Consider the following 121720-nt stretch of genomic DNA (forward strand, 5'->3'; position numbering starts at 1 on the left):
ACCTTGCTGCATCACATCACTGGCCCCCTCAGCAGCATCTTAGCTGCTGTGTCGAACACTCACCCCTTGACTGATCCTTTTACTGTTGTTTGGTTTTTTTATTTTAGAAAATGTGCTTGCATTCTTTTTCTCTTTTTGAAAAAGCAGTTAAGTTGTTTTAAAACATATATTTTGGGTTTTAAGTAATATATTATACAAATAAAATATTATTTAATTTATTTGATTTATAAATTATTACACACCCCAAGCATAGAAATTGTACAATTTCATTTTACTGTACTGACAATAGAATTATCTGCCTTACAAAACAATATAAATCATTTCTCACTACCACCCTCCAAAAATAATTTGAGGTTTACAAAATCTAAACAGCATCTATAAGAACTGTCAATATTATCTTCCATTTTCAGGAACTATCCTCTCCCTCACTTCCTCCATATCTTTAGACAAATGGAACAGCTATTTCAGCAACACAGTTCCCACAATTTAAAAAAAAAAAAAAAAGAGGACAAAATAAAGGAAAGGAATAATTTACTAAATTTCTGTAGGGTGTGTGAGAGGACGGACACCAGCAGCCACTGTACGTGAGTCACAGGCAAAGCATACCTCAGAGACGGCAGAGTGCATGTGCCGGACTGAGTATGTGGGGGTGGTGTGTGTATCTGTGCCAAACTGCTCATTTTCTCACATAAGCACTGCAGTTTCACGACCTAGCAGTATCTGTATTAATGTATTATGTGAAGGAAAACAGTAAATCGCCTTCCTAGATATCACAATATTCCATAAATGTGCCTTTGCTTATAAATGTAAAAATAATGTGCTTGAGATGCTAATTCACTAGAACTGAGAGTACATACGTTGTGAAGAATAGGTAAGAAATGAGAACAATGAATGAGACTTCAGTTGGCCTGGGCCAGCTAGTGAAAGTCAGACTCTCGTTTCCTGTAAGCGGCCTCAGGTGATCTGTGAAAATGGTTTGCTAGTCACTTGGTCCAGAAAACCCCACAGCTTCATGCAAATCCAGAGGTCCAAATCTTTGTATTCACTTTAAGAGACCGCCCAAGCCATCAAGGGTGTATATATCTGAAAAGCCACCAAGGATCTGAAAGAGATCACATTAAAGAAGCAATGTGGGGGCCGGGAATGAACCAGCGGATAGAAGACCTCTCTCTCTGTGTCTCTACCTTTCGTAACTCTGTCTTTCAAATAAATAAAATAAATCTTTAAAAAAAAAAAAAAAGTGATGTGTGCCATCCTGTCGTTACAAAGGTGTGGCTGGTAAGTGTGCCTAGGCCAAATAGTGGAGCTGGACACAGGACCAGTGGCCCAGAAAGAGTGCTGCGTTTCTACCGCACGTGCTTAAAAATGCAGAGAATAACACTGAACTTCAGGGTTTGGATGTCGAGTCCCTGGTCATTGAACAGGTCCAAGTGTACAAAGCACCCAAGACATGCCGCCAGACCTGCCATGCTCATGGTGGATTACCCGGTACTGGAGCTCCCCCTGCCACATGGAGATGATCCTCATGGAAGAGGAACAAATGGTTCCTAAACCAGAAGAGGAGATGGCACAGAAGAAAAAGATATCCCAAGAGAAACTGAAGAAACAAAAACTTTTGGCTGGGGAATAAATTCAGCATAAAATAAATGCAAATTAAAAGAAAATTCAGACTTGGTGAAGCTCAACAAGGATCTAATCAGGCCTCTCATCCAAGTCTTACTCACGATCCCCTTTGTCACATCCCAGTGAAGTGCTCATTCTCTGCTTATTTTAAATACTTCTGGTGCAGAGATAGTCACTATTTACAAGCACAGCTGGCCTCAAGTTACTTTGGAGAAATACATTTGATGTGTAACTAACCATCCCTTTGGTGCTTACTCCTCTTACTGCCTCTTACTGCCCCTCCAGCTTACACAGATGAATCTAATCCCTCCTATGATGTGTCACATATTTGAGGGCAGTCATCTCATTGTACAAGCATCTTGTGTAACTGAGCTCTCATTTACAAGACTCGTCTCCTAGGCTTGTCAGAACCAGGATCTTTATCCGCGTCTTCAGCCACTGAAAGGTGCTCATCCTTGGACTGGATTGGTGGTGGTGCCTCTCAGATGACAGGCCTGGGATGTGTTTGTGCTGTGCTGATGGGCTACTATGGAAGATGCCAGACCCAGAGAGAAGAAATCCTAAGCTTAGAGCCCAGGAAAGAGCTTGAGTCTTAATTGGTGGCAGCAAAGGCAGCCACTATGATGTTTCACCTGTGTCCAATACCAAAAACTTAAAAGGTTTAAAAGGCAGAGTTACAGAGAGCGAGAGGAAGGGAAGAAGAGGGAAAGAGAGAGCTTCCATTCACTGGTTCACTCCCCAAATGGCCACAATGGTCAGGGCTGGGTAAGGCCAAATCCAGGAGCCTGGAACTCCATCTGGGGTCTCCCACCTGGGTGTCAGGGCCCCACGTACTTGGAGCATCACCCGCTGCTTTCCTAGGTGCATCAGTAGGGAGCTGGATTGGAAGCAGAGCAGCAAAGACTCAAATCAGCATTCTGATATGGGATGCTGGTGTTGCATGCAGCACCTTGAACCACTGCTCCACAATGCTGGCCCCTCAAAACCAAAAACTTAATTCAAGTCTTTGACATTCATTTGAGCCTGTGGCTTTGGATGCCTTCAAGCATCATTCTACTGCCATTTGCAAGCCCCTGGGCAATTCTCATTGTTCCAGATGCCCTTCTATAATATACACAGGTACCTGCAGTGTTCCTACCTAGAAAGGTGCACCCCACCTGGCTCCCCAGGTTCAGCTTAAATGTCATTTCTCCAGGAACTCTTTCCTGATTCCCAGCTCCCCCCACCCCAACCCCACACGCTGGCCTCTGTTGTCCACCACTCCCTGTGCTCCCCTCTATAGAAGCACTGTTTTCTTTGCATCTTAATCACCTGCTTGTCTTCTTTTTTTTTTTTTTTTTTGACAGGCAGAGTGGACAGAGAGAGAGACAGAGAGAAAGGTCTTCCTTTGCCGTTGGTTCACCCTCCAATGGCCGCCGCGGCCGGCGCGCTGCAGCCAGCGCGCTGCAGCCAGCGCACCGCACTGATCCAAGCCAGGAGCCAGGTGCTTATCCTGGTCTCCCATGGGTGCAGGGCCCAAGCACTTGGGCCATCCTCCACTGCACTCCCTGGCCACAGCAGAGAGCTGGCCTGGAAGAGGGGCAACAGGGACAGAATCCGGTGCCCCGACCAGGACTAGAACTCCGCAAGGAGGAGGATTAGCCTATTGAGCTGTGGCACCGGCTCTGCTTGTCTTCTTAAGGCTAAGGACTCAGTCTTTGTCTCAAGTACTCAATGCTTCATGTCTACCAGAACTCAGAAAATATTTGTTGAAAAAGGAATCAAGAAAAGAGAAGGGGAAAAAAAAAAGAAAAAGAAAAGAGAAGGAAAAGAAGGAAGAAGATAGAATGAGAAAATTTGACTAAGTTATCTAAATAGTCTCTTAGAGCTAAGACTATAATTGTTCTTTGTGTTCTCAGATTTTTAGATATTCAGATTTCTTTGGAAAAAGGATGGGTTTTGAGGGGTTACACTAAGGTCTTCAATAAGTTCATGGAAAATGGAGTGGGCATTATATAGGTTAAACTGCCACTTGGGATGGTCAGTTTGAGTCTCAGCTCCTCCACTTCCACCCAACCTTGTGCTAATGTACCTGGGAGGCAACAGATGATGGCCCAAGTACTTGGCCCTTGTCACCTAAGTGTGGGAACCTAGATGGAGTTCCTTGCTCCTGGCTTCAGCCCAGCCCAGTCCAGCCCTGTTTTTTGTTTTTTGTGGGTTTTTTTTTTTTTTTTGACAGGCAGAGTGGACAGTGAGAGAGAGAGAGACAGAAAGCTCTTCCTTTTTCCGTTGGTTCATCCCCAAATGGCCACTGCAGCTGGTGTGCTGTGGCCAGTGCACCGCGCTGATCCGAAGCCAGGAGCCAGATGCTTCTCCTGGTCTCCCATGTGGGTGCAGGGCCAAAGGACTTGGGCCATCCTCCACTGCACTCCTGGGCTACAGCAGAGAGCTGGACAGGAAGAGGAGCGACCGGGACAGAATCTGGCGCCCCAACCGGGACTAGAACCCGGTGTGCCGGCGCCACAGGTGGAGGATTAGCCTATTGAGCTGTGGCGCCGGCCATTTTGTTTGTTTTTTAAGATTTATTTATTTATTTATTTGAGAGGCAGAGTTACAGACTGAGAGAGGGAGAGAAAGAGAGAAGTCATCTGTCCGCTGGTTCACCCCCCAAATGGCTGCAATGGCCAGAGCTGAGCCAATCAGGAACCAGGAGCTTCTTCCGAGTCTCCCACGCCAGTGCAGGGACCCAAGCACTCTGACCATTTTCTGCTGCTTTCCCAGGCCATAGCAGAGAGCTAGATGGGAAGTGGAGCAGCCAGGACTCGAACAGGCGCCCATATGGGATGCCGGCACTTCAGGTGGCAGCTTTACCCACTACACCACAGCGCCGGCCCTTTATCTCTTTTTGAAAGACCTGTTACAAACTTCATCCATGGGAGGGACACACATTTCTCCTCTTAGGTGGTGTTATATTAATCTATAACTTTGTGGCTGTAACTCCACTCCTAGACAAACTAATGAAAACTGGTTCTACTTTTCTCCCAGAAATGTCAGAAGGTGCTGCAGTGCTGCAGGGGGCGACTCCACCCAGTCGTTTGCTGGAGTGTCATTCTTCTGAGTTGCTCTCTGCGAGGCTGAATACCCAGGCCCCAGGTGCTGGTGGTAAACCACAGCATTGTGCTGCTATGAGACCACGTTCTGGGCGTAGAGCCCCAAGGTGAGCTGTAAGATGACCCAGTACAGGCCTGAGGCCAGGGCCCAGTGCTCAGTGCCAGAAAACCAGAGCCAAACACTGGAACTAATTCCCAAGGCACTGAAATTGGTCTCAATTAAAATTTCAGATGAAAAAGTTTGTTTGCCTTGAAGAACCGCTTTAATTTAGAAGCTCGTAGGAAAAGTTGATATTTTGCCATTATTCTTGGAATACTCTTCAGAGGCCAAATCTTAAAAAAAGAAGACAACATCGGATAATTTAGGGAATCATGAAAGTATTTCTTTCTTTCTTTCTTTTTTTTTTTTTTTTTTTGACAGGCAGAGAGAGAGAGAGACAGAGAGAAAGGTCCTCCTTTTCCGTTGGTTCACCCCCCAATGGCTGCTGCGGCCGGTGCACCGCGCTGATCCAAGCCAGGAGCCAGGTGCTTCCTCCTGGTCTCCCATGCGGGTGCAGGGCCCAACCACTTGGGCCATCCTCCACTGCCTTCCCGGGCCACAGCAGAGAGCTAGACTGGAAGAGGAGCAACCAGGACAGAATCCGGCGCCCCAGCCAGGACTAGAACCCGGGATGCTGGTGCTGCAGGCGGAGGATTAGCCAAGTGAGCTGCGGCACCGGCCTAAAACTACTGCTTTGATACAAAGATATCCAAGGTGCCTAGGATATTGCCTGGCCATATTGAATGAATGAATGAAAGGTCATCCAACAAATATATGGGATTTGGGATTTGAACCCAGAGCTGTCTTCCCCACTACAGCATACTTGCTCTCCCTTCAGCTTTGACTTTGTCGTCCTCCTAAGTCATACTCCTTCCCCTACCAACCCCGCCATCCATTGTGAGTTCCATCAAATCCTTTATCATAACGCTGTGTACCTCTCCCCACGTCTGCTACCACCAACCTCATTAAAGTGATTGTGACTTATTTCCTTGAATTCCTCACTATTCTCCCTTCCCCACCTGGAGTCCTCCCCAGCCCCTGGGTTGCCTCCACAACTTTTCCTGGGTATCTTTTTTTCTTAAAGCACATTCGGTACACACATCTCTACTCAGACTCAGGAAGGTAGTGCAGAGTAGTGAAGAACTAAGGAACCAAGAAAATCAGGGTCCCGGTCCCCATTCTGTAACTGTGGCCAAGCCTCAGTCTCCCCCTAAGGAGGTTGGACTGGGTGATTTCTTTCCACCCTCACGTTGCCTGGAGTTTCGACACGGGGGCCTCTGCGCCCTATCAGCGGACTCAGGTACGAGAGGAGTTGCACTTCAGAGGGGCTTAGGGTAAGATGCATATATGCATTTTTTTGTCACACAAGGCAGAGCCATGTACATGCCGTCCAAGAAGTCAAAGAGCTAAGGTCACAGGGGAGGGAGAGACCACATCTGGGGCGAGACACAGATACCTGTGCCTCTGCTGTTGGCCCGCCTCCGGTGTGCCAGTCCAAACCGCACGGGGCAGAGGAGACGCTGCTGGGATCCCAGGAGCTTTAAGGCGGGTTGGCTGTTACAGAAATCCATCACGAACTCTAGCTCTCTGAGTCACAAGTTGTTTGCTCAAGACACACAGATTGGTCTTGAATGCGTGTGAAACTGCTTACAGGGGCAAAGAGACAGGAGAGAAGATGAGAGTGGGTTTCGCGTCCTTGACAAATGCTCTTTGTCTCGCTCGGCGGTTCCTTAGTCAAGTGGCCGTGGCAGGAAACTGATCCTCTCAGAGTCTTGTTTTCACCCCAGTTCCTCATCTCCAGGTTGGGGATAACACCCACCCCAAAGGATCATTATGAAGAAAAAAGTAGATACAGTGCATGAGGCCCCTAGTTTTAAAATGCCTGGGACACAGGACATTCAGGGAATTTTATCTTTGGCTAATGTCCTGCCCCTGTGAACATGTCCAAGCTTAGAAATACCCTTGAAACTCAACAGATCGATAGCCGGCTGATTTTCAGTTTGATACTTTTGTATGGCCCACAGTGATGTCATAAATAGCCAAATGGCTCTTGGCAGAAGAAAGTTTTCCTACCCCTGCTAGGAGAACTAATGAAGGCTTAGAAGAAGCAGCTACCGTATGGCCAGGGTGGCCTACCAATGCCCTTTCACCTTGAGTATATAATGATCAAACCTCCAAGGGAGGATTGTTGCTAATGCTGTGCTTGACAACCATCATGGCTACCAAGATTTTTTATTTATTTATTTCTTTATCTGAAGGCAAAGACAGTCAGAGACAGACAAGCAGACAGACAGGTGGAGAGAGAGCTCCCATTCACTGGTTTACTCTCCAAATGCCTGCATGTGTCTGCGGCCGGGTAAGACTGAAGCCAGAAGATGGGAACCCAAACCACGTCTCCCACTTGGGAGGCAGGGAGCCAACCACTTGAGCCATCTATCACCTGCTGCCTTCCCAGGGTATGCGTTAGCAGGGAGCTGGTATCAAAAGTGGACATGGAACTTGAACTCTGGCACTTTGATATGAGATGTTGGCATCCCTATCAGCAGCTTATCGCCAGGCCAAATGCCTGCCCCAAGAAACAAATTACATTTCATTAAGCTTTGGAGTGAGGAAATACTTGTATACATATAGGTTAGAATTGTTATCTTTTGGAAATTAAGGAAAATGCATCCCTTCATTCAGCCATTCAATTTTTATTGGCAGAAGCTATTGTGACAACAGAGTTGGAGGCACTAAGCATACAACAGTGACTAGAACAAAAATCCTGTGTTGGAGTTTTTTTTGTTTGTTTGTTTTTTTGACAGGCAGAGTGGACAGTGAGAGAGAGAGACAGAGAGAAAGGTCTTCCTTTGCCGTTGGTTCACCCTCCAATGGCCGCCGCGGCCGGCGCGCTGCGGCCAGCGCACCGCGCTGATCCGATGGCAGGAGCCAGGTGCTTATCCTGGTCTCCCATGGGGTGCAGGGCCCAAGGACTTGGGCCATCCTCCACTGCACTCCCTGGCCACAGCAGAGAGCTGGCCTGGAAGAGGGGCAACCGGGACAGGATTGGTGCCCCGACCGGGACTAGAACCCGGTGTGCCGGCGCCGCAAGGCGGAGGATTAGCCTATTGAGCTGCAGCGCCGGCTCTGTGTTGGAGTTTACACTCTACTGGGAGGTAGAGAAAATCATCAGGTAAGTTGGTAAATACGTGGTATGTAAGGAAGTAGTTCCTACTAAAGCAAAAAAAATTAGGCGGGAACGGGCGCTAATAAAGTGCATGTGGGTTTGAGAGATTGGAACTTTACACGGGCTGTGCAGGGAAACGCTCGTGAGGAGGCGCTTTGAAGTAAGACCTGAAGGCTCTGAGCGTGAGTGAGGGGAGAACTTCCAAGACAGGTGCGAGAGTGACCACAGAGGTCCCGGGGCGGGCATCCAAGGAGCGTCCAAGGGAAGGAGGCTGTGCGCCAGAGCCAGGGGAAGGAGGGACGTGGTCACACAGGGAGGACAGACAGAGGCCAGCTACATGGGGCCCTGCGCGTGGTAAGGACCTAGGTTTTACCCAGAGAGTTTTGGGCACAGCAAAAAGAAAATGCTTTCTAACCCAGTTTCATCAAGTGCTTCCTCTCTTGGACTCTGTTTTAAGTACTTTACCTGTACCTCTTACAAAGTGGGGATCGCACAAGTACCCATTTTACAGCTGAGGAAGCCAAAGCTCAGAAAGGTTAAGTGATTTGCCTGAGGCCGCACAGCCAGGGAGGCCTGGGCCAGAAGTCAGACCCAGGAAGACTCTCAATCACTCCATTGTCCTGACTCCTCAAATGCTTAACAGAGTAAGCCTGAATTTTTTTGGTTTTTGGTTTTTTTTTCCCTTCTTGATGTCTGTATTTTTAGAAAATGCTTAAAATAAAGTTACTCATTCTCATTCATAAATCCAGAACTTTTTCACTTAACCTGATAAAAATTGCCAGTATTCTGCTTCGTGATTTCAAGTTTTTTTTTTTTAAAAAAGAACCTCAGCATATTAACAAGCATGTTGACACGTCTCTCTTTAATTATGCAGATGGCTGTTCCTTGTTTGATCCTAATGTGAAGGCTGATTGGGAAAATTTTTATTGTATTGCTTACAACGTTATGCTGCACTATCTAAATCACCACTATATGCTCTGGCATCTATAATTTATCATTTTCCTCTGCTATTAGATGAAATGCCCTTTAAAGCCCTCCACAGCAAGGTGAGCACAAGTCAAGCTTGCAAAGTTTTAGAAAAAAAATAATAATTGCAAAGAATCATTAAAGAATAATGAAAGCTGATTCAGATAGCACACAATATCAGGGCTGCCCAGTTTAACAAATATAATTATCCCGAGTCATTTTCAGAGGACATCTACATTTCAGCACCTAATTTCCATCATCTTTAAAGGAATACCAGCAACAATACCTCATTTGTGTAAAGGCTGTTAAAGCAAGATGGCTAATGCATTTCTTTGGATTTCTCTGATGCTGGGGCTGCAACGAGACACTGTGAAATGCAGGAAGCCAAGATTCCTTGTGTACTATCTACGACTTTAATGCTCTCCTGCTGTTGGCTTCTAGAAGCGGCCAGCGACTTTTGCATGTTGATTTTTCAGAGAGAATCCCGTGATTCAATTCCTGCAGGAAGTGAGGCTAGCAGAGTTGGGTACAAAAATATTGAGGGGAAAAAAATTTTTTTTTTCCTAGGAGAATCATCAACTCCATCTAATTTCAGGTTTCAGGCAGACCGCTGAGTAGTGTGCCTCTCAGGTACTCACCATTAAAAGAATACAACCAGGACTTAATAAATGGTAAAGTTTTCCCTTTCGTAAGATTTTCAGCAAAATAGGTGAGGGGTGAGAATGTGTGTGTGTGCACACGTGCATCCCATGTGTGTGTGCACCCACAGTCAAGTATTCACGGCTTTCAGAATCAGGAAGATGGGCCAAAGGGTTTCCATTTTTCATAAACTCTGTGACAGAGTTTCAGCTCCTCTCAGCCAAAGGAGGAACTGCCCCAGGCGCAAGGCCTTGCAAACCTGTGATTGAGAGATGTGAAATAGACATGCGGGATATTTTTGGAAATAAGTTTCAGGTGGTAGCTATTTCGGTGCTGAAACAGCTAGCTCAAATCTTAACAAAGGTCTTTTGAGAAGTAAAGGTTAAAAGGGGCATGCCTTGTGACCAGGGAAACCACAGCCAAGCAACCTAATTAGGAATCAATTAGAGAGTGCTGTAATTTTCCTGGAAGGATCAGGAAGGCAAACACCGGGACTCCAGCTGCCTCTCGACTCCACCCCTGCTGACCCCAAGATCCTCTGCAGAGAAAAGCCAGGAAGTTTTTCCCCCAGAGGCTGCTGGCCAGCCTCTGAGTCTGAAGAGGGGAGCTGAGGTGCCAGGGGGCTTTTCTCTAAGTGTCCCAGGGCCAACTTTCTGCCTATAAAAGAAAATGCAGTAAACTCAAGCCAGATCTGACGTCTTTTAAACTTCCCAAAAGAGGTTTTGTAATTTCTCGCATCCCATTTTCTGTTTCGTTTCAATTCACCAGCACTTAATCCGTGCCACTTCTCGGTGTACAAGATAAATCATTCTGCCGTCTTCGTAATCAATTTAAAGCTTACAGCTGTGGTGTCCTGGTACTTTAAGTTGTGATTAATTGCTCTACACGAACATCTTCGGAATACTTTGAAAAATGTTCCTTCCACGACCTGAGCGGCTGACATATGTGGTTAGTTGCGAAACTGAGTCTGCGAAGTCAGCAGCCCCCAGCTGAATCTGATTAAGAGGCGATGCACTCTTGACCCCTTTAGTGGAATACTTTGCTGTTTTGAAAGCATCTACAACCTACCTGTCTCCCAAGGTCCAGCTCAGTGCGTTGCCTTTCCTGACAATTTAAGGTGACCATGAGAATCTCCCTCTGGGACCACCCGAAGTCCTACTGCCTGTGCAGCTGTTGTCACCTTTGGGTACGCCATCACTTATTCACTGCCTTGTCCTGTCTGGGCCGTGTGCTCTGTCTCTTCAGCTCCCAGCACGGAGCACACATGGGAACTCCACTGGAGAATCCACTAATTAGACTCACAGCCTTCGCATCATGGGCCCAAGGACCATATCATAGCCTCATATCAGAAGGCTTGCGTGATTTCTTTTTATTCACTGTCTGTTCCTTGGCGTCTCAGAAGCATCCAGAGTGAGCTGCAGGAATGGGTTTCCCAGTGTAGGTTTTTTTTTTTATATTGGACATCACTATTCTTGTCCCCCATGGAAAATGAGAGACACCTTATAGCCCTTGTGGTTGCAATCATTAGGGAATTAGCAATGCGTATGTAAGATAAATGCATTACTGCAACTGAGAAAGAAAATACATACAGGAAGGAGAGGAAAAGAGATGAGAAAGAGGCAAAAAGAAGAACAAAAACAAAAAACCAGCGGTCCTGTTCTCTGATATAATGTGTTTCTCTTTCTTTTTTATCATGACAAAACTTAAGACTCCTTGCAAGTGCATTGAATAGATGATTACTCGTGCATCTTAATAATGTTTGCTCTTAGGGAATTGTGTGGAGAGATGACTGCCTTTCCCGCTTGAATTAGGAGCAAACTGGGAAGGCAGTTCCTTTGGGAGGGAGGAGACCATTCGTAAGCCTGGTAACACAGGCGCATTGTGCGCGGCCGTAAGAAACGACAACTCACAACGAGGCCAGCTTCTCTCTTCTGTGATGGCGCCCTCAATGGTGCCATGAGATTCCGCATTTTATAGGCTGTGCTTCCCACTGGCAGCCACTGAAGCAGTTCATTATGCGCCTCTGTCACGTGACCCACTTCATCAACCAAATGGAACTGGGAGAATAAGTCACCCTAACAAGATCCTTCAGTACCCTCTTAAAAACTACTTACAGATGTACTCTTCCTCTGTAGGGACACAATGAGTTTCCTTGTACTGTGCCACATGATACAGGAAATGCATTATCCCCATCCAAATTCAGGCATACCAGGAGGAAGCACGTGAAAAGAAAGCAGCTCACAAAAGCGCACACAGCTTTTGCAAAAGTCCTTAGAGGGGCTTACACACCAATTTATGATAACGGCGGACCAACTCCCAGGCCTCTGGAGCTCAGTGCATTTCAAATGCTAATATCCGCACGGGGAAAGGAAGCCGCATCAGCATTCAGCATCCACGCCGTGGCTGCGCGCACGTGTTATTTATGATTGTCACCGAGCCCCTCAGCAGTAGGCCAGGTCTCCATTTGTGTGGGGACTTCAGTGACTTGCCATGCTTTCTTGACTAGCTGTGTTATGTACCCACAGGCGACCGGTGCTTTCAGACCGTGTTGGGTAAGATAAACGGCCACGCTTCGGATCCCTCGGATCAGGAACCATTTTGTTCGCATTCACATCAGGTAGAATGACAGTTTCTGTAGATGAGTTCAGAATTGGAATCACCTGCCAGTGCTCAGCCTTCCTATTTCAGCGCAAGGTGTTTTTTTTTGTTTGTTTTTGGTTTTGTTTTTTTTTTTTTTTTTTTTTTATCATGCATTCAGCTGACCAACAGATGTTGAATGCCTACCATATGTCAGGCCCTGAAACCCTAGCAGTGAGCATTGAGTCCTGCCATTCTAGAGGATTGTAATCTAGTGCTGGGGAGGGGGAGACAGACAAGAATCAATGTGTAAATATGCCAGATAATCTGTCAGTCAGATTAGGCTAGGTTATTTTGCAGCAAAAACAATCCAGTATATCAGTGACCTCAAACAGTAAAGTTATGGCGCAGTGGGCTAAGCTAATGCTTGGGACTCATACATCCCATTCAGGAGTGCCTGGGATTGAGTCCCATCTCAGCTTTCTGCTAACACACATCCTGGGAGACAATAAAAGATGACTCAAGTACTTCGATCCCTACCATCCACATGGATACAGGGGCCCAAGCACTTGGGCCATCCTCTGCTGCCTTCCCAAGCGCACTAGCAGGGAGCTGGATCAGAAGTGGAACAGCCAGGACTTGAACCGCACCTATATGGGATACTGGCACTGCAGACAGTGGCTTTATGCGCTATGCCACAGTGCTGGTTCCGGTAGTCAGATTCTGAATATACTATTGTTTGAAGGTTGAGCAATAGAATTTGCCAATGAATTGGAGAATAGAGTATAAGAGGAAGAAAGGATGAATTCAAAAGTTTGTTTTATCTAGTCATTCTAGAATATACTTTAGGACTACCAGTTGCAGTCTTTGAGAATCTTCAAAGTTGGCATTTAGCCTCACCCATAAGTGAGTAGAGTTGCACAGCCATGTGGAGGTATGGATCTGATTCACGCTGCAGCTAAGGGTCTTCCACCTCAGCACTGACTTCATATCTGGCTTTTCTTACGGTTTAAGATCCAAGTCAATTTGTAAAGCTGGAGAAATGAGTTTCATAATTACAAGCAAATAGAAGTTTAGGACTTGGTCTACCACATGTAACCCACGTTTCCATTCCTCTGTGAATTTCAGATGTCACTACCAAGAGACTCAGCTCCGACGGCGTGCAGTCTCCACGCAATGGATGTGTGTGGTAGAATGATGTATCACCTCCCGTTCTCCTGGGAATAGGTCACACAGAAATCATAGTGAATACAATAAAACAATAAAGCGATGTTCCATGCTCTGCTTACCCTGTCTCCCCATAACATGGCTCTCATCATTACCACCAGGCAAATGTCAACTGGAACCCAGACCACAACTGGATTTTCTCTTTAAAAAAAAAAAAAGGGTGTGTGTGTGTGTGGGCACAGTGCTGTGGCGTAATAGGTTAAGCCTCTGCCTGCAGTGTGGGCATCCCATATGGGTGCCATTTTGTGCCCCGGCTGCTCCTATTCCAATCTAGCTCCCTGCTAATGGCCTGGGAAATCAGTGAAATATGGCCCAAGTACCTGGGCCCCTGTACCCATGTGGAAGACTCTGAAGAAGCTCCTGGATCCTGGTTTTGGATTGGCCCAGCTCCAGCCTTTACAGCCATTTGAGGAGAGAACCAGAGGATGGAAGACCTCTGTCTGTCTCTCCCTCTCTCTGTCTGTAACTCTGCCTCTCAAATAAATAAATGAATCTTTAAAAAAATTTTTTTTGTTTATTTGAAAGGCAGAGCTACAGAGAAAGAGGGAGAGATACAGTCCATCAGCTAGTTCACTCCCCAGATGGCTGTTAACAGTCAGGGCTGGGCCAGGCCATAGCCAGGAGCTTCTTCCAGGTCTCCCATGGGAGTGATGGGGCCCGAGTACTTGGGCCATCTTCCACTGCTTTTCCCAGGCCAGCAGCAGGGAGCTGGATGGAAAACAAGCAGCTAGGACACAAACTGGTGCTCATATGGGATGCCGATGCTTAGTCACTGCAGCATAATGCCAGCCCCTGGGCCTTCTGTTATATCTTTGCACAGCAAAGCACACATTGAATGTAAAATCTGCACAGTACCATAGAAGAGTGAAAAAATAAAGGCCAACACTGTTGTTGGTTTTTTAAGATTAACTCATTTATTTGAAAGGTAGAGTTACAGAGCAAAAGAGAGAGAAGACAGAGAGAGAATGAGAATTTTCCATCTGCTGGTTCATTCCCCAGAGAGCCATGACAGCCAGGAGCTTCTTCTGGGTCTGTGGGTGGCAGGGTCAAGCACTTGGGTCATCTTCCACTGCTTTCCCAGGCACATTAGCAGGGAGTTGGATTGGAAGTGGAGCAGCTGGGACTCAAATCAGAGCTTAGATGGGATGCCGGCATCGCAACACCAGCCTGATTAGTACTGTTTTTAAAAACAGTATTTTGGGAATATTTGCACTGAGAAGCACTCATTCATTCTGCAAATATTCTTGAGTCCCTACAGTGTGTCAGGTGCTAGAAACAGTGTCGTGAACATGATATGTAAGTAAAACAATTGCTAAAAATTGGGAGAGCATGGAAAAGAAAAAAAGATAAAACATCTACTAACTCACCACTGACATGTAACTGTTTAAGTGCCCAGTCTTTCTCTAAGCATATACAAGAGTACTTGAAAAGATGGAATTAAAATTGCATTTTCTATGGACTTTGAAGATCACTAGTAGATCCTTCTTCATGGATTTTTTTGAATAAAATTTACAACTTGGTACTTACACTGTATCTTTTTCTTCTAAATTTTTTCTTGTAAAAAGAAATCATAGCAGACGCCCACTAAATATTTCTTGAATGAACTAATTAATTTAGATATTTAATAAAGTACAAAGAAACAAATTTAAATTAAATCACACACACACAAAAAGAAACCCCCAATAGTATCACAACTAAGATTATCACTAATAGTAGGGTGGTTTGTTGAATATGATTTAAAATGATCAGCATATTTTTACAGCATTTTTCCACAATAAATTTTAAAATGGCAACCTCCTCTTTTTTCCAATTACAAAAGCAACATGCCATTTTGGAAATTACTGAAAACAACAAAAGGAGAATCTAAAAGGCTCGCTGCCCAGTGACAACTGTTATTGCCATTCTGAGCAAGTTACAGTAGGTTCGCTAAGAACCTGGGTAATCAGCCTCTTGGAGCCCCAGCTAGCTCATCTGTGAAGTTTAAATGAGAAAAAGTTTACAAATTGGATTATTTCTATATCTGATACATAATAAATGTTCAATATAGGAACTCTTACTGTTTTTAAAGGTTCATTTATTTGAAAGGCAGAGAGACAGAGAAAGAGATCTTCCATTCACTGGCTCGCTCCCTAAATGTCCTCAAAAGCTCGAACTGGGCTATTTTGAAGCCAAGAGCCAGAAATCCATCCTGGTTTCCCATGTAGGAGGCAGAAACCTGGTATTTGGGTTTTTATCTGTTGCCTTCCCAGGCGCGTTCTCTGGAAGCTGGATCAGAAACGGAGAAGACAGGACTCAAACCTGTACTTGTTTTTTAAAGATTTATTTTATTTATTTGAAAGAGTTATAGAGAGAGGTAGGACCAGAGAAAGAGAGAGGTCTTCCATTTGCTGGTTTACTCCCCAAATAACCATAACAGACAGAGCTGAGCTTATCTGAAGCCAGGAGCCAGGAGCCTCCTCTGAGTCTCCCACACGGGTGCAGGGGCCCAAGGACTTGGGCCATCTTCCACTGTTTTCCCAGGCCACAGCAGAGAGCTGGATTGGAAGTGAAGCAGCTGGGCCTCAAACCGGTGCCCATACAGGATGAGGGCGCTGCAGGCTGGAGCTTTAACCTGATGAGCCACAGCACCAACCCCTCAAACCTGCACTTTGACATGGAATGCAAGCATCACAAGCGCTGGCTTTAACGCGCTGTGCTACAATGCCCAACCCAGCTGTAACTGTTTTGCAAGATACTTCTACATAGTTGGTCATGATTTATACATGAATTTTTGTCCTCTGTTTTAAAAGCTTAATGCTGTTTCATTTTCCCCAAAACATTTCTGATGGCTACATATTTTTTATGTGACTGTTCCATAAATTTTTAAATTATATCCCCCTTCTTCTTATAATTTCTTTTTTAGAATTTGTAACTTTTGAGACAATCTCAAATTTTCAGAAAACTTGCAGTAACAGACTTTTTCCCCTGAGCCATTTGAAAGGCAGTAGCTGCTATGATTTCCCTCCTACCCCCACATATCCTGGTGCCCATTTGTTTAACAGACATTCCCTGACATGTCGCTCATACAAACATCGAAATTGGGAAAGTAACACTGATACACTGGGGTTGAATCCTCACACCCCAGTCAAGTTTCTCCAATTCCCAGTAACCTGTGATCAATTCCAGCAGGGTTCCAGCACAGACCACATGTTCCATGATTTGTCCCGGTTTCTTTGTCTTCTCCTGTCTTTCCTTGATTTGTACATCCTGAGCACTTTGAAGATCAGGGCCCAGCCATTCTGTAGAATGTCCTTAGCTTTGTTGTTTGTCTGACTGATTCATGAATAAGAGACCCGTCTTTGTCAGGAATATCACAGAAGTGGTGCCATGTACTTTAAAAAAAAAAAAAAAGATTTTATTTATTTATTTGAAACGTAATTTCAGAGAGGAGAGAGAGAGAGAGGGAGAGAGGGAGAATCCTCCATCCCCTGGCTCATTCCTCAAATAGCTGCAATGGTGAGAGCTGTCTTGATGTGAAGCCAGGAGGTAGGAGTTTTCTCTGGGTCTCCCAACCAAGCACTTGGGCCATCTTCTGCTGCTTTGCCAGGTGCATTAGCAGGGAGCTGGATTGGAAGTGGAACAGCCAGGCCTTGAACCAGTGTCCATATGGGATGCTGACGCTGCAGGTGGCAGCTTAACCTGCTACACCACCATGCCAGCCCTGCCATGTACTTCTCATTGTGTCCTATCGAATGGCACATCTGCTTTGGCTATTACAGCACATGCTGGGCCATTTTCCTACATAGACATTCCTGTCACCCCACCTAGGGCCTGACATCCCACATCCCCTGTTCAACCTGGCTGGACTCTAACACCCACACTAAGCTACCCTTTTCAAGAACACTCCCCATCACTGCACGTGGGCTCTGAAACACCATGCCAGGCCACGCCTCCACCCTCAAACCATTAGTGCTCCACTACCCTGAGCCAACTCAGCCATCCTCCAAGTCTTTAGCTCTGCCACTCTGAGCTACGCCAAACCTCTGCATGGGCAGCTCCTTATCCCATTTGAGCCCAACTCCTTGCACCAGGCCTCCCTCCTTTGTGGATACTCTCGCACCCCCACTTCCCTGATATTCTAATTCTGTAAAGATTTGTCCTATGTATTATCACTTTTCTCTCAAACTAGAAGAATCTGTGGATGTGTTAGTAATAGTCTCTCAGTAATGTATCGTGTTTTTTTTTTTTTTCAGCAGATCTAAAATACTTACAAAATAAATATAAGCTTATTGGTTCACCTGAGATGTTCATTTTATAAACACATCATGATCCCTGATGAGGCGATTCCAAACATTTAATGCATTAGTAGTCACTGTGTTTGCATGGCCTTCCATCAAAATCATGAAACCCATTTTGCTTTCTGTTTGATAAGAATCACAGTGAATTATCTCACCAGTTTTTCCAAGTTATAACTGCTCTTTTTCAGTGGTAAAATGCTGAGTGCATTCTCTTAATTTACTTAAGTTTATTTTGATTTTCCATCATAAAAATAATCATGCTACTTTGATTGTCATAGACTAATGAGGAAAGAACAGGGCCAGCTAAATTCGCAGATGATGCACGTGAAGGCCGCATGAATCACGGTGCCCAGCATAAATGAGGCTTTACAGGAGTTCAAACAGAGAGACAGGACCGTAACACTGAGTCGCTGCAGGACGCGTGCTAGCATGGGCTGAGCTCACAGAAGCCAGGCAAAGCAGGTCATAAGCACACGTATTCATTTGATTCTGTATTTATGTAACTTACCAACTTGTCAAAATTCTCCCTGAAGAATTTTTGTTAAAAGCTTTTTTTTTTTCCTTAAAAAATATTTTATCAACATCATATCTGGAGGAGCACCATTTTTTAAATCAGTTGGACCAATTAAAATAATGAGCTGATGGTTTTAATGAATAACGTGATGGGAAGAAAAATGGTGACGACGACGATGATGATGATTTTGAGTCAGGTGACTGTCCTTCATGTTTAAAGTCAAATATGTCGGCCACTGACTGAGACATAAAATTCATAAAAATGTCACACAGTGCTTTTATAAGTGCATATGTAAATTATCACAAAACCCAACATTGTACTGTCATCTTCCCAATGAATTAATGCTTTTTATTTGAATGTATCCAGTAATTTTATTTTTACTTGATCTGTAAATTCACTTTTTTTCCCTGTTGTTTTAAAAAGTTGTGATAAAAACACATAAAGTGAAATTTAGCATTTTAACTTTTTTTTTTCTTAAAGATTTACTTATTTATTTTGGAAGAGTTACAGAGGGAGAAGGAGAGACAGAGAGAGAAAGAGCTGCAACTACCAGGGCTGGGCCAGGCTGAAGCTTGGAGCTTCCTCCGGATCTTCCACGTGGGTGTCAGGGCCCAAACACTTGAGGCATCTTCTGCTGCTTTCCCCAGGCCTTTTGCAGGGAGCTGGATCAGATGTGGAGCAACCAGGACTCAAACTGGCATATGGGATGCCGGCATCATAGGTGGTGGCTTTATCCACCACGCCATAGCACAGGCCCACAACCATTTTTAAAGTATACAGTTCAGTAATGTTCTGTGTATTCACATAGTTGTGCAATAAAGTGCCAGAACTTTCCCCCTTTGTATCGGTATAGTTTTTAATGAGCTACATGTTTTTTAAAAATTATTTATTTGAGAAGCAGAGTGACGGGGAAAGACCGAGATACGTAGAGAAGGAAAGCTCCAATCCACTAGTTCACCCCCAAGATGACCTCAGTGGCTGGGGCTAATCCAAGCTGAAGCAGAGAGGCAGGAATTCCAGGTCTCCCATTTGTGTGGCAGGAACCCAATTATTGGAGCTGTCACCACAACCTCCAAGGTCCACATTAGCAGGAAGCTGGAGTCAGGCACCAGAGCTGGGAATCAAACTCAGGCTTTCCAATGTGGGATGTGGGTGGTTTAATGGCTAGGCTAGATGCCTGTCGCTGTACAACTTTAAGGAAAAGCAAAGTGAAAATTATTTAAGTCAACCAGCAGAGCTTTTGAAAGAAATTTTTCTTTGAAAGAAAGAAAAAAGAAAGAAACTTAAGATACTCTGGGGGCCAGCGCTGTGGCACGGCGGGTAAAGCTGCCACCTGCAGTGCCGGCATCCCATATGGGCACCAGTTCGGTCTGGTTGCTCCTCGCCTGATCCAGCTGTCTGCTATGGCCTTGGGGAGCAGTAAAGGATGGCCCAACTCTTTGGGCCTCTCCACCCACGTAGGAGACCCAGAAGAAGCTCTTGCCTCCTGGCTTTGGATCAGTGCAGCTCTGGCCATTGCAGCCATCTGGGGAGTGAACCAGCAGATGGAAGACCTCTCTCTCTGCCTCTGCCTCTCTATAATTCTGCCTTTCAAATAAATCAGTACATATTAAAAAAAATATATACTCTGACCTGTGTAATAACAATTTCCCTTTAAAAGTGTGTTCAACCAACCCTCCTGGCTTCTGGAATGGACTGTGTTGGAAATGACAGTGAGATCTCATTCCTTGCAAAAGCAGAACCAGAGGAGTGCATAGCAGTGTTTCCAATCTAAATTCAAATTTCCTTTTTAATAATAGGGATAATGTTAATACAATACTGCCTTTCAAATTGCTTTTCAAAATACTTTCAAATCCATTATCCTATTTTTGAGGCCCCATTGTGAATCTCTAAAGTAAGTCTTCTTTAAAGTCAAACATCATTGCCAAGTTTTGATATGCTATACCTTTAATCATTCTAGCCAGTGCTGCCAGGGGCCTCGCTCCCCAGCAAGAGGTTAGCAGAGAGAAGGCTGCCTCCAGATGCTGTGATTGTTCTGTAGGGCTGCTAGAGAATCTCCCAAGTCTTATTAAGAAAACAAACTATGCTGAATAGCTCCTCTGAAAACTAGATCAGGTTTTAAGCTCTGATCTCATTTTGTTGACCTCCCCTAAGGCTTCATATTTTAAAAACAGATTTATTTTATTTATTTGAATTACAGAGAGAGAGGCAAAAGAAGAATGGGCGGCGGGGGTGGGGGTGGGGAGGATGGAGAACCATTCAACAGCCAGTGCTGGGCCAGGCTGAAGTCAGGAGCCAGAACTCCATCCAGGTCTCCCACACTGGTGGCAGGGGCCGAGCACTTAGCCTATCTTCCATATCCTTCCTGGATGCATTAGCAGGGAGCTGGATCAGAAGCGGAGCAGCTGGGACTGCAACTGGCACTCTGATATGGATGTCAGTTACAAACAGTGGTTTAACCCACTGCACCATAACACAGCTTAATTTTTAAACAGAAAGCTTTTATGTTATTGTTATTAGGATTTGCTATTTGACTTCTTGGAAATAAAGTAATATTCAAGGTCTCCATAAATAATCATGGTATGAAGAGAACAAGAATGGAAGGAATATTGATTATTTACTGCATACCAGGTACTATTCTAGAAACTTTCTACAGTTCACCTTACCTAATTCTGACAACCTCCCTGGGAGTCAGTTCTGTTGCCCATTTTATTGGCTGAGACTCCGAGAGGTCACACATCTTGTCAGTGAGTGAACTGAGGTTCAAATCTGGGTTTCTCTACACCATGCGAGCGAGAAATGGGAAAATACATCACAGTGTCAGCTTGGTCAGTGTTTCCTGCCAGTTTTTGTCTGGGGAACTTGGACAGTGCCAGTTCTCATTCTTGGAGAGAGTGTCTTTGCCCATTCCAGCAGCTTATCGTTTTCTGCCTTCTTGCTCTGTTATGTGAACATTTAGTGGGCAGGCTCAACTTCAAACCTTTCCCTTAGCCAGGTGCGGAAATCGCTTTGCTCCTCCCATCTGATCCCAGCACCTGCCGGGTTTCTGCCTTCCCAGAAGCAAAGGTTGCATTGCAAAAAGCGCGTCCTCACGCCCCGCAACCCCAACTTGCTGTAATGCTGTGCGGCCCTTTTTGAGATAAGGCTCCACGCTGCTCTTTAAAAAAAAAAAAAAAAGAATTATTTATTTATTTGAAAGAGTTGCAGAGAGAGAGAGAGAGAGAGAGGTCTTCCATCCGCTGGTTCACTCCCCAGTTGGCTGCAAGGGCCGGCGCGTCCACATTGCTCTTTAGAGAGGTGCGACAGATGCCTCGTGGCTGCATTGTCATTTATTAACTTCATATGCTCGGGCCGTGGTGCTTTTACATACGTTCTCCACTTCTTACATTCTGTCTCTTCATCTCGGACCTCATTTACGTGGTGATTTATAGAGACCTTGAATATTATCATCTACAAGGTGTGCGTGGGAAGGAGGAGTGAGCAGATCTGTGTTATCAGGAAACACCTTCTTCTTTGAAGATCTGAGCTGGAAACTGAAAGTGTGAACTCAATCCTGGGGCTTCCTGAGGATCCGCTGTCCCACCGCGGTAGCACTGCCTGCCTGCCGCCTTAGGTGGTGTGTGAGCTCTTCCCGTGTTGCTGTCCTATCTCTCTGCTAGATTTTACGTAACTGGGAGGCAACAGCACGTGCTGGGCAGAGGGCCTCGCGCATTGTACGCATCTCGTGGCAGGTCCAAGGCTGTTTGCTGCTCTGTTGGTTGCCTTGGGTACTGCTGAGTGCACACCCTGTGACCTCTCTGTGGTTAGCTTTTAGGGGGCAGTTGCACTGGAAACAGTGGCATGATGGAACCAGACACCACCCCCACTCCCACCCCCGCCCTGATCACACTGGAGACTTCTGCTTCATGTGTCTTCCCAAAGAATGTCCCGGACACGCTGGTACCCAAAGACCCAGTTTAAGACCCTGAAGCTCACCTTGTGTTGCTTCCCGAGATACTGGGATGCCGGCTTAGTGAGAAGTGGACTCATGGCTGCTTTTTAGACACTGCATGAAATGACCTGAATACTCCCCTCACTGAATCTACCTGCCTTGTGCCTTCTCGTTGAGCTTCTCCTTTGTGACACCTGCACAGAGCAGGCTGAGCAGCCCCTTGGACTGGGGGAGAGGGGGCCAAATGGGAATGGAATGAGTGACTGGCTTCACCTTAGGGAAACCTTGCAAATGAGCTGTGCAAATACCTGCCTAAACACAATCCGATGTGCTGAAGCTTTTCCAAAGGACTAAGGACATTATTTTTAAACTCAACTGTTCGCTGGGTGAACTGTGGTGTTACTGTGGATGTCTTTTACAATTGTTTTTAGTTGTATTTATTTGAGAAGCAGAGAGACAAACAGAAAGCTCTCCTCTGCTGGTTCACTCAGCAAATTCACTGCCTTCAACGAAGTTGAGAGCTAGGAACTCAATCTCCAGGGTGCACATTAGCAGGACACTGGAATCAGGAGCAGAGCTGGGGCTCAAACCCAGGCACTACAATATGGAATACAGACATCCAAACCAGATCTTAACTACTATGCCAAGTACCTCCCCTGCACTATTATCAGAGACTGTTTTTAAAAAAGATTTATTTTATTTGAAAGTCAGAGTTACAGAGAGGCAGAGGCAGAGAGAGAAAGAGGTCTTCCATCTGCTGGTTCACTCCCCAGGTGGCTGCAACAGCCGGATCTGCGCCGATCCGAAGCCAGGAGCCAGGAGCTTCCTCCGGGTCTCCCACACAGGTGCAGGGGCCCAAGGACTTGAGCCATCTTCTACTGCTTTCCCAGGCTGTAACAGAGAGCTGGATCAGAAGTGGAGCAGCCAGGACTTGAACCAGTGCCCATATGGGATGCTGGCACTGCAGGTGGCAGCTTTACCCACTATGCCACAGCACTGGCCCCTATCAGACTTTTCAGAGGTATTTCTTACTATAGGACAAGAATATGAACTATTAGAAATGGTGGAAATTTTGATATGGCTGTTTTTGATTTGACCTGGGTGAAAATTAGATACAAGGTTGCCTTTACAAATATTACTTTTAAAAGAAGGTTTTTTTTTTTTTATTTGAAAGGCAGAGTAATGGAGGGAGGGGGGAGAAGAAGAGTTATGTTACATCCATTGGTTCATTCCCTGACTGCCTGCAGCAGCCAAGGCTGGGCAGACTGAAGCCAGGAACCAAGGATTCCATCCAGGTCTCCCACATGGGTGACAGGGAGCCATCATCCACTGCCTTCCAGGCTCGTTAGCAGGAAACTGGATCAAAAGTGAAGTAGCCGGGACTCAAACCAGACTCTCTGATACGTGATGCTGGCATCGCAAGTGGCAGTTTAACTCACTGCACCACAATGCCAGTCCCGTCACTATTTTTTTTTTGTTTTTTTTTGACAGGCAGAGTGGACAGTGAGAGAGAGAGAGACAGAGAGAAAGGTCTTCCTTTGCCGTTGGTTCACCCTCCAATGGCTACTGCGGATGGCGCGCTGTGGCCGGTGCACCGCGCTGATCCGATGGCAGGAGCCAGGTGCTTCTCCTGGTCTCCCATGGGGTGCAGGGCCCAAGCACTTGGGCCATCCTCCACTGCACTCCCGGGCCATAGCAGAGAGCTGGCCTGGAAGAGGAGCAACCGGGACAGAATCCGGTGCCCCGACTGGGACTAGAACCCGGTATGCCGGCGCTGCAAGGTGGAGGATTAGCCTATTGAGCCGCGGCGCCGGCTCTGTCACTAATTTTTAAAAACAAAAAAAATTGACTATTTAGTGAATCATTTCACAGGCGGCTTCAAAATATTTTCATGACAAAACCACCTTGTCAAAACGTCAGCTGTCATCACCGTCAGGATGCATTCTGGAACCCTTTCTCCCTGCAGTCCTCCTAAATTGGCAACTTCTCACCTATCGAGGGTTGGGAAAGCAAACGCCGGCCCTTGGTAGAAGCGTGTGTACAGTAAGAGTCTGCAAGATCTGAGTGCAGGCCTGATGGCCGTCTTGGGAGTAAGGGCAGGACAGGTGCAGCGCCCACACGTCCTGCATACTGTTTAGCCTGGGAGCATTAGTGAATGAGACCCTTCCCACCATGGACACCAGGACTTAGGGACACCAGGACTTGTGTGAAGCAGTCGCCAGGGCACCACCTGGCAGAATAGGCCTCTGAGAGAGGTCAAGGGTGATGGCGCCGCGCTTCTGTTTGGTGGGGCGAGGAGCACGGGCAGAGGCAAGGACAGGCTCTAGCACACTGAGCGTGAAGTACAGCTTGACAGTGATGCATGGAGCTGGCCGGCCCCGGCTGCACCAGCTCTCTTCAGGTCAGTTGTTCTGCCACAACCTTGTTTACAAACTGTCCATGTTCCAGGAGCCCACTGAGAATGGGCATCTTGTTGTGAAAGTCAGTGTGAGAGGCCAGCACTGTGGCATAGTGGGTAAAGCTGCTGCCTGCAGTGCCGGCTTCCCACGTGGGCGCCAGTTTGAGTCCCGGCTGCTCCACTTTCCGATCCAGCTCTCTGCTATGGCCTGGGAAAGCAGTAAAAGATGGCCCAAGTCCTTGGGCCCCTGCACTCACGTGGGAGACCCAGAAGAAGCTCCTGGCTCCTGGCTTCAGATCAGTGCAGCTTTGGCTGTTGTGGCCATCTGGAGAGTGAACCAGCGGATGGAAGACCTCTCTCTCTTTCTCTCTCTCTCTCTCTCTGGCTGCTTTTCTCTCTGTGTCAGTGTGAGGCTAGAGTAGCAAAAGTTTCCCTCTGAGAAAACAGTAGGAACAACGAAAACTCGGGGCCGGTGGGGGGGGGGAGGGCATTCAGAAGTTGACAGAAACTGTATACGACGAAGAAACTCCACATGGACGACAGTCGCTCCTTCCTGCAGTGACGTAAACTTCTCTCTGCATCCCGTTTCCACGATTTTTTGAAGCCCCCTCCTATGACTCTCCTCCCTTGTCTTTTTATCTTGGCCATGTAAAAATGAAAACTTCCATAGCTTGGAGCTGTTTGTAGGGTCTGCACGTTGTGGGTAGGTCCCAGACCCGGGAATTGACCCGCCCCCAGCTCTCTTCAAGTTCCCGAGTCACTGAACTTCACAGACAACCATCCATAGACCGGATGATAGAATCAGTGAATCCCTGAACTCAAGTTACCCTTGGCCCATATCCCGAATCCCACGGGTCCCAGCCTCACCTCCACACTGTTCTCTCACAGCGCCAGTGTGAGAGCAGGGCCTCGCCAGCACGCCTGGATGAGCACACGAACAAGCAGCTCTCTGCGGAGGGCCCCGCCAGGAAGGTTGCAAAGGCCGGGCAGTACCTGCGGCCCAGCTGCCGCTCTGTGGTGGGGCTGGCAGCCAAGCCGAGTGCCAGGCTTTTCAGAAACGGCCCTTTTGATAACACTGATTACATTTCCCCCGCTAGAGCCCCGGGGCTCATTGAGCAACAGCCAGCTTCTCTGGGTAACAAAGAGGAGGGGAAAGGAATCCAAACACAGGTTTTATTGTAAAAACCAGGGAGTGAGAAAAGGATGTTTATTCTGTAAGATAACACACCTGCTTGGTGCCCGGGAGGCTCATTTGCATCAGTTGCCATGGCAAACTCGTTATACTTCAAGGCCATGTGGCTTTGTTTCCTTTTGAGAGCTAGTCCTCCTCCTACCTTTGCCGAGGACTCCAACACAATGACACGGAGGCCTGCGCCAGCATAATTGATTTCTCCTTCCCGCTCCAGACAGTTCCCATTCGTTGGGCACAGGCCCGAGTGTGCCTTCTCCTTTGAACCCCTGGCTAGCCGTGAAGGCACGCTCCAGAGAGCCATCCTCATTAACATTCCAGGTCCCTCTTCCCAGTCAGCGATAAACAAGCCCCACAGCAATGGCCTCCTTCCTTCCAGTTTCACAAATGAATGGCTCAGTGCCATGTTTTGCTGCCGATCCAGGTGCCCAGGCGTGCATGGCGGGGCTAAGAAGCACGCCGGGATAGACTAAAAATAGAACAGCAGTTTTGGACGCATACCAGAGCAGCTACTTCATCTCAACTTGCTTTGCTCACTGAGCCTAATGGGATCCATCAGGCAGTTCTCCCGCGCGCCCTCTCTCTCCTTCTTCCCCCCTCTCCCCAGCTGCCAGCCACCATCAGCGCCTTCCCGGTGAATGGGAGCAAAGGGAGGTCAGACAAGGGACGAGGAATGTGCGCCCTCCTGGTTTTAGTTTACAAGCCCCGAGGGATCCGGGGTTGCAATCACTCCTGCCACAAGAGCATTTCTGGAAAAGAGCGGGCGGGCCCAGGACACCGTCACCTTTGCCCAGGTACCGTCACCTTTGCCCAGGTACGCTGTGGTGCAAGACTGTCACTGTTTAGCAAAGACTCAATTATCACTTCCTGACCACTCAACTACTTGTGACCTACACCCACACTCACAGGCTCCTTGAGAAGTTAACTTGAAAATGAAACCACACCAAGTGTTCCTCCTGCCGCTCCCACCACCGGACGTGAGGCTAAGAATGCGGGCACAAGCGCTCGACCACAGATGGGGGGGTCTGTGGCGCAGCAGCGGGTGGCACACGATTGACTACCCCAGGTCCGCGAAAGCCGCCTGCCTCCACCAAATAGCCTGCAGTTCTATCTGAGAGCATTGCGAGCAGAAAATGGAATAAGTCAGTATGAAGATAGCAACCTGCTCTCCCGCCTGGGCCCAGGGCCTCCTAGAATGCCAACTACACTGGTTGCAGAGGGCCCCTTGTGCAGCCCATGCCTTGTCCTAAAATGTTCGCGCTGCCTGCAGTCTCCCCTAGCCAAAGGAGGGGCGGCATGACCCGAAGCTCTCTCATTGCTCCACCCCTGCCTTGTACCAACCAGTGCCACTTTTCTGAAACCAGAAGTGTGTGTGTATGTGTGTGTGTGTGTGTGTGATGAATATCACAGTATTTCAAAACAAAAACCTTTTCCATTGTTGATGTTCTGGAGATTGGCCAGATAAGACCAATAGCCAATTTTGTCTGTAAGCTTCAAGAAGGTGTCAGGAGCTTTTAAATTGCGCCTCAGCTTCTTACAGTACCTATCTAAAAGAAATAGGCCAAGCCACTTCAAGAAAAGTCATACTCCCTATAATCACAGCAATAATTAATCCCCCAAGGAATGTCCCGCAGAACAAGTTGCAACCTGATCACTTAATCCTCCAGGCCCCAGAGGACGGGGCACAGCTTCCCTCAGCCTCCTGTGTTCACAAGATTCAGTCTGCCTCAGGGAGATACTGGCTCATTTGTTGAACAAATCTACCATCAAAAGCCAGAAAGCGGGGGCTGGCATTCCACAGAGTGTCCAGGCCTCCGCCTGGGACACCTACATCCCATATGGGAGGGCCTGGGTTTCAGTCCTGGCTCTACTCCAGCTTCCTGCTACTGTGCACCCTGGGAGGCAGCAGAGGATGGCTCAAGTGCTTAGGTCCCAGCCACTCCCAGGGGTGACCCAGATTGAGTGCCTGGCTCCTGACTTTGCCCTGGCCCAGCCCCGGCTGTCAATGGCATTTGGGGAGTGAACCAGCAGATGGGCGCTGTCTGTATGCCTGTGTCTTTCTCTGTGCCTTTCATATTAAAAAGGAAGAAGAGAAAAACCAGAAAGCTTTCTGGGCCCACCAAATAAATGGCTGCAGTCTGGAAAGCAAAACGTCCAGGTTCTGGCCCTGGGGTGAGTTTTGACAAGCCATGGCCTCTCTAGGCCCTGCTCTCTTGGTGTTTGAAACAAAGCCACAGGGGCCAGCGCTGTGGCTCACTTGGTTAATCCTCTGCCTGCGGCGCTGGCATCCCATATGGGCACCGGGTTCTAGTCCTGGTTGCTCCTCTTCCAGTCCAGCTCTCTGCTGTGGCCTGGGAGGGCAGTGGAGGATGGCCCAAGTGTGTGGGCCCCTGCATCCGCATGGGAGACCAGGAAGAAGCAACTGAATCCTGGCTTCGGATTGGCGTAGGTCCAGCTGTAGTGGCCATTTGGGGAGTGAACCAATGGAAGGAAGACCTTTCTCTCTGTCTCTCTGTCTCTCTCACTGTCTAACTCAATCTGTCAAATAAATTAAAAAAACAAAGCCACAAAAGTATTATTCCTAGAATCCCTTCCAGACTGAAAATTCCATAGCAGAAATTAATGATGTGCAACTGAAGACTAGATAAAGAGATCACAGGACATGTGCACCATGGAATACTACACAGCAGTAAAAAATGAAATCCTGTCATTTGCAACAAAATGGATGAAACTGGAAAACATCATGCGTAGTAAAGTAAGCCAATCCCAAAGGGGCAAATACCATATGTTCTCCCTATCTTTGATAACTAATTGAGCACCTAAAAGGTGCTATAGAAGTAAATTTACACTTCAAGATGCAATGACTTTGAACAGCCCTTGCCTCGACTGCTGAGGAGCTGGGTTTTTTTTCATACAATTTTTTGAACTCTTTACTTAGTATATAGTTAATCATATGCATAAAATCATTTGAAAATAGATCTTAGTAAAAAATAAGAATGGGAATAAGAGAGGGAGGAGGAAGAGAGGTGGGAGCGTGGGTACGGTGGAAAGAATCACTATATTCCTAAAGTTGTATTTATGAAATGCATGAAGTTTGTATTCCTTAAATAAAATACCTTCAATAAAAGATTTCTGGAAAAGAAATTAATGGCATGAAGATTGAGTTAATTTTGGTGCATTTTTTTTTTTTCCATCTCGTTGTTGCTTGCTTGCTTGCTTGCTGGTGGACTCCCACAGAACTGTGTGTCTGGAGAACTAGCACATATTTCTCCGGGCTGAGAGGCATGTCTTCTTCGTGGGATTTTCCCACAGGGTAACCTTCCCTCTCTTTTCATCTGGCACTAGGAGGTGGGTCTCTTGGCTCGTTAAGAAGAGACAGAAAGAGCCTGTGTTTTGAGAGACTCTTTCTGGATCATTTCCCAACAGTCCTGGAACTTGGCAGGCCGTTTGGCAAAGGTGATGGTGAGAAGGGGGTGTCTGGCAGAGTGGATGAGGTGACTGGCGAAGTGGCCGGGGTTAAGAAAAACGCTCATGGAAAAACATCCTGAAGCAAGGGCAGAGTGCTCACGGCAGAGGACTTGCATCCCTTGCTGAGCTGACGCCGAGAAAACCTCCGTCTTTAAAGAGGACATTTACCTAATAGGAAACCAAGGCAAGGGTATCAACAGCAATCATTTTTCTGAGCCCTGAGCTAAGAAACAGCTGGTCCAATACTTTGACTGTAGCCACGTCCTGAGAGGTCTTTGAACGATATAAAAGTCAAATTAAACGAGACAAGCATGTATTTTGGAACTAGTCACGAAAATTAACAATTACATTTAAAATTCTAAATTAGTCACCAAACAGGAACTCTGCATTCTGCACACTTCACCCCCAAAGTCAGGTTAGGGCTGAATAAAGCTTTGACGCGAGGTTATTTTTACTAAGTCAGCCCTTCCCCACTCCCACCCCCAGAATATCTACAGATGAACGCGTGAGCGCCAGGGTAGCGTCTGGAGGTACCAAGTGCTAATCTGAGTGGCAGTGCTCTCAAAGACTTGTTGAAATCCCTTTGATGTTGGTGCTCATCCGATTTCATAGAAACTTCAGGGGCTAAGCGTTCATTACTCGGCCAGGTGGTTTTGCCTGTGTGTGTGTGCACGCACGTGTGTGCTGTTCTTTTTTTACTACCCACTGCAACACTTCAATGACTATTTGTTGAGCACCAAGGACCTTTCTTGTCAACCACGTGGGGTAGGGAGGGCAGAAGGAACAAGTAGATAAGCGTTCAGAACAGGTGAGTGAAGGGAAGATTAATAATGTCCCATCGCTACATCTCTGCAAACTAAAAACATTTCGGAGTACCTACTGTTGATGTCATTTTATTTATGAATATCGGTAGAATCATTAATGATGGTGCCACCACAAATAAAAAAATAATAATACTCTGTTGACCAAGAAATAAGAAAGGCAGATGTCTTTTGAGGCCAGGCTGCAGTTCCTGGTTCCTGGCTTCAGCCTGGCCTAGACAGCTGTTGTGGCCTTTTGGGCAGTGATCAGTGGTTGGAAGATATTTCTCTCTCTCTCTCTCTCTCTCTCTCTCTCTGTTTCTCCCTCTCCCTCTGTCACTCCGCCTTTCAAATAAATAAATCTTTAAAAACAAACAAACAAACAGAAAGAACCATAATCACACTATTTGGACCTGGTTATGTATAGAGTTGTTTTATTACAGATCTCTACTACAGGGGCAGGCATTGTGATGCAGCTAGTTAAGTCTCCACCTGGGACACCTGCATCCCATATAGGAGTGCCTGGATTGAGTTCCAGCTCCCTGCTAATGCGCCTGGGAAAGCAACAGATGACGGCTCAACTTCTAGGGCCTCTGCCACCAACGTGGGAGACCCTGGTGGAGTTCCAGGCTCCTGCTTCGGCCTGACTCAGCCCCAGCTGTTGTAGACATTCAGGCAGTGAACTGGCAGATGAAAAATCTCTCTGTCTCCTTCCCTCCCTCTCAGTCACTCTGCCTTTCAAATAAATAAATCTTTGAAAAAAAAATAGAAGTCATGGCAAAAGAATAAAGGTAGGAAATATTCCCTCAAATTAAAAACAAAACTTCACTGCAAGAAAAAACTTTCATGGTTATGTGAAAAAGGGCTGTTTGACTAATCTGGCTTTAATCCTTTAATTCCGAGTCGTCTGTTAGATTTCTCTAATATTATATCTAAGCAGCTTTGCTGATGTCCTGGGAAGCAAGTGCCACGTTACTGGACATTAGTTGGTATGCATCTGTTTCCTTCGAGAGAAGGGAAACACACTCTTAGAAAAGAGTAAACATTTTTATTTTATTTGTTCAGGAATCAGTTGGGTCTAAGGACATACAGGCATCTGGGAGTAGCCTGAAGAGATAGGAGTATCGGTGGTCTTTACATTCGCTTTGTGAGATCACTTAGGTCATCTACTCGCCTGGCACAGCAGCTGTCAGGAGGAACCGGTTAGACACCGGCACCTGCCGAGGGTTCTGTGGGCCTCCGCTTTGCAGACAGGGCCTGGGAGGTGCCAGGAGGCAGGTGCTTGGCGAACAGTTTTCCTGGGGCTGCAGAGTCCCTCAGGCAACGGCTGAAAAACGGCCGCCAGCACTCCCCAGGCAGCCTCAGTTCGAAGGCAGTGGGGGCACGACAGGGCCCCTAATGTGACAGGCCCCGGGGGATCTGGGACGGACAGTGTCACAAGGGCACCACCTGAAGGGTGGGCAGAGGCCCCCGGGGAGGAGCCACAAATTCCTCCTCCCGGAGCAGCCGCAGCAGGATGTTTTTCTTATTCTTGGGCCAGCTGTAGATGTGCGTGTTCTGAAGCCAGGTGGGCACGTGCTCCTGTGGGAAAGAGAAAGGCAGGCACGAAGGTCGTTATGGAGGAAAAACCCAGGCCGCACGCAGGCCCTGGGCATCCCGGCTCGCCCTCCGCGGGCGTTCCATCTGGCTTCTGGGAGGGTTTAGCCTGGAAAGCTCTCTGGGCTTCAGGTGCAAGCTGCGGCGCTCCTGATGGAAACCACATGTGCGCGGCATTTTCCGCCCGTCTCCCAGGCTACCTGCCCTCTGCGTCTCAACGTGCTTTTCACCACCTCACATGAAAGGGGTAGGACAGGGGTCACACCGAGTGATGCGAATTCCCCTGACAGTGGGGGAGAAGCCTGCCAAGACTGTGGGCTTAATCCGATTCATCATCCTTTCCCTCCAGCCCTGGGTCTGGCTTGCAGTAGAGGGAACCCAGCAGACCTGTTACCAGGCTTGTGATTCTAGGAGGGCGGGGGGGGCGGGGGAGTGCAATTTCAGGCCCCCTCCCCCTCAGGGAACGAGTGTTCTGGCAGGGCAGGGGTTTGGAACAGTGGGTGGGATACTGCTAGGGAACGCCAACATTCTGTATCAGAGGTACTGGGTTTGAGTCCCTGCTCTGCTCCCAAAATTCTTGCTTCCTGTGAATGCACACACTGGGAGGCAGCAGGTACCATGGGTCTCTGTCGCCCATATGGGAGATCTGGATCCAGTTCCTAATTCCTAGCTTCAGCCTGGCCCAGTCCCAGCAGTTGTAGGCAGATGGGAGCTCTGTCTCTCTCTCTCTCTTTCAAATAAATTAAAAAAAATACTTTTTTAAAAGAGGCAGGTAATAAACGAGTAAAATGGAGTGTGTTCAATAATGATGGAGGAAAATAAAACCGAGCAAGGAGATAGGGAGTCCTGGAGTTTGTAGTTGTAAATGGGATGCTTAGGAGATTGCGCAAAGAGTGAAAAGAGCAGAGGGAGTGAGTTTTGCGGTTGCTTCAGTTCAGGCAGATAGAAGAACCAGTGCAAAGGCCCTGTGGTCGGAGTATGCTGGGTCTATTCCAATGCCACAGGCCAGAGTGGCTAGAGCAGAGAAAGTGGGACTGAGCAGGGAGGAAGTCTGGATGGGAGCAGACAGGGTGCATCAGACAGGTCCTCATGGGCCATTGGATGCCTTTGGTTTCTGCTGTGAGCTGAACTCTATTTTAGAGATTAAAAGGAAGTTTAGAAGCAGTACCTACTGTATGTCAGGCCCCAAGCTGGGTACTGAGGATCTCCAAATGAAAAAGACACAGTAGCTGCTGAGAGAAGTGTGAAATCTGAGGATGAAAGCAAACTGTAAAAAGACTATTTTCTGGGGCCGGCGTTGTGGTGTAGTGGGTAAAGCCACTGCCTGCAGTACCGGCATCCCATATGGGTGCAGGTTCAAGACCCAGCTACTCCACTTCCAATCCAGCTCTCTGCTATGGCCTGGGAAAGCAGTGGAAGATGACCCAAGTCTTTGGGCCCCTGCACCTGCGTGGGAGACCCAGAAGAAGCTCCTGGCTCCTGATTGGCACAGCTCTGGCTGTTGTGGCCATCTGGGGAATAAGACCTCTCTCTCTCTGCCTCTTTGTAGCTCTGACTTTCAAATAAATCAATCTTTAAGAGAGAGAGAGACTATTTTCCTGGCAGTGACGCACTGAGGGGGCCGACGGCATGAGAGTGGGGGTTGGGGGGAGGCCCGCTCTGAGCTCAGGCCATCAGGCGGGTTACCTGGAGGGGATTGTAAACTATAGCAAAACCACCAAAAAGTTGGTCTGTTTTTCCTATCACCATGCTCCAGTAATTCTAAGCAATTATTCCCAGAGGGTCCCCACCCCCACCCCTACCAACTGCATACCATTGACTCAAGGTACTATAATTAAGAGTTCTCAAGAGAGGGACAATGAAGTACACTGGCACAGGGGTGGAGAAATCTCAGGGGAGGCAGAGAGATGGGTGGATAAAAGGATAAGCAGGAGTTCACGACGCAGACAAGTTAGGGAAGGGCGCTGCGAGCAGAGGGAAGAGAAAGGGCAAAGATGCAGAGACCACACGAGGGCATGCCGGGCGTCCAGTATGGCCAAATCGTGGAGCACCTGTGCCCCAGGGCACAGGAGAGAAGACTGCGAATGGGCACAGCAGTCTCCGAGGGGGCGCCTACGTCACACCAAGAGGGGTGGATGTGAGCCTGGAGGCACAGGAAAACAGCAACCGGTTTTGGAGCTGGAGAGAGACAGATCAGATCAACATTTTGGAGGTCCCTCTGTGCAAAAGGTGGCTAATCCAAGGGCACAGCAGAGACGGGAGGCCAGGAGGGCGACTCAGCGGCCAATGAGAGCAATGAGACCCTAAGCAAGGGAGCAACGGAAGGTGGAAAGGTGGACTAGTGTACAGGTTGTGCACTGTACAAACCTGGGGGTCTCACTCAGATATGTGAGACCCGCCCTCCTCCAGGGCAGAGCTTTCCATACAGCCCTTTGCCATGCCCGTCCTCCAGACCTGCCCACAGACCCTGGTGCGCAAACCTTCACGTTAACCACAGCCCAGTGCACTTTGGTTACTCTGGAGATTCGACTCCGTCACCCATGACTTGGGAGAACTGAAGTGTACGCAGCAAATACCTTCAAAAACAGCCAGCAAAAAATGCCCACGGCTTCACTGTTCTGTCCAAGAGATAGGGAGCACCCAACAAATGGGCTCTTTCTCTTTGTGAGTTAAAACACAAACTACTTCTTTGTGGGCAGTGGCTGCTTGAGCAATCAGGGCGGCCACGATCCCATCAGATAATACTTTCAAACCTTTCCAATTTGAGCTATTGAACCGAGTGGTACAACTTGTTGATCTTTCTGGCAACGCTGTTATCGCTAAAGGCTTGACAAAGTGTAGACAAGGGTTTCCATGTAAAATCCCAGGTGACAGATGTAGGCCAAAGACCGCATTATACGGGTTTTGTTTGTTTCTTTGTTTACCTTCTTCGCATTTGGGAAGAGCACAGGGATGAATCTGAAGTTCATGCTTCCTTGTTTTATGAACTCAATCTGCATCTGAAACCAGACAAATACGCAGGTTGAATTTCAGGACTGAGGACGCGCAGTCAATGATACCCAGGGTCATGCCAGCCCACGCAGTATTTTCATCCTGGTTCCCTTATTTGGGTGCCACATATTTACAATAGTAAGCCCTCCCTCTTGCGCATCTCTACCTTTTGCTCGTTTATGGCCTACTAAAGTGATTGCACCAAGCCCTTGGATCTGCAGGATTCGCATGCCCTCCAGGGTGTGCTGGAGTTGGCTACAATCAGCTGGGGGGAGGGGGCACTATTCCCAATTCTGTGTTCAAGGACTTCACATTAATAGCCTGAAATTGGGGGTCGGCGCTGTGGCCTAGCAGGTTAAGCTGCAGTGCCAGCATCCATATGGGTGCTAGTTTGAGTCCCGGCTGCTCCACTTCCGATCCAGCTCTCTACTGTGGCCTGGGAAAGCAGTAGAGGATGGCTCAAGTGCTCTGGCCCCTGCACCTGCGTGGGAGACCTGGAAGACGCTCCTGGCTCCTGGCTTCAGATCAGTGCAGCTTTGGCTGTTGTGGCCATCTGGGGAGTGAACCAGCAGATGGAAAACCTCTCTCTCTCTCTGTCTCTCTCTGCCTCTCTGTCTCTCTCTTTCAAATAAAAACAAATAAATATTAAAAAAAAAGAGAGAAAGAAATTGGCCATGGTAATAGCATTTATACCATGGGAATAAATGTTACAAATCAAGTTTTTTTTTTTTTTTAATTCAAGAGACAGAGAGAGTGAGAGCAAGAGTGAAAGAGAGAGAGAGACAGCCAGACAGACAACTGGTTCATTCCCCAAATGCCCACATCCACATGGCTGGGGCTGGGCTGGAGCTGAAGCCAGAAACTAAGAATCTAAATCTCCCATGTTGGTGGCAAGGACCTAACTCCTCAAGCCAGGAAGTTGGAATCAGGAGCTGGTGCCAGGAATCAAACTCAGGCACTCTGACGTGGGCTACAGGTGTCTCAACTACTAGGCCAAACACCCTCAAATCTGGACTTTTATTATATTTTTCTGTTTTGGATTGGCAGCTGGCAGAACACCAGTGAGACAGTAACTATTCTCTCAAAGCCAGCAGTGCAGCGAGCAGGAAGACAGGTAAATTACCAGCCACGGTATGGTACGATCAGCATGAACAGTTGCTTTGGGAGCCCAGATAGGGGCCATCCGATCTGCAGCAGGGATTTCTAGAGCAGTTTCAACGGAGGGGTCGTTTGGATAATGAAAGAGCGGACTTGGGGCAAGTAGGGGGAACAGAGCAGAAGGGAAGGATGTTCTCAGGGAAGGGAATGGTAGGAGCGAATGTACCAACTGGGATCGGCTGGTGACCCACAGCAGCCAGAGTCAAGGGCGGGCCGGGCCGGGAGGCAGGGAGGCAGGGAGGCCACCTGTGAATCGCTCCGTGTGCCAAGTTTCTAGGTTCCCCACTGCCCTTCCAATTTGCACCGCCACTGTGGTGTCCCAAGAAGACTTAGCTGCCAAGAACTCTACCAAAATCAGAATTTTCAGTATCAGGGGAGTTAGTGTCTCCCAAACCCCGCGACCAGCACAAAGCTTTCAGTCATCTGATGGCTAGGAGAAGAGGAATGATGTGTTCCCAGCGATTTCATCTCCCCATTGATTTTTATAACTGAGAAGTCTTCACCATGCATGAGAATCAAAGCAGAAAAGTGTCAGTGGCAATGACTGGTTATTGAAATCACCATAGAAACTCCTCGTAAACACACAGCCTCACATACTGGCAGGCACACACGCACCATCACATTTACAGCACACACAAATCCTCCACGAGGCTTCTCAGAACCAGCTCCCCTCAAACATCAGAAGACAGCACCAAAAGCGTGTTTTCAAATGATCCAAGGAACTGGGCCACAAAAAGCACCGAGCCAACCACAGAGCAGATGGTAAACCCATCAGAGGAGCAGCACAGTGTTCATAAGCCAAGAGTGACCTGGGTTTGGATTCTCACTTCTAGGCCACCGTGTGCTGGACAGCTGGTTTGGCCGCTGGGCTACCCCGTGTGTTGAGGGATCGGCCGGCGGTAGCGCATTTTAATGATGCCTCATTCTTCCAGCTGCTGGCTTTCTGTGAAGCAGTTTGCTCCACGATACAGTTACTCCTGGGTATCTCTTCACACTGTCACAGCCACATTCTTACTGTCTCAGGGTTTTCTGTGGCCTGGAGGGGCCGCAAGTCAGCCGGGGGGTGGGGGTGGGGGGCAAGAAACAGCTTCTGTACCTAGCGTCTTCAACTCCTTCGGGGGATAAGGAAGGGCCCAAGACATCATTACCCAGGAAACCGAGCTTGGAGACAATCTGATCACAGCTGGCTGCGCTAGGCAAGCTCTGAGGCCGAGCTGTGAGCCACTGCCTGGCTGTGCAATGCACCAGCAGAGCTGGACAGTACCCTCGGGAACAGCAGGGGCTTCGGGCCCCTCCCATGCACCAGCTGTTGGGACCTGGGATTGGCAGGGATACAGACAGGACACAGGTACTCTGGGGCCACGCCGACGTGGACAAGCCAGCTAAGAGGTGGCATCTCCCAGAGCAGCCAGGACCTGTTTACCTCCGGAAGTGGGGCCTTCTCTGGGCCCTCGCCATGGCTGTCAGGCTAGGGGAGGCCGGAGCAGGAGGCAGAATTCTCTCCTGCTTCCTGAGCCTTAACTTCGCCACTTGGCCTTAGTTTTACTTTGGGTTGGTTTTGGGCTCAAATGAGTGGTCTGCACTCTGTGAATGAAGAGAGAGAGAGAGAGAGAGAGAGAGAGAGAGAGAAAGAGAGAGAGAGAACCTGAAGACTCTGATGGAGAACACCCACCGCCCTGGCCTGCCCTATTCCTGTGTTCCTGACACACAGCACAGTCCCGGGGGGGGGGGGGGTCACCTGCACGTCCCCCCAGGGTAAAGCTGCAGGTCCTGAGGTTGCCCACTCACTCCATCTGGGTCACTTCCGCTCCATGCGCATCCTTCCCACCCATTCCAGGAGCCCTCCTCCACCGCTGCACATCAGGGCTGAAATGGATCTCACGAGCTGTGGTCCTGTGATGTTGCCCAAGCCTTTTTAAAATGTCAGAATCATTGGTAAACAAACAAGCCTGAGAAAGGCAGACCAGCTCTGGCCGAGGGGAGGAAGGGAGGCCCAGGGCCAGCACCCCTGCCCCAGCACATACAGGCACCCATCAGGACAGTTTTGACAACCACAGGTCTGGCAGAAACTGTGTCCACAGCACCATGATCAGGAGGAGCAGGAAGACTGCTGGCTCATAAAGCAGCCGGTTCCGAAGCAGGGGCTATCTGCACTCAGGATGTTCATCAGAGGCGTAGCAAGTCTCATCTCCACATTTCTCCCACGGGGTTTCAATGGTGCAGGCCCCATAGTCCAGGTCCGGCAGTGGACAGTTCCCCATGTACCATGAGCAAAGAATGGCCCCTTCTCTTGATTAAACCCCTGACATGCGCCAGACACGACCCACGTGTTATTCCACGTAGTGACCCATTCCGTGGGGCGCTATGGCACAGAGAGCTGGAAATAGTTGGGGCAAAGTCACGCACCCTGTACAGAAGGAAGCCAAAATTTGAGCCCAGTCCTGCCTGGCCCAACAGCGAATGCTCTTCACTACCCCCACCCCCGGCCTCATGGAGAAGGCAGGGGACAGAATGTGACATGGCTACAGGAGCCCCCCCCCCCCCCCTCACGACAGCCCTGCTGTCCACCCTGCTGGGACTTCACATCGGTTAGCCAACAACCAAACCAGCAAACACTGCTTCCCAGCATCTGGGATCTCAAGCCGTCACAGGCTGATCTCCTCCCATTACTGATAGGAACACTGACCCTCAGAGGTGTGGTGACTGGCACGTGGTCCCATAGGTGGACAGAGCCACCACTGACATCCCCCTTGGTGGGGGCGGGGTCCTTCAGCAGGCATCACAGGGCCTTCAGTTGGTCCCCAGTGAAGAGCGAGTGCCCAGGGCCCAGGGACAGTGAGGTGCCGCGTCCCCTCCCCACTCACCATGCGATGGATGTACTTAGTATGTAAGCCATGCTCATCTTCGTCCAGCTGCGACTCAGCGCCTTCCACATCCTGTTTGTATTTGGGGCTGATTGCCACGATTATCATCACTGTCTTCTGTTAATGAGAAGGGGGGAGCATGTTTATGCAAGTGCAAAGTGTGGTCCATTTGGTGAAGGCAGGCTGGACAGCGGCCAGCAGGGCTGCAAGCGCTCATGGACACCCTCCCAGATGGAGGGCCGGGCGCCCCCCGCGTGGAAAGTGACAGGCACACAGCCGCTCGGCTTCTCCCCTCTGCCTCCCCGTCCCCCTCCACCGCGCAGGGCTACAGATGTGCCTCGCCCACCATTTCCCACAAGCTGCGTTAGCACACGGGCTAATGAGAGCCTGAATCATTAAGTGAGTCTGCACCCCGGCAGAAAGGCGCTGAAATCCGGCCCTGCCTCCCGCCCTGGCCACAGCTGGAGCTGGGCTGTCAGGCGCTACCCCGGGCCACCGGTCCTGCCTGGCCTGCGTGGGCATCGGTGCGCGCGGGGCGTCAGCCACGGACCCTCGGGCACAAAGCCAACCTCCAACATCCGGCTGCAGACAAAAGGAGGAGCAGCCACAGTCCCCCCACCCCCTTCCACCGGCCGACACGGACACGCCGGCAGCAATCAATTTCTATCTTGTTACAGCACAAAGTGTCCCGGTGGCCGGTATGGATTCTGTCAGTGGAAAACAAGTCACGGGGGGGCGGCAAGGGGGTGCCTCGGGGGCCAAGTGCTCTCTGGCCCCATCCTACAAAACTCGTGGGGTGGCCTCGGATTAAATTGAATTCTGTGGCTCCCTCCCCACTCCCACCTTCATTTCCTCCTTTCCTATTCTGGTCACAAAAAAAAAAAAAAATTGTTTGCTCTGATTGTTATCAACCACCTGTGTCTGGTTTGACTGTAATTTCCTGCCTGTGCCTGTCCAGGAGGGCAACCCCATCCTTCCTCTCCACATCCAAGGGAGGAGCTGGGCTTCAGACGCAGGTGGGCGTGCCAGCGCTGCTTTCGTAAAAATAACTTCACGAGCCATTGTCTCGCTGCAGAGTCTGAGTGTGCACTTACATCCCTTAGGTAGCGCTCCATCCACTTAATGATATCGATGCCTCGGATTCTGTCCTCAAATATGTCGATCTGCAAGGCAGAGAAGGTGGTCCTTGGTGAAAAGCTCTCTGGAGATGCAGAGCGCCCGCTCCAAACCCACACAGCAGCGCTTTGTGCAGGGGGAGCACCAGAGTCGACAAAACAAAAGTAGAGTGCTCTTCAAATAGCCCCGATTTCCACGCTGTAATTCATCGCTAGCATGCAGTGGTACCTAGAAAAATGTTTCTGATGCTCTAGGTAGTTGCTTTATAAAATCGGAGGGACCCAGGACACCACCACGTTGGATGGAAGCCAGCCATATCCATACAGTTTTAGACGTGTATCTAGAATTTGAAAATTCAAAAGGCAAGCCTACTTCTGGAACGCTCAGTGGATGTGTGGTACGCAAGAACTGGGACACAGCTGCCCCGCTCACTTGCATGAGTTAGGTCATTAATAGGGTATTATGTTCAGTTTCCATCTACGCGTTTCAAACGATTGCACGAAACTTGGAGCAGATCCAAGCAACAGTCACAGAAACAATTACTGAGAAGGCAAGGAAAAGGTTTATGATGAAAGTTAAGAAGTACAGCTCTTGGGCCTTGAAAAGACTGATATTTAATATCAGTCTTCAAGTCTTTGGAAGGATATACAAAGAGGGAAAAATAACTCACTGTCTGCTTTATAGAAGACCAAATCAGAAGGTGTTTCTTGGGCTCAGGCGTGTACTGCAGCACAGACACTATGTGTGTGAGTGTGTGTGGGTGGGTGTGTGTATGTGCATGAGTGTAGAAGTGTATGTGTGTGTGTACAGGCACTCTTGATTGGAAGGGGTATCACACACTGGAATGGGTGGCTCAGGGAGAATGTTCTCTGGGAGATGTTACTTGGTTCAGCCACACTGCTCCCAAATTAATTGTCCTAAAATGTCACTCTGCTGCTGAGGACAGATGGAGTCGAGTGACAGCAATTCAGCAAACTTTCTGTGCCACCTATGATCTCTTTCCCCACATGCCCTGTCTACTCCCTCATTAGCACAGCTTAGGCCTCCCTGCCTTGGGAGTTCTTCCCCCACAGTGACCTCCTCCTCCTCTTGCTCCTGTCACCTAACTGTCCCCCTTCAGGTTCACAGTGGTACTGGACAGCCAGCACATTATTGTGACATTCTTCCACGTACTAAGTGTCTCATTTATGTCTACCTTGTCTCCTCAGTCTGACTGCAGGCTTCTTATGGAAAAAGATGCCTCGAGCTCCCGAACTATCAAATAAGTACAGGACCCAACATGAGTTCGAAGGGTGCCTCTTTTTTTTTTTTTTTTTTTTTACAGGCAGAGTGGACAGTGAGAGAGACACAGAGAGAAAGGTCTTCCATTTGCCGTTGGTTCACCCTCCAATGGCCGTCGCGGTAGCGCGCTGCGGCCAGCGCACTGCGCTGATCCGATGGCAGGAGCCAGGTGCTTCTCCTGGTCTCCCATGGGGTGCAGGGCCCAAGCACTTGGGCCATCCTCCACTGCACTCCCTGGCCACAGCAGAGAGCTGGCCTGGAAGAGGGGCAACCGGGACAGGATCGGTGCCCCGACCGGGACTAGAACCCGGTGTGCCAGCGCCACAAGGCGGAGGATTAGCCTAGTGAGCCGCGGCGCTGGCCCGAAGGGTGCCTCTTTAATGATGGAACATTGCTGGTTTGGATGACTCTGGTTGTAAAATGCGTGGCGGCCAGTGGCTGCATTAACCATCCTGGGGCAGCTTATGCAGCTCTCCGTGGCTGTGTGCGTACCCCAGTTCTGTTATATGGGAGAGGAACAACATAAGGGCAGAACGGCGAAGACACGGGCACCTTGGGTTCTGCCTTTGGCTGTGGCACGCCCACCTGCGTGACTTTGGAAATGTTCATGAAATTCCATCCTATTATCTTCGTTTGTAACATGTGGCTAATAAACTTCCTTTCGGGGTGAGGATTAATGTCCTACTGCCAGGTGTGGGATAAGCACTCGGTCTACAGTAACTATTATCATCGCAGCATCTAAACTATCCCCTGCTACCGAGGTGGACAGGGTGGGAGGCACAGTGCGCGGGACGCCCTCCATCTTTCTCTCTCTCCATAGTTCATGTCATCACAGTTGCTCCGCTCACAGCCACCAACAGGAGCTGAATTGTGTCCCTCCAATTCCTCGGTTGAAGCCCCCACCTCCAGTCCCTCAAAATGTAACTGCGACGCCATATGGGTGGGCCCTAAAACCCAGCAGGTCAGGAGATGGAGACACAGTCACATGAGCACACAAAGGAGACCCCATGTAAAGACAGGGGGAGAACACAGCTGTCTACAAGGCCCAGAGTGAGGCCTCAGGATGAACCCAACCCTGCTGAAATGCTTCCAGAACTGAGTAACTGGTGTGCGCTGGCAGCTCTCTGCAGGCTCCAGGAGCCATTGCTCTCTCGCCTCTGTAGATGCAGGGGCAGTGACAACTCGCCTGCTCCCACTAGAGCCCCGCGGATTCCCTGAAACCTGCCCAACTCTCCGTACCAGTTCCTGCATTAAGTTCCCCCTTAAGTCACCCACCAAGAGCTTCATTCCACTAAGGGGCTCTCGATGTTGTCAGGAGTAGCTTAGCTGGATAGGGCTGGGGCTCCCAGACTGCGGGGGTTCCTACTGCACCCTGGGGCTTTGGAGTGATGAGGGGCGAGGACAGATTTGAGTTCTGCCCAAACAGCCCCTGATCGTTAAGCTAAACAAAGCTTGGGCTCTTCTCGGGGGAAATCAGTATTGCTTATTTGGAAAATGATGAAAAGTAAGATCTTTACAGAAAGCTTGGCCTTATGTCCTACAATTTGATTTTATGTCATGGCTACCATAGTGCTTTCTTATTCCAGGAATGAGAAAGTGAAATAGCGGTCTGTATATAGTCAGGAGGTTGGGTTGTATAAATTGCATCATTTTTAAGAAAAGCTTTCAGATACCACTATTTTTTAAAAAATTATTAAAGAACAGGGGCTGGGGCCAGCGTTGTGGCGTAGCGGGTAAAGCCGCCGTGGCCTGCAGTGTCAGCATCCCATATGGGTGCCGGTTCGAGTCCTGGCTGTTCCATTTCCCATCCAGCTCTCTGCTATAGCCTGGGAAAGCAGCAGAAGATGGCCCAAGCCCTTGGGTCCCTGCACCCACATGGGAGACCTGGAAGAAGCTCCTGGCTCTTGGCTTTGGATCGGCACAGCTCTGGCCATTGTGGTCATTTGGGGAGTGAACCAGTGGATGGAATCTCTCTCTCTGCCTCTGCCTCTCTGTAACTCTGCCTTTCAAATAAACAAATAAATAAATATTAAATAAATATTTAAAATTAAAATGAAAGGAAGGAAGGAAGGAAGGAAGAAAAGGGGCTGGCATTGTGGCTCGGCAGGTTGGAGCACTGCCACTTGCAATGCTAGCATCCCACATGGGTGCAGATTTGAGTCCCAGCTGCTCCAGTTCCAGCCCAGCTCCCTACTAATGTGCCTGGGGAAGCAATGGAAGATGCCCTAAGTCCTTAGGACCCTTCCATCCCTGTGGGAGTCCCGAATGGACTTCCAGGCCCCTGGCTTCCGCCTGGCCCAGTCACAGCTATTGTGGCATCTGGAAAATGAACCAGTGGATGGAAGATCTCTCTCTCTCTCTCTCTATGGCTCTCTTTCCTTGCTCCTCTCCTTCTCCCTCCCTCTCTGTAACTCTGCCTTTTAAATAAATAAGGAAACCTTTTTAAAAATTATTAATCAAGAACACTTCCAATAGAACTTCCTGTTAAACAATGCTAACTGACCTTGGAAATTGATATTTAGTTGCCAAGTGTGCTTTATCCTTGCACATTCCTAGTCACAGGTATTTTTCTCAAGTTTTTCACTACTCTGTAGAACTCACTGTCACTAAATACCTAGAAGAGGCCTTGGAGAAGGAAAAGGAGTGATGTCATCGTTTGAGAAAAGCCAGTCCTCTGAGAAGTGTCCTGCGGTATTTTATTTATCCTAAAGAAAAACTCGCAAGGCAGTAAGCTGTGCTGTTTCAAGGGGCTGCAGGGGGATGGAAGGAGAAAGGGCCACGACCACCGTGAATTCACAGGGCTGGGTCATGGCAGCCTCGCCTTGATCCAGACCAGACCAGCTGAAAACCTGGCCTTGTCCTCCCCGTCCTGAAACGTCTCTGGGGCACGGAGATGTGGAAGGGCAGCTGTGAACCTGGGGGACCCAGGCTGCCCGCGTTCTACTTTAAAACTCATGATCCACAGCACAAGGAGAGGAGCTTGTTAAATTAAGCAAGTGGCTGTGGTGAAGCCTGCAGCTCCGTGCATCAGAGGAAGCACAACAAAGTGGGCATGCAGGGAGAGAGGAGGCAAAGGCAGGGGCCAGCCTTGTGGCATAGTGGGCTAAACCGCTGCCGCGACACCAGCATCCCACGTGGGCGCCGGTTCTTGTCCCGGCTGCTCCACTTCCGATCCAGCTCGCTTCTAATGACCTAGGAAAAACAGAGGAAGATGGGCCAAGTGCTTGGGCCCTGGCCACCCATGTGAGAGACCTGGATGAAACTCCTGGCTCCTGGCCTCGGTCTGGCGGTGGATGGAAGATCTCTATCATCTCTCTCGGCAACTCTGGCTTTCAAATAAATTTTTAAAAATCTTAAAAACAACAACAAAGAAAAGGCAAAGGCACCAAGTGTAGCAAGAGCCTGCCTTTTCTCAGGCCAGGGCCAGCTGCTTGTGTGGTCACCATTAGCACTATTCTTGCTATTTGGAGGGCCTCAGGGGCACACAGGATAGCACAGTGGGGGGAAAAATACTGCAGACATTGAGTGGTTTAAAATCTAGCGAGTAATTACCAGACGCCATGAACATTTAGCTCATAATCACATAAATCAAATGCAATCATTTAAAATATCAACAGCTATTTGTAGTTCTTGTGGGTTTCTTTCCACTGTTCTCGCTTTTAAATGTTGACTTTTCTCATTGCACAGAATACTTACTGCAGTTTGGAAGCCATTGCCCAAGAGAAAGTTCACGAATTTCACCACCTCCATGGCTGTGTCCATAGAATATGTGATAAAGACTTTCCCTAGGAGAAATATTCCACATGTATTAGAAACTAGGCGAGTGCTTCTATTCTAAACACTTCTGAATTATCCACATGCCTTTTTGCTCTTCTAGAGTTAATACAGGAATCTTTGGAGAGAGGGTGGTCCCACGGCTGTTGCTTGCTGTGTGTGTGGGGGGGGGTAGGCTGATGTCCCCAGGGGATCACACTGCAGCCTGCTCAGGGTCAATGGAAACCAAAGGACCACAGGAGGGTCCTGGCAGGCCCAGGCAGCTCTAGCAGGCCTTCAGAAAGACCACCAGAGGCATTAACAAAAAAACCCTGCCACCCAGAACCCGCGGGTCCCTGAGCGCAGGCTGCCTTCTGCTTTCTTAGAGACACCTGGCACAGCGCCCAAGGAGTCTCACAGCAGGCCGGGAAGCCGACCCGCTAAGGGGCCACCCAGGCAGTGTCCTCTTTTGATCTCCCACTGCTCTGTGCTGCCCTGAACTCTGGCCTGACAAGAGCGAGTAGGGGGAGAGTGAGCGTGCATGCACACACACACACACACACATACCTCCCACTTTGGGAGGAAGGCCAGGAAGTGGGAGTTGACTCAAAACACAGCTCAGAAATGTCGGTAAAAACTCCAGTGCTGGAAGGAGCCCCGTGGCTCACACACTCCTTCACCGAGCCCTAGGCCCGCTTAGAGCTGGGGACGGCACAGTGGCAACCGGCTAGACCCAGTCAGGACCACAACCAGTGTTTCCTCAGGCTAACATCTTAGGGGAAAACTGGCCGGCATTTTAATGTGCACAACACACGAATACTCTCTGTGTGTGGGACCAGTTACATGGCAGGAATCCCCTGGGGCAGGCAGGGGAGAGAAAAAAAGGCATCTGTGTGTTCATCTGAGTGCGGGGCTTCGCCTCTTGTGTCTTGGAGCCCCAGCTCCTGTAGATGTGTGTGTGTGTGAGGATCACGTTCACTCATTTAAGCAGCAAGGCATATGGATGGCGGTCGATTCTTTTTCCCCCTAACGCTCCTCTAATTCCTACACAAGTGACTCAAGGACTCCCTTTATGGAGTACGATGAGACGTGCGTGATCTACGGACTGACAAGCAGGGCTGTTTGCTGTGCGGGGCAGCACCTGCTCTCCAGAAATGCTCAGAATTAAAATGCAGAAGATGTTAAGATGCTCAGAAAGAAAAAAATTTTGGCATGAAAACAACAATGGTTCCTTGCCATGGAAACCTTTCAGAGTTGTACTGACTGCAGATCACGGATTCCCCAAAAGGAGTTGTCAAAGGCAAAGGGCTTCAGAGCTACCCAGATTTGACAAGGGCTTACTAGAAGCCCCTGAGCTTTGGTGCTGCCATCGTGGCAGAAAGGGTTAAACTGCCACCTGGGATGCTGCCATCCCATATGGGCACCAGTTCAAGTACTGGCTGCTCCACTTCCGATCCAGCTCCCTGCTAATGCACCTGGGAAAGTATCGGGAGATGGTCCAAGTGCTTGGGCCCCTGACACCCACTTGGGAGACCCAGATGGGGTTCCAGGTTCCTGGCTTTAGCCTGACCCAGCCCCAGCTGTTATGGCCATTTGGGAAATGAACCAGCAGATGGAATCTCTCTCTCTCTCTTTCTTTCTCTCTCTCTCTCTCCCTCTCTCTCAGTAACCCTGCCTTTCAAACAGATAGATCTTTAAAAAAATCTGAGCTTCTCTAGCAAGCACAACTGATAATAGTTTCACAAGTGCTGTTTCTTAAGATTTCTGGAACGAACTCTCCTGACTGACCTTAATCTGAGAACATTTTGGTGATATTTCAACATTTCTGGTTCTGGCAGCAAAATGTGGAAAAAGAATCATCACCTGACACAGTCGAATGTTTCCTTAAATAAAAGCCTTAGTTGGCATGTGGTTGTGAAGCAGTATGGAGACTGCGAGGCTGATTTTTTTCCAAACAAGATTGCTCATTCCTACAGGAAATGACCTCGTTCTTGACGGCTGCTGCTGGTTTACGGTGAGACACCAAGTCCCTGTCCAATACCCCATGGACGGCCAATCAATTTACCCAGGGACGAGTCCGCCCCAGAGCATCATTTAGCAGAGAGCAAAAGCGTTGGCATTATTTGTTGTCGGAGTATGTGTTCAGGAAAATCCAGCGGTGAGCAGTGTGAGCATTTCTAGAAGTGTCAGATTCACTGAAAACATTCCTACAACACACAGGTTACTCTCTAAGCAAGAAGCAAAGAAGGACATTTCCTTTCCCTGTGTCTATGAGCAAGCTCTGAGGTCAGGGTCGACAAGACGGACAAGCAGAAGGCGAAAACAGCGTTGCAAACAACTTACGCAACTCTTCTGGCAAATTGCTTGTCCTCAGAGTGCCTCTGGCTGCAGTGTTGCTGGGGTGTCGAGGTACAGCAGCTGGGGACAGAGCCTGGGCACGCTCCAAGGACTCCTCCAGAAGCCCGGCCCTATTGGGCGGCTGGGGGTTCGGCTGGTCCCTGCAGAGAACACGTTTCGAGGAAATGTTCATTCTGCATGGAGGCACACTTTGAGGGGCGCTAAGGCTCTAAGAACCATAGGAAGGGCTCAGCAGTTCTGATTTCTCCATTCAAGGACTAATTGGGAAACTAAGTCTCATGCCCAAGGCACACAGGTCACCCACAACACACAGACAGCTGATGTTAGGGGCATTCAGATAAAAAGAGGTACCTTCTAGCTCATGATGGGTAACATTTCATTATGTATCAAAAGGCGAAAGAGGCCATGCAGATTAAAAGGACCCCTGCTGTTAATATATGAACGAAAACCTGATTTTGAAGACCCTTTGAAGGAGTCACCACCCCTTTGCAACACGGCTTCTGTGTAATGATGTTGGTTGCCAGCATTGCCACAAACGTTCTGAGATGAACCGTGAGGAGGGGGTATGGAAGGCAGAAGGGAAGGAGAACGCGGCTTCCATCGATAAGCACAGTCATGAGGTCACAGGCGACCAGGGCAGGGCCTGGGCACCCACTTTTTCTAGGGCAGATCCAGCCATTGCCAAGGATGTGGTGGTGTTGACTTTCTGATTCCCCACCTTCCTCGCTGCACCCTTGGTTGTGGGGGGGGGGGGGAAGCACCAGGTGGTCTCATTCTATTGTGTTGCTCAAGTCCAACTAACGCTAGCTTCTCCAACCTCCAACAATTTTGTAAGCACTCATTTCCCTGTATTAACTCCCCTTCTGCTTAAATAGCAGGAGCTGCTCCTGTTTTCTCTGATTGAATCCTAACTTGTAGCGGGACCAAAACTGTAACTCTTATGCTTTATTCTCTTTAAAAAAAAAAAAAAAAAAACTCTGAAACTTATGACCACACATTAAGATTTTTAAAATCTAGGTAGGGGTGTTTATTTCTCTCTTGGAAGCCCCCCTCCATGCCTTTGACTCTAATAAAAATCTAGGTAGAGCCTGCAGCCCATATTGGAGTGCCTGGATTGGATTCCTGGCTCCAACTCCTGACTCCAGGTTCCTTATCATGTACACTCTGGGACACAGTGGTGATGGTTCAAGTAATTGGGTTCCTGCCACCCACATGGGAGACCTGGATTGAGTTCCCTGTTCCTGGCTTCAGCCTGACCTGACACTGGCTGTTGGTATCTGGAGAGTGAGATCAGCAGATGGGAGCATGTGCTCTCTCTGTCTCTGTCTCTCATAAATAAATAAATAAGGGCCAGCACTGTGGTGGAGTGTGTTAAGCTACTATTCGCAGTACCAGCATCCCATCTGGGTGCCGGTTTGAGTCCCGGCTGCCCCACTTCCACTCCAGCTCCCAGCTAATGCACCTTGGAAAGCAGCAGATGACCGAAGTACTTGGGCCTCAGCACCCACGTGGGAGATGTGGAGCAAGTTCCTGGCTCCTGGCTTCGAATCAGCCCAGCTTCAGCCATTGTGGCTATTCGGGGAGTAAACCAGCAGATGGAAGATCTCTTGTTCTTTCTGTCTCTACCTCTCTCTCTGTAACTCTGCCTTTCAAATTAAAAAATCTTTAAATAAATAAATAAATAGATAATCTAGGTAGTGAGAACATGGATTGGTTTTATTTGTTGTATGTTTGAAATTGTTTCATATAACTTTAAAAAGTTTTGATTATAAAATCCATGTGCCCCAATTTTGTAGATTATTGCATATGCTTTCACATTTCTTACCCAAAAGAATAATAAAAACTCTGAAAGCCTTATGTAACAGGATATAAAATAAACAGAATTTCAACTATACTTCCAAAATATGGATGTTTAAGGAGATTATTTTTATTATTTTAGACAAAATAACTCCTATAAAATATGCTTTCATCTAATGCAGATCCACACCTTATTCTTTTGCATTAAATTATTTTTTACCCAAAGTTGCTTAGTTGTTATAAAAGGTGTTTTCTCATTTGATAGAGAAATGTTAATGCCTTGATCATATTCAAAAACTTCTATAGAAAACGATATCATAGAGATTAATGACAGAGTAAACATTCTGTATTAAGATTCTCTTTTAAATTATCAGAAAGGGGAGAATTAGCTTCTTTACCTGAACTCATTTTTCATTATCCTAAAATGATGAAAGAAATCAAGACGGCCACAGCAGGCTTAAATTGTTGCTACGAAACCAATTACTCTGTTCTGTCTTTGCAGTTCTTCTGTAAATCTAAAACTATTTCAAAATAAAAGTTCATTTGAAAAATTGCTATTGCCTTCCCTATCAACACCAAACTTATTTCCTAAAGATGCTTAAATGTGGTTTGTGTTCTGGAGTTTTAGATATTTCTTCCGTAAGAGTCGTTATCCTACTGTAAAATCACATTTTGGGTAATCCCAGATATTAGACCCCATGCATTTTTGTTTTGTCTGTTAATCTGTAGACTTTCCAGTAAACGGGGAACCAGGCATGTACCTTATCTGCCATTGATAATAAAGTGGGCTTTATTTTTATTTTTTCTTTTTTTTTTTTTATTTTTTATTTATTTATTTATTTTTTTTTTTTTTTTTTTTTTGACAGGCAGAGTGGACAGTGAGAGAGAGACAGAGAGAAAGGTCTTCCTTTTGCCGTTGGTTCACCCTCCAATGGCCGCCGCGGTAGCGCGCTGCGGCCGGCGCACCGCGCTGTTCCGATGGCAGGAGCCAGGTGCTTATCCTGGTCTCCCATGGGGTGCAGAGCCCAAACACTTGGGCCATCCTCCACTGCACTCCCTGGCCACAGCAGAGAGCTGGCCTGGAAGAGGGGCAACCGGGATAGGATCGGTGCCCCGACCGGGACTAGAACCCGGTGTGCCGGCACCGCAAGGCGGAGGATTAGCCTGTTGAGCCACGGTGCCGGCCTATTTTTATTTTTTCAATAACATTTTTGAGCTAATGACCAATTTCTGTGCTTCAGAAAAACCTACTTTTTTCTATTCTGTGAAAACAGAGAGCAGTCATACTTTGAGTGGCATATGAAAGCTATATTTAAGCAAAAGCAAACATTTCATGTGTTTTCTTTCCAATTTTGTCATAAACTAGGAAGCTCTACTTGCGTGACTTTTCCCTGGTTTTAGATACATCAGTTAAGGCAAAGAACTCAGGAAGAGAGCAAACAAGTAAAGAACTGATTAAAGGGTGCTATGGTTTGAGTATGTCCCCCAAGGGTTCAGGTGTTGGGAGCCTGGTCCTCAGTGTGGCGGTGTTGGGAGGTGGTGTGGAACCTTTAAGAGGTGGGGCCTTAAAGGGAAGGAATTAAGTCACCAAGGGCACCTCTCCTGAGAGGGTTGTTGGAAAAGAGCAAGCCTGGCCCCTCCCTGTCCCTGGCCGCCTGTCCTGCCAGGAGCTCTCTCCCTCTTGCGTGGGCTTCCACTGTGACGCCATTTGCCATGATGTGACACAGTCGAGGAAGGCTCAACAAGGGATAAATGGGTAGGGTCAGCTGATCCCAAACCTCCAGCCTAAAAAACTGTGGGCAAAATACAGGCATGTCCAGATTCCAACATTTTTTTCTTTTTTTGCACCAAAATACACTAATCTTTTTATTCCAATTCCATTTTCTACAAACCTTTTCTTTAGAATTATGTCCTGAGATCAGCTACTTTTATTTTTCATTTTATTTTTAAAAATTTACTTGAGAGGGAGAGAGACCGATACAGAGACAAAGGGAGCACCCCTCTGCTGGTTCAACCTGGAAATGCCCACACCAGCCAGCCAGAGCAAAGCAGGGAGCCAGGAAACACAGCCCAGGTCTCCCACGTGGGTGGCAGGAACCCAATTACTTGAGCCCTCACTACTGCCTCCCAGGGTCTGCTCTAGCAGGAAGCTGCAAACAGGAGCCAGAGCCAGGTATTCCAATCTGGGGTACTGGTGCTTGCATTGCTAGACTAAATGCCTACTCCCCACAAACTTCTAGAAGTACCCTTAAACACTTCTCTTTATGAAGTACCCAGCTTCAGGGTATTCTGTAGTAGCAATGAAAAATGGCATGAATACAATGTTAGGCAACTGAAGTCATGAAAAATTGCAATTGTTTTTCTGGATGAAGTGTAGGAGAGACCTAACAACGGTGTTCCACATGTAGGAACGTTTTCATTACAAAGGAAAATCCTAGGCTATTTTCAATTTGCACTGTGAATTCATCAAATTCCAAATTTTTAAAGTCAGAAATAGGTTGAAGCAGACCCTAGAGATATAAAGAACTTTCTAAGAGTCAAAGTCATTGCCATAAAAACTAACATCTACTTCATGGGCTCAAAGTTCAGGTGGTCTGAAAGGCAAAGGAGGTATAACTAGGAGATTTTCCTTCAAGAGTATTTCGACTGGTCATGAGTGGCTTCTTAAGTCACCCAGGTTCTGTGTCCTGACTTGCGAATGTTCTGGCAAACCATGGGAGCATTTTGGGCCGCGTTGGTTGTTACAGATGTCTAACGGTTGGCCCTGAGGTACGTACTGATAGCGTGGAGGCCCGGGGAAGGAGCACTCCCTGTGTGCAGGTCTCTCTTCTTGGTCCCAGGGGCTGGGATAATTCAGAATAACCTTGTGCACGGGGTGTGGGCCTCTCACACTGACTCCGAGCCGGGGCTGCCCAGGTCGCGCTGGCTGTATGGCTTGCTGGCAAGGTGCTCCAGGGCAGTGGTGGCCATCTGTGGGAAGACAACAAAGAGAGTGGGGAGGTTGCCTCTGGCTTCTTCATGTAGAAGGAGAGGTACGCTCAGGGCACCTTTTCTCTGGATGCTGAGGGGCCCAGCTTTTTCTTTTTTCCAAAGATTTTATTTATTTATTTATTTATTTGAGAGGTAGAGTTATAGACAGTGAGGGGGAGAGACTGAGAGAAAGGTCTTCCATCCGCTGGTTCACTCTCCAAACAGCTACAATGCCCAGAGCTTTGCTGATTCAAAGCCAGGAGCCAGGAGCTTCTTCTGGATCTCCCACACGGGTGCAGAGGCCCAAGGACTTGGGCCATCTTCTGCTGCTTGCCCAGGCCATAGCAGAGAGCTGGACTGGAAGAGGAGCAGCCGGGACTAGAACCGGAGCCCATATGGGATGCTGGTGCCACAGGTGGAGGATTAACCTACCATGCCACGGTGCTGGTCCCTGGGACCCAGCTTTCATTGACCATCTCCTTGATGTGTGCCAAACTTTTTTGTACTATTCCTTGAGCATTTTCATGAAATTATCTTTTCCTAAATAAAAACACGGGTGAAATCACAACACACACACACATGCACGCACACACACACAATTTTTTCTTAGGAGCAAATAAATGCATGTGAACTTGGCTCATCCCTCTGGAAAGCAGTCAAGAGTTGGCAACCCCTTCCAGCTCCCTTGGTCCTCCCTTGCTAAAGTCCACATGCACTTAGGACTAGGGAGGTTTAAAAAGGGCAAGGCTGGAGCAAAGCCAGGGCTGGCAGTGACTCATGTGAATGCGTAACATGAGAGAAAGTGGGTCCCAGCCAGGCCCGGGGACAGCAGAGTCCCAAGGGAAGATGGTCAGCCCACTTGACAGGCTGAGAGAACAGAACTCAGGGCCAGAAGAGAGATGCCGGGAAGCCAGCAGGAGTGAGAGGGGAGGGCGCTGGCACCGAGGGAATCGCCCAGGCCCTAGGGGACCAGTGTGTTGAGAAATCGAAGTCCAAGGGGTGGGGATGGGGCCAAGCGGGAAGCCCTGTAAACACTGCCACCTCTGCCCAAGTAAAGCATGGTGATCCAGGAGGCGAAACTAGTTAGGACCAAAACGAACCTGGCTGTTTCAAAATAAAATTTCCTGGTCTTAGCCCTTAGCTGGCACCGTGGTGTAGTGGGTTGGGGCTCTACCTGCAGTGCCAGCATACCATATGGGCACCGGTTCAAGTCCTAGCTACTCCATTCCCAACCCAGCTCTCTGCTTGTGGCCTGGGAAAGCAGTAGAAGATGGCTGGAGTCCTTGGGCCCCTGCACCCCTGTGGGAGACCCAGAAGGAGCTCCTGGCTCCTGGCTTCAGATTGGTCCAGCTCCAACTGTTGCAGCCATTTGGAGAGTAAACCAACGGATGGAAGATCTCTCTGTCCTCTCCCTCTCTCTGTCTGTAACTCTGCCTCTCAAATAAATAAATAAATCTAAAAATATATATATAAGATTTTAAGAAAGTAAAACTGTCTCTCAAAAAAAGGATAATAATCAAGTTTACTTTGCTACAGAAAAGCAATAAAAGCAAGAAAAATTGGCCTGCGAGGATGTACAGTGAAGTGAAATTGGCAAGTAAGCAAGAAAGTGCGAGCTAAGGAAGGCTGGGGGAGGGTGAGAATGTGGCCAGGAATTCTATTATCGATTTAGGCAGCAGTCAGAAGCTATCTAAGTTTCTGGGGGAGGGGACATTCAGGGGAATGATGTCCTCTGGTTTAGAACAGGAGCCACATACCAGGGTGGCTGCCTCCAGGTCCCCCTATCTGGACTCAGGAAACTTGGTTAAGTGACCCTGGCAATGTGCCCAAGCCAGTCTATCAAGCCTGCCCAGATTCGCTGAACTCCATCCATTGTCTGCTTTGACCATGACCAGCTGCATCCTGCCTGTCACGCTTCCTCTCTAGCAAGTCTCCACGCACCGCCAGCCCAGGCTGTCTCCTAGCTATGACCCATGACCCCTGCCCTGCTGTTGCTAAGGCCTGGTCACGACAAGAGTCGGGGTTTAAGGGAGAGGAGAAGAAGAGAAAAGCTTCAGCCTGGGCCCATCTCAGCACCTAACTGACAAAGGAGACCAGGACTTAGGGCACAGCTCTGAGAGTGTGGAGACAGGACCACAAGGACCAGTCTGGTCAGGGGCAAGAGGTACCACTCGAGCTAAGCGCAGGCTAGACGGATTCCAGGGGGTCCAGAGCACCTGCTGGAATTTCAAGGCAACAGGGCAGGTCAGTATTGCTGCTCCGACCAGAAAGGGCAAAAGCGCTGCTGTCATCAGGTCCCCAAGCAAGGGCCAGCCTTGCTTTTGCATGAGCCGCGCATGAGTGGACAATTTACAAATCCAGCTGTACACGTGAGGCTTACTTCAATAGTTCAGTGGGATTGAAAGATAAGCTTATTCTGGTGCAAAAAAGGTTGAAATCCATACATAATTTTCTCATGTTTCCCATGAACTTTTTGAAGATCTCTTGCACAGCCTTCCAGAGATCTCCTACTGCATTTAAAAAATATATATTTATTTTATTTATCTGAAAGGCATCGTTACAGAGAAAGAGGGAGAGACAGAGGTCTTCATCCGCTGATCCACTCCCCAGATGGCTATAAAAACCGGGGCTGGGCAAGGCCAAAGCCAGAAGCCAGGAGCTTCACCTGCTCACCCGCACTGCTGCAGGGGCCCAAGCACTTGGGCCATGCTTCATTGCTTCCCTTTAGCAGGGAGCTGAAAAGGAAGTAGAACAGCTGGGACTTGAACTGGCGCCCAAATGGAATGCCAGCATCACAGGGGGTGGCTTTATCAGCTATGCCACAGCACAGTCCCTCCTATTGCACTTAAGACCCAGCCTGCTGGAGGCCAGCGCTGTGGCGAGGCGGGTAAAGCTGCCGCCTACAGTGCCGGCATCCCATATGGGTGCTGGTTTGAGTCCCGGATGCTCCGCTTCCAATCCAGCTCTCTGCTATGGCCTGGGAAAGCAGTAGAAGATGGCCCAAGTCCTTGGGCCCCTGCACCTGCATGAGAAACCTAGAAGAAGCTCCGGGCTCCTGGCTTTGGATCAGCGCAGCTCTGGCCGATGTGGCCAACTGGGGAGTGAACCATCGGATGAAAGACCTCTCTCTCTCTGCCTCTCCTCTCTCTGTGTAACTCTGACCTTCAAATAAATAAATCTTAAAAAAAAAAAAAAGAAAAGAAAAGACCCAGCCTGCCTGCTCAGGTCCCTGCCTGTCTTGATCTTGTCTCCTCCTACGGTCTCCCTGGCTCCCCAATCCCAGCTTCATCCTGAGCCCCAGCTTGCTCCCACCGCTGGACCCCTGGAATCTGCCATACCCTCTGCCCGGAATGTTTCTGCAAACTGACTTCTTGGCGTGTAGGGCTCAGCCCAAATATCACCTGCCCGAAGATGCCTGCCCACCCCTTGGGCCAGTTACCTAGTCCAGTCCCCTAGTTTCTCCCTCACTCATGCATTTGTATCAGTAGCATGACCCTCAGCTGCCACGTTCTTGCTGGCCTTCCCTGCTGGGCTCTGTGGAAGGAGGGATCACGTCCATTCCCCACCGTGTCTCCCAGCATGGGCAGCCACACCAGGTGCCCCACAGATGAAGGAATGAGGATGGAACAGTCACAAAACCAACCGCACACACAGGAGAAGGGAAGCCACTCAGGACCGTGCAGGGTGCTTGTCGGGTCCCAGGTGTCCTGGATGTCTACTTGTCACCCGACGTCCATGGTGGGTAGAGGAGGGCATGTGACCACTGTCTCCCTCCAAAAGTAGGAGGTAAAAGAGGAGAAGCTTTGCCAGGGGCCTTGAAAGCTTTTGCAGTGGGGGTTGGGGAAGGGGTGATGACCAGAAAGTCATGCGAATGAAGTTTTCAGTGTTTGGAGCCATTTTGCTTTCCATATCCATTAATGAGTGGCTAATAACAATTTATTTGCTTTAAAAGGACTGCGAAGCTCTAATCACAGGGTTTGTTTCTCTTCCAGAGAGCGGATGTTAGTGCTGTTCGTCAAAAGCCTTTGAATCAAGGTCAGATGATTTCGAACAGAGTATTTCCCGCACAACATGTTTTTGTCTCATAGCAACAAATCGTATCATTAAAATCATGAAAGCATGTGGGCTGAGTGCTTGATTAGCTGTAACTTTCCTTTCTGAGATGGCCACCTGTGGTCAAGAGTGAGATGGCTTCTGTGAGCAGATGACAATGATCCACCTCATTGATTTTTAAAATGAGGGTGCTGACCACGCAGTGTTCCATGCTGTCCGCTTATTGTTTAAAACAAAGAAATACTGACTAGCAGAGGGTCCCTCAAAATCGAGCTTTTCCTTCTCTAAGTGGAATTTAGCTAGTTGGGTGGGAAAGTTGCTAATTAAAAACTGCTTATCAGGTAACTGAGGATTTTTCCAATGCCCAGGTGTTAATCATTCTGACCCATTATTAGGGCTGGGCCTCACTACTTCAGCTGGGTACTATTTCATAATAATGGCTAACATTCATTAATCACTTGCCACCTGCCAAGCATTGTTCTCTCTAGGTTTCTTATTCAGAATTATTGAGTTCAATGTTCTGTCTTCCTAAAGGAGATGTCTGATGCAGAACAGAGTCCCGGCTCCTCGAGAGGGCCTCTGCATCCTTCATCTTCTAGCACATTCTACCTCTGCTCGCCCTCCAGGCCAGCCGCCCTGCTTTGGCTAACTTAATGATATCAAGCTTCTTGTGTGCCTGACCTTCTCATTCTTTCAGTTACAGCTCAAATATCAGAGACATTCTCTGGCCTCTCTAGTAACGTCTAACACTCAATTATTCCCTTGACAGCACTTAACAATTTATCATTTTGTTTTCTGATTTCTACTTCTTATCCGCCTCCCCCGTAGACTGAGAAATCCACCCAGATAAGGTCCATATATGTGTAGTATCCACCACCGTATACCCAGTGCCTAGTAGATGACTTGGCAAATAGAAGGGGTCTTCAAAAAAGTTTGTGGAAAATGCCTACTATGAAAAAACTGCATGCATTTCAAAAATGTTTACACTAAAATAATTTCACCTCTCAACTGCATTTTCCACGAATTTTTGGAAACACCGCTGTATTTGTTGAATACATGGATAGATCAACGGCCAGGCCAGGTTCTATTTCCAAATTCCAAAGGACCTCTCTTCTTTCTTCCCCAGACAATTAAAGATGACCTTTCCAAGGCCGTACATCACAAAGGCTCTACTCACAATGAGGGATTACTCCTTCCCCCAGGAAGTAGAAAACAGATTTCTTTGTATTCATTCAACAAATATTTATATGCTAAATATACAGCGAGGTACGAGGTGAACAAAAATGAATAGGATCCAGCTCCCTTGAGTAGTTCAGAATCAATATACAGAGAGAAGGTTTTCGAGTCTGTGGGTGTCTGTGTTTAAACACAAACCCACACTAATCTGTGTGCAAGAAGAGGAGGCATGAACCAGAGCCACCTACTCACTCAAGAATCACTGCTCAAAAATAGTTTCCCCAGGGACTCGTCCCCAGTCTCTCAAATTCCACCCCGAGTTCCCTCCGTGGGAGATGGATGGTGGGTGATGTGATACACAAACCGATCTGTCAGTTCTGAGGCAGTGTTAAGCACAAAACAAAAATGAAAACCTTGCGTAATCCTAAGTGGGAGCCCAGCACTGGGTGTTATTTGTCAATCCCGTGATCCGCTTGGCTTGAGCACACAGAGGCTTCATGTTACTGGGCTTTTACCACTTGGAATTTGTAAACCAAATCCGAAACGAGGTTTTCCATTTATCAGTGAAAGCATGCGACATTTTTCTTCCTTATTAAGAATGGTATTAAGAGCGTTTATGAGAGAGAAAAATAAAACCTGATTTCCAAGTTGTCAAAAAAACACATCATGATATAATGCCATCAGTTTAGCCAGGAAACAAAATGGCCAGCATAAACGGTTACAGGAACTCCCCCAGCTGTGAGCAGCTGCGGTTGCTGCAATGCAACTCCTTTCTCTATCATTTCTTCCATCTGGTTTATTTCATCGCGCAAGCACTCTAGCACACGAAGCAGCACTCTTATGGGGACGGCAGGATGCGAATGTACCCACAGCTTCGTGTTATTCAGTCTCCCAGACACAGAGAGCAAGACTTTTACAGGAAGATAAGGGTTCACTCGGCTTAATTCCCTTTTCCCCGTCTTATTTGCACCAGAGGTTTCATTTGGTTGCCCAGTCCTGATCTCCCGTCTGGTAACGATGACCTTCAGTGGAAGGATCTGAGGCAGGAAGGGGCTGACTTCGCTAGGGGGTGGGCGGAGAGACAAATATAAGCTATTGCGCTTCTCATTTTCACCTGCTTTGAAAACTTTTTTTCTTTTTACATGAAAGGGGTGGCCAAGAACCATTTTTGCTTTAACTTGCAAAAAGCTAGGCTACGCCATTTGCGTCGTGATCATTATTTATTTATATACTCATTAATGGGTAAGGAAGTAAGGCTCGTCTGAAGCCAAGCAGGACCCATGTAGCCATGGTTTCCAACGGCACGAGCCTCCCTTAGGTGAACAGCTCTTTGCAAGTGGTTTTGTTGGCAATTAAGCACAGTTATAGCCCTGTGAAACTAAGCATCTGTACACCTGCTCTGAATGCTTAGAATCTGTGCCTGCGAGAGGGATCTAGAAGTCCAGGCAGGCTCTGCAGGGCTGGGCTGCAGGATCTACTTAAATAATCACAGGAATAACTAAGAGCTGCGAGCGTGGCGGGCTTGCTACTTAGTGCCTTTACTACATTATCTCATTTAATCTTCACAGTCACCTTCGCGGGAGTCACTGCTGCGGGAGGCCCCACGGACATTCTGGAGTTGAGTGCCCTGTAGAAAAACCTGGGCACCTGCCCCTCTTCCCCGTGCCCGGATGCAAAGCCCGTGCAGGGTGAATGAGGGCAAGCTCGCCTCCCCCGGGCTTTGCTTTTTCACTTTTCAACTTGTAATTATTTTCTAATTATAGAAGGAATGCTGGCTTGCTGGAAAAAAGAAAGAGAAACCCACAAGGGTATAGAAAGTTAGAAGACTAAATGCCTCGTCTCTTCTGAGTTCCCTGCTCCCTCTCCTCATGACCGCTGTTAACAGTTGGGCTGAGCCATCTAGACTTTTTAATGTGCATGTAAACACATGCAGCTCGCATGTGTTTTGCTCTTCAACTCAATTTTTTTTATGTCAGAATGTGCACGGTCTTCTAGGTAACAGGGGCCTACTAGTCCATTGTATCAATAAATCTCAGATTCTAGAATGCCGCTCAACTTACAGTGCAGGGCGGGGGCCAGCCCAGTAAGTTGGAAACATCGGACATAAAAAAGCGTCCGATCCGCCTGACCTACTAAGCCCTCTAGGTAGCAACGCGGGACACTGGAGCGCCTGTCGCTCCCCCTCGTGATCTGCCTGGCTGGGAGCCGCAGCAGCTGCCTAGCTTCACAGGAAAAAGCACACTGCACATCACGAGCCCGGGAAAAGATCCAAGTCCCAAATCCAAACGCTCCCTGCTGAATGCGTTTCGCTTTCACACCATCCTAAAGTTGCAAGGTCGTAGGTCAAGCAGCTTGAGTTGGGGCTGGCTGTCATTATCTGGCGGCTTACGGACAGGCACTGTAGTTGTTCTCATTTGTGCTCGAATACAACAATGCTTTAATCAACGCCCTTGTTCCGATGTCCCTGGATTCTGACAGGCTTGTTCGGTGTTTCCGTAGGGTAGGTTCCTACCAGCAGCTACTGGACCATAATAGAAGCACATATACAATTTTGATAAATAATGAGATTGCTTTCTAGAAGATTGTGCCAATTTAGACTCCTGCCAAGAGGGTATGAGAACATTCATTTTCAATAGAACTCTCCTGGGAGTTGTCTGATTTTCATTTTTGCACCCCTAATTAGGGAAAAGGTACCTTGAAAAATGTTGCATTTTGGGGCTGGGTGTTTGGCCTAGTGGATAAGAAATCCTTGTCCCATATTGTAGTGCCAGGCTCTATGCTCAGCTCTGGCTCCTGACCCCAGCTTCCTGCTAAAGACCCTGGGAGGCAGCAGTGATGGCCCATGTGAATTGAATTCCCAGTTCCTGTCTTCAGCGCTGGTACCACTCTGATCCTTACAGGCATCTGGGGAACCAGTGGATGGGATCTCTGTCTCTCTCTGTCTTTCTCTCTCTCTTTCTCTAATAAGTAAGTAAATAATATTTAAAAATCTGCCCGTCTTCAACGGAGTGATGCGGAGCGATGCGGAGCACGGTTTCTTTCGCGGGCAGGCTGGCTGTTTGTGTATCTTCTGTGAATTATTCCTGTCTCCTGTGCAAGCTCCCTCCTCTCTGCCTCTCATCACCTCTCTGCATTCCCAGGATCTCGACAGTCCCCGTCCACCCCACTTCAATAGAAGGAAATAATACGGAAGGTGAGGGCGAGGGCGAGGGCGAGGTCAAGGGCAAGGCTGAAAGAAAGCAGGTCCTGAGGTATCAGAGAAAGGGGCTCCCGGGCTCCCAGGCAGGAGCATTTGTCTTTTGAAGGCACCTGCCTGAGAGGCAACGTCACCTCCAAAGACTGGATCGCTAATGGCGCCATTCCAGGCTTCAACGGGAAAAATACTTGCAGTGGGAAGACCTAGCTGGCACCCCCATTATAATATTGAGTCAACGCTTTCTTTTCTACCTTTGTTAGTAAACAAAGGCAACTGCAAAGCCTTTAGCTGAGTATTCACACTTCCACACATTAATCGAAGGAGCCCATCAGAAATGCAGACAAAAACAGCAGTATGCGATGCTTGTCAAAGCGTTGCTTACTGGATCAGAACACTGAAAACTATTTTAAACGTCCATCAGTGAAGAACAGGTTAATAACAGTTTAGCTGATTCGTCTGAGGCAATGCAGTTCAGGATCTATAAATGATGCTGGAAGAAGTATACATTCCACGTCGCTGGAAATTCACTTTACATTAACTACATATATGCAAAGTGGAAAACCCACCAGAGGTAAATGTATTAAAATCCCAGCAAGGAATTGTATCTGGGGAACAGAGACATAGATAACTTTTTAATTTTCGTTTTTGAACGGTTGGGCATCTTTCAATTTGAGGAGTGAACACGTATTACCGTCTAAAACAGAAAAGTTACCTTTAAATGATAGAAATCCTAAAAAATACTTTATGGAATTATTCTCACAGATCACTCCCTTTGAACCTGGAGATCACTGAGAAATAAACACAGCTCCCGCCTTGCCAAGGTTCAGTCCCAGTGACTCCTACCTGAGGAATCCACAGCCACACCCACCTGTGACTGGGCCCACGCCCTCTGGGCATCAACTTCACAACACCCAACTCCTCCAGTCTCTGCAGGAGCCCCAGGCTTTCTCCCTCTCCAGCCCAGGGCCCCACTCTCCCCAAGCCCTGTTGTGTCCCCAGCTCTTGACCTCACTCTGATCTCACTCACTCTTACCTGGGTCCTCCAAGCATCTTCTAAGTTACATCCCTCAACCTCCCCCGCTCCCATTATTTTAACAATATGTTTATTTATGTGTGTTTATTTATTTGAAAGGCAGATACAGAAAGAGAGGGGAGAGAGGTCTTTCATCCACTGGTTCTTTTCCCAAGGGCCTGCAACAGCTAGGGCTGGGTCAAGCCAAAGCCAGGAACCAGGAACTCCATCCAGTCCTCCCACACTGGTGACAGGGACCCAAGTACTTGAGCTGTCTCCCAGGGTGCACATTAGCAAGAAGCTGAATGAGAACTGGAGGCCAGACTCCATCCATTATGGATGGGAATGCAAGTACCCCAAGCATGGCTTAAGTCACTGTGCCACCACTCCTATCCCACCAGTCTCCCCTCCACCACTCCCACTCCCATTTCAAATTGAATTTCTATATTGCTGCATCCACTCTAGGAAGCTTTATAATGCGTGCACAAGCACCAATACACAAACTATGGTTGATTACACATTTGTGATTATTTCTGTAATTTATTTTAAAACTAGGCATCAAGCCTTTGGGCAGACTCGCCTACGCTATTTGAATTGCCTAATGCACAGTGTTTATTTGCTAAAACTGTCACATCTCACAGGCCTGTGTTTCATCTGAAAGCCCTTTTGTTATTTTCCAGTGGCCTCAGCACAGTTTTAACGTCAAGAACGGTGATGGGCCGTTTATCTCTATCTAAGACTTTATCACTCTCAGAGATACCGCACTGATACAGAGCACTCCTTCGGAAGGATTTGACCGGCTCTGTTACACAGCAGGCACTGTGCTAACTGCCGGGGAACTACGGAGTGAAAGTGCACCTTTGCTGATGTGCAAAAGCTTATGGTGTGGATGGACAGGCAGACAAGTCCATAATTTGATGCCGTACTGGTGTCAGGTGTCCCAGCTGAGCCAGAGCACAAGGGAGAGCGACCTGAAGGAGGCTGTTATCTGGGGAGGTTTCCAGGGGGACCCTGGAGAGGTCTTAAAAGGTATATATAGTGCTGGCTGTATCACTCTGTAAACACTGTAGCACTTATTGGATCACATACTTAAAATGTGCAAAGGGTGGACTTTATAGCTTGCCAATTAGATCTCAACAAAGCTATTAAAAAAAAAAATGATGAGGGTAAGTGCTTGACCTTGCAGTTGGGATTTCCTTGTTCTACATCAGAATGCCTGGGTTTGATATCTGGCTCCACTCCTGATTCCAACTTCCTGTTAATGCAGACCCTGGAGAGAAGGGATGATGGCTCAAGAAATTGGGGCCATCCCACCCACACAGGTGACCTGGATTGAGTTCCTGGCTCCCAGCTTTGGCCTAGGCCTAGTCGCTGAGCCTGTGGCCATTGTGGGGAATGAACAAATTGATAGAATATGCCACCCCCTGCATCGCCAGCTTCCTACTGAAGCAGTAGTTCAAGTCTTGGCTGCTCTGCTTCCTATCCAGTTCCCTGCTAATGCACCTGTCAGGGCAGCAGAAGATGATCTAAATGCTTGGGCCCCGGCCACCCACGTGGGAGACCCAGCTGGAGTTCTTGGCTCCTGGCTTCAGCCTGGCCCAGTTCCAGCTGTTGCAGCCAGTTGGGGAGTAAACCAGCAGATGGAAGATCTTTCTCTCTCTCTCTCTCTCTCTCTGTTTCTTTCTCTCTCTTGCTCTGCCTTTCAAATAAATAAATAAAACCTTGTAAAAGTAAATATGTTAGAAAATGTATAGACCTGGGTCAAATGCACAAGAGGGGAAAGAACATCTTAGAGAGAGAGGAAGAGCAAGGGCAAGTGTGCAGCCAGGAACCAGCGCGACAAGTTGGGTGGCCTGCCAGTCCTTGGTGTGGTGGGACTGTAGGGTAGATGCAGACAGCTCAGGTCTCCAAAGGGATTTAAGCAACAGAATCACAGGAGCAATTTGGTGGTCATCGCATGAATGCAGAGACAATGACACGCTGGGCACCTGCTGGTTTTTTTTTTTCTTTCTGTTATTGACCCAAGGCCCTTCTTCTGCCAAGTCTAAAATAGGGAAGAAGCTTGAAGAAAAGAAAGAACCCAGTTGCTCAAGAACTCAAACACAAAAATGTGTTCTAGAAATCATTGAGGTCCCCTCCCTCCATCTAGGCAGATTTCTGTTAAACCATCCTTGACGTGCCCTACTGAGGCAGGGTCCCCGTGGGATGGGTATGGGCTCAGAACAAGCGTTCTCCTATGGCCCCTTACAAGTCCAACCACACACAGGCAGCCCCTAAGAGCAGAAAGCGCTCTTTGCCTCGTGACCGTGTGTGCTGGTCCAGTGACACAAAGCACGGATGTGAGGCCCTAGCTTCCCAGGAGCTGAAGGTCACTTACATGGCACCTGGTGGTCGGGACCTCTGGGACAACAGTAAGCAGGGTTCCACGGAGTGTGCGCGCAAGGGTTGCAAGGCTGCACCTGTACACATGCTGAGTACCTCTGGGGGAACTCCCTGGACCGGAGCGGGGCCGGGAGGTCCTGAGGGTAACACACAGAGGTCAAGGGCAGAGGCCTTTCCAGCTGCCGGATGCCCAGGACATCTTGGGGCTGGGAACCGTCTGTGCTGGGTGGGTCTGGGGCTTCGTGGTTCCTGTGGTGTTGGGCCCACAGCCATGTCTCTTGGCCGCTGCCCCGGGAGCCTGCTGAGGCATTAGGTAAACTTTGGTCGGATGTGTCGGCGTCATGGCTAGCGTCACGAGAAGCTGCTGAAAGCTGAGATCCCAGCCACGGATGGTGCTTTCCCAGAAATGAAAACTGACGCTCTGGGAGGAAGGCGCCAGCCCCACTCCCAGACTCCTGCGCGCTGGCTGCAGAGGAGCCCGAGGGACAGTCTTCGCTGGGCTCTGGGTGCCTGCTGCAGAAGCTGTCGTCACTCTCCTCCAGGATTCTAGCGCGCAGGCAGGTGACTGCCTGGGACACGGGCCGCTGTGGGCTGGCGAGCGCCAGAGGTGGAGGAGCCTGAGCTGAGTCTCCAGGGGAACCGTCAGGGGTGCCGGGTGCCGACACGCCGTGGGGTGCTGTGTTCCTTGTGCCAGGAGCAGGCGGTTCTGATTCCGCTTCCAGGGAGTCCTCTGGGATTGCTTTCAGCAGCTGGCTGGGGTACGGTTCTGACTCATCAACCTCCACAGGAATACTTCGGCTCATTCTAGTTTCTGGAACAAGAGAAAACATGCCGCAGCCTCAGCAGACAGGATCAGTTCCCGGAGTCCCCACTTTCTGACCTCAGGGGAACTCACTCAAGATGTGGTTTAAATCAACAGTCGTGTGACACTGGTGGGGGTGCAGAGCCCCAATCCTGATTCCCCCCGGGGCAAAGGCACTAATGTTTATTTGAGTTGCACAGTAACTCAAAGGCAAAAACACCTGGTTTGTGACTGGCTCACCCTGTGGTAGAAGGCAATCCTCAACGGGTGGAAATCAACCGCCAAGTACTAAGGAAAGAAATTATATCGTGAGGTGGGCTGCTCCTTGTGTGTTTGGAATCACGGTGAAGTAAGTCCCAGTAACTGAGCCAGAGTGAGCTCCAAAACCCATGAAGTGACAAACAGGAAGCAAGGTGCAGAACACACATGTTGTGCACATTTGCAAGTGCATGTCTGCTTGTGTATGCGCCGCGCACGTCTGGAGAACCCAGACAGAAGGACACCAGCTGCCTCTGAGGATGGAACCAAGCCGGGAGGGGCGACTGGAAGGAAGAGTTTGCATCTCTCGAACTTGTACAATTTGATTGTTGCCTAATTAAAACAATCAATAACAGTTAAACAACAGCAAAAGCAATCCCAAGTTTAGAACATGTGGAATAAAGGTCACAGTGACATTTTCGACTAAACGACTTGGGGTCATTTGGAGGATTTAATTCCTTCTGGGCACTGTGCCTGCAGCGAAGGTAGCACTGGCCATCTGGTCTGTGATGAAGCAGTTAAACTGAACCTGGCCTTTGACCACAGTCCAGCCAAGGTGGCTTTTATCCATAACAACAGAACTCTTCAGCAACCTGGCAGGCTAAGAAAGAAAGCAGTCTCCCTCCACCCCCCATCATTAGTTTGGTTGAGATGATGCCTTGGCTCAAGGGCTGGAGGGAAGCAGGCTGGGGAAAAGGCTACGCGCAGGAGCATCTGGAAGCTTCCAGAAGCCTGCAGGACAGGGGTAGTGAAAAAGCAAACAAGTAAGTGAAAAAGAAAAAAATAAACATCCCAGAGGCTTCGTTCTCTGTCAGGTCTTGCACCTCCCTGGCTTCAGGTTGGAGAGACAGGAGGGACTGTGTGTGGATTTCTACTTGGGAGCCACACAGCGTTTCAACCACAAATGTTTATGGAAGGCTTGCTGTGCCTCAAGCCACGAAGCACGTAAATTATTGTTCGAGGACAAGCTTTAAAGAGTATGAATTCACGTTCCCCTGCGTCCCGTGCCCGGTCCAAGGGGATGATGAGAGCTTGCGCGGTGTGGCAATGCTCCGCTTCGCACAGGTGGAACCTGCAGTTTGCCACCAGAGTCCTCGCTGCCGACGGAAAGAGACATCTCCCCCCTCCAGTCCCTGCCAAATGAACCGTCTCTGACACCTGTCACCCCAGTTCGTGTCCAGTGCACCCACCCACTGCTGCACAACCACCCCGGCACTGCTTTCTCACACAACAGGGAGTGCCTTCAGCTCCTAACTCCTGGCCAGTTTCCTTCCGTCTTCCCCTTCCCCTGTTTCCTCCCCAGGCTGCGTGTGTGTCCCTTGCCCCTTGGCTCATCACTTCACCTGATTGACCTTGCAAAAATTCCCAAGTACCTAACTGCAACCAAACATACTGCTACTTTTTAGTGTTTAAGAATGGTCACCACTGTTTTCCTTTCTTTCCCAGGATTTGTCTACAGCTACGAAACTCGATATGCCATCAGCTGGCCAGGAAGCCCCAGTCTTGTCTCAAGGGCTGGCTGAGTGCCCTGCAATCTCCTGCGAGCGTCTGGGAGCCCAGAGCTGAATGGGACGGCGAAGAGAGGCAGAAAGGGAGCCCGCTCAGGGTGGACTAGCTCCTGCTGCCGGTTTCTCAAGATGCGATTCGTTTTCATTCTTGGCACTTCAGGTACAACTGTTTACTTTCGCCCTGGGTTTTCCAACATGAATGTACTTCCCTACCAAGAAAAAAAGCTGCAAATTCTATTCTTCGAGCTGAGGGGCCTCCAGGGCTTGGAGGAAGCTCATCTAAAAGAGGACAGAGGTGGGCGTTGGGCCTGGCAGTTAAAACGCCACCTGCGATGCCCACATCCTTACCTGGGAGTGCCTGGATTCCAGCTTCCTGCTAATGTACACCCCGGGGAGCAGCAGTGAGGGCTCAAGTAGTGGGGCCTCTGCCACCCACGTGGGAGACCTGGATGGAGTTTCTGGCTCCCAGCGTCAGCCTGGCCCAGGCCCAGCTGTTGCAGGCATTTGGAGAGTGAGCCCACAGATGGAAGTCCTTTGTCTGGCTGGCTGTCTCTCTCTCTCTCCCTTTAAAATAAATAAAAGTTTCCTAAAAAGGTGGCTGGGACAGTCCTCTCTCCTAATTATTCATCTGAGGCCCATCCTAGAGCAAGGATGCCATGATTTGCACTGGTCTGAAAAGGAACCCAGGACCTCTGTGGCGTGTTTCCTATGATGGCAGTAAATTAGCCTGGCGTGGCCATGAGCAGCCTCCTGGTACAACTACAGGCTGAGCACTCGTCAGAAACCAGAAAGCACCCGCATGTTTTAAACACGCCACTAACAAATATCTAAACAGCAAATGATGACCAAACTCCACTCTGTGTCTAATTTGGTGGTGTGTATCCCCCTGCTGAGGCATACATTTAATTCAATTTTTTTTTTTTTTTACTTTTTTAATATCTACAAGTGCTACTTAATTCAATAGGAACAAAAGCTATACAGTGAAAATTCACAAAATGATTTCAACAGACACAGAAACAGTGTCCCTACCATCCAGGTGCTCAAGAGAGAAAACAAACACAAAGGTGAGCAGCGGCTCTACCCCAGGGCCTTTGCTCTTGCTGTCCCCTCTTGGAACACCCTTTCCCCACACATCTGCCTGGCTCACTTCTGTTCTCCTCCAGGTTCTCTCTCTCTCTCTCTCTTTTTTTAAAGATTTATTTATTTATTTATTTGAAAGTCAGAGCTACACAGAAAGAGAAGGAGAAGCAAAGAGAGAGAGAGAGAGAGGTCTTCCATCCACTGGTTCACTCCCCCAGATGGCCGCAATGGCCAGAGCTGGCAGATCCGAAGCCAGGAGCCAGGAGCTTCTTCCAGGCCTCCCACACAGGTGCAGGGGCCCAAGGACCTGGGCCATCCTCTACTGCTTTCTCAGGCCATAGCAGAGAGCTGGATCGAAGTGGAGCAAGCGGGTCTCCAACCAGCGCCCGTGGGATGCCAGCACTTCAGGCCAGGGCTTTCACCCGCTGCACCGCAGCGCCGGCTCCTCTCCTCCAGGTTCTTACTCGAATGTCACTTCCCATTGTTTTTCCCTGTGCTCCTTCTCTTCCCCCTGTCAGAGTCATCACCACCTTATATCCTACCCAAGGCCTATTATAAATACGTGAAAATACCTAACTATCCCTTGTTTGTTTACTCTGTCTCCCCTCCCTCCACTATTCTCAGTCATGTTCTCAGCACCTAGAATGCTTTCTGGCCCTAGTCAGCACTCAGTGCAGATTTGCTGAATGCACAAATGAGTGATGAATGAGGACGATCAGAGAAGAGACAGAGCCATTCATTGGAGGGGTCACTGACAGGGAGAAGGCCATGGGGGCGGGGATGCAGGGAGGTCCCAGGGGCCAAGCTCTCAGGCCACTTGGGTGACCCCTCCTCCTCCCTCTCACAAACATATTGTTTATGCCCACTAGGGGTCAAGCCTCCATGGTGGTCCTGGGCCTTACCTATGAGGTCCTGCCCATGGCAGCATCTGCCCCAGGGCACACATGGGGGAGGGGGCACTTACTGGGGTCACAGAGGACAATTATGCCCCAAGGTTACAGCAGGGGGCCGCAACAGATGATGGATATGTCAGAGCCAGCAGTTTTATTTGTTTTGTCTTTATTTCACCGTGGCGTAGTCGGTTAAGCCTCCACCTGCAGTGCTGGCATCCCATTTGGGCACTGGTTCATGTCCCGGCTTGTCCCCTCTTGCAACCCAGCTCTCTGCTGATGGCCTGAGAAAGCAGTGGAACATGGTCCAAGTCCTTGGGCCCCTGCACCTATGTGGGAGACCTGGAAGAAGCTCCTGGCTCCTGGCTTTGGATCGGCCCAGCTCTGGCCATTGCCACCATTTGGGGAGTGAACCAGCGGATGGAAGACCTTTCTTCACTGTCTGTAACTACCTCTCAAATAAATAAATAAAAAGAAATTAGGGGCAGACATTTGGCACAGTGGTTAAGTTGTAGCTTGGGAATCCTGCATCCCATGTCAGAGTTCCGGCTACACCGCTTCCAATCCAGCTTCCCGCTAATGTGCACCCTGGCAGGCAGCAGGTGACGGCTCAGGTACTTGGGTCTCTGCCAGCCACATGGAGACTTGGATTATATTCCAAGCTCCTGGCTTCGAAGACCTGGCTGTTGCAGGCATTTGGGGAGTGCACCAGAGGATGGAGGATCTTTCTGTGTTTGTCTCTATGTCTCTGTCTCTGTTCTCTCTCTTTCAAATAAAATGAAAATCAATAAATTTTAAAATTAAAGCATACTGTGTAGGTATGCCACCCTTTGTATAAGACTGTATATGAGGGTACTTCAAAAGAGTTGGTGGAAAGTGGAATTAAAAAGTTAATTTGGGTGCAAACCTGAACATGCACATAGGTGGGCATTAAGCTAGGAAGAGGCTGGTCCCAGCGAGACCCAACCAGCCTGAAACAGTACGCAGGCTGGGCCTTACTCATTCTGATCTGATTCCAAAAGCAGTCGTTTTTCTCCTCTGGAATCCCATCGCCCAAAGGACCATGATCTCTTAAGAGTCTGACCAGCATCTTTCTTTAAACCTCTCTGTCACGTTCTCTCTCTCCAAAGCCTCTCACTTAGGGCTTCCTTTGTCTGCCTGGGCCCGAGACTGTCTCTGTCCAAGCAGCGTGGTTTTGCAGATCTGATCTTATGCACACATCAGCAGCCTTGACATCCCACGTGACGGCACTCCCCTGCTGTTGCGTTCGCAAAATCTCCCATCCTCCTGCACCTCTCCCCTTTTTTTCTGCACACAGCTCTCTGTCAAGCTCCTTGAGCTCCTGGCTCATGTCTTCTCCTAGCAACCTGTTCCCCCTCTGGCACATCCTGCCTTCAATTCATAGTTTCTCCAAACAGAGCCGGTTCATTTTCACAACACCACATTTCTCATCTCATTGCTCTTCCCCAATCTGCTTTTTCTCCCATCATGTGGCCTCCTTTGGTGCAGGCCCAGTAGACCCTGGCCTGCGTGGGAAGCAAGTCGCTGGCAGGGCACATGCGAGCAGATCTGATAGCCACATCCACAGTTAACTGTGGCTTCTGCCTTCCAGATGGGCTTGCCCTGAATCAACATGGGGTTCTGGGATGTGGGAAGATACGCAGTACGTAAATGTCCATGCTTTGGATTCAGACTCCGTATGCTGAAATTCTTTCTCTATCTGCTGCATGGTCAGACCTGTGACCTTGACAAAATTATTTCACCTCTCTGAATCTCATTTGCCTTGTCTGCAAAATGGGGGAAATAGCAACACTTGCCCTATAGGGTTGTCATGAGAACAAAAAAAGATATAAATCACTGAATGTAGAACGTGGCCCACATCAAGCCCTCAAAAGACAATGACTATTTTGCTCTTTCTTACTGCAAAAAATGATTTGGCCAAAGAATTTTTTTTTTAATGGATTTGTTTACTTATTTGAAAACAGAGAAACAGAGACAGCACGAGAGAGAATCTTCCATCTGTTGATTCACTTCCCAAATGGCCACAATAGCCAGGTCTGGGCCAGGTAGAAACCAGGAGCCAGGAACTCTATTCTGGTTCCCCACATGGGTGGCAGGGGCCCAAATACTTGAACTATCATCCTCTGCTACCTTCCCAGGCACACTGGCAGGAAGCTGGATTGGAAGCCCAGCAACCAGGACTTGAACCAGTGTTCCAATATGGGATGCAGGTGTCACACGTGGGGGCTTAACCTTCCGTGCCACAACACCAGCCCCCTGTGGAACTCTTTCTTTAGACTATGTTCCCTGGTTTTACACACAGGTGCTAACATTATTACATGAGCTCAATGTATGGAGAGTATATATATATATATATATTTCTTAAAGATGTATTTATTTATTAGAAAGGCAGAGATACAGAGAGACAGAGACAGAGGGAGAAGCACAGAGAGAGAGAGAGGTCTTCCATCCACTGGTTCACTCCCCAAATGGTGGCAATGGCCAAAGCTGGGCCAATCCAGAGCCAGGAGCCAGGAGCTCCTTCCTGGTTTCCCAGATGGGTGTGGGGCCCCAAGCATTTTGACCATTTTCCACTGCTTTCCCAGGCCATAGCGGAGGGCTAGATTAGAAGTGGAGGGCCGGTGCCGCGGCTCACTAGGCTAATCCTCTGCCTTGCGGCGCCGGCACACCGGGTTCTGGTCCCAGTCGGGGTGCCTGATTCTGTCCCGGTTGCCCCTCTTCCAGGCCAGCTCTCTGCTGTGGCCCGGGAGTGCAGTGGAGGATGGCCCAAGTACTTGGGCCCTGCACCCGCATGGGAGACCAGGAGAAGCACCTGGCTCCTGCCATCGGATCAGCGCGGTGCGCCGGCCGCGGTGGCCTTTGGAGGGTGAACCAACAGAAGGAAGACCTTTCTCTCTGTCTCACTGTCCACTCTGCCTGAAAAAAAAAAAAAATAAAGAAGTGGAGCAGCCGGGTCTCAAACCGGTGCCCAGATGGGATGCTGGCACTGCAAGCAGAGGCTTTACCCGCTACGCCACAGCATCGGCCCTGGAGATTATATTTTTAACCAAGAAATGTATTATTTGAGTCATTTCCAGCACATTCGATACATAACATCTCGTTTGGTCCTTAAAACAAGCCTGGGCCATAAGCAAGGCAAGAGACACCACTTCGGCATTCCTATGTTACACACTGTGCTTGGACACTTACACTAGCCGAGATACATTAACTAGCTTAAGCACATTAACCAGTTTCTCGAAAGTCAGATCACAAGTGTTTGGTGAAGCCAAATCTGGCCTGTAGATCTCCTAGTTCTTTCCAGTAAACCACATAGAACAGGAGTTGGCAAACTCTATCTGCTAAGGGCCAGAGAGTAAACAGTTTCCAGCCATGTGCCATATGCTGATCTGTCTCATATTCCGTTTCTTTTTAAAAATGCAAAACCCATTCTTAGCAATAGGCCAATGCAAAAAAATATCATGGGCTACCTTTGGCCCAACGGTTGAAGTTTACCAACTGCTGATATTGATGATGCTGATAAATCAAAATGCAAAGCTAATGACATACTTAAGAAACTTCACCCTTTGTTAGCCAGCATTTGTTCATATTCATTACATGGTTACTGTGTGTGAAGCAGTGTTGTAGGAGCTGCCTGTATTCACTTTTTCAATTCTCACAGCTACCCTATTTGGTTGTTACTGTTGTCAGCCCTAATTTTTTACAGATGGAGGAATTGAGGCACAGAGTAGTTAAGTAACTTTCCCAAGGTCATATGTCCAGTAAGTAGCACAGCAAGGATTCAAACCATACCTGTGTACCTAGTTGGGAAAACTGAGCTGGTTCAGCTATGTAGGCGGGATAAACAGGAAGGGGGAGTCACACAGCCCCTAGAAGCTTCTGGAAAAAAAATGTGTTTGTGAACCATTCACCTTGAGGCTTAAAAGACATGGAAGCACACCACCTGTGTTCCGTACAGAATTGCCAGGCGGGAGCCCTAGGGTGGCTTTGCTTCGTGCCCTTACAATGGAGGGTAGGGGATGAAACTGCAGAAGCATCTTGATTTGAGAGAAGCACTTGATTGGATCTCATTAAATTTTAATCATAAACTGAATTCAAAATAAATTGAAAACGGGTTGACAGAGCACAAACAAAGGGTGATGATGAATGGTGGTGTACACAGAGAGGGGAGATCTTCCAGGGGACGACTCTGAAGCAAGGACGGAAGGGATTTGATGAAGGTGTTGTGTCCCTGGAAGAAGACAAATCGCATCGCAAGGAACAGAGGGAGGGCAGGAGTGCACAGCCTGAGTAATTAATAAACCGCGTGAGCAGCTCCTAAGTACTCACGCTCGGGGCTCGCCAACCGCTGGGATTTTTTAAACCATTCTTTAGGTCAACGACACAGTGGAAGAGGCCTAGAGACATGCAACAGGAGTATTGCAGGTGGATTTCATTAATAAATATATGAATTTACAGCGGGGAGGATCAGATACTTTCAAATGATAGATTCTCAAGGCTTTATATCATTCCCCCAGAGAGTAATTTTTATGAGCATCTGAAAGTCATGGATTTTAAAAAAAAAAAAAATCTGTAAACCCATTAACGTTCGTGCTTCGTTCACTATCCCAGTGCATGCAAACGTCCATAATGCTGGCTGGCTCCATGGACGGTTGGTTTTGAGTGAACTGTTAGGCTGTAATTCAAACTCCCACGAACAGATTCTTCAAGGTTTCCTTGCAGAATTTCCCTGACAGACAAGTTCTGCCACTAGGTTTGCCAGAGGACTGGCAACCGCGGTGAGCCCCGGAGACCAGGGGACACTCACTGGCCTTGGACACAACCCTGCACCGTCAGATCCCCATCAGGCTGGAGGCCCTGACCTGCGTCGTGGGTCTCCGAGAGGCCCTAAATGAGGAGGAGGTGGACTGGCGGCCATGTTGGAAGCCTGTAGCAAGCATTTGGAGAACAACCTCAGAGCAGGCCACGGTTCTGTGCTGCCATCGTTTTGTTTTCTTTTTTCAGATAAGACGGGTCTCTCCCAGCACACGTTTTTCATCCCTAATTCAGTCCAGGCCGCACAGGGGAGGAGAGGAAGGGGTGGAAAGGGAGGGAAAGGGAGAGAAGAGAGTGGAAGGGGAGACAAGTAAGGAATCTGGGGAGACCCCGAAGGAACCAGTTTTTACTGCCCGAGGTAGGGATTTGGAGAGAGCCTTTTTTGTAGTGGAATCTGGGTATCTCCTTGGGTCTGAGAAGGGCAGCGGGAAGGGAAGGAACCGATACAGGTGAAAGGCAAGCGTGTTCTAGGCTAAGCCGGTGGCCAAGAAGGGCCGGGAACAGCTCAGGGTAGGAAGAGAGGTCAGCGATGGGAGGGGGACCCTTGACGCTAGGAGGGGAGCAAGGAAAACACTGGAATCCTGAGCTCAGGAAAACAATGAGGCAGAAGCTGCCAAGTTTCCCTCATCGCAGGAGGAGCTGCCAAGACCCCAGGCAGCTTGGGCCTGCGGGGTGGGGGCTCCAGTCAGTCCCTTCCTCCCAAATTGCTTGATTTCAGCTGCCTTATCAGGGAACCAGGCCAACTGGCCCAGCTCTGAGCGCCGCCACGTGGGTGAAAAACCACCCTTTCCGGCCAGTTTACAATTCTGGTCTCCAGCAAGGTATGCATGCGCGCACACCGGAGTGTGCACACACCACCCACCCACACACGCACACGCACGCACGCACAAACACACACAGGCACAGGGTGGGCTGAGCAGCCAGCCAGCCAGCCGAGCACATGTGGGCTCCTGGGAGGCCTCCGGGCACGAGACACAAAGAATGTGGGAGGGAGACAGGACAGCCTGGGTTTCACCAAGTAAAAATGTCTTGGTGACAAGGCACTGGGAAGAAACAGGAGAGGCCCAGGGGACAGCTTCTTGCTTCCAACCCTCAGATGCTTTCTCAGGGAAAGGCTGCAAGATTGTTTTGATAAGGAAATGCGATCAAACAGTAGGGGTCACTTCCCTGGGCCTGGAAGGAATTTGCAGTCGCATGTGCCTCCCTGGTGCTCTTTCCCCCTTTCCTGTACTTGCCGCGGTCGCCTGCAATCCGCATGTGTTTTTCAGGACTAATCTAAAATTGCCTGCAGCAGGAAAATGATTTGAATCCAGGATAGTTCTGAGATTTCCATTCTGGGAGGGGCGAAACGTAGATTTAATTTAGACAAACTACCTTGCCATGATCTATCTTTCTGAGTGCCTATTAAAGAACGCCCGCGAATATGACTGTCTCCTCCTCTTCTTTTAATTTTCGGAGCATCTGAAAGTCACTAACTCCTTGATCCTGGGAGAAGCAGCCATTAACTCTTGCCATCTTAGCACCCTCCGAAAATGCATAGCCCTGAGTGAAGAATCTTTCTCCCTGACTTGCGCGTACCATGCCCAACCTCAGCAGCCCACACAGCAGAGTAACCGTGCCATGCCACCTCCACCTCCCCCCCCCCCATGAACAAAGACTGGTGTGGCTTCTGTGGATCAAAGCTAGGCTGGCAACCGAACAACTAGCCTGATTTCGGAAAATACTGCGTCCTTACTTGAAAGTAAAACCAGGAACTCATCGCATTGCAAATATCTTGTCATTGCTGGCTTCTCCCATCGCGGGGTGGGGATAGAGAAAGGCCACAGCAGGGTCTTGCTACCCCCCACAGAAACAGGTTAGCCTTTCCAGAAGCCCTGCACCAGCCCAGCCCCATCAGCTAGAGCCTGGACTGACAGCGGGTAATCACCCCAAAGAAGCAATAGCCATGCAAAAAACACAGTAGTGCTTTGGAAAAGGTTAAGGAGCCCATGTACGCGCCCTCTAATGATGCATCTCGTCACAGTCATCACCCTCACGAGGGGTCAGCATGTGTCTCACCGTTTCCTTCCCATCCCACTAAAGGCCCCCGACCCCACTAACTGCTGGGGCGGGGGTGGTTTCCAGCTCCTGAGGAGCCGGTAACGCTGGCTCCCGGAGCCGGTGTGCCTGCCAGTTCTCTGGCCCGTGTTGATTTTGGTAGCAAATGTGCGGGGACGATCCTTCCTTCCTGGGTAACCCAAATAGGATGTGAACTAACTCCAGAAATCCCCAGTTTTCTCCATTATTGTCCAGAACTAACACTGGTGCCTACAGTCTAGGCAGCCGGGTCGTGGGTGACTTGCCCGGGCCCTCCTGCCTCACTCCAGCTTTTTGCCTGGAGAGCAGAGAGTCAGGAGGCAGAGTCCCTGTGAGGTCTTTGATGGGGTGCTGGCTTGAATGGAGGGGTGCAGGGAGGGCAGAAAAGTACGAAGGAACCAAGTCCTTTTCCTCCATGGGCTAACCAACGGGTAGCAGGATGTAAAATTTATATAGGTGAATTATCAGCGAACAAAACAATCTTCTAAGACCACCCACTATGGCTACCCCTCCGGGAGCACCTTACCCTTGTTTTGTTAGAAGAGAATTTAGACCTGGCGAGTTCACCCTCCACCCGCCCTGCCCCCAAACACTTGACTATGAAGAAATCCAGGCTCCAGGAGCCAAAATCAATTGCCTAAGTCATGGCACTCCAAGGAGTGGAGCAAGAACTTGAAACCAACTTTCTCGTCTTCCTTTGTATTATTTATTTGGCCTCTTTTCCTCCTGTTCCTTTAAAATAATAATAATAATAATAATAATAGCCTCCTAATCTACAAGACCACCTTGAACTTGAAACTCACAGGAAGCCTGATCAGCTTCTAAGGTCAAGTACTAGCATTTATCCCCTTTGCTGGTTGCTTTTAGCGCCAGCAGTGGTCTGGACTGCTGCTTGGGAGGCGGGTGGGGGCTGCGGGGGAGAGGCCCGGGAGGCAGCTCGCAACTTCCTGGCCCAAGAATGTCATGTTGAGTTTTTTTTAAAAAAACTACCCCCTGCAGGAAACTGGGATAGAGAAAATCTGGGGAGTTTTCCTTCCCAGGCTGCCGCTGACGTGTTGTGAGGCTGGACGCCAATGACTTAATCCTTGCCATCCCTGGCTCCCTCCTCGGAGAAATGGGGCTTGATTTCTTGCTCGAAACTTGTGGGGACACCAAGTACCTAAACAAATGGTTCCCAGGCAGCTCTGAAAAGTACCGGCGTGCGTGCCTCCTCTCCCCCAAACAGCTCATCGCGCCTGGCCCGTCTGGAACCCTAAACCAGCCGTGCGCACGTTCCCGGAGCACAGAGTCAGCTGTCATTTTCCCAGCCCCAGCCGCTCTCCGCACGAACAAGTGAAGTTTCAAGGCCGGCAAGGGGCGGCCTGCAGAGGCCAGGAAGGCGGAACGTTTCAACAGAGGAGAAAAGACAGCGTTTTGGGAAAATGGGTCAGTGGTTAAGCAATCAGGCCGGCGCGCAGCAAAGCCGGGTGAACTTACCTTAGACCGGCCACGGCCAGACAGCCCGGGGCCCCAGGGTCGTCGGCCTCTCCGGGTTCTCCGCGTCAGGTGCCTCCCTCCGCCCTCCCCGGGGCCCAGGTAAGTTGAAGAGCAGGATCTGAAGCCGGAAGTGGACGTTGTATGCAAATCTCTACCGAGGCTAGGAAGCTTCGGCTCAAAATCTCCCTGTGGGCAGTGAATCAACGGGCGAGGAGTCACTTTATTTCTTAAAACAGAAACCTCCTGCCTTCACTAGAGAGGGCCAGTGGCCAATAAGGCTGCGTTTTTGGTTTTTTTTTTTTTTTCCTAATGTCACCACCCAGCTAAGAGGCTGCGGAGGAATAGGGGGCCCGCGGTGTGACGGCGGGCGGCGCCGTGGCCTGAGAAGGTGTCTCCAGGACCCGAGGAGATGGGGTAGATACTGGGGAGGGGTGTGACGCTAGAGCTTCTTTCTATCTCCTGGGACTGCTTAAAACACCAGCATTTGCTCCAATAACCGTGGACGGGGGACTCGCTGCCTATGTTCCCACACAGCTCACATGCACACACACACACACACACTCTGAGTCCTCCTCTGGCGGCATTTTTCTTCTTTCTTCATTTTTTCTTTTAAAGATTTATTTGTTTGAAAGGCAGAGTTACAGAGAGAAGGCCAGAGAAAGAGAGCTATCTATCTACGGCGCTAGGCTGAAGCCAGGAGCCTGGATCTCCATCCGGATCTCCCATGTGGGTGGCAGGAGCCCCAAGTACTTGGACATATCTTCCGCTGCTTTCCCGGGTACATGAACCAGCAGCTGGATCAGAAGTGGAGCAGCCAGGATGCGAACTGGTGCTCATATGGGATGCCCGCATCACTGGCAGCAGCCCAACCCACTGCTCAGGCCCGGGGTCCCCTGGCTGCATCTTCCATGACCTTGTTGTTTAATCAGTACCCTACGGAATGTATCATGTGGAAGAGCTGCTGGAAGCAGGCTGATCCCACAGCAATGCATGGGGACATGCAGATGGCTAACATGGAAGGCAGCACAGGTGCCAGGCGCTTTGGAGGGAGACAGAGTGAGGTACGAACCCAGCTGTGGCCCTGGGCCACTCAGGGTGCTGAACTTGTCTGCCTGTTGGGGAGCTCTGGGGGTCAGCCCCCTGAGCTGGCTCAGTCTCCACCCTCATGTGCAAAACACTCCCTGGAGCACCCTACCCGATGGTGCTCAACAAGGACATGTGAGTCAGATTTCCTGTGTCCTAAAAGTAGGAGATTATGAGGGGACTTCAGAATGTTCAGGGAAAATGGAATGGAAAGGTAAAGAATTTAAATATAAACTTCATTTCCCAACATAAACTCTACCAACTTCAAGACATTTTTGTCAATGATACCAGCCAGTTAGTCCATCCCTAAGGAGCTGAGAGTCCTGAGAATTTGTCCCGAAGCAGTCTTTCCCACCATTGACTGGAGGCAAATGAGTGCCCTTCAAAGTGTGTGTGTGCGTGTGTGTGTGTGAAACAAAAATAAGTCAGAAGTAGCCAAACCAGGACAGTAAGGTGAATGCCTAACAATTTCTCATTTAAACTCTTGGAAAATCGTGCTTATTTGATGAGGGGAATGAGCCAGACCATTATTGTGGTGGTGAGCAATTCTCTGATGAAGCTTTCCCAAGCATTTTTCTGCTACAATTTTGGCCAGCTTCTTCAAATCACTTTTTTTTTTTTTTTGAAAGGCAGAGTTACAGAGAGACTAAGGCAGAGAGAGAGAGAGAGTCAATCTTCCATCCACTGGTTCACTCCCCAGATGGCCACAACGGCCAGAGATGAGCTGATCTGAAGCCAGGAACCTGGAGCTTCTTCAGGTGCAGGGACCCAAGGACTTGGGCCACCTTTTACCGCATTCCCAGGCCATAGCAGAGAGCTGGATCAGAAGTGAAGCAGCTGGGACTCGAACAAGCGCCCATATAGGATGTTGGCACTGCAGGCAGGGGCTTTACCTGCTTACACCACAGCGTTGGCCCCTTCAAATCACTTCTGATAAGCAGATGTCACCATTCTTTGACCCTCTAGACAGTCAACAAGCAAAATGCTTTGAGTCCAAAAAAAACCTGCTGCTGTGACTCTTGACAATCTGCTTGTGCTTTGACTATTTCCATCTTTCAGCAGCCATTGCTTTGCTTGTGCTTTGTCGTCAGGGTATTACTGGTAAAGCCCTGATTCACCTCTTTTTATAATTATTCAAAGAAATGCTTCTGGATCCTGATCCCACTTGTTTAAAATGTGTATTGAGGGGCTGGCACTGTGGCCTAGTGGGCTAATGCTCCACCTGTGGCACCAGCATCCCTTATGGGTGCCAGTTTTTGTCCTGACTGCTCCTCTTCCGATCCAGCTCTCAACTATTTCTTGGGAAAGCAGTGGAAGATGGCCCAAGTCCTTGGGCCCCCGTAACCACATGGGAGACCTATAAGAAGCTCCTGGCTCCTGGCTTTGGTTTGGCCTAGTCCTGGCCATTGCAGCCATCTGGGGAGTGAACCAGCAAATAGAAGATTTCTCTCTGTCTCTCACTCTATCTGTAACTCTGCCTCTCAAATAAATAAATAAAATCTTTTTTAAAAATTTGCACTGAAAGCTGTGCTCCTGTTTGCAGCTGACTGGGGCACAACGATTTGGGAAGCCACCAAGCAGAAAGCTTGCTCTACTTGCGTTTTTCAGCCAGAATTGTACAAGCTGAATTAGTTGAGCTGTCTATGATGTTGGCCGTTGTTTCTGTCCTATTCTTAGGACATGAACAGGAATGATCTTTTCTTTGCAAATTGATGTGGCTGGTCTACCACTGGGGGCTTCATCCTCACATCATCTTGGTCTCTCTTTAAAAGAGTTATAAATCTCTAAACTGGGGATTTCTTTGGGGACATTGTCCCATTAACTTTTTGTAAAGCACGAAAAATGTTCACCATTCTTCCACATTCAAGATTCACAATAAATTGTTTTAAAGATTTATTTTATTTATTTGAAAGACAGAGTTACAGAGAGAGAGATAGAGACACAGAGAGAGAGGTTTTCCATCTGCTGGTTCACTCCCCAATTGGCCACAATGACTAGAGCTAGACTGATTTTAAGCCAGGAGCTTTCTGTGGGTCTCCCATGCGGGTTCAGGGCCCAAGGACTTGGGCCATCTTCTACTGCTATCCCAGGCCATAGCAGAGAGCTGGATCAGAAAAGGAGCAGCCAGGTCTTGAACCGGCACCCATATAGGATGCCAGCGCCTCAAGCCAGGGCTTTAACCTGCTGTGCCACAGCGCAGGCCGCATAAACTGGGGATTTCTTTGGGGAAATTGTCCCATTAACTTTTTGTAAAGCATAAAAATATTCACCATTCTTCCACACTCAAGATTCACAATAGCTTTGATGTCTGTTCTTACCTCAATTTTGGCAGAACTCATGTTGCTGTGATAGGAGGTCTTTTCAAACTGATGTCTTATTCTAGTGTCTCAAATTAGATCCTGCTGAACCATATTACAACAAGTTAGTACAGGTTTATTTTGGCACAAGGAAGTGTTAAGGTGTTGTGGCATAGTCAGCTAAGCTGCCACCTCCAACACTGGCATCCCATATAGGTGCTGGTTCGAGTCTCAGATACTCCACTTCCAATCCAGCTCCCTGCTAATGCTCCTGGGAATGCAGTGGAAGATGGCCCAAGTACTTGGGTCCCTGCAGCCATGTGGGAGACTTGGTAGAAACTCTTGGCTCCTGGCTTCTACCTGGTCTATTCCTAGCTGTTGCGGCCATTTGGGGAGCAACCCAGCAGATGGACGATCCCTGTGTGTGTGTGTGTGTGTGTCTTCTCTCTCTGTAACTCTGCTTTTCAAATAAATAAAAAATAAACAAAAATTAATTTTTAAAATTAACTTTAAAAAATAAGTATTTTATTTAAAATTTTGTTTATTTTATTTATTTAAGAGGCAGAAAGAGAGAAATCTCCTATCCACTGGTTCACTCCCCAAGTACTTGCAACAACAGCTGGGGCTGGACCAGGCCAAAGCCAGGAGAGCCGGGAACTCTAGGTCTTCTGTGCAGGTGGCAGGGACCGGAGTATCTAACCCATTACTTGCTGCCTCGAAGGGTGTGCATTAGCATTAGCAGGAGTCTAGAATGAAAAGTAGGGCCAGGACTTGAACCCAGGTATTCTGGGATGAGGGAGTCCCAAGTGGTGACTTACTTATTGTACCAGATGTCTACCCCTCCATGAATTTTCAAAGTCGACTTGTATGACTTTTTTTTTTTTAAACTAGCATATATGGGGATAGCCTTTGTGGCACAGTATTTTACATCAGTGCTTGTGACACTTGCATCCCATGTCAGACAGCAGTTTGAGTCCTAGATGCTCTGGTTTCAATCCAGCTTCCAGTGAATGCATCCTGGGGAACAGCAGGTGATGGCCCAAGTTCTTGGACCCCTGCCGCCCATGTAGGAGGCCCAGACTGTGTTCTGGGCACTTGGCTTCATCCAGGTGCAGCACTGCATATTGCAGGCATTGGGGGAGTGAACTAGCAGATAGAGGATAACTACCCCCTCTTTTTCTGTCACTCAGATTTTCAAATAGATGGAAATCAGTAAACATTTAAAAATAACATATGTGTTACATACGTTTTTTGTACTTCCTTACACCAGAATATTATGTATGTAGCTGTTAAAAATCATAAACATTTATTTATGTATCTATATATCTCTACATATTAACATAGAAAAGTGGCTCTGAGACATTATTAAAAAGCATTGTCTTATTTTTGCCTATATAAGACAGCTAAACGCACACATACTCACATACCTAGATTCATGTTGGTTCATCACCAGTCCTCAGCATTTATCACACTGCCCAGAACACTGTAGGCAATCACTATACGTCTGCTGAATAACCGAGTGGGAGATGTCTGGAAGGATGTATGCCATGTTTCGGGGTAGTCACCTCGAGGGAATGAGATTGGAGGAACTAGGTGAGAATGGAGGGTTATTATATTATATATACTTATGCGCTCTTCGTGGTTTTGTTTCAACTGTTTTAAAAATTTACTTGAAAGGCAGAGACACACACAGAGAGAAAGAGACAGATAGATGCAGAGAACTCTCCCATCTACTGCTTCCCTCCCCAAATGCTGAAGGTAGGAGCTGAGAACTCAATGTGGGTCTCTTGTGTGGGTGTCAGAGACCCAACTTCTTGGGCTGTCTCCCAGGGTCTGCATTGGTAGGAAGCTGGAATTGTGGCAGAGATAGAATCAATCCCAGGTACTGTGATACGGCATGTGGGCATGCCAAACAGCTTCTTTACCATGCTAAACCTCCCCACCTTTAAAATTTATTTGGGGGCTGGCACTGTGGTGTAGCAGGTAAAACCGCCACCCGCAGTGCCGGCATCCCATATGGGCACCAGTTTGAGTCCTGGATGCTCCACTTCTGATCCAGCTCTCTGCTATGGCCTGTGAAAGCAGTAGAAGATGGCCCAAGTCCTTGGGCCCCTGCACCCACGTGGGGAGACCCAGAAGAAGCTTATGGCTCCTGGCTTCGGATCGGTACAGCAGCGGCCATTGTGGCCAGTCGGCGAGTGAACTAGCGGATGGAAGACCTCTTTCTCTTTCTCTCTCTCTCTCTCTCTCTCTGCCTCTCCTCTCTCTGTGTAACTCTGACTTTCAAATAAATCTTTAAAAATTTTTGTATATATATATATATATATATATATATGATTTATTGATTTATTTGAAAGGCAGAGTGGCTGGGAGCGTGGCGTCCGGGAGACAGAGAGAGAAAGAGATCTTTCACTAACTGGCTTATTCCCCAGATGGCTGCAACAGCCAGAACTGGGCAGGGCCGGGCCAAAGTAAGGAGCCTGGACCTTTATCCAGGTCTCCCATTTGGGTGGAAGAAGCCCGTGTACTTGAGCCGTCCTCTGCTGCTATCCCAGGCACGTTAGCAGAGGGCTGGGTAGGAAGCAGAGCAGCCAGGACTCAAACTGGCACTTGAATATAGGATGCTGGCGTTGTGCTGATGGCTTAACCCAACACAGGTGACAACATTTAATTTATTTGAAAAGCAGAGAGAGAGACAAAGGCACTCTTTGATTTCTTACTTCTACAACAAGTATGTGGTATATTTTTTTTTTCATTGAAAAACTGCAATTTCTTTTTCTAAAAGAAGTGTATATATACTGCCTTAGCCTTGAAATGTCTGCTTCAAAATTATTATTAGAATTATCTTTTGTGGAGGCAGGGAAAACAGCATTCTGTGGGAGGGACAGTGGATGAAAGAAGGGCCAGGGGAGGAAGAGGGTGGGAACAAGGGCCCGGCAGGGGTGAAATGGTTTTCCTTTCCCAGATGGCCTTAAAGGGGCCGGGCAAATCCTCCCAGCTGCTCCCTGCAGGGGCTCGCCTTGGAGTGCCATCCCTCAGGAAGAACCAGCGCCATCTCTCCTTGTGGTTCTCCAGCTGTTTGCCTGAGGGGCCCTGGAGGGGGGCGCACCAAGTGCTGAAGCTCGGCTTTTCATTGCTCTGAGCTGGGCCTGCCTCCTGACCTCAGGTATCCTGCACAGCCAGGTGCCTGGGGGAATGAGCTCATGGCTGGGAAGCCTGCTTGGAAAGTACCCTGGGACGTAAGCTCATCAGTGAGGGTGGCCTGAACCTGGGGCACTTCAGCCTGAACACCAGGAGACGGGCTGAGGTGGGGTGAGGAGGTGGGAATGACAGCACGCCCAGCTGTCACCGTCACCATTCCCGGGGAGCACCTTGTCACCCAGGACTTAGCGCCCACACTCCCGCCTCCACCAGTCCCGTGAGCTGCACTCACTGTCACACCTGCCTTACCTTTGAGGCATCTGAGAAGGCTCGGGCACATTGAGGAACTTCTCCCTGGGCACACAGCTAGGCCACGGAGCAGGATTCAAACCCAGAGCCTGCCTAACTTCCGAGTAGAGGCTATTCTGCCCCCCCCCCCCCCCGCTCCCCAGTGCCTTGTTGTAGTCTGTATTTTCTTTCTTTCTTTCTTTCTTTTTTTTTTTTTTTTTTTGACAGGCAGAGTGGACAGTGAGAGAGAGACAGAGAGAAAGGTCTTCCTTTTGCCGTTGGTTCACCCCCTAATGGCCGCTGCAGCCAGCGCACCGCGCTGATCTGAAGCCAGGAGCCAGGTGTCTCCCATGCGTGTGCAGGGCCCAAGCACTTGGGCCATCCTCCACTGCACTCCCAGGCCACAGCAGAGAGCTGGCCTGGAAGAGGAGCAACCGGGACAGAATCCGGCGCCCCGACTGGGACTAGAACCCGGGGTGCCGGCGCCACAGGCGGAGGATTAGCCTATTGAGCCACGGCGCCGGCCATAGTCTGTATTTTCTACATGCTTGGGTGGAGCCCAGGTGATTTGCTTTCCTTGCACACCTCTGGAGAGGGGAAAAAAGGTGTAGGCAATGAAACAGTGGGGTTGCGACTGTGCCAGTCCCTCTGGTGTTGTGTTTCTACAGTAACAACTGCAGGATAATAACAGGTAGGGCAGCAAGATGTGACTCAACCCTCTCCTGTTAAAAATCCACGAGGTAGAGGGCGCTGGGCATTTGGTACAGTGGTGAAGACATTGCATCCCATATTGAAGTGCCTAGGTTCGAGCCCCAGCTCTGCTCCCAGTTACAGCATTCCTGCTAATGCAGACACTGGGAGACAGCAAGTGATGGCTCAGGTGCCTGGGTCCTTGCCACCCATGTAGGAGACCTGGAATGAATTCTAGACTTTCTGCTTTGGCCAGGCTCAGCCTGGCTGTTGCAGGCATTCGGGGAGTAAACTAGTGAATAGAAGATCTCTTTCACTCTCTCTTTGTTTCTCTGCCTTTCATGTGAATATTTTAAAAATTGGAATGTTGGCCGGTGCCGTGGCTCACTAGGCTAATCCTCCGCCTGCGGCGCCGGTACTCCGGATTCTAGTCCCAGTTGAGGCACCAGTTCTGTCCCGGTTGCTCCTCTTCCAGTCCGGCCCTCTGCTGTGGCCCGGGGGGTCAGTGGAGGATGGCCCAGGTGCCTGGGCCCTGCACCTGCATGGGAGACCAGGAAGAAGCACCTGGTTCCTGGCTTCGGATCGGCGCAGCGCGCCGGCCGTAGAGGCCATTTGGGGGTGAACCAACGGCAGGAAGACCTTTCTCTCTATTTCTCTTTCTCACTGTCTAACTCTGCCTGTCAAAAAAAATTGGAATGCTTATTATATTTTAAAAAGCCCAGAAAACATCACGTATTGGTGAGGACGTGAAGAAACTGGAAACCGTGCACTCTGTTCAGGGGGCTGTAAAGCGTGCACCTGCTGTGGAAGACAGATGGCTGTTCCCGCTGTGTGTCTAGATCTCTTTCAAAAGAACTGAGAGCAGGGGCTGGAACAGGCATCTTTACACCCAAGTTTATAGCAGCACTAATCAAAGAGCCAAGAGATGAGTGGCTAGGGGTCAGTGTTGTGGCACAGCGGGTCAGGCTGCCACCTGCAATGGTTTGAGTCTCAGCTGCTCTGCTTCCAATCCAGCTCCCTGCTAATGTGTCTGGGAAAGCAGCAAAAGATGGACCCAGTGCTTGGACCTCTGCCACCCAGGTAGAAGACATGGATGGAGCTCCAGGCTCCTTTCCTCTGCCTGGCTGTTGCAAACATCCAGGACGTGAACCAGCAGATGGAGGATCTCTCACTCTGACTCTCCCTCTCCCCCCACCCCTTTAACTCTGCCTTTGCAATAAATAAATACATCTCTTTTTAAAATTTATTTGAAAGGTAGAGCTATAGACAGTGAGAGAGAGAGAGACAGAGAGAAAGGTCTTCCTTCCTTTGGTTCACCCCCAAAATGGCCTCTACGGCCGGCGTGCTGCACCGATCCGAAGCCAGGAGCCAGGTGCTTCTTCCTGGTCTCCCAAGCGAGTGCAGAGGCCGAAGCACCTGGGCCATCCTCCATTGCCCTCCCGGGCCACAGCAGAGAGCTGGACTGGGAGAGGAGCAACCGGGACTAGAACCCGGTGCCCATATGGGATGCCAGCGCCACAGGCGGAGGATTAACCAAGTGAGCCATGGCGCCGGCCCCTATATCTTTTCTAAAAAGAGAAATGAATGGATCAACAAGATGCCGCATATACACAGAATGAAATATTATTCAGCCTCGAAAAGAAGTCAAGCTCTGACACACGCTACAGCGTGGAGGAACCCAAGGGCATTCCGACATAGCTCAGCCCTAGAAGGCCAATACTGTGAGGTCCACTTACATGGGGCTCCTAGGGTGGTGAGGGGTACACAGCAGGAAAGCAGGATGGTGGTTGCCCGGGGCTGAGGGGTGGGGGGGATGGGAAGCTGTCACTGAGTGGGCACAGAATTTTGGTTTTGCAAGAGAAGACTTTTGGGCCACATTGTGCTTAAGCCACCACCTACGAGGCTGGCATCCCACATCAGAACTCTAGTTTGAGTCCCGGCTGCTCCACTTCAGATCCAGCTCCCTGCTAATGCTCCTGCGAAAATAGCAGAAGATGGCCCAGTTCTTCAGCCCCATGTGGGAGACCCAGAAGAAGCTCCTGGCTCCTGGCTCCTGGCTTTGGCCTGGCCCAGCCCCTGATGTTGTAGCCATTTGGGGAGTAAACCAGCAGATGGAAGATAACTCTCCCCCTCCCTTCCTCCCTCCCTCTCATCCTCTCTCTCTTTCAAATAGATAAATAAAAATCTTAAAAAGAGAGAGAGAGAGAGAGAAATAAATAAATCCTGGCAAGTCCTTAAAAAAATTCTAGAGGTAGATGGTGGTGATGGTTGCACAGCAGCGAATGAACTTAATGCCACTGAACTATATACTTAAAAATGGCAAAGTTGGTCAGTTTTATATGTATTTTATACAATTAAAAAAAATTTCGGGGCTAGCGCTGTGGCGTAGTGGGTGAAGCCACCGCCTGCGGCGCCGGCATCCCATATGGGCGCCAGTTCGAGTTCTGGCTGCCCCACTTCTGATCCGTCTCTCTGCTGTGGCCTGGGAAAGCAGTAGAGGATGGCCCAAGTCCTTGGACCACTGCACCCGCATGGGAGACCTGGAGGAGGCTCCTGGCTCCCAGCTTTGAATCAGTGCAGCTCCGGCCGTTGCAGTTGTTTGGGGAGGACCTCTCTCTCTGTGTCTCTGCCTCTCTCTGTAACTCTGTCTTTAAAATAAATAGAATAAATCTTAAAAAAAAAAAAAAAAAATCCCGAAGCAGACCCTCCTAGACGCCCACGCCTGCTAGCCTAGGGTCCACTCAGGAAACTATGGAGGGCACAGGGCCCTCGCTGCTGCCGGAGTCTCCTGGGCAGCCCCAGCCTCCTGTCTGTGCCTTGCTCCCTCTTTGGGCTGCCCTTCCTCCAACACCACTCTTTCCTATGTCCTTATTCCTTCCTCTCCTGTCTCTCCCTAAAATGTACTCTCAGAAAAAAAAAATCTTCTCACTCGTTTATGCCCAAATTACATGGTGTGAATTTAAATCACTGTGCTCCCTCTCTGAGGGGTGCTTGCATTTTCAGCCTCATCACCCTCCTTGCAATAAATGGCTTTGTTCCATAGTGAAGGACATTCAGGCCGCAGGGAGCAGGTGAAGAGGAGCTGGAGGCTGGTGGCGGCAGGTAGGGCAGCCCTAGCCCAGAGAAATGCCCTTAGTGGTGGCAACAGCTTAAGGCCCAGAGTTGGAAGGGACATCTGCGGGGACATCAAAAACGTTGTTGGAAGGGGCAGGCTCACATGGTGCTGCAGCAGGTTCAGTTGCCACCAGCGACACCTGGGTCCCATGTCAGAGCTCCCGTTTAAGTCCCAGCTGCTCCGTTTCCCATCCAGCTCCCTGATAATGGGGCCTGGGAAAGATGGTCCAAGTATTGGGGCCCCTGCCACCCACATGTAAGACCTGGATGGAGTTCCGGGTTCCTGACTTCTACATGCCCCAGTGCTGATCATTGGATCCATATGGGGATGAACCAGTGGATGTAAGATTCTCTCTCTCTCTCTCTCTCTCTCTCTCTCTTTCTCTGTCTTTATCTCTCCCTGTCTCTCACCATTTCTCTCTCTCTAACTCTGTCTTCCAAATAAATAAATCTTTTCTGAAAAGTTTGTGGGAAATGGAATTAAAAGATCAATTTACCTTGGTGCAAAAAATTTTCAAAGTCCGGGGTAGGTGCTGTGGCGTAGTAGGTTAGCCTCTACCTAATGTGCCAGCATCCCATATGGGCTCTGATTCGAACCCTGGCTGCTCTGCTTCCAATCCAGCTCCCTCCTAATGGCGTGGGAAAACAGCAGAATATGGCCTAAGTGCTTGGGCCCCTGCACCCATGTGAGAGACCTGGAAGAAGCTCCTGCCTCCTGGCTTCTGATTGGTGCAACTCTAGTCATTGCAGCCATTTGGGGATTGAACCAGCAAATTGAAGCCTTCTCTGTCTCTCCCTCTCCATGTCTGTAACTCTACCTTTCAAATAAATAAATAAAATCTTTAAACAAATAAATAAAGTGTTCTGATAGTTAAAAAAATGTATAATCCATGCATCGTTTTTTCACAGTATGCCCTTTCTGTGTGTTTTTTAAGCCCTTGGCATGTTTTATGGACAGGTTGATCCCTCAGGCTCGGCCAAGATGTGAAGCGTGGGCTTAGGGCGATAAGAATCCGGACAACTTATGTGAAACCCTCCCTTTAAGCAAGCCTCATGGCCTCGTTTTCCAGACTCCATACCCTCACCTGTCATCAGAGCTACACACATCCTAGACGGGAACCCAGAGGCGGATTTCCTCTGTGCTTTCTCTGCGGTTCTCCAGGCCTCTTCGCCGCCCTTCACCCTGTCAAAGCACAAAGCCCTGGAGGTGGCAGCTGGACATCTCTGTCCACGGAACCCAGGCAATGATTCCTTCAGAGCCTAGAGTGCATTTAATGGGGCAGCCGCTTGGGCTACTGGTTAAGCCAACAGCTGGAACAGAGTGGCTGGGTTCAAGTTCCACATCCGCTCCTGATGCCAGCTTCCTGCCAACGTGCACCCTGGGAGGCAGCAGGTGATGGCTCAAGTACTTGGGACCATGTCACCTAGCAGGAGATCTGGATGGAATTTCTGGCTCCTGCCTCAGCCCTGCCGTCGCAGCCATTTGGGGCATTAACTAGTGAATGGAAAATATTTCTCTTTCTTTTTTTTTATTTTTATTTTTTGACGGGCAGAGTGGACAGTGAGAGAGAGAGACAGAGAGAAAGGTCTTCCTTTTGCTGTTGGTTCACCCTCCAATGGCCGCTGCGGCCGGCACACCGTGCTGATCCGAAGCCAGGAGCCAGGTGCTTCTCCTGGTCTCCCATGGGATGCAGGGCCCAAGCACCTGGGCCATCCTCCACTGCCTTCCCAGGCCATAGCAGAGAGCTGGCCTGGAAGAGGGTCAACCGGGACAGAATCCGGTGCCCCGACCGGGACTAGAACCCGGTGTGCCGGCTCCGCAAAGCGGAGGACTAGCCTGTTGAGCCATGGCGCCGGCCTAATATTTCTCTTTTAAATAAGTAAATACCAGCTTTGAATTTAAAAATTCACCTTCTGCACTTGCTGGCAGAGCATGCTGTATAGAAAATATACAAATTTCCCTGTATAGGGAAAATCATGGGATGTGAACACTTAGGTGCTTACCGCCTAAGGCTAAGCATTCTTGAGAATGATTTGAGCTCTGAGTTAGGCTTGAATCCCTGCTGGAACTCCCTGCTGAATCCCTGCTGGAACTCCTGCCAGCTGTGTGATCTTAGGGAAACCTCAGTTTCTTAATCTGTTTAATGGGACGAGTAACGTGCGTATTTTCAAGGATAGTGAAGGACCCAAATGCTCCAGGTCTGGCCTCTGCTTTTGTGTGAAGAAAACATCTCCTTTCCTCCAAGGGAAATGGAGAGGCCAGGACACATGTTGATGAGTGGGGACCAGGGTAGGTGTTAGCCCCATTAAGTCCCCGTGCCCTCCTCAGCCAGGCACACACACACTGCCCAGTGCTAGATAAAAAGACTTCCGTGCCCTGTCTGGCATTGAGCTCAATCACCATTAGTTACTCTCATAATAATAAGTATTTAACAGCTGCATAACTTCATTAGTGCACCAAGAAGCAGCTACCAGCCAATACCGTAAGGGAGGGATGAGTGTTGGCAGGGCGCTTAAGCCCTCGCTTGGGACAGCCACATTCCGTAAGGGAGTGCCTGGGTCCCGTCCCGCTCCTCTTCTGAGGCAGCTTCCTGCCAATGCACACTCTAGGAGGCAGACGATGGTGGCTCAGTACTAGGGTCCCTGCCACTCAGGGGGGAGATCCACATGACATTCTGGGTTCCTGGGTTCAGCCTGCCCTGGTCCTGACTGTAGCTGGCATGTGAGGAGTGAACCAGCAGATGGAAGGTCTCTTTGTTAGTCTGTCTCTCCCTCTCTTCCTTTCAAATCAAATGAAAAAAAATTGAAAAATATTTTTAGTAGTTTAAGGGAGAAAACCCAACAAAATAGTAGACGATACTAAAATGGTCATCAGTAAGGGCTTCTTGCATGTCAAAGAAAATTTACTACAAGCCAGAGCCACCAGCCGCACCTGAGGACCCAGAGGAGGAGAAAGGTGGATGCGCATACCTCTGAGGGCCTTTGCCTACCTGCACTGCACTGGGTTCCGGGACAGGCGGGTCCCTGGCCCTGCACTGGGTTCTGGTGGGCCTGTGCAGTTGCGGGACAATGCATTGCATCACCTCTTGCACACATGGACACGTGGAATGAGCACCATTGCCCCCACGCTCCGAGCGGGATGCTCACGCCTTCCTGGCAGGAGAGAGGATTATGTAAGCTTTTGGTTGAAAATATTTTCCCTTTCAGCTGTGCCTGGTTGGCAGAATACGTACAGCTGGCGGAGCAAACAGGGACAGCGGTGCTATCTGTGAGAACATCATGCTTAGAATTCTAGCTGGAAAACAGTAAGGCCAGAAAGTTTACTTGGGGTGTGTGTGTGTGTGTGTGTGAGAGAGAGAGAGAGAGAAAGAAGGAGATTTCACTTTCAGATTATGAGCCCTTCCACCACGCCCAACTCCCCAAAAAATGCTCAGTGACAAAGCAAAAAGCCCACAGTCCTTTTCCAACAGTGCTTCTACCTTTGCTCATGGGCTGCCATTGCTCTAAACAGAGGAGCCAGGCCTTCCGCCCACCAGCGCGTAGCCCCACCTCTCTCCCGGCAGCTGTCCACGCCTTCTCCTGAAACCAGGGTCTGGGTGCAGAGGGAAGCCTGGGTGCAGCACATGAGGGCGGGCAGAGCCTCAGGCCCTCAATGCACCCAGCTGCTCTCTGGGGAAACAGGTCCTTGGCCCTGCAAGCGCCCTGCCCTTAGACACTGGTGACCGAGCACACGACTAGCACGTCCCCTTCTGACTGCTCACACGGGCTCTCCAGGAAGCGTGAGCTGACTCATTCTTCTCCTTCCCCCAGAGGCTCTCAAGGACCTGGACCAGGTTGGGTGCAGCTCAGCGCAGCTTGGGGTGTTGGTGACTACAGGATTCTGAGAATTGAGGCCCAATGCCCGTTCTCTTCTTCTGCCTTCGTGAAAGAAGTTTTAGCCAGACAAATGACTACACGGAATAAAGTCGGCATCGCTCAGCCTTCCCTGTAGGTTGGCATGGCTGTGTGGCTAAGTTTGGATGGGTGAGTAGAAGCATGCAGGTGTCACTACATCCACAGTGGTGAGCTGCTGGGAACTAAGTGCCCAGCGACACCCTAAGGATGATGGAAAAACAAGATAGAAGGAGTGGGGTCCCTGGAGACGCGTGAACCTCTATTCTAGATACGCTACACTGCGCAAAACTCCCAATGGACTCTGATTGGATTGTGTTACTGGAGCTTTCCCACAAAGATCACATCTCACCCCCTTCCCCTCCTTACTGTTCCAGATCTTTCCTTGCAGCTCTTGGAGCATCTCCACCATCAGAAACCTTAGGAAAAGCTCGACCACAGGGAAGATGTGAAGACTAAAACAGGCCTTGGACTGGAATGGGAGAATAAGTGCTTCTGGTCTCTGGGCCTCTTGGGTAGACCAGGACTCTGGATAGAGGGCATGTCCCCCATGGGGAGGTGAGCTTGGGTCTGCCGGGGGACATCTCAGGCTGGGGATCATCAAACATGGGAGTAGTGCTAAGTGGGAGAGCAGCCTCAGATACACACACACACACACACAAACACACACACCCCTCCCCCCACACGGTGGAAATGTCAGCATTCTGACTGGTGTGGCTCACACCCTCCCACCTGGGGGGTGGGGTGGAAGGCTGGTATGAACACCTGGGAAGGAGGTGACAGTCATCTTAGACTCCTTGTCACCCCTCAGTTCCCTTTATCAGCTTTCAGGTCCCTGCCTCCCAAGCCACTCTTTCTCTCAGAAGGTGGCCTAGCCCCGCCCACCTCCTCCAGGATTCCCAGAGGCCAGCACCCCCAGGCCCTCCTTGCCCTCCACCCCCACCCCACCCGCTTCTTGCCCCACATCTGGCCAACCCTCTGCCCATCACGCTCCCCCTGGCTGCTCCTCAGAAGACTGAGGAGGCAGAAGACACAGTAGGGAAGGGAACGGGAAGCCCCCAGCCCACCCTCAGGTTAGCCAGCATGTGCTGGGCCTCCAGCGCCCAGGATCTTCGCCAAAGTCCTCCAGCCCTTGGGTCCACCCTTCCTCTAACCAATAAACAAAACGGCTCAAGTCCACCTTCATCCTACCCACTGTGGGAAGTCCCTCAGCCTCCCTGGCATTCCCAAGGAGTTCTGGGAGATGGACTGAGTCTACACTCCTGGCGAATCCCCTTTATTGTTTTTTAAGTTCATTTATTTATGCTTATTTATTTCAAAGGCAGAGAGAGAGAGAGAGATCTTCCAGCCACTGGTTCACTTCCCAAATATCAGCAGCATCCAGGGTTAGACCAAAGCCAGGATCCAGGAACTCCATCTGAGTCTCCCATGTGAGTAACAGGGGCACAAATATTTAAATCATCACCTGCTGCCTCCCAGGGTGCACATTAGCAGGAAACTGAATTGGAAGTGGAGGTGGGACTTGAACCCAAGCCTTCTGATAATGGGATGTGGGTATCCTGAGCTGGGATTTAACCTGGTGCACCACAACACCTGCCTCTGGCTTTCTCCCATCTAATTCTGGACTTCTTCAAATTCACCTGCCTCCAGCATCCGTGGGCCTCCCTTTCCCCCCCTTCACCCAGGTGAGAGCACTGTCTCTTTTCCTTCACTGCCCCAAGCACACCTAAGCCAAGGCTGGTGTGTGCAAACCTGTCGTTAAAGATTGGGGTTGTGTGGCTGTACCCAGAGGGTCTTCATGCAGAGCCGGGCTCAGGGAAGGGCAGGAAGTCCAGGATGGGACATCACCCTGCATCAGGCCACTCCCACGAGTACAGGGCCAGATGCTGCATGCGTGCAGCATCTCACTGTGTGCATCTTGGCCCATGTCTACAATCTGTAGCACTGGCTTCAGACAGGGCCTACATAGGCTCGAGAAGTTCCACAGCCCTGCAGGAGGGGTGGGATGGTGCGGCTTTGCCCCTTGCAGTGGAGCTGGCTGGCATAGGCTCCTGAGAGTCTCCTCCCAATTCCACTTCAAGTTGCTTAAAGTTAGCTATGGCAGGAATGGTCATACCCAGGACCCTGGTTAACCCTGCAAATCAATTTTCTTCTCTGGGAGAACTGGTCTACCAGCAATGGCTGCTCCATGGACGCCTCAGCCCACGCCCAGGGCACAGCCACACAAAGACCGAACCAGAGCCCAGGAAGACAGTATGCTTCTCAGAGTTTGCTGCAAATCAGAATCACCTGGGAGCTCTGGCATGGCTATTTTCTTTCAATTTCCCAGGAAATTCCAATGCACTACCAAGTTGCAGACCAGTGCTGATAAAGATCTCATGAAATTTGAGTGTGCACATCCATTGCCTGGATGTCTGTGAAATGCCGGATTCTGGTTTTGTAAGTCTGGAGGGAGGGGCTGGGACTCTGTATCCCTTTCTCTTTTTTTCTTTTTTTTTAAGATTTATTTATTTATTTATTTGAATGTCAGAGCCACAGAGAGGGGGAGAGAGAGAGGAGAGAAGAGAGAGAGAGAGGGAGAGAGAGGGAGGAGGAGAGAGAGGAGAGAAAGAGGAGAGAGAGGAGAGAAGAGAGAGAGAGAGAGAGAGAGAGGTCTTCCATCCGTTGCTTTACTCCCCAGATGGCCGCAACGGCTGGAGCTGTGCCAATCCAAAGCCAGGAGCCAGCAGCTTCTTTCAGGTCTCTCCCACATGCGTGCAGGGGCCCAAGCACTTGGGCCATCTTCCACTGCTTTCCCAGGCCCTAGCAGAGAGCTGGATCGGAAGTGGAGCAGTGAGGACTTGAACCAGCACCCATATAGGATGCCAGCACTGGAGGCGGCGGCTTTAGCCACTATGCCACAGCACTGGCCCCATCCCTTTCTTAAAAAAAAATATTTTATTTTCTTGAAAGGCAGAGTGATAGGGAGAGACAGAGAGGGAGAATTTCCATCTGCTGGTTCACTCCCTAAATGGTAGCAATGACTGGAGCCAGACCAAGCCAAAACCAGAAGCTTGGAACTCCATCTGGGTCCCCCACATGGGTGGCAGGGGCCCAAGTACTTGGACTATCCTCTGCTGCTTTCCCAGGTTAGTTAGTAGGGACTTAAATGGAAGGAAAGCAGCAGGGGACTCGCACTCTGATACGGGATGCTAGCATTGCAGGGGGCGGCTTCACCTGCTGTGCCATGACACTGGCCCAGGATTCTGCATTTCTGACAAACTCTCACATGCTGTTGTCCCTATTGTTTCTGCTGGTCAGGGGACCACAATCAGGGTAGTCAGGGGCTAAAGCACAGGGCTCATGGGTGCCCCTGTGGTTACAGAACCCTGCACTTTGCTGGTAGTGGCAGATTTCTCACCGGAGTTCTCTTTCTCCTTACCCCTTGCTCTCAGCCATTTCTTTGACACCATAACAGTGTTTCCTTGAAACACTAGGGAAAGCTCCCAATTCTTGCCCTCTCATTACACAGATCACTTCAGTTCTGCTTCCTACCGTGCTAGGCTGTGCATAGGGTAGGGGGAAGGTGCACCTTTTACAACCAGACAGGAAGGTTCCGTGGCAGTTAGGCTCTCTTCCTCCTGCTTCCCCTGCTCACCCATCCTACACATCTAGAAGTCAGGCGCATGACTAGAGTAATTTATTCTTTATTGATTGTTTCCTTTTCTTGTTACATGGGCAACCACTGAGACTTAATGATGGGGCCCCTGAGGTGAGTGAGGAGGAGCAGCCCACGTGGGATGAGAACAAGGCAGAACATGCAGAGAGGGACCAGATCTGGGGACTCCAGAGGATAGTGCTGTCGTCACACAGGCTGAGAGTCCTTGCTGGACCCTTAGCAAAGAGAAAGAGCTGGCAGGCGTTTGGTGCAGCGGGCAAAGTCTCTCCTTGGGATGGCTGCGTCCCATGTTGGAGTGCTTGCTGCAACTTGGCTACTCAGCTCCCAATCCAGCTTCCCGCTAATGTGCACCCTGGGAGGCAGCAGGTGATGGTTTTAGTACTTGGGTCCTCGCACCCACGTGGAAGACCTAGCATGAGTTGCAAGCTCCTGGCTTCAGCCTCACCCAGCCTTGACTGTTGCAGGCATTTAGGGAGTGAACCTGCTGATGGAAGATCTCTCTCTGTCTCTCTCTGCCTTTCAAATTAAGTGAAAATAAATAAGTTTAAATTTTTTCCAAAAGAGAGAAACCTATGTCTCTTTTCATTTTTATTTTTTTCAAAAAGATTTTATTTATTTATTTATTTATTTTTGACAGAGTGGACAGTGAGAGAGAGACAGAGAGAAAGATCTTCCTTTTGCCATTGGTTCACCCTCCAGTGGCCTCGGCGGCTGGCGCGCTGAGGCCGGCGCACCGCGCTGATCCCAAGGCAGGAGCCAGGTGCTTATCCTGGTCTCCCAAGCACTTGGGCCATCTTCCACTGCACTCCCAGGCCACAGCAGAGAGCTGGCCTGGAAGAGGGGCAACCGGGACAGAATCCAGTGCCCCGACCAGGACTAGAACCCGGTGTGACGGCGCTGCAAGGCGGAGGATTAGCCTGTTGAAACACGGCGCCGGCCTTATTTATTTTTTTGAGAGTTACAGACAGAGGGGGAGACAGAAAGGTCTTCTATCCGGTGGTTCACTCCCCAAATGGCAGCAACAGCTGGTGCTGGGCCAATCTGAAACCAGGAGCCAGGAGCCTCTTCCAGGTCTCCCACATGGGTTCAGAGGCCCAAGCACATGGGCCATCTTCTGCTGCTTTCCTAGGCCATAAGCAGAGAGCTGGATCACAAGAGGAGCAACCAGGACTCGAACCAGCGCCTATATGGGATGCCAGCACAGCAGGCAGGGGCAAAGGCCTGCTGTTCTCAGGCTGACTGGGAGGCCCCAGGTTCTCCCATGAGTTGAAATCGCCTCTGGCTCCAGCCCCAACCTCCCCACTCCCTGCAGGATTTTGGAAATGCCTCACGGATGCTTTGCACCCTGAATTCCTGCTTCTGCTGGAATCCCCCCACTGCTCTGTCTCTCCCATGCTCCTGAGTTGCTCAAAGGGCCACATTCCCAATTCCATTGCAGCCGGAAGAGAAATCTTCCGGTGAGGCACACCTTGGGAAGCAGCAAATAACAGCTGAAGTACTTGAGTTCCTCACGCCCACGTGGGAGACCCAGATTGAGCTCCTGCCTGCTGGCTTCAGCCTGGCCCAGCCGTGGCCATTGCAGGTATTTGGGAAATAAACCAGTAGACAGAAGATCTCTCTTTGTTTCTCTGTGTCTTTTAAACAAAATGAAAATAATCAAAATTAATAAAAAAAATGAGTGAGACACAAAAGAACAAATATTGCATGATTTCCCGATGAATGGGGTACCTAGAACAGTCACATTTATAGGGACAGAAAGTGGAACTGTGACTAACAGAGCAGGGGAGGAGGGGGAAGTGGGATGTTGTTTAACGGACAGTTTCTGTTTAATGGACATCCAGTTTCTGGATGATGAAAAAGTCCTGGAGGTAAAAGGTGGTGACGGTTGTACAACAATGCAAACGCACTTCATGCCAGTGAACTTGGAAATGGTTAAATACTTGGAAATGGTTAAACCAGTAAATTCTGCTATGCATATTTTATTACAATTGTAAAAAACCAAATTAGGAGTCTTGGCTCTTTCATCTTCCATGCCCTCCGGCAAGACCTTGCTCTGTACATGTCCCTGGGGAGCCCTGGAGGGGACAGGTGAGGGGCAGGGCAGGTGCATTGGTAGTTACAGCGCAGCTGTGCCTGGACTGTTTTGCAGATTCTGCTCCTCTGTGGGACTCGGCATCAGGGTTTGGCTCCCAGGTAAGCCCTGCCTCTAACGATCCCAAATGTTTTGCTGTTTTCAGCTTCCACCTGTCTCTTGATGGAGTAGAAGCCAGCTCCCTCCCTGGGATTAATATTCACAACAAGCAGCCAGCGATTAATTTCACCCGTTGAAATTTATTGTGCACGCGCCTTAACTCAAAGCCGGCTTCTGCTGGGTGTTTATTTTTCACCGTTGATGCATTGCACACGACAGCCCCTAAGCATCTGAATTTAAAGCACACACACCATTGTGCACGGTCCCTGCTGCCCCCCCTTTCCTCCTGCCTGACCCGCTTGAAATCTGCAGAGCTCTGAGGTCCACACCCTATCTCAGAAAAGGTCATTCTTGATCACTGGCCAGTTGGGAGCTTTGAGATGCTTTAAGGTTTAGATTTCGTGCCTGGCGCATTCGGCTGGTGACTCACTTTGTTTCAGGGGGCTACAGTCAATAAATCCTGGCTGTGACTTACAACACATCCTATCCCCGACTCCCTGACTGTCACAGAACCAAGTCGGCTGTGAGCTGTGGCTCAGACTGAGCCTGAGGCACTCAGCCCACCCAGGGCTGCACCTGTGCTGCTGGGCATTGTGTGGCTCGTGCAGCCCCCAGCCCTCTCCTCCCACCTCACCTCGCCTCACCTCGCGCGCTCCCCCACCCTGCAAAGTGACTGTCTGGAGAGAGCTCCAGCGGCCGGTGCCTAACAAGGCAGAACAAAGGCCGCGTGCTCACGAGTTCCATTTGGAGTGCATGACAATTTCAGAGCACAAATGGAAAAAGAAGAAAAGAAGGTTTGAAATCTATAGCTGGCTTTTATCAAACCAGAACTTGTAGCTGTCTGCTGACAATCAGCCCACGAGGGACGTTTCGTGCTGCAGCTCTGGCTGGCTATTAGCTCCCAGCAGCCTCTGACCCCTTTCCAGGGAGGGAACAGCTGGCAGCTGACAAAGGCGCTGGCAGGGTGGGCAACTTTCCTTTCTCTGGGAACGGATGTGAGATTGGCAGGAAATAAGGCATTTAAAATATGACGATTATAAGCATTTCCACTTGCCTTTCTTTTATTATGCTGTTGGATTCTGGCTCTGATTGCTGAAGTGTATTATGTGCTAAGGAGCTTTTTTAACATTTCTATTTATTTATTTATTCATTTACTTGAAAGGGAGGGAGAGAGAGAGAGAGGAAAGGAGAGAGAGAGAGAGAGAGAAAGAGAGAGAGAGAGAGATATCTTACATCCTCTGCTTCATTCCCCAAATGGCTGAAACAACCAGGGCTGGACCAGGCCGACGCCAGGAGCCTGGGTCTGCTACATGGATGGCAGGGGCCCAAGCACTTCAGCCATTATACATGGCCTCCCAGGACACATTAGCAGGGAGCTGGATCAGAAGCAGACCAGAGGCCAGCGCTGTGGCGTAGTGCGTAAAGCTACTAGCATCCCATATGAGCGCTGGTTCGAGTCCTGGCTGCTCCACTTCCGATCCAGCTCTCTGCTGTGGCCTGGGAAAGCAGTAGAAGATGGCCCAAGTGCTTGGGCCTCTGTACCCACATAGGAGGATCAGCGCAGCTCCGGCCGTTGTGGCCAGTTGGGGAGTGAACCAGCGGATGGAAGACCTCTTTCTCTGTCTCTCCTTCTATCTCTCTAACTCTGACTTTCAAATCAATCAATCAATCAATCTTTGGGGAAAAAAATAAAAGCAGCAGAGCAGCTGGAACTGGAACCAGTTCTCTGTATGGGACACTGGTGTTGCAAGCGGTACCTTGACCTGCTGAGCTACATACCCACTCTGCGAAGGAGCTTTTTCATTTTTATTTTATTTTTAATGATTTATTTATTTGATTGAAAGGCAGAGTTACAGAAAACAAAGGAGAAACTGGTTCACTCCCCAAATGGCTGCAACAGCCAGGACTGCACCAGACCAAATCCAGCAGCCAGGAACTCCATCAAGATCTCCACATGCATGCAGGGACCCAAGCACTTGGGTCAAATTCTGCTGCTTTCCCAGGCACACTAGCAGGGAGTTGGATCGGAAGTGGAGCATATGGGTCTTGAACTGGAGCTCATATGGGATGTTGGTATCACAGGTGGTGGTTTAACCCACTGTGCCACAATGCCAACTCTGTGCTAAGGAGTTTTGATGACTTTTTTTTTTTTCAGTTGAAAGGTAGAGTTATAGACAGTGAGAGAGAGAGACAGAGAGAAAAGTCTTCCTTCTGTTGGTTCACCCCACAAATGGCTGCTACGGCTGGCACGCTGCACCAATCCGAAGCCAGGAGCCAGGTGCTTCCTCCTGGTCTCCCATGCGGGTGCAGGGCCCAAGGACTTGGGCCATCCTCCACTGCACTCCCGGGCCACAGCTGAGAGCTGGACTGGAAGAGGAGCAACTGGGACTAGCACCCGGCACCCATATGGGATGCCGGTGCCACAGGCGGAGGATTAACCAAGTGTGCCATGGTGCCAGCTACAATGACTTTTTTTTTTTTATAATTATGCTTAATTTTCTGGGTGGGGTTACAATCTTACAGAGTATTATTGGGATATTATTTACATTTTTAAAAAATATTTATTTGTTTATTTGAAAGGCAGAGTTACAGAGAGAGGGAAAGGCTGAGAGGGAGAGATCTTCATCTGCTGGTTCAATCCCCAGATGGCTGCAACGGAGCTAGACCAATCCGAAGCAAGGAGCCAGGAGCCAGGAGCTTCTTCCAGGTCTCCCATGTAGGTGCAGGAGCCCAAAGACTTGGGCCACCCCCCACTGCTTTCCCAGGCACATTGGCAGGCAGCTGGGTCGGAAGTGGAGTAGCTGAGACTTGAACAGGCACCCGTATGGGAATCCAGCATCGTAGGAGTCAAGTTTACCTGCCACACACAACTGCAGCCCCTTGGTGACATTTTTTTTTTTTTAAAGTAGATAGTCCACGGAGGCTGGCACTGTGGTGTAGCAGGTTAAGCCACTGCCTGGGTACTGGTTTGAGTCCTGGCTGCTCCACTTCTGATCCAGCTCCCTGCTAATGCGCCTAGGAAAGCAATGGAAGATGACCTAAGTGCTTCTTGGGCCCCACACCCACATGAGGGACCTGGATAAAGCTTCTGGCTCCTAGCTTCAACTTGGCCCAGACCCAGCGGTTGTAGCCATTTGGGGAGTGAACCAGCAGATGGAAGATCTCTCTCTTTCTCTGTCACTCTGCCTTTCAAATAAATAAAATTAATATTTTATTTTAAAAAAGAGAAAACTCTGCCGGCGCTGCGGCTCATTAGGCTAATCCTCCACCTGTGGCGCTGCAGGACTAGTGCCAGGTTCTAGTCCCGGTTGGGGCGCCGGTTCTGTCCCGGTTGCTCCTCTCCCAGTCCAGCTCTCTGCTGTGGCCCAGGAAGGCAGTGGAGGATGGCCCAAATGCTTGGGCCTTGCACCCGCATGGGAGACCAGGAGAGGGCACCTGGCTCCTGGCTTCGGATCGGCGCAGCGCGCCTGCCATAGCAACCATTTGAGGGGTGAACCAACAGAGGGAAGATCTTTCTCTCTGACTGTCTCTCTCACTGTCTAACTCTGCTTGTCAAAAAAAAAAAGATAACTCAGTTATTCTCTTGTCACTAATACCAGCCCAAGATAAAGGCACGTTTTTTGAACATTTTATGAATGTTTTTTATTTAGCTGTCTTTAAAACAATTTTTTAAAATTTATTTTATTTATTTAAAAGGCAGATTACACAGAGAGGGAGAGACACAGAGAGAGATCTTCTGTCTGTTGGTTCATTCTCCAAATGACAGAAATGGCCAGGATTGGGCCAGGCTGAAACCAGGAGGCAGGCGCTTCATGCAGGTCTCCAACATGGGTGCAGGGGCCCAGCACTCAGTCCATCCTCTGGTGCTTTCCCAGGCACATTAGCAGGCAGCTGGATTGGAAGTGGAACAGCTGGGATTCAAACTGGTGCCCTTAAGGGATGCTGGTGTCACAGGCAGCAGCTTAACCCACTGTACCACAGTGCCAGCCCCTAAAACAATTCTTAGTGATGAAGATGACGTACTAATGGCCATGACTTCTAGGTCAGCTTGAATGTGGTGCTGCTGACTATGGCCCGGCTTTAGTTCATTTGGCTCCGTCCGGTAGGGCCTTCATGCAGAAGTTGGGGAGAAGTGGGAACTGGGATGAGACAAATTAAATAGCAGTAGATTTGGATATGGTCTAATCTCTGCGATCCCTGTACCACTCGGCCCTCCATTTTTGTCAGGTAGAGAGGTAGTGGGAGTATGCGTAGGAGGCTCTAGCCCTGAAGCTAGAGGTCCCGTGAGAGGCTGGCCACCTCGGGAGGGAGGAAGGACACATTATGACCGCCCCCACAGCAGCCTCTTGGGTTCCAGTGACTGAGTCTCCCTTTGCGGGACATAGCTGTCTGGGGCTGTCGCTATTGGACTGGCTGCACTAGTGCTGTCTGGATTCTGTTCATAGTGACAAGCCACTCATTGTAACAGTTGCCCTCTGTCAGAGAGTGAAGTAAAATGTAGGTGTTTACGGTAACGTCTGTCCAAGGAGCACCAGATAGATGAGGGCAAGAAGCCTGGCTTCGGGCTCCAAGCGGCCAGCATGACCGAGAAGGATCCAGAAGGTCAAAAGGACCGAACCCGGTGGAGGCAGCTTCCGTTGCAGGTGGAAACGGCACACATGCAGGCCTTTGACTTAGTAAGCAGGGTGTCCTCAGAGAACTGGATTCTGTTTATGGGCTTGCCCAAGAGAACTACGAATCAACACTGGGAGGGGAAGGCCCTTGTCGGGACAGTAGACGGGGCACAGGGGTTTCTCTCTGCCACCTCCAAGGAGCCGTGAAAATGAAGATGTGGGCATTAAGAACAGGTGTGAGAGAGGGACAGGACTCGGGGAGCATGGGGGGGAAGGGAAGAGCAAGGATGGTGGATTTTCTAAAGAAGTCCTTCTGTTTGTAAATCATGTAGATACTCACTTGGATAAAAAGGCCTTTTAAAAGTTGTCCTCTGGCCGGTGCTGTGGCCCGAAGCACTGGTGCCAGTTGAAGTCCTGTCTGCTCCTCTTCTGATCCAGCTCTCTGCTATGGCCTGGGAAAGCAGTAGAAGATGACTCAAGTCCTTGGGCCCCTGCACCCACATGGGAGACCCAGAAGAAGCTCCTGGCTCCTGGCTTCTGATTGGCTCAGCTCTGGCCATTGTGGCCAATTGGGGAGTGAACCAGCAGATGGAAGACCTCTCTCTTCTCTCTCTCGCTGCCTCTTTTCTCTCTGTGTAATTCTGACTTTCAAATAAATAAATAAATCTTTAAAAAAAAAAAAGTTGTTGTCCTGTCTCCACTCCGGTTTTTAATGAAGAACACACTTACCCTCGTACAGAGGGGGACTGCCGCTCCATTTTAAACAATCCCTGGAGAAGGGCAGCACCGGCCGGTCCTCAGCTGAGCCGCTGCCCCGGGCCATGGTCCCCCTGGTTTTCATTTCCGCTCTCCTTGCAGCCCAAAGGGGGTCCCGCCAGGTCTGAAGGAGCCAATGCGCTTCCAAGGAGGAGCCCATCTCTGTTCAAAAAGGAAAGGGCCAGAGCTGTTCTGCTTGGGTGTCACATAGCAATGCGCTTTCATGTGTGATGAAGAGACCAAAGCACCACAGTGGCCATGGACTGAGCTATCAAAGCACAACAGTTGCTGCCTCACCAGCAAAGTCTAGAGCCTCCATTCTATTTCTGGTGCTGTTAGGCTGACCCTGGGGAAACCAAAGACATTTGCACAGAAATAAGAATAACACTTAACAGCTACAGTCAGCACATGGCCCAACTGTGAAACAGGCACAGTTTATTCTTAGGATTTTCCCATAGTCCCTTGCTGGGTTTTTCTTCCTATTGCCCCCTGGCTCAGCTCTGAGCACCTATTGCTGTTTAGGTGCCCGGAAAATAAAACAAACTATTTCACACTAAAGTGTCATTGACTCCCTGTGAATTCTACCCAAAGGACATTTGCATTCTCTATCTGTCTGGCTCCAATGAAGAGAGAGAAAGTTTGCTGTCATTTGAACAGGGTAAGTGTAATATAAGAGATTATGGGGCCTGTGCTTGGCGCTGTGGTTGTCATCATGATGGGACACTCACATTGCCTATGGGAGCGCCTGGCTAGATTCCCAGCTCTGCTGCTTCCGACGCAGCTCCCTGCTACTGCACAGCCCAGGAGGCAGCAGGTGATGGCTTAAGTACTTGGGTCGCTGCCACCCACACGGGAGACCCGGACTGAGTTCCTGCCTCTTGGTTTCAGCCTGACCCAACTCTGGTTGTTATGGGTATTTGGGGAATGCACCAATGGATGCATGATTCTCTCTCTCTCTCTCTGTCTCTGTCTCTCTCTCTCTCTCTCCTTTCTCATTGCCTCTCAAATAAAAACAAATGAAAGTATATGAATAAAAATTTTTAAAAAGATCCATAATAGGGGATTGAAGGAACAGAATTAGTAAGTAGGAAGTGAAGAACTCCAAAGAACCTGGGAGTGGCAGCTATAAGGAGCACCCATGACCCTCATGGCTGCCAAGGAAGAGGCCCCCAGGGCTGAGATCCAGGCCTTGCTGAAGAGGGCGCAGCTGTGGCACCCGGGATGGCAGAGAAGACTGAGGGACGGCACAATGTGAAACTTGCTGGCACTCTGCCACAACCCCTCTGCAGTAGGGCAGTGCCAGGGGAGCTGCTGGCCACCGTGCAGTCTAGGAGCCAGGCACTGCAGAGGTAGCCTGTGCTCCTGGAGCCTGGTAAGCGCAGGGCTCTGCCAGGCAAGCTCCATCCAGGCAGCCAGGGCACAAACTCCTGCCTCCTGCAGTGTCTCTCCAGCGCCCTCTGCCAACAAGCTTAACCTTGTGCCAGCTACAGAGGGATCGCATCTGCGAGGCACAGGTCCATTTTGGAAGCGCATGCGATGAAGGGTGAACGCACAGCTGAGAGGCAATAAATTGATAACTGGCACACGGTTTAACTAGGGGAAAACAGGGGCTGGCATTGTGGTGCAGCAGCTCTTGGCTTTGGTCTGGTCCAGCCCCAGTCATTGAGGCCATTTGGGGAGTGACAGCAAATGGAAGATCTCTCTCTCTCTCTCTCTCTCTCTCTCTCTCATCTACCTTTCAAATAAATTTTTTAAATCTTAAAAAAAAAAAACAGTAAATAAATCAAAGATCAAGGCAAGTGTGGAACCCAATGAGATGAATTTCTAATGGTAAACTTCCAGAATAGGCAGGTTAGGGAAGGTGTTTTGGAACAGGATAATTTCTTTTTTTTTTTTTTTTTGACAGGCAGAGTGGACAGTGAGAGAGAGACAGAGAGAAAGGTCTTCCTTTTGCCGTTGGTTCACCCTCCAATGGCCGCCGCGGTAGGCGCGCTGCGGCCGGCGCACTGCGCTGTTCCGATGGCAGGAGCCAGGAACAGGATAATTTTCTTCTTTCTTTCCTCCCTCCCTTCCCCTTCCCTCTCTCTCCCTCCCTCCTTCCCTTCCTCACCTCTCCCTCCCTCCCTTCCTTCCTTTTTCTTCTTTTTTAGCTTTATTTATTTATTTTAAAGTCAGGGTTACAGAGATAGAGGAAGAGACAGACAAAGACTTTCTATCCACTGGTTCACTCCCCAGATGGCTGCAAGAGCCAGGGCTGAGCCAAGCCAAAGCCAGTAGCCAGGAGCTTCTTCCAGGCCTCCCATGTGGGTGGCAGGGGCCCAAGCACTTGGACCATCTTCTGCTGCTTTTCCTGGGCCATTCACAGGAGCTGGATCAGAAGTGGAGCAGCTGGGACAGAAACTGGTACCTACATGTTATGCTGGTATAGCAGGTGGAGACTTTACCTGCCACACCACAGCACCAGTCCCAGAGAGCTTTCTAATGGTCCATAAATCACACTCTGTAGGTGGCACAAATGTGTGTCAGGAGTATAATCATTAAATGTTGTTTCAAGGCAGGACAGGAATGCTGGCAGGCTTTGAACTCTCAGCTCAGGTTCACCTCCACCCCTAGATAAGTCTGGGACAGAGTAGATTCCCACTAAGTCCACTTCTACTTTCCAGCACCCAAGGAGACACCATTCTCTATGTTCCTTGGTCCTGGTGTTATTAGCCAGGTTTTCATTACTATAATGAAATACTTCAGACAACTAACTTTATTTAAAAAAAGCTGCTTTAGCTCACGATTTTGGTAATTCAAGTCCAAGAGTGGGCAGCCCCATTGAAGTTCATGAATAGTTTTACCATAATGTTCATTTCCCATTAACTTTTTTAAAAATTTATTTTATTGGGGCTGGCGCAGCCGGTTAAAGCCCTGGCCTGAAGCAATGTCATCTCATATGGGTGCCAATTCGAGTCCCAGCTGTTTTTCTTCCGATCCAACTCTCTGCTATGGCCTGGGAAAGCAGTGGAAGATGGCCCAAGTCCTTGGACCCCTGCACTTGTGTGGAAGACCCAGAAGAAGCTCCTGGCTCCTGGCTTTGGATCGGTACAGTTGCGGCCATTGTGGTCAATCAGCGAATGAACCAGCGGTTGGAAGACCTCTCTCTCTCTCTCTCTCTCTCTCTCTCTCTCTCTCTGCCTCTCCTCTCTCTGTGAGAGAGAAAGACATGTCTACATGATTTTCTTTAGAATTCCAAAGAAGACAGAGGTTTTCCGAAAGAGCTCACTAACTCTAATATTTGGGGTGCAAGTGGGGGGATTTTTACACTGACATCAACACTAGTTTCCCTCCCCCACTGGCAGCAGGCCCAGCACCTTCAGCTTTGTCTTTGATTCTGTGGGACTGCACAGGTTGACATTCATGAGTGAAAGGGACTGTGCAGTTTATGGGGCTGTGGGCTTCTCCACACTTAAGCTCCAAACCCCATGAGCCTGGACACACTTGCCTGTGGCACCTGCTAGGCTGGCTGTCCAAGATGTTATCAGTCCTTCTCACAAACAGCTAGATGCTGGGCTTGGAAGGCTGAAGGTGAGGCCATATGGATGGGCTAGGGATGGGAGGAGGGAGTGTCATCATGAAAAATGTGAAGTTGGGGGCCAGGGTGGCGACACCGTGAGTTAAGCTGCTGCCTTTGACGCCTGCATCTCATATAGCGCTGGTGGGAGTCCTGGCTGCTCCGCTTCCGATCCAGCTCCCTGCTAACGCATCTAGGAAAGCGGTAAAAGATGGCCCAAGTGCTTGGGCCTCCGCCACTCACATGGGAGACCAGGCTGCTGGCTGTTGTGGCTATCTGGGGACTGAGCCATTGCCCAGAAAGTCTGTCTCTCTTTCTCCTTCTCTCTCTGTAACTTTACTTTCAAATAAATAAATAAATATTTAAAACAAAAAGTGAAGTGGCATTTCTAGGTCAGGTGAAAAACATCCCCTTACCCCTGAAATTCCTATGTTGAAGCCATACCCTCGGAATATGACTGTGTTGGAGACAGGACCCTTACAGAGGCGACTGAGTTCAAATGAGGCCTTCAGGGTGAGGCTCCAGACAACCTGACTGCTGTCTGTATAAGAAGGGATTAGGAGAGACAAACACCAGCGCTGTGAGTGTGCGTAGCACAGGAGGCCACGCGAGGACACAGCCAGAGGCCACAGGCTTCAGGCCGAAGAGAGGCCCTAGGAGAAACCAAACCTGCCTGGCTTGCAGCCTCCTGAACTGTGGGACATAAATACACTGCCCAGTCTGCGCTCCTTTGTCATGGTAGTACCAGCAAATGCATGTGTTATGTTAATTTTTATATTCTTTTTATTGGATAGGCAGAGTGGACAGTGAGAGACAGAAAGGTCTTCCTTTACCGTTGGTTCACTCCCCAAATGGCCACCGCGGCTGGTGCACCGTACTGATCCGAAGCCAGGAGCCAGGTACATCTCCTGATCTCCCATGTGGGTGCAGGGCCCAAGCACTTGGGCCATCCTCCACTGCACTCCCGGGCCACAGCAGAGAGCTGGACTGGAAGAGGAGCAACCGGGACAGAATCCGGCACCCCAACCGGGACTAGAACTGGGGTGCCAGCGCCGCAGGCAGAGGATTAGCCAAGTTAGCTGTGGCACCGGCCTAATTTTTGTATTCTTCAATGGCAAATTTAGCCTACAGTCAGTCTATAAGCTTCCCAAGTCTAATGAGAAGTCAAACAGAGCCATGTTTTTAGCATTACAGGGCTGTCTTTTTCAATTTTTTATTTATACCTTTTCATTTTATTTGAAAGGCAGAGGGAGAGAGACAGAGATCTTCCATCTGCTAGTTCAGACCCCAAATGCCTACAAGAGCTGGGGCTGGGTCAGGCTGAACCCAGGACCTAGGAACTCAATCTAGGTCCCCACATGGGTGGCCGTCTTCTGATACCTCCCAGGATGCACCTGAGCGGGAAGCTGGAGTCAGAAGCAGAGCCAGGACTCGAACCCAGGCACTCTGCTAGGGGATGCAGGTGTCCCAATCAGTGTCTTAAGTGCTGTGCCAACTGCTCACACTGAGCTCTCTTTGAAAATATTTGCTGGTAAGCAGCACATTGGAATTGGTGAGTTTTATTTTGTTTTGTTCTGTTTTTTAATTCTAGACAAACAAGACTCTAATCTGTGGGGGAGGGGAATGTGTCAGGTGTTTGGCACAACTGTTGGATGTCTGCATCCCCTACCAGAGTGTCTGGGTTTAAGTCACAGCTCCCCTGCTGAGTCCAGGGTCCTGCTAATGTGCACCCGGGGAGACAGGAGGCCATGGCTAAGTTCTTGGGTTCCTGCCACTCGCCTGGGGGGCCTGGATTGGCTTTCCAGCTCCAAGCTTTGGCCTGACCCCCTGTTACAGGCATTTGGGGTGTCAACCTGTGCATGAGAGAGATCTGTGTCTGTCTGCCTCTCTCTCTCTCTGCCTTTCATAGAAATAAAGTTACATTTTTAAAAAAGAAGAAAAAACAAATTTTTGGTGAAAAGATAATAACTGAGAAATATTTTTGAAATATACAGTACTGTCAAAAGTTCTCAAGGTAATTATGATAAAAATCCTTACTTCTGTTTAATTTTAAAAAGCTCTTGTGTATATTGATGCTTTATAATTTAATAAAAAGTTTAAAATAACACAGAAAATGATTAAGTTACTGGTAAATAGCACTAATCTACTTTAGGTTGTGCTCTCAAAAATTTGAATCTTCTACGGATTTATGATAATCACTATATTTTTTTCTTATAACAACAACATCAACTGAGAAATCAGTGAATCGTTTTAAACAAAATATGTATGAACACCAAGAAAGGTGTGAATGGCTCATTAACAGGAGCGTACCAGGGAGCCACACCTTGATTTTCCAACGTGAAGAAATGTGAGTTTGACAGGGAAACTGAAAAATTGTGCAGTAGCACACAGCTTTGACAACCAATTAATAAATTCAATGTTATCACAGACAATTGACTGTCTACTGTTGGTTTCTTCTACACCAAACACATCTGTCCCCTGGGAACCACGGGTGATCAGGTGATTGGTTTTAGGCCTCCTGCGGACGTGGAACTCTCTGGATGCTCAAGACCTTTGTAGGAAATGCCGAAACAACATAGGCAATCCTCCTGTCGACTTCAAATCATCTCTCGATCACTTATGATGCTTAATAGAATGGAAGTGCTATGTAAATAGTTGTTAGACAACTCAGCGTAGGGAATAAAGACAAGAAAAAAAAAACTACATGTTCAGTACAGTTGAAAATTTATTTTTCTCCCTGAATTTTTTCCATCTGCTGCTGGTTGAATCCTCAGATACAGACCCTATAGACGTAGAGGCCAACTGCATTGAAGTTGGGCAAAAAATGTTTGTAGGGATCCAAAGCAAAAGTGCTTTCCATGATCCTCAATAATGGAGAGTAATAATTCCATATTTAGTAATTTCCCCCAACTCACATAAGCACGGGTGCAAACCCAAGTCTTTTTGTGTCAAAGCCTGTGACCTTAGCAACTATGAGACAGGATTGGTTGAAACGCTTGGTCATGAGTTTTCACTTTGTTTCATGCTACCTTTACAGAGCCCGTGACCCAAAGACAGGATATAATTTCCTTCCCCGGTGACGTGCTCTTGGCCATGTGACTTGTCTGGTCAGTGGAATCCTAGAAATCACAATGCAATCAGGTCGTTTGAGAGGCTAGGCTTAGTTCAGGATCTTCTGTAATAGCAGAAAACACAAATGAGTTCCTCAGGAAGCCATTACCCCCTTCAGCCTGGGCCCCAGAACAAACACTGTGCCTCATGACCGACCTGAACTTGACCTGGAGCCTGAAGCCCAGTCTGCAGTGGGAAACTGAAGAGCTCTGAACTTGGATTTAGTCAACCAAAGCAGGGTTGTGGTTGACCTGCAAGGACTCCTGAGAAAAAATACAATACAAAACATGCAACTTGTTGTTTTCCAGGGTTGGAGAACCTTTTTTTCTACCAAGGGCCATTTGGAAATTGGTAACATCATTCGGAGGGGAGAGGCATACATAAATACAAACTGAAACATTAACCTGCTACAGATTGATTGAATTTCCCATCCAGCCTGCAGTGGCCTTGGCAGAGCCAATCCAAATGATTTCCCAGGCCTTAATACAGCCCATGGGCCAGACGTTCCCCACCCCTGCAATCACTGAATTTTGAGATAATTTCTGTAAGCACAGCAGCTTATAGTCAAACATGATTCAGTGTTCTCAAAGTATGGTCCTTGGACATCTACATCCAGGAAAATCATTACCCACATACACGGAGTAAGCGGATGGATGTGACAACTCCGCAGTGGATATTAAACTTAAGAACAGACTATTGCAGCAATTCTGCTTCTAGACATTTTGCCAAGGGAAATCATTGCAGATGTAAAGCTTTTGGTAACAGTGAAAATCTGGAAATAATCTAAGTATGCATCAACAGAAGAGTGGTTAAATGAATGACGCTCTTTGCTCTATGGAATACTATTAAATCCCATTTGTTAGAAAGAAGAAAGTAAACCTAAATGTGCTGACATGGAATGTTCTCTGAGACACATTGTTCGGTGAAAAGTCAAGTTGCAGAACAATCTGTGCAGTAAGACTTTGTTTATATAAAGAAGCCCTGTGTATGTAAATGAATTTAAAAGGATTGTGAACATACAAACCATGTTAAAAAGTGGTTACCTTTAGGAATGGAGGGAGTGGGCATTGCTTTATCTGTAGCCTTTGTTGTTTTCATACGAAGACCTCTGTGTACACATATATCACTTGTACCAGCAAGTAGAAGATTTTTATGTACTTAAAATAAATAGAGGTTTCAAGTCTCCCCTCCGAATGAGAAGAGTTCAGGGATCTGCACTTCAGTCCCTGTTCTCTCAGCTGCCTGAGTTCAGAGGAAGCAGCTGCCAGGCTAAGAGCTGATCTTGCTCAGCCAGGACAGGAGACAAATTGCTGGATTTCCCCTGTGGGCGGGAGCTGGAGGATGATCCCGCCCGAGGGTTTTTTCTTTTTAGGAAAACTAGATGAGGTTCTAGGTACACCCAGCCTGGTCCAAGGCCCTGTCAGCACCTGCCCTGGTCCCACTCCTCACTCCATCTGAATCTTAGATGGGTAACAGCAGGTACTTGAGATCACTACCTGAGATCACGAGAAGCAAGGGAGGACACTCTGAAATGTGGCCAGCCTCGGGACAGGACACTGGACAGCACTCCATGGGGAGACACGCTCATGAAAACAGGAGATGGGGGCAGGAATAAAGCCAAGGAGAGTTTCTGATGTATATTTTTGGATAGTCCAATTTCTAAAACCTGAACAGTCCCTTGTGCCCTGTCAGTCTGTGATCTTCTGGAACTCTCTGCTGGAGGTCAGGCTCCTGAAATCCAACATGGCAGCACCTCCTTGGAGTGCTGGTGTTAAGAGTCTGGCCTTGTAGCCCCAAGTGAAGCAGAAGAAGAACTGGGAGCTGAGCAAGCTCACCGGCTGGGACAGGAGCCAGGTTATCCAGCTGCCCAAAGCCCCAATCCAGCTTCACTCACCAGAGGCCGCCAGTCCCTGTTGCATGAGGGACTTGCTGTCTCTGCAGCTGAGACATGCTTGCCCAGCTCAGGTGGCCTGGTCTGGCTTGACTGGCTTCCCCAAAGGCTGTGGGGCAGTTAGCAAGACTGTTCAGACCCGAGTTGAGGGCGGGCACTTTCCATGCTTGCACTACTAGGGTTGGGGTGAGTGGGACTTAGAGGCAAAAAAGCATGCCATGCATTTGTTCGGCTTGCAAAGTTTCCAGTGAGAGGAGAAAAGGGGGCCCACATTGTTGTAGACTACAACGCTCATGTCCCCCTCCCCCAATTTATATGGTGAAATCCTAACCCACAATGCAATGGTAATAGGAGGCGGGGCCTATGCTTATGTGGTAAGGGGATGAGGGCAGAGCTTTCATGAATGAGATCGGTGTCCTTATAATAAAAGTCATTCCAGAGGGGTCCCTTGTTCCTTCTGCCGTGTGGGGACATACTGAGGCTGCCTAAGAACCAGGAAGCGGCACTCCCCAGGCAACAAGAATGTCGGCACGTCGGTCTTGGACTTCACAGGGTCCAGAACTGTGAGGATGAAATTTCCGTGGCTTATAAGTCACCTAGCCTATGGTATATCTGTTATAGCAGTCAGAACAGACTTACACACGTGTTCAACAACGAGCTGGGTGGAGTAGCTGGGACTCAAACCTGGATCTGATACTGTGGGACGAGGGTAACCCAAGTGGCAGTTTAACCCACTGTGCCACAACACCCACCCCTCAAACCTGCATTTTTAAAAAGATTTTCTTAGATCATGCACAGGCAGGTTTGGGAACTGTGGTTCTGGGCAAATCTAGCTGAGATTGGTTTAGAAAGCCTGGAAGGGTTAGAGGTCAGTGTGAGAGAGTGGACTTGGCTTCAGCTGTAGGGAGTCTCTCCCACTTCCTGGGCTCACCCCAAGCCCCAGAGAACCCGAAACCAGACTCCCACCCCCACCCCGCACGAGAGAGCCTGAGGCAGTCGCTGCTAAGTCGTTAGTCCCCAGGTCCCCAGGCTGGGAGTGTAGCTTGAAGAGCCTCCCGAGGGCCGAGCCCCAGGCACAGGGCCCAGGAGGAGCCCACATCTGCAGTCAAGATTCCCATGGAGAAATTCTTACGTGTTTGCAAAACGCAGCTAATGTTTCAGACGCCGCATGAGCAGCTGCTTGCTATTCTTGATAGGAGGCCACGGGAGCTCAAACCCAAGTGGACGCGGGTCCACATGGAGTGCAGGCCCACCCACCCTCTCCCAATAAGCCCGAAGCTAAGTGTGCCTGCACCTCCGACCAAGGGCCGGACCCTGCAGGCTCCCTTCTAAATCCGCCTTCTGGATTGAACAGCCAGTTTCAGCATTAGGCGTGGGTGCTTTGAGACAAAAGCAATCCTAACACAGCAAAAAGACGGCCTTTCCACCAGGCTGAAATTTCCAGCGAGTTTTATATTATGGCACCAGATCCAGTGTTATGGTTCCAATCAATTCAGGAAATAAAAAGTCTAGAATTTATTTGGGTCTCTAAGACTCAGAACTTCTGGCCAAAAATGTGCCCTTTGATCTGCATCCCTTTAATCTGGAGCATTTTCTGAATGCATTTCCATTTGAGCAAACAATGTCTTACACTGACACAACACCCTTTATTGAAGAAACTCAGATTGTATGTTAGAATTCCAACCCTAGGCCGGCGCCGCAGCTCAATAGGCTAATCCTCCGCCTTGCGGCCCGGCACACCGGGTTCTAGTCCCGGTCGGGGCACCGATCCTGTCCTGGTTGCCCCTCTTCCAGGCCAGCTCTCTGCTGTGGCCAGGGAGTGCAGTGGAGGATGGCCCAAGTCCTTGGGCCCTGCACCCGCATGGGAGACCAGGAGAAGCACCTGGCTCCTGCCATCGGATCAGCGCGGTGCGCCGGCCGCAGCGTGCCGGCCGCGGCGGCCATTGGAGGGTGAACCAACGGCAAAAGGAAGACCTTTCTCTCTGTCTCTCTCTCTCACTGTCCACTCTGCCTGTCAAAAAAAAAAAAAAAATATATATATATATATATATTCCAACCCTTGGGTGAAACGCTGGGTGCCCGTGGGTGCCAAATTCTCACCATCAGTGAGCTGGGAAGGACACACGTCAGCAACCAGCAGCGTGCCGCGAGCGTCTGCACATGCCCAGAAGTCAGGTGTGTGTATTCTGAGGGTCAGTGCCGGATGTCTGTGCTGGGTCTCCAGGGATGGATGGGCTCTTAGGAGGAGGGAGGGCCAAGGCATGCCAGGCAAGAACTGGAGCAGCGCCTGCTGGGGGAGTTCTGGGCAGTTCCGTGCAGCCAGGGTCCAGGGCAGAGGTGATGGTGGAGGTGACGGGATGGAAGAGGCCAGCCCGAGGGGGACGCCAGGCTGCGGTGCAGCTAAGCCCCTGGATTAGCTCACGTGAGGAGCTGGTGGACTGCAGGGGGCCGGAGGAAGCTCCAAGACCTGGGGCTCAGGCAGTATGGCGGGGTCTCCGGCTGCGGGGCCCTGGACAGCGGCTGCTCCTCGCGCCTCTGCAGCCCCTGCTTCTCCCTGCACGCGGCAGCCCCTGCCCCTCCGGACTCTGGCTCTGATTCGGTGTAACCTGTGGGCCAAACGTCCATCACAAACGCCTCTTGCTTCTTGGTTTTAGCTGGAGGGAGACAACCCAATCAGTCATGGGCAGGCGGCAGCTCCCCGCGTATCAGCTGTTCTGGTAGGGGGTGGGGTGTCACGTGGGGAAAACCTTTCAGTGGGGGGGACTTCTAAGAAAGCGGGGTATGGGCTAGGTTGACGTACAGCGGGCCCCTTATAAGTGTCTGAGAAAGGAATAAATGAGAGAAAGCAAATGAGACGGAATCAAAGCAGGAATGACATGGGATAGAACTTTAGGGATCCCCCAGTATCAGTTACAGGAGTCAGTTTTTAGGCAAGAATGGATTTAATAGGGTGAATTACAAACTCGTGGGGCCTCTTGGGCTGCCTCCCAGGAAGTGGTGAGATCAATCTCCCATGTCACCTCTGCCACAATCAAGGAGGTTGGTGGGGGAGGGGTGGGTGTTTATCTGGCAGTTAAGATGCTGATTACGACAGCTGCAGGGACCCGCTTTTGTGGCAAGAGGGTTAAAGCCCCAGCCTGCAGCGCCAGCATCTTTCATGAACACCGGTTGGAGTCCTGGCTGCTCCACTTCCAATCCAGCTCTCTGCTATGGCCTGGAAAGCAGTAGAAGATGGCCCAAGTCTTTGGGCCCCTGCACCCGCATGGGAGACCTGGAAGAAGCTCCTGGCTCCTGCCTTTGGATCAGCTCAGCTCTTGCCACTGCAGTCATCTGGGGAGTGAACCAGCAGATGGAAGACTTCTCTCTCTCTCTCTGGCTCTACCTCTCTATATAACTTTATCTTTAAAATATTTAAAATAAATCTTTTAAAAAAAAGACACCTGCCACTTGAGTTTCAGTCTTGGCTCTGCTCCTGCTTCCAGCTCCTGCTAATGCATCCCTTTGGAGACAGCAGGCAATGACTTAAGCACATGGGTCCCTATTGCTCACATGGGAAGCCTGGATCCAGTTCTTGGCTCTCAGCTTCAGCCTGACCCAGTCTTGGCTGTTGTAGGCATTTTGGGGAGTGAATCAGCAGATGGGAGCTGAAATAAATAAGTAAAATTGAAAAGATAAAGGAGGTGAGACTTAGGAAGCTGCCACCGGAGCTGGCGATCTCAGGGACGCTGTTAGCTGCTGGTAAAGCGAGGCCAGAAAGCAGTAAGGAAGCCAGGGTCAGCACTCACTACTGCTGCCACCACATGTAGCCACCTGTTGGAATGTGGAGCCCAGCCACTGTCACCTCCACTACCACCAGCAATGGGACATCAGCAGCACCATGAACTTGCTTCCCAGCAGGAAACAGCCCCAAAGAGCAGGAAGTCGGCTCTGCTCCACTTCTGCCTTCCAAACTCTGTACAGAGAAGTCTGATTGGTGTAGTCTAACTCATATTCGTGATCCTAATGGCAGGGGAGTCTGGGAAATGTAGTTTTCAGCTTCCCGGGCACTGCAACACAGGGAGGCATCCTAGAAAGACAAGGGAATAGATTCACATCATACTCAGCACCGTCTACACATTCCGGTGATTGGCCGCTGCCAAACAAAGGACCCCGAATCTTAGGGGTTTAAAACCACAGTCATTGCAATGTAGGGACAGCGTGGTGGGGGCAGCCTGTGTCTGCTTCAAGCCCATGCAGCCCAGGGAGCCCAAGTGGCCCCAGCTGAGCTCCTGCTCAGCCGTCAGCATCCACTTAGCAGCCGCGTGAGTTAGCCACCATGAAAGCAGATCCCCAGCCACATGTGGGCTGCCCCAGTGGAGGCTGCGTGGAGCAGAGCTGAGCCGTCCCCGACGATCCCTGCCCACACAGCAGATCTGTGAGCAAAGCAAACAACTGATCCTCCTTCTGGCGCTGCGTTTTGGGGTGGTTTGTAATGTGGCAAGAGACCCTCCCCCCAAGAATGTGAAAGATGTACTGAATGGGAGGCAGGCGGGGAACAGATGGGGCCATTACTGAGACAGGAAGCAGCTGAAGCCGGAGGGGGTGAAGGCCGACCCCAGGACGAGCCAAGTCCATCTCTCCCCACTGCACCCCAGCGTCCGTCCCTACACACCAGCTTCCCAACTTTGATGGTGCTTGAAAATCAACCGCGCGAGGTCTGGTCAGAGCTGGGGCTGAGTGCTGGAAGAGCCCTTTATTATTACAGGTCCCCCTCCCAGAGGCTGCTTCTCAGCGATTTACGGTCATGGCTGAAAGATTTAGATTTTGCAATAGCAAACTGTCATAAAAAGGCAAGACCATCCGATCCACTGTGGCTGTGATTTCTATGCAGGGTTCCAGGGTAGCTCAGGTGATTTGAAACTACAGGGTTGTCACATATGGTCGCACCAGTTGTGTACTGCACAATTCTAGAGGGAGCACCATTCACATTCTAGTAATTATCCCTTTGCGTATTTATTATGATTTTCTGACAGATGGTAGTAAGGTGTCTTGACATGGGGTCACTTTCTATTTGCATAAAGGCGATTTATAGGGGCCGGCACTGTGGGGTAGCTGACAAAGCCGCTATCTGCAGTGCTGGCATCCCCTAAGGGTGCCGGTTGGAGACTCGGCTGCTCCACTTCCAATCCAGCTTCCCGCTAATGCTCCTGGGAAACCAGCAGAGGATGGCCCAGTCTTTGGGCCTCTGCACCCGCATGGGAGACCTGGAAGAAGCTCCAGGCTCCTTGCTTCGGATTGGCCCAGCTCTGGCCATTACAGCCTGGGGAGTGAACTAGTGGATGGAAGATGTCTCTCTCTCTCTCTGCCTCTACCTCTTTGTAACTCTGCCTTTCAAATAAATACATACATACATTTTTTAAAAAAAAGTTGATTTATAGCAAATGGCAGGTGAGGCATAGGGACCAAGCTAATGTCTAATAAATCTTAGGGCAGGGGCAGGGATTGAAAAAGGAGATGGAAGGAGTGGGGGCAGTGTTAGGATAAGGGAAGGCCCCTTTGCCCAGCCACCACAGCCACCCAAGAGATAAGAAGAGTTAAGATTCCTGGGGCTCAGAGTTTACCCTTAGGGCCACCAAAGGCAGGGAAGAGACAAAATCAGTCCAACAAAGGGACCCTACTCAGCAGACAGAATCAGCCATAGGTTTGCCCCGAGGGCTGACCTGAATCACTAAATGATGACCCTTTGTGGAGAGATAGGGATGACAGGGACAAATGAAAATCCAAATAAAAATTATCGGATCCTAGGGACTGGAGAGCAGCAGCGAGGAGGAGGGGGACCTGCCCCTCCTCCCACGCTCTGGTTCTGAACAAGCGCCACAGCTCACAGCGGCGGGCGGCGGCAGCAGCTTCTGGCTCTCTGCCGCCGCGATGCTGTTTTATTTCAGAGCATGGTAGATTGCAAACCCTTTACAGTGGGACCCACGTTCTCCATTTTGCATTTGATTCCAAAACACAATGGCAGCCCAGCACAGCTATTTGTTTTATCTGTAGATCTTCCAAGGTCTCCCTGGGCTGCCAGTGAGTTGCTTTTGTTCTAGGCTGGCTGTTTTAAGTATAGCTTTGCTACATTTCCATTTCCCCCCACTACTATTCAAAAACAAGGACTTATTTGAATTAGAGCAAAAACAAAAACAACAACAAAAAAATGTGGAATAGAATGGAAGCTTTGCTTCCTCCCTCTCCTACGTGGTGAGGTTGTGATTTAGTGATAGCAGTAACAATGATTAATGCTTTGCACTTTCACTTAGAGAACTTCAGGTCGCAGAAACAAATATTTTCCAAAATTCGCAGGTGCGAGGAGGCAGGTGGAGTGGGTGCAGGAGGAGTTGTGCTGATGACTGACCCTGGAGCCCCTCCCCCTGCCCAATCTTCTCACACACAAATCATGCGTTGGTGAACAGCGCTGGAGCTGCTTAGATCTCAGATCAAACCAAAGTCCTCTTTGGTTTGCATTTGACATCAATGCATTTTACATAAATGATGTGGGCAAATTAGTATTCCATTTTTAACAGGGTTTTTCCATCACTTTCCTGTGCACAATGTAATATGGTTAATTTAGCAGAGAGCATTGTTATGTATTCCCTAATTCTCTAGACAACTGCTGTCATTTGCCTACCATTTCCTTGCTCTCTGGGAAATGACAGACCTTCCGGCTCCATTTAGGGCGGGTTTGGTTTCCCCCGGCGGTCCCTGGTGGCGAGGTTTTCCTCCTGGTACCTTCCAGCACTCAGCCCTCGGGAGGAGTCTAAGAAATGAAAGGATTCACATACCTGGATTTAGTGTATGAGTGGCTTAAATGAAGCCTTTTGTAAACACGTACCAAAAGGAAAAAAAAAAAAAAAAGATAAAATCTCTTGTGATATTTCCCCATAGTATTACGTGTACGCTTTTCATTAAAAACACTATCTGAATAATACCCATTTCATTCTCTCTTGCTTCCAATTAGCTACCCATTGATTATTGCCTAGCAAGCACTTGATAATTAACCAAAGGAAAAAAATATCCGGAACAAAACAACTGGAACCCTTTGCAACTGCTTGTATCTTACTCGCTTCCTGCCTCTCCACCATGTACCAGGATGCAAGCAGAAAGGCTAGGTTAGGACGCGGAAGGAGGGGACAGAGTGGCGGTGGACTCGCAGATAGCAGGAAACTCCCTGCTAATCGTGATTCGAGGTGGTGAGGAGTCACTACAGCCTCTTCCCCAGCAACCCTTTGATTCTCCCAGTCTCCAAGTGTATTTCAAACTACATCCCAGCTGGGACACCGGAGCCAGCAATGCGCCCAGACCTCCCTCTCTGTCCTTGACCGGTACTATCTGCCACCCCCTCCGTTTAGTAGGCCACTAATCAGAATAAATGATGTGCCCATATATATCATTTTAATGTATGTGTGAGACAGAGAGAGGGAGAGAGAGAGAGGCACACAGAGGAACACACAGATACACTGAGATTGTTTTTGGTGTAGCTTTGGTTTCTCTTCACTTGCTGATCACCTTCTATAAAAAAGCAGGAGGCAGCCCCTCATAGGGGCTGGGAATCAGAAGGAAATGGCTTCAGAAGCAAGAGACACCATGCCCCTGGTACTGAGCAGCACATACCCTGCCTCCGCTTGTCTTTCAGACCAAGTCCCGGCATCCTCTCTCCCCCGTGAAGTAGGCAGGCATACAGGTTAAAATTGATCAGATTTGTGAACTGGAAGACCACGCCTTCGCCACACCCGTGTGTGGCCTCCTGCCCCTACCTGATGCCTTTGCCATGCCCCTGAGTGGCCTCGTTCCCCTACCTGGCCACACTGGGGTGCCCACCAGCCAATCAGGTTAATTGACCACTCCCCTTTGGAGTGGGTTAAAAGCTAGGGCACAGTGTGCCCAGCCCTGCTCTTCTTCCCTGGCCTCTTGCTAGGAAGGGGCTGGCTGCAGCCCCGCGCCTCCAGGGCACATAGCCTTCGGGCCTTGTGCTCTAGGCTTCCTGGCCTAGATGCTCATCCAGGTGGCTGGTTCCTGGTGCTCGGTATGAACCCCTATTCACCTCTCTCTCTTAAACAAAGCTCTCACTCTCCTATGCAACTTTCTTACTAAATAAAAGCTTAAAACGTACCATGCTGCCTCGTTTATCTGTGCCGGTATTTAGAATTCTTCTCTAAATATTAGGCAAGAACTCTCTCGGGCTTATTAATATCGGGGATTTGGTAATAAGCCAGTGGTGAAGTCGTATGGCACCCCAAATTCTGATAGTACATGTGGCAACCCGGATAGCATTTCTAGGGAACTTTAAGGGGCCACATTTCAGGGTAAATTTTAGGGGGTCTTTCCCGATTTCACCTGCACACCCCATGCTGGGCCAAGCATCACTCTGCCACTGACACCTGTCCTGCCATCTAGCATGAGAGCATCCTACAGCCATGTGTGTGGATCTTCATCCTCACTGGACTGCAGGCACTAAGCCCAATACTAGGCACAGATGTCTGTAGCAGGAATGGACACTGGGTCCTTACACACGTCCATAGCCATACCCACCTCCCACCCATTGCCTGGATCAGCCCTGGCCAAGGACTCCTCTCACCCCTGCTTTGGATCCTTTCTCCTTCCACTTGCTGCATCTTGGTCCAGCAGGCTGCCCTGACCAGACGTTGCTATTCTGTTGGCTCTATACAGTTTCCCTCTTCCTTCCCACCATCAAACACCCTCATCTTCTGTCCCATTATCAGTCACTGGGCTGATCTTTGCTGGGTGAACAAAGGCAATCAGATAAATGACTCCATAAGGTTTTATGAAGAGCATCTCCTGGCTGTGATTGTCACACAGGGCACAGGAGCTCCCTGGGTCAGGCAGAGGCATGACTGGGTAACACTGCAAAATTGATAGCCCAGGATGAAGACAAAGACCGATATCTTACCTCGGGAGTAGAATACCGAATTACAAAGTTCACATGAAACCTGGAAGGCACTCTATGTAGGACGATGCATCTCTCTGTGCCATTTATTGCATGCTGTCCCCAGGTTTCAAGGGGTACAGGTGCATCCCCATGGGTGTTGGGCTAGGTTGCGGGGAAAGGTTTGGGAAGCACCAGTGGTGTTCACTTCAGGCTATGGATTGTGGCTTCAGATCCTATCTTGAATGTGACCACACATTCCAACAGGCAGGTCTCACACTGCGGACAACACACAGGAAAACCCGCGGGCGTGGCCGGTTCTTGGGTTAGAGTGTCGTTTAAAGGTGAGGGTTTTACCCCATTGGATGCAGGGTATCACCCATCCACCTAGCAGCTGCCATGAACTCATCACGGTTCTCGGTGTAGGAAGAATAACGGAGAATAAGCCAGGCAGTTCCTGTGCTCAGGGAGCTCACAACCTGGCAGGAAAAACACATTAGAAGGCGAGCAGAATGTGAAACACACTGGCGGCGTCAAGCACATGGTTAGGAGAGCAATTAAGTATTCTGGAGAAAGGCACGTGTTCTGGCTGCTGCGGGAACACTTGCTTGTCACCAATGCCGTTCTCCAGTGGATAGTTCCTGCAACTTTGGAAAACAACGGTATTTATTTTCAGTCCTCAGAATTAATATATTATTTTTGTAAAGGTTTATTTAAAAGTCAGAATTACACAGAGAGAGAAAGAGACAGAGAGAGAGACAAAGAGACAGAGAGAGAGAGAGAGAGAGAGAGTAAGAGAGATCTTTCATCCAGTGGTTCTCTCCCCAGATATTGCAATGTTGGGAAAGAATGAGGTATGGTTTAGGAATTTATTATGAAAATTTTCTGGGAATATGTGGATACAGGGGCCGCGGTGTTCTGGCCTAGCAGGTTAAGCTATCACCTGTGACCTGCAATGATGAAATCCCATAGGAGGGCTGGTTTGAGTCCTAGCTGCTCGGCTTCTGATCTAGCTCCCTGCTAATGAGCCTGGGAAAGCAGCAGATGGCCCACGTGCTGGGAGACCCAGATGAAGATCCTGGCTCCTGGCTTTGCCCGACCCAGTCCTGGCCATTGTGCCCATTTTGGGGAGTGGACTAGCAAATGGAAGTTGTCTCTCTCTCTCCTTCTCTCTTTGTAATTCTGCCTTTCATATAAATAAATCTTAAAAAAAAAAAACCCATATAAATGAATTGTGAAGCTCCATTTGCTATTTCCAAGATTTAAAGGTGCTATTTTTAATTTTCTCTGTAGTTGTAGTCTATTTTTGAAAATTAAATAAACATAGAAATATACTTGCTAATTGCTTTTAGTAATCTATACCCTACAAGACTGCTTTTAAATCGAAATGTAAGCTTCTTTTTCCCCTCCAAATCAAAGCTAATCTTCCCCCACCCACCCTCCTTCTCACTTTTTTCACACAGCAAATATTTTTTAAAGGGACATGGTGCACTCCCCCAACCCCGCCACTTGCCCCCCACTCCCCCCATTTCCTGCCTTTGTCGAGATCCTTGGTGCCTAACCAGACCCTTCTTAACTCCTTGCAATGCAAATAGCAAAGCAGACAAGCTGCACAGGGCAGCTCTGAAACAGATATATCTAAGAGGAAAGTTCCCTGAGACTTCAAAGAGCTCCTACTCTTCGGACAGCTGCCTTCCACCCCCCTTTCCTGTAGCGGCAAATTCCCTCCTTAACCAGATAAAAACCTGAGTTCTAAACGCACCCAGCGTACAGTCTCTTTGCAAGAACAGACTGCCACCAACCTCTGCTTCCAATAAAGCAACCTGTCTCTGTTGAGGTTGGCTTCCATCTCCTTTTTCCTCCTTCCTTGGGGTACAAAAGGCCAGAACCCCAAGCTATTCCATACCTAACAACTTTGACAGCTGAACTGAATTCCAACAGTCTTATATATAGTGGTAAGAAAGCCAACAAAAGTCATGGAAATCTATTAAAATACCTT

At 49.2% G+C, this 121720-nt stretch overlaps 1 protein-coding gene, 1 long non-coding RNA gene and 1 pseudogene across 3 annotated transcripts; 2 read left to right on the forward strand and 1 right to left on the reverse strand.

Annotated features, from left to right (window-relative positions):
* Positions 1 to 971: 971 nt before the first annotated feature.
* Positions 972 to 1630, forward strand: LOC133757047 (large ribosomal subunit protein uL22-like; annotated as a pseudogene).
* A 28712-nt stretch (positions 1631 to 30342) lies between these two features.
* TRAF3IP2 (TRAF3 interacting protein 2) lies at positions 30343 to 76784 on the reverse strand. Of its 2 annotated transcripts, XM_062186623.1 has the most exons (9): positions 76531 to 76784; positions 63603 to 64418; positions 51596 to 51788; positions 47007 to 47161; positions 44607 to 44695; positions 39608 to 39676; positions 38514 to 38630; positions 34425 to 34499; positions 30344 to 31485 (listed from the first exon to the last, which is right to left on the reverse strand). In XM_062186623.1, the coding sequence occupies exons 2-9, from the start codon at positions 64408 to 64410 to the stop codon at positions 31339 to 31341; spliced, it is 1653 nt and encodes a 550-aa protein (XP_062042607.1). In that variant the 5' UTR covers positions 64411 to 64418; positions 76531 to 76784; the 3' UTR covers positions 30344 to 31338. The 2 variants fall into 2 exon arrangements, with proteins under 2 accessions (XP_062042608.1, XP_062042607.1); XM_062186624.1 differs by lacking the exon at positions 76531 to 76784 and having other exon boundaries at positions 30343 to 31485; positions 63603 to 64414.
* Positions 76106 to 102136, forward strand: LOC133756124 (uncharacterized). The gene is made up of 5 exons (XR_009865513.1): positions 76106 to 76629; positions 90954 to 91166; positions 91412 to 91592; positions 96842 to 96885; positions 101829 to 102136. It is a non-coding gene; the product is annotated as an uncharacterized LOC133756124 (long non-coding RNA).
* Positions 102137 to 121720: the final 19584 nt, after the last annotated feature.

The sequence above is a fragment of the Lepus europaeus genome, chromosome 3 (assembly GCF_033115175.1).
Source record: "Lepus europaeus isolate LE1 chromosome 3, mLepTim1.pri, whole genome shotgun sequence".
NCBI classification, from domain to species: Eukaryota; Metazoa; Chordata; class Mammalia; order Lagomorpha; family Leporidae; genus Lepus; species Lepus europaeus.

Coding starts and splice junctions, on each gene's coding strand:
- TRAF3IP2 (XM_062186624.1), bottom strand. CDS start 64,410: ATGAGCCGAAGTATTCCTGTGGAGGTTGATGAGTCAGAACCGTACCCC. Junction 51,789..63,602: donor TCCCGACCACCAGGTGCCAT/GTAAGTGACCTT, acceptor GTCTTCCCACAG/ATGGCCACCACTGCCCTGGA. Junction 31,486..34,424: donor TCTTCCCAAATGCGAAGAAG/GTAAACAAAGAA, acceptor TCTTTCCCACAG/GAGCACGTGCCCACCTGGCT.